This window comes from Neodiprion lecontei, chromosome 3 (assembly GCF_021901455.1).
Source record: "Neodiprion lecontei isolate iyNeoLeco1 chromosome 3, iyNeoLeco1.1, whole genome shotgun sequence".
In the NCBI taxonomy this organism is placed as follows: Eukaryota; Metazoa; Arthropoda; class Insecta; order Hymenoptera; family Diprionidae; genus Neodiprion; species Neodiprion lecontei.
The window spans coordinates 19471486-19612676 of NC_060262.1; the positions used below are offsets into that span (position 1 = coordinate 19471486).

Sequence of the window (141191 nt, forward strand, 5' to 3'; positions counted from 1 at the left end):
TGCGCGAAAAACGAATTGAAATAATTCATTGTAAACATGAACGAGGAACCACGGAGCGCTTATCCTGGAAGTCGAGAAATTTTATTAGCGGACTGACAGCTACCGAATTTGGGGTTGCGCGAAAAATGAATTGAAATAATTTATTGTAAACATGAACCAGGAACCACGGAGCGCTTATCCTGGAAGTCGAGAAGTTTTATTAGCGGACTGACAGCTACCGAATTTGGGGTTGCGCGAAAAACGAATTGAAATAATTTATTGTAAACATGAACGAGGAACCACGGAGCGCTTATCCTGGAAGTCGAGAAATTTTATTAGCGGACTGACAGCTACTGAATATGGGCTTGCGCGAAAAACGAATTGAAATAATTTATTGTAAACATGAACGAGGAGCCACGGAGTGCTTATCCTGGAAGTCGAGTTTCACCGCGTAGCGGACCCGAAGCGCGGGATCCGGGAGGTTGAGAACCCGGTACTCGACATACGTAGCGGACCCGAAGCGCGGGATCCGGGAGGTTGAGAACCCGGTACTCGAAATTTGCGGAGCGCGACTCTCATCCGTCCGCTCTACTGCGCGGTTGTTTCCAGACTGAGGAATTCGGCTAGCTGATTTTGAATTGGTGACGTCACTTTCTGAACATCCGACATCCAAACTTTGGTTTGGACCTTTAATACTATGTATGACGACGTATGATGTATGATGTATGATGTACGATGATACATGATGTATAATGATTGCAGATCTCACATTACATACAAGAAATACGAACTTCATCGTTGCTGTCGATTCCAGACTCAAGCGGCCAGGCCCTTCGATAGTCAGATGTTGACTGAAGATATATTCTTCAGTTAACGGGTCAACTGATAAGGCTGCCGTTCTGCAACAGTTGGATGATAAAAAATTTTGCTCGTACTTCTTAAATGTGTGTTAAAATGTACTAGAAGTTTTAAGAAGCTTCGTTCTTTCTTTCTGTATCACCTCTTCAGGTTTTCAAACCACTACGCTGTTTTCGCTGCGTTTTCTGAGTTCCTGAGGGTCCAATTAGTCAGGTAAGGGTAATTTAGATCGAATCTGAGACCGAAAATTTCCGACTCGAAAAATGAAGAAAAAGTAAGGCTAACCCCTTTGCATTTTCGGCGAAAATTTTCGCGATTTCGAAAAGTGCTGGATTGAATTCGTTCATGCACCATTTCGACGTAATCTTGCGAGAGAAATCGATTGGGCGCAGTTCCAATACGCTGCGATCGACGCATCAAAAGTTACAGCCAAAAAACGAGAACCTGAGTTTTCGACATTTTTCAGCAGGATTTTTGTTGCTCGCCGTTTCTCTCCTCTTGGTCCTACGCTTTTTTTGCTGCGTTTTCTGAGTTCCTGAGCGTCCAATTAGTCAGGTAAGGATCATTTGAATCGAATCTGAGACTGAAATTGAAGAAAAAGTAAGGCTAACCCCTTTGCATTTTTGGCGAAAATTTTTGTGATTTCGAAAAGTACTGTAATGAATTCGTTCATGCACCATTACGACGTAATCTTGCGAGAGAAATCGATTTGGCGCAGTTTCAATACGCTGCGATCGACGCATCAAAAGTTACAGCCAAAAAACGAGAACCTGAGTTTTCGACATTTTTCAGCAGGAGTTTTTTTGCTCGCCGTTTCTCTCCTCTTGGTCCTACGCTTTATTTGCTGCGTTTTCTGAGTTCCTGAGCGTCCAATTAGTCAGGTAGGGGTCATTTGAATCGAATCTGAGACCCAAAATTTTCTGCTCGAAAAATGAAGAAAAAGTAAGATTTTGCATTTTTGGCGAAAATTTTCGCGATTTCGAAAAGTGCTGGAATGAATTCGTTCATGCACTATTCCGACGTAATATTGCGAGAGAAATCGATTGGGCGCAGTCCCAATACGCTGCGATCGACGGATCAAAAGTTACAGCCAACAAACGAGTACCTGAGTTTTCGACATTTTTCAGCAGGATTTTTTTTGCTCGCCGTTTCTCTCCTCTTGGTCCTACGCTTTTTTTGCTGCGTTTTCTGAGTTCCTGAGCGTCCATTTAGTCAGGCAAGGATCATTTGAATCGAATCTGAGACTGAAATTGAAGAAAAAGTAAGGCTAACCCTTTGCATTTTTGGCGAAAATTTTTGCGATTTCGAAAAGTGCTGGAATGAATTCGTTCATGCACCATTACGACGTAATCTTGCGAGAGAAATCGATTGGGCGCAGTTCCAATACGCTGCGATCGACGCATCAAAAGTTACAGCCAAAAAACGAGAACCTGAGTTTTCGACATTTTTCAGCAGGAGTTTTTTTGCTCGCCGTTTCTCTTCTGTTGATCCCACGTTCTTCTCGCTGCGTTTTCTGAGTTCCTGAGGGTCCAATTAGTCGGGAAAGGGTCACACAAATCGAATCTGAGACCATAAATTTACGGGTCGAAAAATGAAAAAAACTGATTACCTAATTTTACCCACGGACTATAAGCACCGCTAGTGACGTCGTTGGGCTGAGTTATTTATTTTTAAGAATTTTTCCTCAAGCAGTTGATAAATACTTTAGTTCTATAAATTTACATATTATACACTGACGTCATGATGTTCCATACACAAAACACCAATTGTTCACAAGTATTGCATTATTCATAATTCTTTATGAGGAAGAAAAAAAATTACATACGATTCTAGTCCTACAATGGTTACGCAGAAATTTCACAAGTGTAATGACCAAAAAAAGTTTTCGAAAACATTCGGTTGAAACCGCACATCATTCATTCATGAATTGCTAAGGCACAAGTCACCAACTGTAATTAGGATTTACGATGATGTCATTCACAACGATTTTACATTTGCATTGTATGTACAATGTACATATCGCGAAATAGCATGTTATTTTCTTCAAGAAATTTCTAAAATTGAGTACGGAGAAAAATAATAGGAAGTAACAACATAAATCATGATACTTAGGATGGATTACAAGTCTGATTATGAACCATATTTATTTTTATTACAAATCTTAGTTAGACTGAGTAATTTTTTGGCTTGGATGACAAATGAAAAATATGAAAAGTTTAGAGGCCAACTTTTTTTTAGTTATAAATACAACTAATTCAACCATTTCATACTGGAGATTCATCTTGATGAGTATACTGAATACTCGTGATTAGAAACAAAAATCCGCCTTTCTCTAGTCTCTTATCACATTCCGCTCCATCAGTCAAAACGCATGCTTGTTGGATAACGTTAATTTAAAACTTGAAAGACTTATAATCACAGATGTGTTTACCATTAAGCGTATTTAATGATCAATTCATCAAACGGCTAAAAACTTCATTGAAATTAGATGACTACATTGCGTAACCAAAGAAATGGAAGTTAGTCAGCTTTTCAAGCTTATTACAATTTTTCCTTCATGATAGCGTCTGTCATGCTCATTGGCTAGGTACACCTGTGTTTTTCAAATAGACGTAGTTCAATTTTCTAAATTAGTAAATACGTTTGATTTATACTTCGTTATAATCATTATAATTACGAGCAACAACGTCGCAGGTATCATAAACAGGTGATGATTGCGATATGCCGCCATTCAACAACTCATTGTCAATATATCCGAACCAAGATTAACTATACAATAGTGTTTTTTATCCTTATTCCTAAGGCTTAGATATGTTCTGAATAAATGCAACGCCAAACAAAAAGTATACGAATAATATAACATCAACGTTAATGTGCATCATTATTTTAGTATAGCTAGGCACATACGCGTTTTGTGATAAATTTACCTCATTGGAATTGATGTATTTCTACTCATAACTGATGAAAAAGAAATCTATTCTGGATTGTCTGAGAGAAAATCATTTTCAACTTGGTGTTATACTGGCTAAATTACTGTAATCAGTGCAGAGATACGTTAAATTTTATATTTTATTTCCAGGGAATACAGTTTTCAAAAGGTCAACCTTGTTCACTTTTCCCATAGCATTTTTCGGTATTGCGTCAACTACTTTCAGAACTGTGGGAACAGCATACTCAGGTAGCAATTTCTTGGTGAACTCCCGAAGTTCAGACAAAATTAATTCCTTCCCTGGATGTAATACGATAATAGCAGCTACCTGTAACGTAAAAAATTGGAATATCAATAATAATTTCAGCACAGAAATGCAGGAAATTTTGAATCTGACATACAACTCAATTGATGTTCAGTCACCTACTTACTTTTTGGCCCCATGTGTCATCCGGCAACCCAATCACAGCACAGTCCTGAATATCTGGGTGACTAAGAATCTCAGTTTCGACATTCAGCGCACTGACCTTGTAACCCCCAGTTTTAATAATATCCACTGAACTTCGTCCAAGGATTTTGTACACTCCGTTTTCATATTGTGCAATATCCCCTGAAATTAGCCCGAAGTTGAGGGAGTTTAGATTATTTGCTAGTTCATAAAGTCAATCGCGTTATTTGTTTCTGTTTTTCTCAAATGTCAACATCAGTAGTGTTTACGCAGAAACTTTTCTCCTTTGAACAAATAATTCTACTGAATCAAATTTTCCTTCGAAACTACCGTGTGATATTTACCAGTTTTGAACCATCCGTCGCTCGTAAACGCCTCTTTTGTAGCTTCAGGCTTTTTCCAATATTGGCGAAAAATACCACTACCTCTGACTTCAAGATGTCCATCTATTTTTTTATGTAAACTATTAATCTTGTCCAATCCTTTCGAAGAACCTTGTAGTAATACTTCTGTTTCTGGCCCAGCTGCGTCTGATTTTGTAATTCGAACTTCGATGCCAGGGAGTGGAGTACCAACAGTCCCTGAGTAGTCATGTGATTATGATTAAAATGATATCAATAAAAATATGGTTCACTGTTGTTAGCAAAATTACAACATGAAATCTCAGACCTGTCACCAAGAAGCAAGGATAAAAATATATTCTTTTTTTTTACACTCAGGGCATTTTCTCATGAGAAGAAATGGTCAGGTATCAGATATTATATTATTTATAATGTTACAAAAAATCTAGTTACCGTAAAGCTATCGACAGGTAAATTTAAAAAAATATCTGAAAACCAATTGTTCTCACGTGAAATGGTCCCTTAGCAATTGCACTTTTTCATTAAGCTAAACGAGTAATGTTGATAATGCTAAATGATGGGGTTGACCATAATAAGTCAACCGTACACCTTAAGAGAATGTCACTTGAATAAAAATGAAGTTACTTGATATTATTTTAATTTAATAGTGTATGTTTAAGTGTATGAATGAAAAAGTGAGTGAACTTATACCAATTATTCAAGTCGATTGAGGTTTATTTTATACAAAAGTATATAAACCGAACTTCACTTAATTTTATTTTTTTGTACAAATTTTTTAATAGTAAACATTGATTATAATAATGTAAAATACAAAATGACAATCATGTTAACTTTTTTACTCAAGGACATGTTTTGCAGTGCCAATGGTTTCTTAAAGGTGGCTCAACTAATTTACTTTAAGTTTGGAAACAGTTTCTTGGGTAGTTTATCCTCTTTACGACAATCCTCAAGTTTTTTCGTTTTTCAACATCATGGCCACCATTTGGAATTCAAATTCGATGTTTTGTTCGAAATTTACGAAGATTTTACTTGTCTAACACCAAATATGAAGATCAAAAAAACAAGTAGAATTGTAGGAAAGAGGATAAACTATCCGAGTATACTGTTTTCAAATTTGAAGTAAATCCGTTGAGTCGTTTTTAGGATATCGTCAGCGCATCAAAACATGTCACCAAATGAAACAATTAACCTTATTGTCACGAACAAAGCTTCTAATTGATTCATTTCAATAAAGAAAATAGGGTAAAGAAGCTCGATCTAAATACTTCAAAATAAAACAAACCTCATTTGCATTAAATATTTGATAGTCCAGATATAAATTTCCAAAATACACGCTGTTTTCCAGATGTATATTCATATATATCGTCTTAACTGAAAGCTTGAATTCATGAAGTTACAAAATCAAGTGTACGTTCGATCCTTGGCTGATTAACCCCTCATGCTAAATCAATCACTCGCTGCAATAAAAAATACAGCCACACATTATTCCAGACAGACTTTCGTTAAAAAATCATGGTCATCAACTGACATTTTGTAATACATTCTGAGATACCACGATCAGTATGTTATTAATTTATGCTCCATTAAAAAATCTTTCACCTGGTATACGTGGGCCGTCCACTGGATTCGAGAGTGCCATACCAATTTCGCTCATTCCATATCTTTCCAATAAGCGGTGACCTGTGATCTCCTCCCATCTTTCAAATATAGGACGAGGAAGTGGTGCTGATCCACTGACCATTAATCTACAAATGTTTAACATTTATCAATAATGTATTTATCCGGCAATTAAGAACTTTGACTTCTGCATGAAGTGTTGATTTGATCTAATTGATGAGTATAAGTGTGGAATATACGTATAGAAATCATTTTTTAAACAAAAGTAAAATTAGGTTGTCTTGCAACTGAAGAATATAAAATTTCCTGAGGATATGAGATTTACTAGAACGGAAACATAATTCTTCCCCTACTAAAAACTGTTGGAAAGTGTGAGATGTGTAGTGTAACTTGAGAGTTTGTACTGGGCAGAAATAAGTATCATATTATTAGTACAACACTAGTGATGGATTACAGGAGAAAGAGAGAACATTCTGAATTCCGAAGAATCAGCCAAATTTCACCACAATTCATTGAATTATCCAAATTCAAATTCCCTGTTTCAAGATTTTCCTTGGGAGTTATAGACGCGCCGTAGATTGCGAATTTGTACAGATTGTTTAGAACAATTACAAATTTTAGTAATGAGTATTTTAAATTTGAAGACATATATTATTCTGGTGTTTATACAGTAATTCAAATTCTCAGTAAAAGATGAACAGTTGCGTTACCATGTGATCCCGTAATAGATCGGGAGATGATGACAGAAAGTCTCGACTCATTTTTGACAAGTATGGCACCATTTCAGGCGTTGAATTACATAATTAATGAAAGGGAAATGATAGTCATAGCACTGGTCCTCAGGGCGTAATTGTATGATGAAGTATCGACCTTGTCGCATAAATTATGAGTTTTTAACGATTTTTTACACAAAGAATCTTGAATTTTCGGGTAGTTCATGGAAAAAAATCGGCCGGATGCAAAATTCCCAACTCATGCAGTGCAGCTTACAGCTCGCCATACTAATCAAAATAGGTAAGTTCTTTTTTCCTCAACTATTTTTTACAAGCTCACATTTGTTTCAACTAATTGTTTTCGTGATAAAAAATCATTTCGCAAATTTCAAAAAATCTACTCCTTTACGGTAGTGAGGCGACTATTTAGACCCGTCAAAACGGTATGGTGTAGCGATTTTCGTGAATGTTTACTTGGAAACAATTAGTTGTAACAAATATGAGTCTGTAAATAATAGTTAAGAAAAAAAAACTTGTTTCGATTAGTATGGCGGGCTGAAAGTCCCACCGCATAAGTATGGCATTTTGCTTCCTCCCGATTTTTTTCCATAAACTACCCAAAAATGCAAGATTCTTTATGTTAAAAATCGCTGAAAACTCATAATTTATGCGACAAGGTTTCACGTTTCATGAACAAGGAATCCTTGTTCCTCAAGGAAGGACTATGAATACGGGTGTTAGTGTCCTCTAGTTTTTCGACATGAATTAAACGAATCATTGTATCTCATGATCTCATAATCTCATGATAAACCGTGTTTGATTGTTACATAATGTATTTCCAAAAATAATATTGTGACAAATACTGAAATATTATGCTATTTTATTTAGGTACTCTATGTCAGCTATCTTGTTGAGAAAAAGTGAACAATTTTTGGTGTTACATGTAATTAGTGAGCTGACCTAATTTTGGTGCTGCATACTGTGTGAATGTATTCCTTCATCTTGTCATTTTTGTTAAACCGTTGCTCGTATTCCTGTATGAGCTTTGCGTAGATTGTAGGCACTGCCATAAAGACGTTGACTCTTTCTGTATTTTGTACGTTGACTGCCAGCAGTTGAGTCCAAACACTAGATGCATCAAACTTAGGTAGCATAACACATCGCGCTCCAACGTGTAGTGGACACAGAAGAACATTTACTATCCCATGTATATGATAAAGAGGCAGTGTGTGTAAAATTATATCCTTTTCTGTCCATTTCCATGCATCGACCAGTGAAGACACTTGTGACTGTATATTCTTATGGCTTAGAACCACACCTTTACCAATTAATGTTACAAGCAATTATTAGTAGTCAATGTTTTGCTATATGTCTAGAGTTAGCTTTTAAGTAGTTCATACATGTAACAAGATCGCTGCTAGCCCTGTATTGATATAGATTCACATCTGGATTCAAGGAGGTTGGCTGGTCAAAAATCGAATCTTTTTCTTAATTTTATTAAGAAACGGTCATAAGTACATTGAGTATTCATCAAAGTTCAGACTATCATATTCGTAAAACATGAAGATCTTTTTAAAAATGAAAAACTGGAAAATACTGACATTTTAAATAAAAACAGATGTGGATGTTTTGTTTCAAACTGCTTCAAACGTGTTGAGAATCTAGTGAATCCGTTAGGTTTCAATCTACAATGGCTCATTTTATTCAATAAACTATTTCCGACCCAAGCATCACTCACCAATCAAGTCAATATTGCAATGTGTGGATCATAACGAATATCGATGCAATGTCGTAAAATTAAATATTTGAAGATACTATCTGACAAAGAAAAAAATATTTCACTGAATTTATGAATAGTACTCTTCTGAATAACATAAGCCATCATACAGTGCAATTGAACAAATCTACTAAAAATTTATAATAATAAAAACACGAATTGAATACAATCTGATTCAATATTTTTGCATATTCAAATTATATTACATCTAATGTAATTGAAAGCACATTTCACATCTAAATTTTTAAACAAGTATCTAGTATTGAATTTAAATCACAATACACTTACTCGTCATTATATTTATAATATATAATGAATAAAACATTAAAATCTGGGTAATAATTTATTGAAAATTAAACATGTATACTTAAAATTTGTCATGAAATGCCTAAATTTTTTGCTAGCGAAAAAAGACTTCTTGACTGCAACCAACTCCAAGTATTTAATTAAATAAATTTTACCTTTCGGTTTGCCAGTAGTGCCAGAGGTGTAGACAAACAAGGCATTGCTATTATTGTAGAAATCGCCATCCATACCAGCTTCAGGTAAATCTCCTATTTCGTATTCGAAATGTCCCCTATTATTGGCCTTTTTACCATCAAATTTCAAAGCCAACATTCGCAAAGTATCATCAAGAACAATTAACTGTCGATTTGAACTTTTCGCTATAGGCTCAACAAGAGGCAAAAACTGTGGAGTTGTGACAAGCACCTTAGCATCCGAGTCGGTGATATAGTATTCAAGAATAGACGCTGGGTGAGCAGAACTAAGTGGAACAGCTAGAAAAAGTTGTTACACATTAACCCGAAACTCACCTAAAACCACAATCGTAAACAATACTTATTAATTCTACCATTAAAATAGAATGTCGGATTGATATTGAAACTCAAACCACAAGATCAATCCCACTCAAGTTACAGTATCAAGTATACAAGGTCTATGAAGGACTTTAACGTTAGTTTTTGTATCTTCTGTGCATTATGGAATCAAAATTCAAATATTTCCAAAGAATATTGAACAATTTACACGAGTTAGAAATTGTTGTGAAAATTGCAAAATTTGAAATTTTCTAAGACATTCAAAAGTACCTAAAATCACGCTACAGTGGACTGCCTTTTTACGGAGACTAGCGTATCATTTAAGGATGGACAGGCATGTAGATCGAAATTGTGCTCGGTCAATGAAAATTAAACAAATTGTTCTCACTTTTATTTCAAACACTTCTGTAAAGTTTGGAAGCAATTGTCTTTCAATCTTTCGGGATTTTACATTAATTCTTATGGCAAACTGTCGGACTCGTTGAGACTTTACAGATAAGAGGAATAAAATTTACAAGGTGAAAGTTAGTAACGTTAACCTAACGCAATATTTTTTTAAAGAATTACTCTCGTTTGTAAAGGAGTAAAGTTTGCAAAAAATTATTGGGTTTTGCGATATATTACAATCCACTAATTTTCAGATGGTCTAAAGTTGGAAAATAACGATTTTTACTAAAACTACATCGTTGCATTAGTGATGCAAACTTCAACCTTAGTGATACTTTATGATTGGAGTATTCTATTCTTCATTATTAACAATATATTCTATTTTGTATGTGCCTGAATTTACGATCGATCAAGTTCGATCACAAACTTAAATCACCCCCAATACTAAGTTCGGATAAGAAATTTTCAAAGTGAAAGTGAAACCTAATTAGCCATTTTATTTCAAACTACAAAGTTATGGAATTAAGGCTAATTGCATTGTCCTATTCTTTCAAAAACGCAACTCTTCGATCGAGGTTGATGAATAGAAACGTCAGGTATATTATCCTGTAACTTGTGAGAACTTACCAATTTGGCCACTCATCCAACATGCCCATTGTGTGATGACATAGTTTGCATCATTTGGCATCAGAAAAGCTACTCTTTCTTGTCGAGATGCAGACACAGCCTGCGTTATCTGATTAGCGAACTGTCTTGAACTAAGGTACAGGCCTCGATAAGTATAATCACCATGTGCATCACGCAGGGCTGTTTTATCTGCGAATCGTGATGCGTGTTTAAACACAGGAACTACATCGCTTCCTATCTGCAACAAAAATTTACCCTGAAGACATGCTTCCCTTCTGCGCATAATTAAATTATCCAATTTTTCACTCAAAAGGGTAGGAAAGTTCATTTTAGAATCGTTAACTTTCAAATTCGATTTGTCTAAAAACTCAACAAGATTAGAAATTCGCCCGTGAAAGATGGTACCGAAGCTAGGTTGGATAATTTAGAATCAGTATGTTCTTTTAATCGGTCTTATATTCGAACATAAATCGAATTCAACTATCAGGTTGATGTATTGTTTGTATGATATTATACATCTATGTACAAAATATCCTGTAATACATTTACGACTATTGGTTGTCACAATGATCTCTTTGTTTTTTTATCAAAAGACTACTCATGCTGGTAAAAAAAAAAAAAAAAAAAAAAAAAAAAAAAAAAAAAAAAAAAAAAAAATCACATGGTCAACCCAGAGCCAAATTCTCTGGGCCAGAAGAGAAAAACATTGCTGGGTGCCAATAATGCACTTATTTATACCGTGGTAAAACGCATATAGTATAACAATCACGTGGCTGGCGTTGGTTTAAGCAGAATCACATGACAATGAAATTCATTGCTGAGATGTTATATGCTTGGAACTAATTGAGCATGAAGAAAGAATGGGAATACAATAGACAAAATACCAACTACCAGTATTTTTATTCATCCGATTTTCAACAGATGTATAAATAACTTGCAAAGAACATACGAGTTTAAAAATATTTATATATTATTAGAATCTTTCAAGGTACTGGATATATTTTTTATTTGCAATATATATAAAATATTTTCCAAATACTGTAGAAATATCTTTACAAAAATTTGCTGATACAGTATTAGCGAAAAAAACTTTCAAACACCTGCGTGAAAATTTTGAACAATATTATACAAATAAGTATATCTTTATTTACGTTAAAACTATTTTATGTTGCATTGTCAATGGCTACTTTAATATTATCAGACATTTATTGAACCTTTCACGAATTTATTCAAATATTATAAACACACTGCATCTTTGTAGAACGATGTTATTCAAACAATTGCAGAATATTAACAAGCTACTTGAATAACGTAGACATGCAAATAACTAAATTTATATTGCTGTGTGTTTTTTTCCAAGATAAGTTAACATGTAGATACCAATACTGTATTTCTAGAGGACTGATATGTATTACATTAATTCTAAAATGCATTGGGTATTTAAATAATGTATGATGATAAATCAACATATTAACTTAACAACAGCATGCTATTTTAAAGTGAAGAGCTGAAATGTAGTTTGATAAACATAAGAACATGCTTAGGTAAAGGTAAGAGGCAGACCATTCATTTTACCTGGGTATTTTCATTCGATGAGTTTACAGCTGCAAATGTTTGCTGCAGGCGTCGGATTACCACAGATGATCTTGTCCCAGGACTGGCAAAAAAAGGAAACCTACTTCCCAAGAGGGAACTCATTTTGTATGTCAGTGCGCAGATGAGATCACTTCAAAAGAGCTGTCAGACATAAATTGAAGGGTTTGCATGTTAGGAACACTAGTTTTGTAGGTATATGAGGAAAAAGTTGAGACCGAAAAAACAAAGAATTGAAGAAGCGGGATAAACGTGATAGCTGTGCAAAAGGCACGTAATTGGAATTCATCGAAGGAAATTTATATTCGATTAACTGAGGCATTCAAAGTTTGACGTTAGCTAAGTATGAAGTGAAATATTTATTGAAAAATAAAAATACATACCAAAAATTTTGCCGCACCGTCCAACTGCCGCCGAATTACGTCATGCTTTAAAAGTTGTAAATATAAGGTATATTAAGGTATTCAGCACGAATATATAAGGTGTAAAATCGTTTAATATTTTTTCACGTCTCAGTGACGCAAAACTACATGAAAATACGATAATTACCAAGCATGTTTCTGTTTTTTATCCTAGATAAATATGTTCCATATATCGTCAATTGAAAGTCAACGATCTTAACTCCAGACGCAGATTGTATTTTTCTTTTATTTATAATTTTTCAGCCTCAAATTATATAGATCAGTATCGTATGTACATACGGATTTTCATGTGAATTAAATAGAGACCGGCTGCACTGGTATCCGAGGAACACTTTTTTTTTAACATCGATTCACGTACAGCATACAAAACATCATTGCTGTTTCGACTTAACCTACGTTCGTCTCGGGAAAAGACTGCGCAACTACTTGTGACTAGATTGACCAAAGTGAACGTAAACCAAGGAAAATAAGACTTGCAGATAACTAGTCCCAACAGCCAATGAAAGGATAGAAAAAGATAGCCAATCGTTGTAAGCGTTCAGGGCTAACAGTTTTTATGCATCCTCAGTCAGAGCCATCACATCGCGCAAAATGTATATGAAGTGACGAGAGAAACAGATATATATTAGGGTTACTCCGTCTCTCTCACTCTGCATTTGATTGGCTGAGAGGAAACGTATCGGCCAACCAGGTTGTAGAGCGAGAAAGACAAGCTGTACATGGGATAAGTGCTCTATCTCACTCTTCTGCCGTGCTATCTGTACACGCAGGCTACCCCAGTAGTATATGCTTTTAGAGAACCACCATTTCGTAAAAATACGACAGAATGAAATTACGGTAACGTGGATTTTAGTGACTTTTCCGACCATTCCGTTCCGTTACTGAGGATTCCGGTGGTTCGACCCTACATGGGACAGAACCAGTAGCATGGGATCCCGATGCTCAATTGAGTCGGCATAGCAGAATACTGTAATTTTCCGCTAACCCTTCGGCTTCAGTACTATGACTCTACCCGCGTATCAACTTCCATAAGGTTTAGCAGTCTTTATTAATCCTCAGCCAGCGCATCTGCATTAATGTACTTTATGTTATATTTTACTGAAGCCCACCTTCATTTATGTAATTATTTATATTGGGAACCCTGAACTGCATAAGTGCAGACGTCTTATGTGTTGCTATGAGAGATCCACTCTACCTCATCTTCTTTGCTCATTGCCTCAACTGGCTCTACCGATTGTTGTTTCCCGCGAGAATTGTGACATTGTGTGAATGGCAGCGATGGTGGAAAGAGATTTTCTTAATAAGTTAACGAAATTGTTTCTTCGAGTGGTATTTCAACTTTCATATCAACTAATTTCGTAACAATGACGCGGTCTAAAAATAATCTAGTTCAGGCTAAGCCGACATGGTTAGGTGTCGTTAAGAAATGTAGAAAAAAAAATCCATTTACGGTTACGTACAAAACTTACGAGTAAGTAGTGTAAAAGTTTTCTTGAACTCAATTATTCCCTGCAAACTTTCTAAACCTGTCAATCATAGAATACTAATTTGATAAACTGAGCAATTATTCATTGAGTGACTGATTTTGCGTTAGTAAACACATATGTATAACTTATCACAGGGGGTTTGAATTTAACGGCACAAGAGCACGGGTCGGCGATTTCGTTTTGGTAAATGCTGACAGTGATGAACCTGATACTGTGGAAGGATGTGATGTAGCAAGAATAGAACATTTATTTGAACATTGTGAGTCTTTGGAATAATCGATAGCTGAAAAATCGGTATTGATCAGAATTAAACATTTTGTATATGTTGATTGTTATCCAGCAACAAGAAAAAATGATAAGCATAGAGCAAATGTGCAGTGGTACTCGAAGCCGATGAAACTACCTGCGAGTGTCGATAAGGATTACATAGATGAGATTTATGAAGTCGTTGAAGACCATAGAAAATTTACCAACAATGTCAGCATTGAAACGATATATCGAAAGTGTCACGTAAGTTAGAAAACGGTTTATAATTTTATTAAACTCACATGTATGGTTTTCTCAGTATCTTTTAAGCACAGAATCAATATTAATAACTGTAACTTGAATGACAAATGTTACAGGTAATCTATGCATATCAAGATGCAATACCTAAAGAAGTACATGATGAGAATAGAAGCTATGGAATAGTATTTGTCTGTCGTTACAGACTATGTACAAGAAATTCTCAATTTCATATTGAACCAGTATTGAATGTTGATGAGATATCGTTGGATCCTACTCAGAGTAAATCCTACCCTAAAAATGATGAAGCAGACAAAAATAGAATGAAATATATGCCAAATACAATTATTACTGATGAGCCAAGTGATTTATCAAGCACGAAAAAAATATCACAGGAAGTTGAAAGCAGAAAAGAAAAACAACTTATTACATCGAAGTCTAAATCTACTGGGTCAAAAAGTAGTTTGCAAAGCAGATCTGCATTACAACAATTTTCTACTAACAATAATTCTAAAGCTTCTAGCACTCTGTCACCTACAAGAGATGCTTCCAGTATGTATCAAAATTCGAATATTAATAATTCTCCAAAATCAACTTCAAGAAAAAATCCTCTCAGAAGTAGTAGGAGAAGTGAAGTACCATTGACTAACACTTGCATCACCACCTTGAGATCTAGGCCAGATAAACATCGAACTCCTTCCAAAAATGATATTAACAACGAAGTAATAGAAAGTACTCCAATTAAAAGCGAGTTAAATTGTACACTGCGAAAACGTCGAGCTTCTAGTGATAGTAACAGCGGAGAAAGCTTAGAACCAAGAAGTCGAAGCAGCTCACCCGAAATTGTGTCAGTCGGTAAGGTTTATTTAAATTGTTTAAACTTTATTATAATCTAGTATTATTTGCTATATACAATTCTCATTTTTTTAATTCTATTCAACAGGCCCTCCAGCAACTTACAAGCTTTGTCAGTTAAGTGGACATAATTTCATAATAAAGACACCAATCGATATTCAGAGAAAGGAGACAAAAAACTTAAACGACTTAGATATATCGAACTTACTGTTGTCCGATGATTCCGATAATGAACCAATAATTGACAAAATTAAAAGAACCGACTCAAAAATTGTAGCAAGATCAAAATCAGGTGACACTGGCTTTGAACTATTGCATACACCGATAAAAAATGTTGAATTATTGGACAAAATGAATGAGAATACTCAATTAGAGACTCCTAAAAGTGCACGACGCAATTTGTCGCAGTGTTTGGAGAATGGAAATGGTTGTGACGCACGCAAAGACTTACTCTTGAAAAAAATGGCTGAAAAACGCGAAGATGCTTCGTTACGAATAAAGCTCTGTAGATCATCTGAACGGAGTAACTATAGAATAGATTCTGATTCAGATGGCAGCGTTAACAATAAAACGAGAATACGAAATATTCCATGTACTCCAAAAAGTATATTAAAAATTAGTTCTAGAAGACCAAACACACCAAGTGTTCACTTTGATAATCATCCTGAGATAAACGAATATTCACCAATCTCTAATCTAACTGAAAAACTGACTAGAGTAGAAATAAAATTAGAGCGTGTCGAGATCAAAAATATTAGAAAATTAAATTCTAAATATTCGGATGGCTGGACTGTTGATTCTCCGCCACGCAAAACAGCTGGAACCATCAGCAAAGGTCATAAAACTGTTCACTGCGATGAAGATGATGATGATAATATTCTTGTCAAAAATTCTCCTAGCAACAAAACAGCATACCCAAGATCTACAGATGACAATAAAGTCATTCGTGTGTCTACAAGATCAAATGAAACTCCCACGAAACGCAGTCATAAAAGTAGTCATTCGAGCGAAAATAACGACGATCCAGATTTTGCTAGAGTGACTCCTAGACGTAGAACGAAGAGTTTAAAATATTTGGATCATTATGTCAAAGATAGTCCGTCAACAAAAAAAACAAAATCTCCCAGCAAACGTATTTGTAAAAATATTAATTATAACGAAGAGACAAATAATGATGATACAAATTTAAATGAAGAGATGAACCGTACAATGGACAAAATGGAATGGAGCGATAGTGAAGTTGTTGAATCTAATGAAGAAAATTATCCCAACGGAACACTAAGAAAGACTACATGCTCAAAATATCTTATCATCGAAGACAACAATAAAAGTAGAAATGTTGCTAATGATCATGGAATTTTAACCGATAAACAGAAAGCATTGAAGCTGGTATCAAAAGAAAACAATGACAAGACTAGTATTGCCACAATCAAAAATGAAGATCTTGCATTGACGCGAACACCCAGGAGATCTAGAAGAACTCTGAGTACTCAAGATGATGTATCGACTCCCAATCGAAGAAACGGGAAATTAGACTATAAAGAAATTGAACCAAACAGGCCAAGGCGAAGCGTCACTGCACCAAAACTTCAAACACCTTCGAAATCTGTAAAAACTGGTTTACTAACGCCATCTATGCAACAACGCAACATATGCATTTCCCAGCCCTCGACGCCTCTGCAGGAAGCCAGAGCCCGTTTACACGTCAGTGCTATTCCCAAGTCTCTGCCATGCAGGGAAGAAGAGTTCAATAACATTTATACATTTCTAGAAGGAAAACTGACGGACAATAGTGGAGGGTATGTCCTTTTATTGCAATTTTTTCTATTATTCATTTAATTGAATAATGTAGAATTACTAAATTAAGTAATCTCGGTAATAGGATATCCTCGTACATATGACAGGTTTTCATAGACACTTTTTAAAACATGCAAGTAAAAATAAGAAAATGTGATAAAAAATGTGCTAAGTAGAACACTTTTAAATACGTTCAACGTTTTTGTACTTTTAATTGTTTAATGCGTTATACATGATATTCACATCATTTTCCATTGCGGTAAAATGCTTGAACAAATTTTTTTGTTTCACTGTATAACTGTAATATTTTTGGAAAACCATAACGTTCTTTTAAAAGAGCAGAACAATCCTGGTAGGAATCTTGCTCTGAATAACTGTGACTTCATGAATATTTTCATAGTTTTTTGAAAAAAATTCAATTCTAATAGCGACGTTTCTGAAACTCTTTTCTCATTACAGTTGCCTCTACATAAGTGGTGTACCTGGCGCAGGCAAAACAGCGACCGTAAATGAAGTAATACGATGTTTGAAAAAATCAGTGTCCAAAAATAAACTTGATCGTTTCGAATTCATTGCAATTAACGGTATGAAGTTAACTGAGCCAAGGCAAGCTTACGTCGAGATTTTGAAGCAATTGACAGGAAAGAAAGCTACATGGGAACAAGCTCATGAGCTTCTTGACAAGAGATTCACAAGGGCTGCGCCAAGGAGGCTCATGACTTTACTACTCATCGATGAGGTATAGAGAACGCTTAAAAATGAATGGTTTTAGTTTCTTGAAAGAGGTAATATTACATAATTAATCAATCAACAGATTAGATTCAAACACTTTACACTGTTTATCCGAATCTAGCTTGATATTTTGTGCAACAAACGGCAAGACGTAGTCTACAACTTGTTAGATTGGCCTGCTAAATCGACTGCTCAGCTTGTAGTAATTACAATTGCCAATACCATGGATTTGCCTGAAAGAGTTTTAATGGGACGTGTCACATCTCGATTGGGTCTTACCCGATTGACATTTCAACCCTATACTCACAAACAGCTACAGGAAATAGTTGTTACTAGATTAAATGATTCAAATGCGTTCAAAAGTGAAGCCATACAATTAGTCGCTCGGTAAGTTATAATTACTGTTGCAGCCCCCTTAAAACCGGCAATCAGTTCTAAACATTCTCTACATACATTGAGAGTAGCTTGAATTGATGAATTTATCATCAGCTAAGTGTAATCTTGTTTCTGCGCAGGAAAGTAGCTGCTGTATCTGGTGATGCAAGAAGGGCGTTGGATATTTGTCGGCGCGCAACTGAATTAGCAGAAGTAAATGGATCGGATATTGTGTCAATTCAAGACGTTAATGAAGCCCTAACGGAAATGATTGCCAGTCCAAAAGTTCAAGCTATAAGGCATTGCTCAGAAATGGAGCAAATGTTCCTACAGTCTGTTTGTGCAGAAGTTGGACGTACGGGTGTCGAAGAAGTCATTTTTAAGAACATTTATAATCAGCTGATATCACTCTGTTCTCTAGAAGGTAGCTTATTTCATTGAATATAAGAGTAATACTTTATTTACATCCATTGTATTGTGGAAATCAATTATTAGTGCATTGTTCTACAAAGTTGATTGTATATTAAATGCTCATTTTTTATAACAGGTCTAAAGGTGCCTACAGTGACTGAAGCTATTACAATTTGCACGAGACTCGGTGCTTCTAGGTTGTTAATATGTGAACATTCGAGAGCAGATATACATCAAAGAGTCCTGTTAAATATCTCGTCGGATGATGTCCATTTTGCGATGCGTATAACTGACGTTTAGTTTTTTAAAAAATGATCACACATTATCGTTGCCCAATAGTATTTTATGTTGATTCGTTTATATTTAAGGTAATTTGTGTGTGCCATGTTTTAGTAAAATTCGAAATTGTGAATATGATTGATTTTTTCTTTTACTCTTGTGACTAGCCAAACTTGTGCATTCATAGTATAAACATTGTCAATATAGTAAAACCATTAATATTTGATGTATAAAAGTAATTGTATTTTCGTATGATAATATACATATTTTTATTTTCGTAGTTTCAGTTGTATTGATTACCAGAATTCGAGATTTAGTGTGTATGCCCATACGTTTAAGAAAACATTGGACGAAGTATGCGTACGTACCTTATTATCAAGGAAAAGTTCCCTTGTACTTCACAAATGTATTTCAAACGATTGATAAAAAGTTTCGGAATTAGAACCACCAAAATAATTGAATATTATTGTTTTCGGTCTGATTCTAATTTTTTCAATGGCATTTCGCTTGCTGACGAGATCCTAACAAATTACCCAAGACAGATTCAAAAAATCTTAAATAATAGTAGAGTTATAATGCGTAAATGTGATTGTTAAAATTTTCTTCATGTGATCATACTCTTTGATGTAATCTTGATGGTGAACAAAATAAGCCCAAAAACACCAAAGTTTAAAAATGTACTGGCTATACATTCTCAACCAAAAGTGAGTCTCGTCGACAATATTTAATACTTTGTGATAAGATAAAAATCGACAAAAAATGGACCACAGTAAAAACGATAAGAAAATTGAATTGAAATAATAATAATAATATCTAAAAGATATCAATAAATTGTTCAAACAAAACATTGTATAACAAATTTGCAGGGGATGTTTTTTTTTTGTCATGTGAAATGAATTCGTTAATTTTTCTGAATACACATGAATTTTTAATGAATTTTCTAATTATATTGAAATTTCCGTTTTCAAAAATTTGTAAAAGCTGTATTTACGTAATCATTTGTTCAATGCTCCGGAACCTTCTTAATTTTATGTACAACGGTTTACGAAAACGTATCCAAAATTCATAATTTTATGTAGAACGTTTTTACGAAAACGTATCCAAAATTCATAATTTTTCATTCATTTTTCAAAATTTTCAAATTTCAATACTATGAGGATTCCTTAGAAATTCATGTGGTCAGAAAAATCAATTATTTCATCTCACATGATAAAAAGAAACATTCCCTGAAAATTTGTTGAACAATGTTTTGTTTAAACAATTTATTGATAACTTTTGGGAATTGTGATTATGCGAATTTAATTTTCTTATCATCTTTATTGTGGTGGATTTATTTTCCGATTTTTATCTTATAAAGTATTCGATATTGTCGACGAGAGTCACTTCTAATTGAAAATGTATAGCCAGCATATCCTTGATCTCTGCACGTTATAATTACACAACCTATTAGCAAATTGTTGATACATTAGTTTGTGTTATTCGAATTTGCTAATACTCATTTAATCAAGTAACAGAAATCTATTATTCGAATTCACTATCATTATCGCAAATCACATTGCTGGAGAAATTTCCCAACTCTTGATTTAGACAGTGAAGCTGATTCATATTTAAGGCTATGGCCAAATGTGTGTTCTGATCACTGACCTCTACTATATACTGTAGATCAGTGATTCTGATACGCATAAAATATGAAAATCAGAGAACTAGGATGACAGCGTTGATAAACCCGGAACAAACCAATATCTTCAGCTTCAGTCCTTCAGTCGACGCCTTGCTTGGAACAATCATACAGTAAGAATTTGATTATGCCGCCAAGAGAAATGGTTTTCCGTGAGTCGTGCCTCATGCGAGGCTTCTAGAATTACAAAATGGCGGTTGATCCGTATATTATTTATTTTGGTTTGCTTATGATTCCGTGAGTTTCGAACTATTAAAACTACCCGACATTCAAAGTAAGTGAAATGCAAGTTTTAAAATTGCTTCCTGAATATCCTAACACCTCTATAAGTAATACATGCATTTGCATTGCATTTGTCAACATGTAGCCTCTTTACGGGCCAAAAAAGGCAATAGTTTTTCACGTTCAAGTACCTTGGACTAATGTACATTCTATTTTTCAGACACTACTACAACTCCGATTGGAAAAATGGATGAAAATGACGTGGAAGTTTTATCGGTACCATCGAAAAAACACTGCGGCCTCAAAATGCCACTCTCGAAAGCAAAATTGGGTCACAAACGGCGTAGGTCATTGACTCCCATGCGCCCTATTGCGATCGCGCCAAAAACGAATTTCCCAAGGGGTGTTCAAAATGTGGAACTAAGTCAAAGCTTGGCCATCAAAAATGAACCCGGATACATTACCATAGTACCGAGAGTTAGTCAAATTGCATTAGAAAATGACAGTAACAAGTCAGTCGCAGTAATTGATCAATATGAGATTTTGGATTCCTTATCAACACCCCAAAATCCAAAGCGCATGAAAGTCAGTGGAACTGAAGACATAGTTACGCAACTCGTTATAGTCCCAAATCAATCTCTAGATGCTTATAATACGATTCTGATCACAGATAATGATGACAAAATTTTATGTAAAAAAAAAACACATCCACGCGAGTACACGATATTGAAAAATGATCTTTCTAACAATGGTATAGTACAACAATGCAACTTTACTACAGATAAATCAAACACAATTAATTGTACATTTTCAGTACCACCAAAATTTGACCTTGTACTTCAGGATCAAATTTCAGTCTCACAAACTGATGAAAAGACTAATTGTAATAATGTATATAAAACTATTCCAACAAAGTCAAAGTCATCTTCTCATAGTTCCAATGCCTCAAACTCTGCTAGTAGTAAAAGTAGAGAATCTAAACTGTTAATTTATGGAAATACAACGTCCAGTAAGGAAATCGACAAATCACAGTCATCGAATGCCGCTTCAATTCAATCTTCAGACTCCATGGACTCATTGAAATCTAGATCTCAAAAGCCTGTTGTAATCATGCAGCAATTACTATTGCCTGCAAAAAGAACAAGTTCAATTAAAGGGAAACAGACATCGACAGCAGACTTAAGTAAAGTAACACCGATAAATGCACAGAGTATAAATATGGAGATGAAGAATTCATCCAAACATACATCGCCGCCAAAATCGAACGAAAGTTTTTATGACTTAAAAACAATGAATCCGAACGCAACTAGGATAAACAATTACGAACATGAAACTGATTTCTTATTGAAAAAAGAATTCCCTATCATCAGCAGCAGTCAAGTTGACTCCGTGTTGAAAGCCATAGACATGCAAGGTATAAACAAGGGAATCATCTCGAACGACACCTCTAATCACACTAAAAAGGAAACGGGAGAGAAAAGTTCAAATGATGGCCATTTGCTGCCTTACATTCAGGTAAAATATTTTAGTAACACTATTTCATTCTTGTCAAATGTTTTGTACTTCGTATTAGTAACAATTTCCGGAAATCGTAACATATGAAATAAATACAAGTACAAAACTTACTTGAAACTTATTACTACAGTCAATACACGCAAGTTTGAAAAATGAAATGACATGCAATGATGTCTTTAAGACATCAATCCAAACTTATTATTCAGGGCTTTGAGTTGTTTTTAAAGATTTTATGCATGATATTGACTGTATTTGATAAAAAAGAAGACCACGACATAATGACAGAGGCATTAGGAATTTGTTGTTTCTTCCGACCTGAGCTCCAAAAAATGGGTCCACTAATGACGATTTAGAATCGTTGTAGAAACCTTTTTTAATTTGTTCATCTTTAGGGTGCAGCAAAACTACTTAAAAATGGGAATACGTACTGTGCAGATACAGTTACGAATGATTCGATCCGATTTCAAACAAACCGACCTACAAAACGACTTCAATTCGAGGAATCGGTGGAAAATAATTCCATGGTAATCCACAGCACTGTTTTGAATAAAATGATGATTCATGATAAATGTATTTCAAACTAAAGATTAATTCGATCAATTTTAAACATTCTTTACGAATAAAAATGATTTCCACACTTCACTAACAGACGATAGAAAAATTGACGGACACTCTACAATGTTACAAATGCAAGGATTGTTGTTACATGAGTTTGAATGAGGTGCTTATTTTTGAACACATCAAAAAGGAGCATATGAACGAATCTAGGAGCAAAGAAAAGAAAATGTTCAAATGTCCAGGCTGTTCAAATACTTTTCACCATGAAGCCTCACTCTTCTCTCACATTGTGCATGATCATGAGGTAAACAGTATAGTTGTATATTATTCATATTTCAGTTGAATCTGTGATTATTTGAGAAAAATTTGATTTCAGGTACATGAAAGAGAGGCTCAATTCATGGTTGAACAATTGTTTTCCCAGCAAACTTTGGCAATTGTCAACAAGAATCAAAAACCATTTTCTGAAATCGGTACGGCAAAAACGAATAACAAACAAATTCTCATCACAGAAATATCTAATGAATTTCTTGAAAACGACAGTCAGGTACAGTCTCTTTTGGTTTCAAATCCAAGAGTGCTCACCTCATTTGAAGACATACAAACTACCTCAAAGTTATCAAAGAACAACTTAATGGTTGAAAATACCGAGTTGCAATGTATGCAAAACATGAATAATATGCCGGTATCAATAAGAGAACCTATAGAGACAGTTGACATACAAGATCTTACTTTTTTGAATGACAATAAAACATTTCCAAACAAATCTAATGGGCAGCAAAATCAAACAGTTGAAGTAGTTGAAATCAAGAATGGTGACAGTCCCGAGAATCTAAATTTTCTTGAGCTCAAAAATAGTCAACGCCATTTTGAGTTTGTTAACTTCAAAAACGATAAGGAGGGTGAAGGGTACTTGCAAGAGGATGATACAGTGGATAGAGGAATTTCAGATTCAGAAATAGAACTCGGTGGTCTTCCAGCATCAAAATTGATTGTAGAAAGCCCCAGGTTAGAGGCCAAAAGCTTAAAACCAGAGGTGAAACCAAAAAGTAAAGGGAGGCCTAAAGGCTCTAAGAGTCTTTCCAATAAGCCGCAAGCTGTCAGTGTAAAACAGGGATACAAGTAAGCCCCTAAACCCCAAAATACTTCCTAAACCTAACATACAAGCATACATCATCATGCATTATTAACCCAATCAAAATTTAAAATTTCAACTGTATTAAACCCAACCAGTTTTATAAAATTAGTTAACTTGTGCTTCAAATAAAACTTGGACAATTTATTGTAAAAAAGTCATACAAAGTTCAACAAATTCATATTCTAGACAATTTCAATATACGTGCTTTATAGTCCTTGTGGATATCAAGGTATTATTTCAAAATTTTTTTATCTCAAAACATTTTGATAGCAGCAGAGGTGATTTATTTAAACAGAAATAATAGTAAATTCTGTGACATATAACGCAATTTTATGCTCACCAAATCACTTTTAAGCAGGTATACACGAGTAAATGAAAAGTGGGTGAACTTTGGGAATTTATATCTTGGTAACAAATTACTCAATTGATTTGAGTTCGTTTTATTCGAAATTATATTGATCAACCTTCATTTACATATTCTTTTTATTAGAATCAATTAATAAAATGTATTGTTATTAGGAACCCGAAATCCAAAAGATATTGCTAGTCCCATAATGTGTTAACAGCTACACCCTTAAGTTTTTTAACATTCAAAATATCTATTAACAGATGTGAAATAGAAGATTGTGGAGTACGTATGCTGGTGCAGGAAAACATTGTGTATCACCAGAAATGTCACGTCACTGGGGCAGTTCCATGCACTATCAGTTATCAGTGTCCTGAATGTGCAGAATTTAAGAGTAATAATTGGAATAATTTGGCTGGTCACTTATGGAGATCGCATATAATAGATATGGAATTGCACTGCTGTGACTTGTGCAGTTATAAGACACCTAGGTATATTTATTTTCAACCAAATTTATGTGAGTTTCTGAGAGAGTTTCATTTATGTGAGACCGTCTAAAAGCCAAATTAATTGATACACGTATAACTGATCTATAACGTTCTGTACCACACTCACAGCTTAAGTCACTTGACGAACCAACACAGAGGCATACATGGTGAAGACCGTCCATTTTTATGTGATCATTGTGGTAAAGGTAATTGCAACAACATTTGGTGTTCTCTGTTAAATTGTACAGTTATAATTTGTACTTTACTATGTATATCTGTGACTAGGATTCAAAACGAAAAAGCAGCGAAGAAATCACCAAGCTCATCACAGAGCCAAAGAAAAGGAACCTTTAAAATGTGATGAATGCCAGCGAAATTTCACCAATGCGAGATTGTTGAGGTTGCATCAAGGCGCTGTGCATAAGGAGTCGAAGCCATTCACATGCAACGCATGCTCGTACTCAGCATCAACGAGAAGTGCCCTTAAACTTCACTTGAGGCGCCACACTGGTAAGAGAAAAAGGCAAATTGACTGCCAATTATTCGTTAAAGAAGTCTCAGTACATACATCAAACAATCTTTACTTGATTTTGTAGGAGAAAAACCATTTTCCTGTGAGCAATGCTCGTATGCTACAGGGGACCATAATTCGTTGCGAAGACATAAATTAAAACACTTAGGCCTTAAACCTTATAGTTGCCCACATTGCAATTATGCCTGCATTCAGACATCGACATATAAAGTGCATTTAAAAAACAAGCATCCAGGTAAGGCTCTGACTAATAATTTTACGCTATGCATAGTGAACTCTGTAATTTACCTTTTGTAACAGCGTGTGTAAAGTAAGCTTTTCTGATCTTGATTTCTGTATATAAAGTGCTACTTTTTGGCAGACCGTGCGCAATGTTAGTATTTCTAAATGCTGTATGAATATGACCTCACTCTACACATGGTATGTCAAAAATAGCACCTTACGTACGGAAATCACGATCAAAAGAAAAGGTTATTTTACGCGCACTGTTATAAAAAATAATTTTCAATACGCGTATGTAAAAACTCACTTTACGCACTTCTAATGAAATCTACTATTACTTTATGAATTGTTCACAGGCTTGAATCACGATCTTATGTTTTCTTGCCCGTACTGCTCATACAAATCGATAAAAAAACAGAATCTACTTACTCATATGGGAAAGCACGATCAGGTATTGTCCGACAAATTCCTTGCTTGCGCTGGAATGCCAATTTTTGTAGAATAAGTGTGATTCCATACGAATAAACGATATTCATCTGCACCTGGATTCATTCCTAAAGAAGGAATCCTTAGATATCATTTATTTGTACTTTCCAATTATATAGATTATATGGAAGGAATTATTCATTTGATCTGGTGAGCAACGGTTTGTTTATATGTCTATTTTCGAATCAGATCGAATTCCAGAATTGAAATTATACCACAATTCTCAACGATCTAGTCGATTCAGCTTACAAAATTAACACGCCACTGCAGTATATTACCCTTGAAACGTTACCCAGATTACTAATTTGGAATTTATGTTTGGATAACTACTGTTCAAGAAAAGTGGAGGACTCAAGATTAGAAAAATATTATCTCCTGAATAACGCGTTAAGTAAGAGAAATAGCATCCTCGAAATGAGTTGAAGGTAAAACGAATGGTATTGATGATGTCCTGGTGAACAATAATTACTTTGCTTACCAATGTCCTTGCAGGTAGAAAAGATATAGATAGTTACTTACACGTATTGAGGGAAATGAATAAACTTTATTAAATCATTATATCATGACGTATACCACAGTCGAAGAGAAGAGATATTAAAGTTTTGATAAATAATTAGATTTTTTTTAACATACAATTTACATATGATGAAAAGTGCATAAAGAACCTCTGTTACCTAACATACACAGCGATATAATCTTTTGTATTTCTAATCTCCCTAGCTGATTCTAATATCCATCCAAGATCCAAAAATTTTTTGTCAAATGGGGCCGGATCTGTACAAGATCCCCGACCTTCACCAGGGCCTATAATGATAACCATCTTCCCCCTGTATTCATTCATGTAATTGAGAAACGCGGGGCCGTTGTTAAAATAGCAAAACAGCAAAGCTTGAGATGGAAGTATTTTAAAACTGTCATTTTCCTCGTCTATGAAGTGAATAGTATTTAAAAATAACGGCGGAGAATAACCGCTGGACCACCATTTTCGATCGACTTCAACGCCAATCATAACGATCCCTAAAAAACATCGATTTTATCAATAATTAGGTAGCGTACAGTACCATAATGTGTTTTTGCCAAGACTATATTATGCCTTTAGATTCTTTTATTTTGTCAGAATTAGATCTTACCCAAGTGTTTCTGAAGTAACCATTCCAACAATCCACTGCCGCATCCTATGCTTACGATTTCACGAACATTTTTTTTGGTAATAACATTTTTCAACCAATTTAAGTCGTCAAAATCTGGCCATACCCACAGAAGTCTAAGCTTTTGAAAACAATCTGCTGTATCTTTCAAATCCACTATGTCTTTCCACTTGTTTTCACGATACAGGTCGACTACGATTTTTTCTAATTCGTAATCTACCATTTCGACGTATCGCGTGATTATTTTCACGTTGTTAAATTTACTTGTGAAAAAATATATGGCCTAACATTGAAACGATAGTTTATTTTTGTCCCGTTTAACATATTTAGTTCTACTTATCTGTGCTATAACTTCTCTCGCACGTGGGTCCGATTATATAACCGTCATAATTACGTTTGAAGAGTTCGAATTCACAATTTTAACAACATTATGTTTCGAAACGCTAAATATTACTTATGTTCAATGACCTTGGAACAGCGTTTTGAATGGGTATTTTTAGCATAAATAGATCGAGGCTGCAGTATGTGTATAATTGGTTACATGGTAATTATTTTCGCAACGAAAGAGATCTAATACGTCAATTAAAGATGTAATAGTATTCATGCACGTATATATAATGGAGAAAATATGAAATGCCGGAGGTAAATGGTGAATGAAACTATTTATTGTTACAAAATGGAACAATTTTGCTTTCGACACGGCGGATTTCGGTTCAAGAGAATTTTTATCTAAAGTCAAAAATATTTCGGTTGCCGTGAAAACATTCGAGTATAAATATTCGAAATATGTTTCGAAACAATTACAATAAATGTAGAATACACAGAAAATATTTTGCTTCAGACATTTCAGGCATACATTGTTTACAATATTTCAAGAATAGTTTCAACATAATATTTCAGAAACGTTCTAATTTTGTTACAATATTTCAAATTAAACATTCCTGAAACATTCGATGCTTTGTGGTATTTATCTATAGGTATGTTTTCTTTACTATTAAGCATCGATAATCGAAATGTTCACTGTTTTTAAATAAACCTAATATTTTCTTATACCTATGATTATTAGTATAAAAGAAAACATGCTGTACACACATTCAAACCAAATGGGTAACGTATAAAACCAAATTTAGGGCTATTGAATTTTCGTTGAGGCTGGATCAAAATGAAATGTACGAGTCAAAAATTAAGGCAAAGATGAAAAAATTAACGTAGTTTGGGCATAAAAAAGTATTATACAGAGCTTACAATATCAAGAGTGAAAGGGTCAACGTAAATAAATCCAGAAATGTAACGTAAATAGGTCTGTTTACAATGAAGTTGATCGCGGTCAAATCATAGCCGTGAAGTGCAAGAAAAAAAAAAACAAACAAGTAGATGTTTATCATCATTTCACCTCTGCGTATAAATACATGAGTATTGCCGTTACTGTCACCCGCAGAGATATAATCCCGTATGTTTGTAAATTGTAATTCCACCAATCCATAGTGTTCACTTGGTGCTTCACCGCGTCGCAAAGAATGGGGACTCCCATTCCAATAGGTCTGTTTTTTTCTTGTTCCTGGCATGCATGTCCATATGATACTAGTGGCCGCGGAGATAAGAGAGACACGTGTGTGAATTTTAGTTGGTTTACAATGATGTATCAATTAATTATACAATTTTAACTTTCGACTCGGTCATTTTTTTGTGTCACCGAAAGCAAACCTGTGGCTGTCAATTGGTTTGTTTTGTGTTAATATTTGTATTTTCTTCTCATACAACCATCGTGATTGGTCAAAGACCTACCCCAGTGTGTCTCAGAATGTTTCAGAGCGGGAAAAAACGAACCAAGCAAAAGAATCCCTCTCACCTGCCGCTCTGCGCTAGCAGCGGCATGCGTTACGTCCGTGAGCTCACCACTCGCTTGTCGTTGCAGTCATGGCCGTAAAGACGTCACTAGACCGCCGAGAATAGTATATAACCGCGCGTAATTCGAATATTTTACGCGATAGATAATGAAAAAAAGCGATGTTAGGGATGCAGTACATTTTCTTTGCCTGTAATAAATGTTACAATTAATTATACTTACTATTAACTGTTCAGATGTATGTAATATGTACATATATATACATGCGAAGCGTACCAATTTTTGTTGATATTGATCAACGGATTGACTAAGATATAGAAATTTGTTCTGTTAACAAATAAATATAAATCTGACACTTCCCGAAGAGAAATTACTATTCATTGTTGCATCGACTTTAAATGTGATGAAAGTATAATGTATCCCATGCGATGTGAAGATGAAGCCGTACTCCTTTTTCACCGAGCGATGGGGTCGCATTATTACGCATAATACATGTTATACATTTTTCGCCTGGTGAAAAAAAAGTGCGGCTTTCATTCTAACACCGCATGGGATTTGCTATCCACCATTATTACCTTTAAAGTCGATGCAATAATCGCCAGTAATTTCTCACCTGAACTGTATACCATAGCTAGATCTATAATAAGTAATCACGTGCTCAAGCCCTTCTCTTTCTATTAACAGAGAGCCCCATTCAATTACTGATAAACCTATAGTGCGTTCAACGAGAGAACGACACACTTACGAAGCCAAACGCGTCCGGTTCGGTCAGATCTCGCCCAACGCACCGCACACTTTACCCACTCCAGGTAACTAAACGGGTCTCGCAGTTGATCAGACCCAGCTATAGCCGACAAGGGTATCCAGGTACACAAACCTAACGGTTGATTTCAAACCTGACGGTACATTTCGAACCGTCGAAAATAAATTTACTCGAGATATAATAAGACCGCGATGTTTTAGTACAGGGCCCAAATATATACGATATTATAAGTACTTTTGAAATGAATGTTACACATGATACCTTGAAAATACAATATGTAGCTCCCGATTTCAAGATTAACATGTGCCACATAAAGCTCCGATAATTTCAAATGGAAAATACACGTATATAAGAACCACCATAATACATACATTTGAGTGTATCAAATATACGAGCATTAGGGTGGTCCTTATTTAGGTCCAAATCGACTCCAAATAATTCAAAAACAATTAACTACTTTTTTTCAGATCTTTATCTCAACTCTATGCTGTCCGACGAGGCTTTCATTTCACCTTAAGAATAACATGGGATTTTATGATCAATTTACATTTTATTTTTTCCTCTGGCAATTTTTATGGGAAAAATCTGAATCACACGGGGATTTTTCAAATATAATTGTTGTTTTAGAGGATATTTTTTCTTTCTGAAGATAATTGAAAAAGAAATCTATCAGAAAGAAACAAAATATCCTCGAAAAGAGGTAATACTATACTTATGTGAAACTCAGACGGAGAAAGAGCCAAGGGGGTGGAGCAAAACAAGAGAGAGAATAGATAGATAGGGAGGGCCTGAGCAACGCTGTTACCAATCTTTAGTATGCGGAGAGACATTGGATCTCCCACTCCCTGCTTTCCATTGGAGAAAAGACAACTCTCGTCTTTAACTCCAAATAAAAAAGTTCGCTTCCAATTTCTCTTCAACTTTAAGATAATTTACGTTTTTTGTAAAGTTTTGTTTTATGTTATTAACGCGAGCAGTTTCTTTCTGAATGAAAACTATCTATTAATGTGTTCAGTCCAACTTCATAGTCTAACGGTTATTTCAATTTTGATTCAAATTCTTTTCCCGGGGCTTAAGGTTTCAATTTCTATTCGTCATGGCAGCACAAGCCAATCAACTCACAAGATCACGACCTAAGGGAAAACTGATCGTGATAGTGGTACAGCGCTGGTTTCGTAGGATGACGGTGTGAATGGAGCATAATAGAGCGTATTAAGATTCGCGGCGCGGGGACGACATCTATTGGAGATAAATCAGTGCAACCTGTATGCATGGTCTTTTCGTGGTGTCGGAAATAATTAAAGATTAATTATACAGTTTTAAAATAAATCGATAAAACAAATTGAACACTAGTTTGTCGAATTAATTAGTTGTAGGTAATAAGTGACCGATTCATTTAATGGATCCTAACATTGGTTGGTTTCAACCCGAGCAGTTCGGCCCCGCTAAGGTCTTGTGGTCACAACTTTGGGAGGCTGAAATTGCTGAAAAGAGACTTGATATCCTGACACTTAAGACCGACAATTCGTCCAACGCGATGGGTAATAAAGTGCAGCAGGATTACATATCATTAGATTCGGTGTCGAGTCGTGTCGGGGAGGATCGTTTAGCACCGCGCGTTCAACTCAGTACCTGTAACATTTATTACAATCCGTCGAGGAGGAAAGGCGACAACCGCGCTAGTACTTACGGTATGAACTACAATTCCGATGCTCTGATCGGAGAATACGGCGGTTGTCCCTGGCGTCAGCCGGACAAGCATTACTTGAAGGGAGTCCTTGGGTGAGACAATTTTATCATGCCGCCGCCTCTTACTTTTCCATTTTTATCATATCCACCCCGCCATTACCCACCTCCTCATTAACCGTATGTCTCCGCCACATCGCGAGGAGTGAGGTTAGGTGTATCACATGCCGAGATTTTATTCAAGGACACCGACACGCTGACACATTACATACCTACCTACCCACCTACTTTCCATTCAGTTATCACCTAGATGGCAATATTTCTACTTATTCTAATCTTCGACAAACACGCTCCTAAATCAAACTATTCGACTACATCTCTGATGTTGAATATTTTCTCTTTTTTTCCCACGATTTTTATGACCATCGAAATTATAACATCGTCTCCTTTTCAAGTCTTGCAACTATTGATTCATATATGAATCAACCGTTATTAACTGATCAGCTGTGCAATGCACATATTCAGCAGCTTTACGTTGAACATGTTTTAGTTCATCAACCTCTATGTTAGAATATCGCACAATCTCTATTAAGTATTTATTTGCATGCGATAAATCTGTTTAGCAAATCTTGTACTAAAACTGCTTGATGCGCAGTGGTGGCGGTTTTCTACTCTGCCATTTATATATATAATCTTATAAATTGCAAGGCGGCTAGCAAACTTTTCATTTTTTCAAGTAAACAGTAAACCTGGTAGGTTTAAAAAAAAGTCGCAGGTCAAGAAATAAAGAAGGAACACAATTGGAATTTGAAAGGTTGATCGAAATTTAAATCATGCAGCTTTCTTTGTTTGTACATGCAAAGACGACCGATACTTTTTGCTTGACTTCTTGTAAACTCAGGGTGTATAATTTCAGCTAAAAATTAAATTGAAGTTCGCAATGCTAGTATCACAAACGTATAGATAAAAAAATAAAGTCTCTTCAGCAATTATGAAGACTTCTACTGTAGACTGGTAGGATATAAACATAAAATTGATTATTTCAGAAATAATTCATCTATATGATTTACGTGTTCTACGATCTTCTCACAGTTGAAGTAACTACATTTTTTCGTCATGTGCTGTCGTATTAACACAATAAATTTTAACCTTACTTTACTCGTGCTTCAACTTTTTTTTCACATTTCTGCTAATTTAGAACGATTACACATACAATACATTTTTTGCTTGAAATAATACAGTGACATGAATTAGAATTGCTTAGATTGTGATTATTTGAAGGGATTTTGAGAAATAGGAGGTGTAAAGTTGTGACTGAAAGTGAAACTGAATGGAGAAAGACAAAAATTCTTATAATAGAGATCATCACTCATTCGTTTATCGAACTTTGAGACGAGCGGTCAACGAATACGGACGCATTGTACTAATTGGATATGTATGTTTTACGCTTTCGTTCAATAACAGCTCTATAAGTTATGTAACATCAACTGCAACTGCTGATAATAATTTTGTCGTCCTTGTTTCTGTGCTCTTTACCAAAGTGCAATATCCCATCTCTTATTCTAGGAAAACTTGAATCCCAGTATTACACTACAAAAATTTTCCTTAATGAGATTGAAGTTCGTAAATATTAGTTAGTGTATCAGATTCATTTACTCCAAATACGAACGTTTCAGGGGTTGGAAAAAAAAAATTAGTCTCATTTAAATGGTACACAGATTTTTTCACTGTGTCAAACTGATATAGATCTGAAAAATTGGAAAAACAAAGAATTTTATTTAAAACTTGAAAATTCTAATGGAGTACAATAATGAAATCACGAATCAATGGTGTAGCAATATTATGAAAAACTAAATTTGTGCATCCGTGATTCAAGTTCATTAGATTGTTTTTTATTCATGTTCTGGTCTGTAGTTAATTTTATGATTCACCTCCAAAATGCAAATTCAGCAACATTAAGATACTAGCATTTTTTTCTTTACATTTTTGACTATAAAATTTAAGTTGTTTAATGAAAAAGTGGAGATTAGAAATTCATTATTGTGACATAAATAATGAATGACAACCTTAAATTTTTATTCAACAATTTGATTTTAAAAACGAAAAGGACTGAATCAGCTAGCTAATTTACTTAGCTGAGTATATTGAATCTGAATGTAGACATATCGAAATGTATGTAGATTGAACGAACATTGAAGAACAGATGTAAAAAATTTCATACCAATTTAGTAAAGAATGGCTTACAAGCTGTGTAAATTAGAGAGTTGTGCAAAAATTCTTCATCATAGATGCGTAAATGATGAGAAGTCTTGAGAGTGCTATGAAAAATTTCCTCCTTCTAATCTATTATTGATATATTCTTAGGTACCACCGCAACAAATGCGACAAAATTTAGAATATGTAATTTTATACTTAACTGCGATGCAATAAAAATTTTAATTTCTATTACGTGGTATGACTAAATATTTCGAAAATCATTTGGAAACAATTCATCTTTTCTTTGGATAATTAGGAAAAATTGCAACCTATTTTACAGTACAAAAATATATTTGAAACATCAATAAATCATGGTAAATCGAAACCTCGCAATGCTGCTAGTATTAAGTTTCTGTAGTAAGTTCTTGATGGGTGAATAAAATTTGGTTAGCTGTCCGAAACACAAAATGACAAAGTTGAAATAAAATATTGCACTGGCCTGCATTCATTTATCTTTGGAACTTGCAATTAATATTAGTGATAATTTGAGTTTGATCTTGATTGGTAGAAACTTAATATGTATAAATGATTCTGTTAAACGATTAAAAAATGTATTTACTATTTCTTTGAATTTTGTATGAATGATATTAATTTCATCACATACAGGTTTAATATTGTGTGTACTTTCTATCAGGTTACACCAGGAGATTGAGGACTTTTTCACTTACATGCGTCCCTCCATGGAAGAGCAGAAATTGAGATTACGTGTCGTAAAAAGAATAGAAGATGTGATACACGACTTGTGGCCCAATTCGAAAGTTGAAGTTTTTGGAAGCTTTCGTACTGGGCTATATCTACCTACAAGGTAACCATCTCCCTTAGGTCCAAACTTGGAAATAAATTGTCCTAGATATTAGTTATGCCTGGAAATACTTGTGAAAGTGAATAGTATTTACGATTTTGATGCATACATATCATAAAGTTGAAATGATTATTGTTATGTTTATTGAAATTGCATATAACGATGAATAATAAATACGTTCCCAACAGTGACATTGACCTGGTTGTAATTGGTATGTGGAAAATGCTTCCATTAAGAACACTAGAACGAGCACTGCTGGACCGCAATATAGCTGAACCAACATCTATCAAAGTACTAGACAAAGCTAGCGTACCAATTGTGAAGCTGACTGACAAAGAAACTGAAATCAAGATGGACATCAGCTTCAACATGGATAATGGCGTTAAATCTGCAGAACTTATCAATTCGTACAAACATGAGTTCCCTGTACTTGACAAACTTGTCATGGTTTTAAAACAATTTTTGTTGCAAAGAGACCTGAACGAAGTATTCACAGGTGGCATTTCGTCCTACAGTCTTGTTCTGATGACTATTAGCTTTTTGCAGGTAATTATTACCAACATTTGCGTTCGTTCTTATTGATACTCGAAAATTATTTCTTTCTTAGACTAGATCAATTCGTTACCATACTAATACCGTGACATGTATTAACGGCAATGAAATTATCTTGCAGCTACACCCTAGACAGAATGCCTATTGTCCAAAAGCTAATTTGGGTGTATTATTGATTGAATTTCTAGAACTCTATGGCAGGAAATTCAATTATGTTAAAACTGGTATTAGAGTCAAAGATGGTGGTACTTACATATCTAAAGAGGAGGTACGTCCAGTTTTATTCTGACATTTCAATTCGTTTTTAAACTTTCTGTATTACCTGTTAATACAACAATTTTTGAATAGGAGAATAATTGTTGCAATTCACTGATTACAGAAATGAAAATCACTAAAAATTTTACTACCTTATTAATCTCACAAACATTGTCAGAAATTTTGTTTGGGGGATATTGGGCTCCCAAATCAAGGCGACAACATTTAGTTCTTTGATTCTTATCACGAATTCAAAATTTTTGAGTGCTGACAGTTTTGAGAGTCTTTCATAGTAGAGTTGGTTTCCTCAATCTACTAAACGCAGCATATTGTACTATAATTTATAATCGAATCAAAATACTGCTGCTTTCATATGTGTAATTAAAATTATGTCCAGTTATATTGCAGTTTTCTTGTTACATATGATAGAGGGTCAGGTATTTATGATACTGTTACTAAAATTTGAATACGATTTTGCAGTAGTTTCAATTTCATGAACAATAATTGGTTCAAGGTTGATTTTATTGTTTTTCTGTGTAGACTGTATGATCGTTATTTAGTTAATTGCTTGCAGTCTGATCTAAACTATAAATTGAGCATGCCCTTAATTGATCATTTCATGGTAACTTACAGGTCCAACGTGATATGATCGATGGACACAGACCTTCTCTTCTGTGCATTGAAGATCCGCTTGCACCAGGCAATGACATTGGTCGTAGTAGCTACGGAGCTCTCTATGTAAAGGAAGCCTTTGATTGGGCTTATTCTGTCCTGTCTCAAGCAGTCAGTCCTCTCAATATACTGGTAAATGATGTAAACAAAGTAAGGTAAGCACAAATCTCAACTGCATTGATGACGCAATGCTAAATCTTAAATTAAATGATACGTAGAAAAAACAGAACACAAAAAATCATGTTAAGGCTGATAGCATGGCTTAACATTACATTTATTAAAACGCGAACAGAGTTCACCTGTGAAACTATTAGAATTCTTAACAAAATGGATGATTCGAGAAAAATATTTTGAAACATATACATTTGTCTTACCTATGCAAAACACCTTGCACTTGTTTTTTTGTTCTTTTTGTACTACTGTGTTCCAATATTATATACATATCATCATACATGGTACATTATTGTTCTTTTTATTGACTTCACATGGTAAAATCTTTGAAGAATGACCATTTTAGATTTCATTCGTAGTTTTATAGTAATTTATACGGTTGATTAAAATGACAATGTTAACATTTTTGAAATAGATTAGTTGCTACTAGTCCTGTAATTTGAGCTTCTGTGGTTTGTGAAGAAAAATAAGATGGAAGTACTTTTTATTTAGTTTCAAATCGCAATTACTTCATGTTTTACAGAAAAAAAGAATTGTTTTAGTTGCTGCAGAGTTATGGTTTAATTCAGAATATGTTTCTATTGGCTATGTATTCGACTATTCAAAGATATTCCTGCAGACTACGCAAAAAGTAATGAAAATGAAATTAAAAAAAAAAAAACCCAGCAATCTTATCTTATAGGTTTGATAACTCCAGAAAAAAAATTAACTGTTTGATTTTGAAACGCGTCAGAGAGACATCTAAAATTTCTGTGAAGCGTGTATTGTCAACTACAAATGACAACTATATAGTATGAAGGTATATCGACGTCAAAAGTTGAATATATGATTTTTCTGTATACATAAGATTTCACTTTTCTTAAATCAATTTGTTATACTTGATGATGCGATTTACAAGAAACATAAAAACATGTATGGTCTCATTTTTCTGATTCAGTTGTACTTATTATGCAACGATCTTATTGTTATATACAATAGTAACAAATATTGATAGAAGTTGTGTATAATATCAGGATTTATGTTATCAACTTACAGTATATTGGGCAGAATAATTCGGGTAACAGACGAAGTGATTGAGTATCGAAAATGGATTAAAGAAACATTCCCACTGCCTCTTGGCGAGACGGACTCTCTTTCCAGTTCTACAGGGTCAGATGCATCAACTCTTTCTGCACCTGCCAGTGACACGGTAAATGTGTAACACATAAAGCTTATTGTTGGCAGAAAAAGTATTCCGAACTTAGCTGTCCTATATATATGCAAACACTGCATACCTTATAACATAGATTTTATCAATTTCAAGACGATGAAAACTATGCTAGGCCAAATATTGTATCTGCTTTATAATAGAAGTATTTTGAAATCGCATAGGGATATACAAAATCAATTTCTCAACATCTTTGACTGCATATACCCCCCTAATTGGCAAAAGACGTTTACCTACGTCATGTTTTACAATAATGAAGAAGTTGCCAGTCGAAGTTACGAACCATACTTTGGTTAACGCCGTTTCTTCATAGGATTCTGAATGCAGTCGTGGCAATTCACCTAATACTGCTGAGGGTAAAGGAGAAGAAAGAAATGAGGATAATCATACTTACGACGACCAGCAACGTCAGCAACGTCAGCCAAAGAAACACTACAAACCAAATGCACATGGTATGATATATTTTCACTACATATTTAACCGGTACAATTGCTAATTGACTTTTCTTGAAGAGCAATTAATATGATATGCAGAATAGCATGAGCTAACTTATGAAGATATATTTTTTTGGTTACCTTTTCATTTCCAATCATGTGTAATATTAATTATTTGCAGTTAATAATCAGCACAACTCGCGTGGAAATTATCAACACGGAGTAAGCCACAATAATTCTGGCAAAAATAAGGTGAAACATCCACAGCAAAATAATATGAGCAGCAGTAACAATAACAATAGCAACAGCAACAATAATAACAGTAACAGTGGAAATCAGAGTCCGAATATGAGAACTGTTACAATGAAGCGAAAAAAGTCTCAGCTAACTCGCCGTGGACCCGGAAATGATTGTGTGCGGTGATGAAGTATCTCCTGTGTTTCAGTGTGTCCAACTTATTTCTCTTAAAAAAAATTACAAAATCACAAAAACATAAAAAAAGAAAAATCAAAAAAAAAGAAAAACAATACAGTAATTCGTCATGACAGTGTGTCGAAGTTGCCGTGCGATTTATCTTAGCAATACAGATTGCAGTCCAAAACTTAGGTAATAGTGACAATGTACTGCAACTGCTACGTTTTATAAGTAAACAAATGTTTCCTCATATTATATGTTTCGCATCAAGCAGGGTTTACATTTATAGCCAAGCATTTGGCAGTTGGTTCAATTTGCAGGTAATATGCTGCAACAGGGTTAAACTGATTGCATGACTTCATTTTTGCTCTTTTAGTCGATAAGTAAAAACGGAATTTTCTTATCCTTAAAATTTAAGAATGAAACTTTTATTTAAAAGCTCTGTAATCTGATCAAAAATATCGTTTGTCAAGAATTTTTTTCTCGGTACTATTGATTATGATTTAGTTCAATTTATATTCTGACTGATAATTAGGGTTTCTAAGTAATAATCGCACAGTTTATTTTAACATTTTTGAATAGTATTATTATGCTCTTACTGCGATTTCATTACTGATCATATTCACCAAATCAATAGACCATTTTCGGTTAAATATATTGATTTATCGCAGCTTTGTGCAGTAGAATTGCTTTTATTATCATCCTTTGTCTTTTGGGGTTTTACAGTGTCATAAGACATTCACCTTTAATACGAAAAAGACTTAGTTTTCTATATGAAACTATATTCTTATAATAATACGAAAAAATGAAGAAAAATGGTGATAACGGGATATGCCCATTGTAAATATTGTAACATACTCACAACACGTGAAATTTGAAAATGAGTGTCATTTATGTAGATATTTTTATTTTGTGTGATAAAACGAACACGGTTTTCCTCGCAAACATTCAGATACCACTTTTCGTATGGATTAAAATCCATATTCATAACAAATTTTCAATAGCCTCTTTTTGTAATATACCTATGTCATGATCATTTCTGTATAGCAACAAAGTAGCATGTACAAATATAGCAGTTAATAGCAATGTAACAAAATGTGTAAATCTATATGTACGAATATATGTAAGAAAGATTGTTTTTGAACGAATGAGCCTAAATAGTAATTAATGCTGCTATATAACTTATTGATTGTAATTTGTACAAACTTATCAGACTGCATATGTAAAAAATAAGCGGTCTCTATGAGATATCACTATTTATATACAATATTGTTGTATCATAATCTCAAGTACAAACACATAGTTCATTACGTTTCTTAATAAAATGGAAAAGCGCGAGCCCAATATTGAATATACTATTCAACACCCCAAACCATCTTACGTAATCAAGTTTTGGTAACGAAGAAAAATTTGTTAAAACGTGGACGGAGTTCGCCAAAAATCGAAATACACTTACAATATTTAAATGCCTAGTACAACCAAAGTCAGATCCTAAGACGAATATACACCCAAGTAAAGTCTATTCTCACTCTCCTTATTTAAACTGATCAGGAATAAGATTGACTACGGTAGCCTCTAACCAATCGCAGAGGCGCATCAATGATTTCTGATCCGCTCAAATTACGGGGAGTGAGAATCCACTTTACTAGGATGTATAGCTTATGAACACGATTCAGGTAGACATTTTTTTTGCATGTCAACCAGCGATTACTCAGATTGTCCAAATCGGTAAATTCAAACGTATGCATCTAACAAGGAACACCAGTTTGGTGTCCCCTTTCGAATTCGTTGTAATTCATGGTTGTGTGTCACCAGCTGATGTTTCTTTAAGTATTGGGGCAATCAGGCTAGGAATTGAACATGCACCTGAGATTTATTTAGTAATTGGAGGTACGTTTTGAAGAATCATTAAAGTTGGCTACTTATGAACTAAATAGCAAATTCGTACATACCAGTGTAGTTTGTTGTTACATACCGATTATGATTTGCAAAAGCCCAGAGGTTTAGAAAATGTTCAGAGCTAACGCAAAGCAATAATCAAACAGGTTTAACATCAAAGACGTAGTTGGTTGTAAATATTTTTAAACTAGAAATTAAAACTAATGAGAGTTGGAAATCGTGATGTATTGAAAGAGTAAATTTTCACATGCGTAAACTTTATTGGTACTAGGTACACTTGACTTTGGTAAACATAGGGTAACAATTCGAATATTGTTTTTACCAGAATGTATAAAGTATCCGACACAAATAATGTGATTTATTAGAAATGATTTTTATTTGTTTTCCGTATGACGGGTGTACGATTTTATGTACAGAACTTGTTTGTTACTGCCATACTTTATACTACTGTAATAATATAACTATAGTACATATTGTTCATCAACTTCTTATTTACGGGCATTGATTCCATCAATAGGGTTCATGTCAAGTTTTATAATACGATCCAGCTGAGCAAGTTGATGTTCCTCGTCAAACGTCACTGGTAGTGGTGGATAGACTGAAAAATTGCAAATATAACATAAGCCGTCTTATATTTATTTTCCAGAGTCGAATGAAGTAAATGATATATTTAGAAATGGAATTTACCGTATTTCTTCATGGCCATAAAAATCCAAAGTGAGAGGCTGGAACCGAATAAAGCCCACCCAATAATACTCTTCCATTCGCCGGTTGGTGCATTAATCTCAGCAAAAGTTTGGCAAAAGCTAGCCCGGTACAATGCTTTTTTTTCATCTATGGAAAGTTTTTTCCAGTCTCCTTTTTCTTTTTCTCTAAGAGCCTGTACTCACAACAATCTGTGTCATTGAATATCCTGAAACTACTTTTCTACATTAACTATGACATTGTCCTACAATAATAGTTCATGTTTCAACTTTACAAAGAAGACTGATTGCCCCAGATTTATTGCTTAGTTCTCATTATGAATTAGTTGACAGAAATTTCTGTAGTATTTTCAGCTAGCATTGTCCTGCTCTGTTCTGTTGTACCGAAACAGTAATTACACATGTAAAATGACTGTTCCGGTGCAGCAGAACAGAGCGGAACAGTACAAACTAAAACCGCTATAAATGATACGAGAAACAGCTTTTCAGCCATTTTTGTGGAGGCATAGTGGCAGCACTTATTGGTAACAAATAGATTGTTTAACGGAGTTTGAATTCTGTATCATGAAAACATTTAATTCAAGTGAAATATAATTAGGGAAATGTATTCTAATAACTTTAAAATAGACGGAATTATCTGGAATATTTATAAACAAAAATGACTGCACCGGGATATCAAGGAAGAGAGTCACTGGCTAAGCAATTTTTATTCAAATCTTGACTGCTCTGACAATTTTGGCACCGTTACTGAGTGCTGGAATTCATATACTGTGCATAAATATTTCACTTCATTTTCATCAAGGACATACGACATTTCCTTCCGCATGTTTTTTAATGTTGAAATCAAGAATACCTGGGAATCTATTTCTCTTGTTTAATTCAGTCAGTTATTTCAAAAACGTGATACGATTAAAAAAATTGTAGTAAATCATATATTTTTACACCTGTTATTTGAATTGATTGAAGATGTTTGTGAAATTTATGAAATTTATTACATGGACACATGTTATCCTTTTTTACTTTCATTTATAATTTTCCAAGTAGCACAGGATCATGTGAAAAATTGACCAATCAATAACTTTGAGTCCTGACAGAACGTTCGTGGACCTTTGGGCGTCATTGTGTCATTCTCGGGCCTAATGTCAATCACAAATGATTTTGTGCAACTTGGTTTGTGATATATATTGAAGAATGTATAGCTAGCTTTAGGCATCGAAGAGTTTGGGAATAGATCGACTGAACACAATATCCTTCATTTCAAAAAACTAAGTGTTGTTATTTACAAATTGCTAGTATGTCGACCAATGATATGGATTGAAAAAAATTAAAGAAAGTTATTGTCCTGAATCATCACCTGAATGTCAGCAGTTGGTTCCTTGTAGCGAATTGCTGGCATGGGGAAGTCTACTCGGTCAATATAGGTCGGGTCGCCATTCATACCATAGCATACTACTTCCCTGTTTCCAATCTTGTTCGCATAAGTGCTCATACCAGCGGTGTTCTGCACTCGGCTGCATTGCAACAGCCTAGTGGCCAAAACCTTCCCAGCCATTGTTAACTGGAAAAATAACCGAACAACGAATTTCAGGATTTATCATCTGGTGCGTATGCATATTCATTGCGAACAGCCATCTCCCAGTCAGCAGACGTGTAGCAGACGTAAGTGCGGCCGTAAGAGTTACCTAATCGATTGGAACCTGAATTATCGAAGTTACGATGTCATATTTAAAACTACCTACGACAATTGTATATCAGCACGAGATCGGTAATATCCAAATGAAAAAATACCGCAATGTCAATATCATGAAAGATTACAATTTTATTACTTTTTCTAAACCTACCTGCTCTCGGCTCTCGGGAGTCCTGATCGAGAACACGAACAAAACGCAAAGATGATGGCTCCGTACAAGTAGAAATATTTGTGGGTAGGGTCTCAAAGAACGTTTAACTTGCGCTCTAGCGGGTTGTTGTGTAACAAAGTTGTGTATACACCGGCCTCCTGTTACCTTGAGTTGGATATATGCATACCATGTGTTGATGGTAGCCGCCAGACTGCGCTAGCTATGAGCTACTACAAAATTTGAACATCGTTCTTTTTATCATTTTTAGTAGGCGGTTTTGAATAAGCTTCGTTTTTTTTTGTTGTTTAACGTTTGTCACGGGAGACTTGCTCGTTAAGTATGCAAATATCGCGTTTTATTGTAACAATTTGATCTGAGTACCGTGTTGATTGCGGATGAACGTGATTCGACCCAAACAGTAGTTAATAATTGTTTGGTCATTGTCTGTGCGTGACGCGTGTCGGCGACAGCGCTGAATGACTTGTGCTCAGGACCTTCAAGTATGAAGTTGATGTAACAAGGCGCGGTTAAATTTAAATTTACGAATTCTTGTAATCCAAAAAATTCAAGAAAAAAATATTGGGAATACTGTGCTGGATAGGCAATGAAATTGAATTAATTTCTCCGAAAAGTAGAGTTTTCAATGAGTGGCGAGTAAAACTTTCGAATTTTACAATTGAACGATTTTACTGTGTCGACTGCGAAAGGTCAAGCGGCGAAGAAAGATGTTGGAATTGCCATACTCTAAATTGCCAAAGGAATGTGCACCTCGTTGACTTCGATTAAGAAACGAAATTTATCGTAAAGAAGAATATATTTCCGTGAAATTCACCCTAACTAAACTAGAGAAATCTCAAGGTGTTACGATTCCATATGCGTTACACGTTATCGAAGTATGAGTTTTATTGACAATGATTTAAATTTACGCAAGAATGAAATTTTCATTTGAAAAATTACAATATGTTAGTATTTGACCAGTGATAATAAGTTCACTTATGCTCATTTCCACACAACCGCAAGCGGTAGAGCACCCGACGCGTGTTTTTTTACGTGGTATCCCCAGTAGGACCGCTCCATGGAGAACAGTTGCAAGATTGATCTTACGTTCTTAGAAAAATTGCAAATGACTTTTTTTCACGTGTCAATTATGGTAAATTGTTTTTCCCAGTCAATTTGTACTCGCGTGTATTCGCAGTTTGTTCGAAATTTTTTCAGTTAATATAACCCGCTGACTATTTAATATCAATGAAAGATGACTGTTTTAATTATAGATAAAAGATAGTTGTTTTCATTACGAGTGAAAAGTGATGGTTTTTATCTTAAATGCGGAAGGCGATTGACTTTGGATGTTCGCGCACGGGTTTTCTTTTCTGATGAGGTATGAGATAATCACTAAAATGGAGAACCTGGTGAATATACAAAACAATCAACAACTAAACCAAGATCGAAAATATGAATCGCTGTAAGACGTTGGAATTTACCTATCGGAAGACGTTAAAGAAATCTTTCAAGAAATGGAAACAAATCGGAGTAGAATAGTAAGCACAGCCACCAAAATACGACAGCTATATAATTCTGCAGTGAAATACAAACCAAACATTATCTATGAACGATTCGAAAAAAAAATTCTGATACTAAAACGATCACAATAAAAGACAATAAAGCGATTAAAAAAAACTGTAGCTGAATAAATTTCACTACACTTTGTGATGATCATGATTCTGAATTACATCGCTAAATCTGTGTTTCAGTGAAAACAAAATGACTGACCATGAAGCAGACCTAAGCCTAAGAAATGAAATGTTAATTTTTCAGTATGGTCAATAAAACTCAGTTACCTGGAATAGATGAAAATACGATTAGTAACATATGTCGATACAGACAAAAATATACTTAGCTTGGATACGTAAAAAATATAGTTAACGAAACAAGAGACAAATTGATTAGTTGGAACCAGTTGGAACAGATACAAGGTTTGATTAGCTGAAACAGGCAGAGGTTTGATTAGCTGAAAGAAACAAAAAGTCTGATTGCTTGAAACAAACGATTCATTTTATTAGCTGAAAGAGACAGAAAGTTTGATTAGCTGAAACAGACAAAAGGTTTGATTAGCTGACACGGACGAAAAGTTTGATTAGCTGAAATAGACAAAGGGTTCGATTAGCTGAAACAGATAACAGGTTTGTTTAGCTGAAATGGATAACAAGTTTGATTACCTGAAAGAAACAAAGGGTTTGATGAGCTGAAATAGATGAAAGGTTTGATTAGCTGAAGCGGGCCAATTTTATTGGCTGAAACAGACAAAGGTTTAATGAGCTGAAACAAATAAAGGCTCAATTAACTGAAACGGATAAAGGTTCGATCAGCTGGATCTGAAAAAGGATTGATTATCTCAAACAAAAAGTTTTATTGAGTAAGAATTTCTTCTCTGCATGCACGATGTAAGGAGACTGTAGTGTGTAGATGTTTATGTTTACCCTTTTCAATCCTTTGCTTCCTAGTGGAGTAAGTCTCCGATAAAGTATCGCTAGATTCCAGGTTCGATTCCTGGCTCCGTCGTTAATTTTTCAAATTCACCAGTTGTTCAAATTTACATAGTCTCAACAAAATTCTCTCGTAGATTAATGATTTGCACACCCGCATCTCATTTATTAGACGGCATTGCCGTCTTACGGGCTTCTCATCGGAAGCAAAGGATTGAAAAGGGTAAACATAAACATCTACACACTACAGTCTCCTTACATCGTGCATGCAGAGAAGAAATTCTTACTCATACAAATCGGGCACATGAAAACAAATTTGAACTCACTGGTTATGAGAGAAATTAATGACAACAGAGTCAGGGCGGCTAGGTGGTCTAGTGGAGTAAGTCTCCGGTAAAGCATCGCTAGATTCCAGGTTCGATTCCTGGCTCCGTCGTTAATTTTTCAAATTCACCAGTTGTTCAAATTTACATATTCTCAAAAAGTTTTATTAGCTGAAACAGATGAAGATATGGTTAGCACAATCACATAACTTCATACGCTGACGAAAAATGGGTCGAGTCCAATATGATATTCGCTTCATTCGTTATTTTTATTATCAATTGTATTGACGAATAAAAAACGCTAAACTTCTTGAATCGACATCTCTTTCTGTTTCAAGTTATTAAAGTGAATTTCTTTTTCGACTGAACTTTCTGTAGTTCTCAGTACGTTTGTTGAAAATTGTTTTTGTCGCTCTGAAATAGAAAATAATATAATCAGTTAAACGAGTATTTCTGTACATTTCATGTATATTTCACAAATACTTACGCCAAGATTTTCCACTATCAGTATACACTACCGAGATTCATGTTGATGCGCATTGGCGCTGGTTTTCAAATGCCGCGCGTTCTCTCATAATTGAAGGGTATCAAGTCCACGCGCAAAAGGCGCCGTGGAACTTGAAAACTTTATTATTAGTCAAAAAATTGACCGAAGAGCTGAAAAATTTGCACATCGAGAGTGCGCAACTTTTTTATATACTGTTTGCAAAATTGACGCGCAAAAAGATGAGTCCAATTTCCATATTCATTTACGCGCATGATGCTGCGTCCAATTATCGTTATTAATTTACGCGCATGAAGCTGCGTTCAATTTCCGTTATTAATTTAGGCGCATGAAGCTGCGTCCAATTCTCGTGATTAATCTACGCGCAACATGACGCGACAGATTGAACTGTCAAAAAATTCTTAGTATGTGGGACTTGTCCCAAAAATTCTGTAGAAACCCAGTCCACATCTGCATCTTTTTGAATCAGATACATTGCTATGCGGATTGTTGTTCTCAGATTACAAATCGAATTAAAATGAGGAGGGGGGGTTGGAGGGCATGCATTATTGTGTGGCGTGACGGTCGGCGGTCCTCTTCGACGCGAAGTCTTCGAGCTCAACATCTCTCCCCATCTAGCGTACCACGGAACGCGATAGATCAGCCAGAGATGCGTTTTGCCCATTCAGACGATCACAGAGATCAATTGAATGGAAGAACGATCGGTAATAACTAAATAATTGAATTGCATAACGATTGAAAAATGGTTGCAGTCACAAGAAATGGAAAATTCGATCTCGTTAATATTCAAATGCTTACAAACGGTCGCGAGACTCGAATACGCAGTCTTTTGGGAAAAAAATTTCTGTGATCGTTTGACGCTGTGGATTACTAAAGTTAGTAACATCACGGCACATCGCGACCTTCCTACCCTTGCCTGTTTCCCAACGGAACCACCCAACGGAAAAGAGAGATTCACACACACACATGCATAAATCCCGCGACGGATCCCAAAACGTCCACCTACCTACCCGGTTACCTATATTCGATCTAAACGATTCTCCATATTTTCCAACACACATCATTCTTCATCATTTGCGCCGTGGTCACTGACTTACATTTTGGTTGGTTACCTGTTGGGAGCAAAATGTTTTTGTATCGTAGTCTGCCTTCTCGGAATACAGTATCGCGGTTGTATCCCGCCAACTCTAATATTGCATTTATTATTTTAGTAAATGTTGGCAGACTATCGGTACATTAACCTTTTGTAAAAGTGATTAAAAACATCCTGAATGCCAATTAGCATTTTTCTAAGCGAGCTAAGCCTGCAGTTGATCAATACTTGTTGGCTGTTAAAAGATTGAAAATGATGTATAATGTAAAATGCAATTTGATTACGTTACGTTATGCCAGACTTTGGAATTTCATCAATTTAACCATAACGTGAATAATTGAATATGTTCAAACCTCAGGTGAACCCACCACTTAAACGGCATCATCAGTAAATTCAATCGTAGATTATTACATCAGTTACGAAACACAATTCGATCTCGCGAGTGCCGAGTAAGCTATGGTTACCTGTCGCGATGCTCATTCCACTTTTAGCAACGTGTAAAATTTCTAACTTGAAGTAAGCTACGCTAAGTTGCATTGCGAAAAATAATGATTCGACTGAAAGTCGAGAACGTTGCGATCGTGAATGAGCCTATCCATGCAGCTAAGAAATCGAAGATTTGTTTAACAATTGTTACCGGCACGCCACGTGACAGAGGAATCCCATGGAAATACCCGTAACCTAACACATGCAAACTCACCAACGTTGCTGAGAAATGGCAAAGTTACTCGGAAGTCTCTGCTGGAATCTGTAAAAAACAGAACAGTTGAATTAATTTAACAAATTGGCTTTTCAGTTTGCAAATTAATTATTACCGTTTAGTTTCGTATCCATTGCATGTTATGCAAGTACAAAACTTCGGTCTTACATGTACCTCCGTGAATTATCAATCAATAATTAAAATAAGTATCGTTACCTTGACTCTGGGCTGCACTACACTTTTGCACGTAGTAGTTCTTGTAGCATCTCAGGTGTATTGGTGAAGCGACGCACTTTTCACATAATTCACATCTTCACCAATCTCTTATAATCCAAATATCCGCATTGCAATAACACTCGATTCTACACTCACTTTTCGTGCTGTAGCTATCTGTTTCAAATGACTGAATAAACTTGCTAACAATGCAACTGTGCATTTGCCGAAAATCAGCCACAAAAATAATGATACTGACACTCGACGCACAGAGACAAAAATAGAAATCACTGAATTCTAAAGTTACACAAAACAATGAAAACTCGGGACACGAAATTCACCTTTAACGTTCGCAGAATATTTTTATCCAGTAACTCGGTTTTTATTCAGTAACTCGGTTTTTCTTCAGGCTACACGCTGCTCCTCGCGCATTATTCGTAGATGTGTGTATGGTGGAAATACACTGATCGAAGAACGTGATTCAACCTGAATAATCAGGTCTGAATGTTGAATTGATACTGAGTGCACGTGATTTCAATCCGACTGCTCGAAAACGACTGATGCCGCACGGCGTTCAGAAGAGATCCAAACAGATGTAAATCAGTTCTCTGAAGGATGGAAGACAACAATCCCCCCCCCCCCCCCCCCCCCCGCCCCGACCTTTTCCCATGGAGGGGGGGTAGCTGCACGCGCCTGCCTAGCTGTTCTTCCCCTCTTGCGGCCCCCACTCCATGGGAGGAGCGACAGAGAGGGCGAGAGAATTATCATCTTCTGTCCTCTAGAGAACCGATTCAAATCCGTTCACAGGACGCTTACGCCGTTGCTTAGGCTCTATTTTATATATCCCTATGGTCCCATGGGCCGGGTGAAAACACTACGTAAGTTACGCGCAACGCGAACTCATGTTTAGGAGGATTGCCTTAACATGCGACGTCAGCCGAAGTTTGAATTCTCCGACCAACGGCGTTGACTGAATATATGTAAAGACTGATAGCGTTATGGGACTTTTGGGAATCGAAAATGGACGAGTTCAATTTATTGTCAACCGGCCTCCTCTGCGTCCTACCTTGCACGTACAACTCAATCCGGCAAGCGGTCGGTACGTGTAGACGACAAGAACTGATGTTATCATCGCTCACCGCGTGTGCTCAAATAATGTAGACCGAATATTATTATGCTTATAGAATGACGAACGGGAACAGACTGCTATTTTCATTTAAGCCCGTAACGAACCAGTATACTTTTCTACTATGTACGTAGTATGTAAGTACCGTCATAGTTATCCAAGTTGCCGAATAATATTACAATGAAAAACGAAAAGAGATGAACAAGTATGATTAAACATTACGTAGGATATCTGATTACTATTTAAGAATAAAGAAGTGTAACATCCATTACTATAAGTAGAATATAACAAATGTTGCATGATATAATTATTGTTGTAGTTCGTCTTGCACATACAGGTGCAATGTATGTACCATTGCAGGATACGATAGTGTATTGTTACTATATCATGTACCCTGCATAGAAGTAATAAATAAATAAATCTATTTGTATTTTTTTTGTTTCCGCTTACCTGTTGGTCCTACAATGCTGCAAATGCCTTTTTTGCAATCCTTGGGGTCGAATTAGTCTAGAAACGTCGTTTGAATCGATGCTAAGAGGAAAGTTTTTCTCTCGAAAAAAAAGAAGGCCCCTTTGGTCAATTTTGGACAAATTTTAAAAAATTCTGGAATCGAATCATCCAGACCCTATATCGACGTAGTTTTGCGAAAGGAATCTATTACGTGCTGTCTCGGATCTCTGCGAACAACGAATCAAAAGTTACGGCCGAAAAACATGGAATATTCTCCTGTTCGCTTCTATTAATCTATTATTTTATCAACTAACTCTCAGATCTTAGCTTGCGCTTCTCAGCGAAATTTTTGTATTAATATATTTAATTTTTTTATTTATTGTTATTCAATTAATTTTTAGATTTAATGTGAATTGTGCTCCACTGTTGTGAAGTTCCTCTATTACCTTAAAAAAAAGAAACGACTTTTTTTGAGCTGTTGATAGCAAAATCAGGATCAGCAGAAAAAGTTGGCCATAATTGAAAAAACTGATCTCAGCAAGTTCAATTGTTCAATAGATTTTCCAATTTCGTGGAATAGGGTTCCCCCCACTCCGTCGCCATACGCGACATCACACTTGTCCATGAATTAACCGCACAAATAAACGGTACGTTCATAATTAATCTCTTTCAATATTTCATTACGGTTATTATGAGGCTTTGTCTATATTGTACCCAAATTTTAGCTCCTTATGTCATAAAGAGCATCTGCAATAATTGTTTTAAAAAAATGATACCCCCCCTGATACACTTTGAACCATTTTTTGTTTGTATTTTCATGTAAGAATAACAGCTATTGAATAATGATATCCCGATTCTGTAATATGAAAATTGGAGTAGTTCCATTTGTATATGGGCAAAAAACGTTCTCCCCTTTTGCAGCCATTTTTCACCCAGTTCGGTGTAAGAAATGATAGTATGTAGGATTCTTCGGGATTAATATTTTTCAAGTTTGGGTGTTCTCCGATAATATTGCATTCTGGAAATTCCGTGCAAGAAAAGTCGGTTTTTTTAAAAGTCGAACAATCTGGCTGGTTGCACATTGAAATTGATTAATTTATTTTCTTGCAAAGCAATAAGAACTTGCTAAAACGGTCATTTCTGCAATAACGAATAATTCATGAAATATTGAATGTATGTCTTTCAGTCTTGGAATATTTGTCTCTTGGTATACCAAAAAAGGTGTGCAAAACCGAAGCTCGATCGGATTAATACTTTTTGAAACGAGCTCCTTGGAATTAATACAAACAAATTCTTACAAAACTTTTTTTCTCTTAAATTAATAGTTTCGTCTCGATAACTTAAAAATATCCTTTCACAAACTTCGACCGCACCGCATATTATTGCGCCGAAAAATCTGTGGCCGGAAACACATAGACCTTTATCATGGGCATTAGCTCTATAAGAATATGCAAACCGTATCCGTCCTGGATCAGTGCCACACAAAAATGCTTCATTTCCTGAATTAGCAGTTTACTCTTTTGGTGTGAGGTATCACCACAAATTTATTTGGGTTTTTTACTTTTTTCCCGAAAAATCATGAGATTACACTTTGAGATGTGATAAAAAATTTACAAATTGTGATATTATAAATAAAATTTGAGTAAAGTCTACGAACGGGTATCAAATGTATATAAAAAAGATACTGTAATGAGCATGTAAAAATAATGTAATATCAATATATGCCTTTGAACTTGAACTTGCGTGGTGCGAGGTATCGAGGCAAGTGTAGTCAGCATACATATTGGAGTGTCCCAAGCCCGAGTGTATCTGTCGCCGTACTGAGGCAAGCGTACTGTGCACATGTATTGAGTTTCGCAAGCATATTAGTGCACGTTGGCTGTGGTCCTGAAGAAGACGTACGTAATATACCCGGCATCCCAGGTATTCCGAACCGAGAATTAGTATCATTGTATTATATTTTTATTCTGCCAAATATGCTGCACCATTAAGCTTATATCTACGGTATCGTTTGAATAATCATTGTATTTTACCAAGTGCAAGGCACCGTTTAGTTTATCCTTCACTAACACAACTCATTCGGCCAGAGTTACAATATCGAACCTTAGTTAACTCCTGAGCATCTTCAGTCAACGCCTGAGCATCAGCAAACTGCACAACTCGGGGTCGAATAATTTCGCGCCAGGTCCGACGGAAATCTGACGGTTGTAACCGTCAATACGCGCAATTGTTTCAAGATTACGTGAAATTATATGAAGACCCATCATGGTTTAGCTATGTCAAACCCCCAACGCAACAAAACCTTGAAACACCTACGAATTTTGATCGCTAACATCTGGTCGCAATTGCCGATTAGTTAGTCAATTTGACAAGCAGATGTGAAACTTGCTGCAATTTAGTTGCATCTACAAGAGAATTAGGATATAGTAACTCAATGGATCATATAATTTTCCGCATGCGGAATTGAGCGTAATTTGCTAAGACAGTCACCGGTGTCATGGTATGCACTTTGTTGTGTTAATTAATTACAATAACCAATTAAACAATCGATGGATCCTTTGAATTATCTGAATTCCCGATAAGGTGAGATTTACCTGTACATTTTTTTGGTTTTTTTTTTATATAAGATTTTGCCATCGAGTTTTCGATGCGCCGCACTATGACGCTTATTTCACTGGTGCGGTACTCCAGTCGTGTTGAAAATACTATTCAAGTTGAACTTTTGCCCGTTTCTCAATAATTCAGTAGATATAGTGCATAATAATTTCTTTCGGAATGGAAGAGAGAAGAATAAATTCAAAGACGGGAAAAATAACCAAGTTCAAAAAATGAAAGAAAATGTAATGTGCTTGTTTGGGTGTAGAGGTCAGTCAAAAGAACTTTATAATATAACAACTTGACCTCGAAAGGGGCTGTCCTCAAACAATGAAACCACATCATTATTCAATTTTAGCAACTTACATCAATTTTGCGAGAGAAAGTATAGTACTGTTGTTGCCGATTTTACTGATCGTCATCAAGACTGCCAAATTTTGCGAAATACAAAGCACCAGTGACGCTCAAATGGCGGGATAGCGGAATTTATTATTCTGCAAAGATGTAGAGTTTTCTGCGGGTGTCATATAATTTTGTGTAAATCGCCGAAATCATGTTCAGAATTCTAACAGTAACCGTAGCATTTCGGAGAACATTTTCACTGAGGCCACTATTTTCTTAAAATATTAGAAATAATTTCAACAAGTTGAGTATTCCACCATCGATATTGGCAACTTTAGTTCAGGACCGAATCGTCAGGCGCGCTCACACGTTTTTAGTAGAGTCCTTACAAAACATTGGAAACCGGATGGTATGCTCAAAACTCCTTAAGGCTGTTAACGTGTAGGCTGTGAGATATGGAAGGTAATTCATTAAAAAATATGTAAATTAAGCGTTTCACAAACAGTTATGGATCTAATCCTCACATGCGATAGTGCACATTTATTGATCAAACTCTTTCTGCCCCTGAATTTTAGGATGATTCGATGGAGCTTTATCTCCCAAATTTAAAGATAAAAATGAAAAAGGAGTGACACACATGTGTCAACAAATATATATGATACAACTTTCAGTTTCCTAGCAATTCGATGTTGAAAAAAAAGTTTCTTTTTTTTAGATTATGAAGGCAGGGTATCCCTAAAGCACAGTCAACTGCGTGACTCGCTGTTTGCATGTTCATTTTGTAAATAATGTCATATTGTTCTAATTTTTATACCAAAAAGATATACATGAGATGAATATCTGTAGTGTTGGTACTAAAACATCTTGTCACACGAAAATCTTCAAAATGCTTTAACATATATCTTTTTATTTTGAATGAGCTCCTTGTATAGAGTAATAATTTACATTATCTGAATTGAATGACAAGCTCCACCTTGATGAGAAAAACCGTTATTCGCTGCAATAATAATTAAAATTTTCTGTTATCATCGAATCACTTCATGCCATTGGATTCTAGATCGATTCTCGCCCATCAGAAGGTATGCTTATCTGGGATCATAGAATTACTCGTCTTTAGCGTATCTTTAATCTAAGTCAATATTATTAGCTACCTAATGTACGTGACAAGGTTTAAAAACATTTACAATGTACTTAGTGCCCGCGGTGAACATTGAAACCACAAAATTGCCAGCGCCTTTCCATGTTTGCTCCAATACCAGAGAGTTCCTGTTTGAAGACTTGTGGAAATCGTTGCATTAGGTTTTCAACTTCGTTTGGTCTAAGTCCTGGTTCCATCTTTTGTAAATATGACCATACATAATCGACACTTGCACCAAAGGGATGAATATGTAGAAAAGTAGCTATCAAACCTGTAAAATTAAAATCGTAACTATAGTAACACAATCTTATTCCTCTGATATAAAAAAAGGTACGATTTTAGTCATCCATTATTGGGTGCCATAAAAATTGATGTTTTTGGGAAAATTCGAGGGAAAGTATTTCTTGCCTGATATGGTTCCTCCGTGTTTATGGAACAAAAGCACACATATCATAAGTATGAAAACCCATGCTAAGATCAACTATGCATAGTAAGTTTCATGATAATAAGTAAAAAATGAAAACCGAATACGCCGCATGCACAAAAATGACAGGGTTTCAAAAAAAAAGTAGATATCAGTGTCGATTTTATAAAAAGTGACACCAATTTCCAGGATTTAATTAGGCCGATACCAGCCATTTTAACGTTTTTCTTGAAAGTAATTCGCGTCAAAGTTATGGGACAACTTTCAATCGAGTTTCACAGTAATCCACTTCATTCTTCAAATACTGAAACATCACCGAATTTTCACACAAATTACCAGTTTTAAAAACTGCAGATGTTTATTGGTTGTGTGAAATAATGCAATTTCCACATCAACTCACACTTTCACATTATATTCGATGAACGTAATTCATTCGAAATCGAAATAATGTACATAGAAACCGTCATTTAATTCATCCCGAATCACACATTCAAATAAATAGATACTGGATTCCGTAAAATTCGAATTTGAAAGTCGCGTTTCCAATTCGTATCGATTTACTGAGAAAAATGTGTGAAAGAAGAGACTCGATTACAAAAGTTCCTGCTGATAATCTTGAATTTTAATGGAGCTTCAACTCTCGGCTTTATAGGCTGATAAAACTTCGTACAAATTTAGTCAAGAAAAACCAGTACCGGGCCCAATTTTAATTCTACATGATGCCAACTTCGTGTCCTTAGTTCTATAACAAACATGGAAAATCGACTGACCTTGAAGGAGCAGTCTTAGAACTTTCCGCTATTACCGTTACTTGCGGGTATAAAAATGTGAGACAAAAAGTTTTTGCAATTGATTTTGTTCAAAATTTAATCGATTTAAGTCACATAAATGGACCAAACAGCACAGGTGCACGAGTGTGTAATAAGTGCTCCCGCTGACCATCAAATGAATTAATTGCTCGTAAAGGCGAAAGATTGCTGCATGCCAAATGTTTGCGTTCAGTCACCATGTTTTAATCGATGTGATAGCAAATAAACCTTATTTTTTATGTAAATTCAATTTCTTAGACACGTGGGCTAAAATTAACAGAGGCTAGTTGTGACAGTGAGTTTAAATCTCTCCTTAAGTAAAAGAGAGAAATGGATGATTCCAGCATAAGAAAGATGCTACTGGATTTTGCAGATGTAGCGGTGCCATTTTTCAATATTTCTGGAAAATTTTCAAATTTCTCTCGGAATGTAGTGTGGTGAATATTTTTTGTGTGTAACGATGAAACTTGTTTTGCAGTTTAAAAATTGTCCAGGAATATTAAAAAATGGTGGCACCGCAGCCGATGCCGCAGTAGTATTTTGCTAACAAGTGTATTGCCATTGTGTATAACTCTGGATTGATGTTACCGAAAAACCAAAGATATTATTATTTGCCAATAGTGTGATTAAGAAATCAAAGTAGAATCGTAATTTAAGGCCAGATAAAATACATAAGAATATATGGATGCACTAACCGATTACAATTAGACATGGGGTGGACGGTTGATAAAGAAACCACGCCGGTACGACTTGTAATAAATGACTTGTTAATTTGTGATTCAAAAGACCTGATGCAAAGACTTAAAGTAAGGACTGCGATCTATCTCATGGATATATACCCTATTCACGAAGAGAACAACACAGCGTTGCATAGGTTTGAGCGAAGTGGGGATCAGATGGAAGAAGCAAAGCGGCCTTATTCACATTCAGTACAGTATTCTAAATTATCGTGCGTTTGGGTCCCTTTGCACAATCGCTGCTTTGTAATCGGAATATATAAAATGATTTGAACATCGCGCTTTCGTTATATAGAAATAGTATATTGTGTTACAAGTGTGGAAAGTGAGTGATTTCCGACAAGTTAAGATTGCAGCGTGCAGGCGAATACAGCAATTGCAGGAGTCTAGTGTAGACGCAGCATGAGCTGAGATGAGCGCTGTAATCACACAAGTCAGATTTCTCTCATCCACCCATGTAATAGACGCTAATGTGTCCTGACACCTGCTTGAAAGGTTCGATGTTTGAAGCCTGTGGGGCGTGCGTAAAGTGCCACATTTTCGAACAGTACCGTAAAGTAACGTTGACGCATGCGCACAATTGAACACAGTTTCTCATGAGCGTAAGTTACCTAATCCCAATTTTTCGCGCTGTCAGTGACACCTTCATCGCTTAAAAAATCACGATCACTGTTTCGTATTTTTCAAACCATATCGTCATTTTTTCGAAAAAACCAAATTACTTGGTGTGTTTTTGTTTAGAATTGCACGTAAAATTTGGCCTCTGTGTCTTTTTTGGGTTTCGGTGCATAACCTCTGATATTAGTCGAAAATAATAGAAGACATTTAACTGTAAGAACTGACTATAGCATTCTCTGGACCCTGGGACCCTACACATGGATACCCCTAATCCCACATAATTCTTGCGACTTGCTAAAATCAGTTTTCTTACTTTGTTCAATCGAATTTTCGACGGTGAAAAATTCATATTAGGTTTTTCTCGTATATACTCTTCTATTCTTCAGTCTTTCAGCTTTCGAATGAAAAAAAACCTTCTACCACTAACGGTCCGTTAGAAGCGTTGATTTGACGTTTTGAGGAGCACGTAACCCTTGTGTAAGTTATTTGTTTCGTATAGATAATGTAGGGTCCTAGGGTTAAAGGGGATAAAACAGACATTTTCTTGTGCGAAGTCCAACCAAACAGAAAGAAATCGAGCCAAGTACTATATCGTTCTCTTCGTAGACAGAGTACAAGATTCAAGTATCGTCGCATTTCAGCGACCCATGGATTACGTAAAATACTGCGAAAAACTATATGTATATGACACTAAGAAAAATGAAGCATATGTGTATAAAGTAAAATGACTTGTGACAGAATAACGAAAAAAAAATCTATGACTGTACTGGATTGGGTCATTACCGATTAGTTTAGCTTCTCTTTGATTAACAGGTACACATCCAGGTAGAAGTAGCGGCGGCTTTGGAGTCCTTGGCTCTTCATTAATGTCATCATCCTTGTCTAAAGTTATTATTTCACTTTCTGCAGGATCCTCCTTTTTCGTTGCATTTAATTTTCCCGTCAAGTCCTTGATCTTCTGATCATCTTGAACTTGTTGTTTCTTCGATTGTACAAGCTGTTCTTGCATTCCCTTTAAGGTTTGCTGCAACATCTTCATTTGTTTCTCCTTTGAGTCAATTTCTGTTTTCGTCTCAGACTTGAGGACATCCACCTAAATATATCACGGATATTTACTATGAATCAGTCAAATATGGTTTATTTTTTAGGAAATTCCCTTTCGGCTATTTCTCTACTAGGATTGCTTGCTTATTTTTATATATATTTTTAAAACATCCGCAAATCGATGCTCCGTCGACACTACTATTCAATAAAACAAGAATATGTCGTAATATTTTGCGACCTGTTAGTCCATTCCAATACATCAAGGATTGCGACACTTCTTTCATCCTGTTAATAGCATTACAGTTCCTTGATTTGTAAGTAAGTAAAATAAAAAATGTATTCTGTATTTAATTAAAGCGAAATCCATCACAAACCACAATTGTGTTTTGGGATTGAAATCAGATTAATTACAAATTTCGCATGCTGTTTGTCATAAATTACGTACTGTATTCGTCTTTGTAATTATTCCATCTTAATTACGAATTACAAATGTATCATGTAACGCATTTGATCCTGGTTATAGATAAAAATTGGAATTTATAATGTGCATATAATAAACGAATTAAAATTTTATGCAGGACCGAACATGTATCTGGATCAATTTGCCTATGACACACAGCAAAATCAAATAGATTAACAATTCAAACAAGATTGAACGTCACTCCATCATCTATCTCTCAAAAAATTTTTTTAGTCCTTCACGCCGGATAAGTGGCGGATCGAGTTGAATCAGACTTCGAATGGTTATGATTTGCGGGGAAACAGATTAGCCAGTGAGTGAAACGGATCTATCGTACTCCAAGTATCGTGTACCCTCATCCAACACAGTGGAAACCTTTCATTGTCAGTGAAAACTATCGGCAAAAATTCAAATGTGCTGTATGCTCTACAGTGACCATGATCAGTCTCAGTGCGTAAATACACACCTGAGTTGTCAAAGTGTGTGTGAATCAGGGTGGTCCGTATTTACGGTGTTGAGCAATTTTTTCCGGACCACCCGCCAAATCAACTTCAAATAATTCAGAAACAATTGCCGAATTTTTTCAGATTGTTATCTTAAATGTAACCTCTCCCACCAAGGAAGTGGATTTCCTTATTTAAAATATACGTGTTTCGGTCACATTTTCAACATATATTTGGTTTTGAGAGCAATAATTTTCAAAAAAAAACCTATAACTGCGAAAGTTTAGTGGGCTGCTACTGATGCTACTATTTGAGAAAAAATTTTCGTCGTCATATCAGGCAATCTAGATGAATCGCACTTCCTCTAAATTAAAAAAAAAGTCTGATTTCGAGGATGTGCAATTAGTCTAGATTGCATAGTATGATGATGTGAATTTTTTCTCAGGTAGCACTAATTCCCACTGAAACAGCGCCGTTACATATTTTTTTAAAATATTATTACTCTTACAATAAAATATATACTGACAATCAGAATGTGTTCGAAGCATGTGTATTTTAAATTGGGAAATCCATCGTGTTGGCGAGAGGAGTTAGAGTTGAGGTAAAAATCTAAAAAAAATCAGGCAATTGTTTTTGAATTATTTGAAGTTGATTGGGGGGGTCTGGAAAAAATTTGTCAACACCATAAACAAGGACCACACTAGTGTATCTGGAGCAAGTGCAGTCACGATTCCACGCATTGAACTCAAACTGTCAGAAATTCCAAGATATGCTTGAGAAGAGCAATCGAATTAAATTCAAAGCAAAAGGTGATCCCCTCGACGCGATCAAAATGCTCTCATTCATATTTTGAGATTCTTACGGAGAGTGCAAATAATAATACATGAATGGGGAGCGAACGGTGCTTGATTTAGTCTAATCGCTAAAATCCGCGCTAATTGCAGCAATTGCTTTAATCAAGTCAGCACCCCCATCACTCGCGGTTGCAGGATCATCAAACCAGTTGCCAGGTATCGAACTGCTCACTTTTTCGAAAAGTTACTCGGATTGGCAGTCTTTCCACGATCTCTTCACCTGAATAATTTTTGAAAATTCGCATCTCTCGGAAGTGAAAAGACTTCACTAGGTACCTTAAATAGAGTCTGACCGATGAGCTGTGCAAATCATCAAAAATATCGCAACTATCTCTGAGTATTTTGCTCGAGCTTGACAAACTCTCGTGTCACGTTGCGAAAACAAAAGATTCCTGAACAATGTTCATGTCACAACACTTTTCTCTTCGCTATTTCTTGCATTGCGAAAAAATCGTCGTTGGAATAAAAGCGTCCCGTGGATTATTACGATCAAATCATCATAGTTCACACGATGATCCGTAAAATCGGTCCAGAATACTGGAAAGAATTCTTTAGCAAGAAACTCGAGCCTATCACATTTGCCGAGCTCAAAGCTTTCCACCTCGGTCGCATTTTAATAAAATTCATAATTTATATCATATATTATTTCATTAATTACGAATTTAAGCTTTACTTATCTGGCTACCAGAAAATCACTGAAAAACATCAAGCTAAATAATCGTAGGTTAAAAAATTTTTTAAAAAAAGTAAGAAATGTCATTCACTCCCATTACCCCACACTTCGGAAAATGGGAGCCATTAATTTTAGCAAGTCTGACAAAAGTCTATCATTCTCAAAACGCTCTAATCTTATTTGCCTAAGTAATTGTTAATGTAATAATAAAGAAAAAGAAATATTTGGTAATAAAATTATATTGCTCCCATTACCCGCATAACATCGAATTGAAAAATAAAACAAATAATAATTTCATCCAGTTTTTTATTGCAATTTCAAGAGTGACACGTTAAATTAGATAGATATATATGGTGATATAGCTGGTGTAAATGCAATATAGTAACTATGCATTTTCATGGTGTCCAATAAAAAATCCGATACAAATTCAAGGACATTTCCAAGATATTTCTAGGATATTCAAGGACATGCAGAAAAAATAAAAATACACAAATGCAGAGGGCACTGTATAATCGGCACGATTTACGAGACATACGTTATTTCTACTACAACCTGTTAATAGGGAAAAACGAAAAACGCGATTCGAGGTGGAAATTCACTTTTTAAGAACTCAGTAAACAGAAATAAGTATATCATTCGCAGCAAACCTTAAAAATAGGATATTTCCAGGACTTTTTAAGGACAAGCAACATTCAAGGTCATTTCCAGATCCTCAAAGACTTCCAGATCCTCAAAGACTTCCAGGACCACTTTTTCCACAATTACTCACTGTACTAACTTCAACACCAAACTACACTAGCCCTATTTTTTGCTAAGGATTGTAGCGGCTTGAACACCATTTTTTTCCTCATACAAGCCGTGGTATAGTCGTATACGACTGTTAAGCTGTTAACGCATCACGTACCTCATTTTTGTATGCTTCCAATTGACATCGCAGGCTGTCATTCTCTTCCTTCAAATTCTGCAACCCTTCAACGTCGTCATTAGCATCGGATTGACTACGTGACTTTTTTCGTTGAGGTTCATCCTCGGAATCTGAGACGTCCATCTCACCTTCACCTTCCATCAATGCCTCTTCTAGTTGCACTGCTTTGATTTCCTGTCATTAAATTTTATACAATTTATATGTGTCCATAGGCGGTTTAAAAACTTAAACTTTACATTCACAATCATCGGCATGCACATCGTATAACTGTGGCGAGGTACCATATTTGTACAGTATTTTTGTTTGTTCTATGTACAGAGCCATTAATTTTTTCCGTTTGACTTACACAGAGCCAGCCAACAGCACCGTGTTCCCGGGCCGAGTGACTATAACAATGTACGACTTGTCGTTAAAATTGATATTCATTATTTCACAAGCATATCATTGGACGATTTTATGATTCGTTGATAAATAATTTTTGAAACTCAGTGTAAAGCGAAGCCTGTAATTATCGCATTATGAAATGTGTCTGCAGAGGTTGAGGAGGGCCCATGCAACTGAAATAGCGATGCGACAAGGTTGCTGATGTTTTTTAGAATGCTATTTCTTTCGAAGATCAACTTTGCCAAAGCTTAATATCGTTTGAATATTTCCTCATCGCTTTAGAAATTGCGATTTTTGAAATAAACGAGATATCAAGAAATTCAAATCTGAGATTGTTCGAAATATTCTCCCAAACACATGAAAGAATCAGTAACCCTTAATATTTAAAATTATGTGAGTTAATGGGTTTTTAACAAACAAAATACTCGAAAAACGGCGTTTTTGATATAATTCATCAGTAGTGTTCACGACAAACGAAGGTCTTTATGCACCTATTGAACACACATTCTTTTGTTTAACTTTACACCATCACGGGCGTTAGTAAAACAATGCTGAATATTTCTTTCTTAATGATCGAAAATGTGAGAAACCAGATTCACGTACTGCGCGAAGTTATTCCTCGAAGAAAATAGTATTTTTTGAAAAATCAGCAACCTTGTTACATCATTATTTCATAGAGCTGATTTCAGCCGATGGTCCCCCCTTAAGGGTTCACCCAACTTTTCAGATAATGACGCCTTAGTATTAGGGGGACGGTCAATTTATTTCTTGAGCAGTTTTTCACGAGGAATTTGATGGTGATGAAATGAAAATAATTTTAAAAAATTCAACCCTTGTTGGATTTTTTTTTCTCGAACAAAGTCGACTATCGTAACATCCATCCATAAAACTTTGAAGAACATCATTTTACATTCGGTAAAAAAAAAGACGACTCAAAAAATCAATTTCTAGTATTTTGGAAGCACATTAAAAAAAAAAAAAAGAAAATTGTTTTCTGCTTGAAAAGTACAGTAAATTTTTTCTAATTTTTATTGCTCGCCTACCTTATATCTTATAGCTTTGGATTGCTTTAGCACTTTTGCTATCCTGTTTGCAATAAGCTTTTTTTTTGGATTTTTTAAAAAATCATTGTTGCGAGCTTTAACCACCTTCGCTGTTCGCAGATCTCGACGATGCGCTATGATTTTCGTCACATAGTAGCATAAGAATCTTAAATGCCAAGGAAAGTCGTGTGCTGACTCAGTTGAGAGATTTGTTCTAACATTCTAACAGAATATGCTTGCCAAATTTCAGCTTGATGCACCTAATTCAAGATGGCGGATGTACAAAAAATACTTTTTTTTGTATATGTAGAGCTTCTCTCTCACTGCCATTTAAGCTCAACTTATCAAGCATACGCAAAATAGCGGCTAGATTAAAAAGTGGAATCCTTCCCCACCGTCACTCGTCAATGAGCAGGGTATTTAAGATTCAAATACCGATTCATCAAAGTGCAGTGGCTCACTAGGTTGAGGTGGTGGGCCAATTGCCACCCTTTCACAACATATATTTCTTTGATCTTATGCATTTCCTCCAAATTTAATTTTGGTATACACATCCGCTCAAAAATATTCCAGGGATTCCGGTACTTTTGGCATACCCCGATATTAGCGTATCCGATATACAATAAAACAACGTTTATTTGAGGTAATATGGAGAGAGCGTACCATGGATTAGCGAAATCTCGGATAATATGGAAAACATACTGTACATAGCTCAAGCCATCACGATATTTTCCCCTTGACTCCGGAAACGGAACCGTCGCGTTTTATAGCTTACAATGTAAATAATTGTCACAGACTTTTACAAGTTTATGCATGATAGCGACACGACACTATTTCATACATGGGTATAACGGATTATTACATTTTATCCAAAGTTCTCCATATCATCCGATCATACACTTCGGTTAATGCGGAGACCAAGGATGAAATTGGCGTCTCGGATAACGCGGAATCTCAGTTAGTCGAAGGGCGGATAAGCGAGATTCCACTGCACTGCGAAATTTAAATTCGGTTGAATCTATGGTGGCGTATGTTCGGGCGTTATCTATTTTTGGGCCAGCCTCATTTCCTATTTAAACGCGTGGGTCAGCCGATATGCGATGATCAAGTGCGTCAAGGTAACTCTATCACGAGGAGTATGATTAAATAAAACTATTTTCTGTGTCGTACATTACTTATAACACATATTCATCATGTACGCAAAATATCAGAGTATTTAAACTTTGAAAATGTTTATTGTATCATAGGCTCCAATGCGACACGTGTATGTCTTTCGATTTGCGATCGACAAATTCATATATTCCACGATTAGACGAACGAAAAATGAAAAATTATTCATACGAATAAATCCCATAAAGACGTAACATTAATTATTATTTCGCGAAAAAAATAGCGAACAGAGTTCACAACAAGTTGGAACCAGATGCTCTTATGACATGTGGGTAGTCTAGGCAAATACCACAGTGACATCCGTTAAGGGAGCATGTCAGTGTAGATCGATTTTTATATTATTGCATTTTCCAACTATCGGAAAGTAACGGGAAGAAAAAGGAAGAGGCCCTTGAATTCGTATGAAACGAAAAATCAAGAAGTCCGAATTGCAGAGGAAGATGCTGATATAGCTGCTGAAGGAATTTTACATGGCCCCGGTATAGATGACTGAAGGTACATGAAAAATCTGACTATATGAAAGATAATCCTTTTATACAAGCTTCATATCGGCTTAAACTTTGAACGAGTTTTTCTTGAAAGACTGTTTTTAAAGTCTGTGTGTACTATATCTTTTACACGGTCAGTCCGATTAAAATGAAATTTTCAAAGGATCTTCTTCAATGCTTCGACCAGTCCTTGACGAACTTACTTTCTTGAATTTTGAAATTCCTTTAATGTAACGCTACATGGAAGGTCAAAAAATGTGGTAGTTTTTTTTATTTTTAATCTAATCGCACTAGTATCTTGAAAAATGATTCTTTTCAAAAAGTGAGCTCGTCAACGACAGTTTTGGTTTTTATTTTGTCAGATATGTTTTGGGTAACCGAGCTACGCGATATCTTGTCCGCTGTAAACGATAACGATAGCCGCCATACTTTGAGTTCTTAAAAATTTGACTTATAAAAAATATAAATTGTATAATAAGTATTGCACTAAACAATGGTGAAAGCAGTTTATGAAAAAAAAAAAAATAAATAAATCTGTACAAGAGAAAACAGTTCATAAATTTTTACATCATATCAGTTTGACTATACTCACATGCCCCCTTAAATGTTTAACGGATATTCATGACTTTGGGGGTAACAGAGCCATATCAAAAACCATATGTTTGCGAATTATTTTCGATAGTCGAAGTCATAAGAACCTTATTTTTCGTTCCATACGTAAATCAATTTTATAGCGCACTATTAGCTATCACTCACAATATTTTTTATGACTCGTCTCGTTTGTCTAGAGTCAACGATAGAGTTACCTTAACGTGTCGATAAAAAATCTGTCATGACTGCAAGTGTATGTATAATCTCAGCCATGTGCGTTTTAGTTGATTTAATATAGATATACACTTGCCTAACAATTGTTTGAAATTACTCCACAGCTCCGCAATTGCTAATGTACCTACGTATTTTGCCTTCGTCAAGATAATTTGAAACAATTTTAATATCAAGAATACGTGATTTTTTATTTCATGTAACGCCCATAGTCAGCCATATGAAGGTGAAGCTAGCAGACAAACGTGTTTGAACTTTTTGCAATTAGGAAAATGCAGATCAGTTTTATCCTCATAATTCTATTGAAGAGTATTGAGGGTTCAGGGTATTTCAAAAAATTTTCATTCTCGAACTTCGTTACCTTATTCGAACAAACATGAGAACATTTGGCTGTTAGCTTCAGCCTCGTGTCAGCTGTAACGATATTGATAGCTTGTGTGTTCCGCTATGTATGTACATTTGACTAATGTATGGTAAATAAGAAATAAATGTTGAAGGTGATTAAATTTTTAAATGAAGTTAGGAACGTAAGCTAGGTATGTGTGATAGATGTTGAATGCCGCATATGGGGCATTCCATGCTGTTTCCTGCGAATTCCAAGGATTACCCTCTTCGATCTTGTTCTTGACTTTTTTCCATGTAGTCTTACGTGGTAGGAAACACCTTCGAATAATTTAATAAGTACTTTTCAGTACCAGTACAATGAAGAAACGGAAATCTTTGTCTTTACGTATTTAAAAAAATAATACAATTCGTTTTCTTACCCTGCAATGAATTTTTTTATGCACACAGACATTGAAACTAGTCGTAAGTCAGTAAAATCATCGGTAGCCTAAATCTAAAAAAAAACCGTTTAAAAAGCATAATGATACGTAATTCGACCTTAAAATATTTCTAGATTACGTAATAATCGTTTTGTCAAAAACACCACCTCAAGATTTTTAACTCGAAGATACAGGAATTGTTACAAAAAATTTTTCGTAAATCAAAACAATATCCATCTGAGAGAAGAAGGCCACCAAAGATATTCTTAATGTGCAATTCCAAGGTTCGATAATTGAAGATGCCAAGTATATACGAGTACTTTGCATCCGGTGACGATCAGGAAAGATATAATTCTTTTCTGCACTTCAGAGGTAACATGATATTTTTTTACAGCATAGCATAAGCAGTGTCTCTTTCCAAATTTTGATTATTTCATAACACAGTGCAACTGGCCCTCGAATCGGTATATAGTTCAATGCCTCCAGAAAAGTTTTAGAATCATGTATAGTCCTTTTGGCTTGCAGGTGATCGTAGAAAGTTTTAGCGATTCCTCCCCTCATGCTTACCTCAATGATGAATACAACCCAATGGCAATTATTTAACTTTGCTTCTGAAGTACAGAAATAAATATACCACGCAATGAAATTTTCGAGTAGCGCTGAATTCATCCTTCTGGAAATCCGTGAAGATGCTTGGCTCGTGATCTGTCTGCGATCCATGTGTTCCCTGACGGTTTCGAGACCTGAGCGCTTTATTACACTATTACCTTCTACACCTGATATCCTGTGATTGACTAACTCTAAGCTAAATATTTTACCTTCTTGTTTGTCATTGAATTGCCAAAGACAAAAATGTCATGTGGAAAACGTGTCTGACTGTCTGGCTGGGGGTAACACAAGGCTGTGTATTTTTCCCATTTCACTTACCTGTACTTTCTCACTTTTCAATGATTTTTCATTACGCAAATGGTTTTAAGGCCATGAACGATGTAGGGAAAGGTGGGACAAATCGAAACCCCCGCCTCCAATGAAAGTTATGATATTTTGCACTGAGAGGAAAGATTGTTTGAGCCAAACAATCATTTTTTCTCGGAAGATGAAAAAAATATTTTGTTATTGAGATTAAATTCTAATTGATCTCATCAAATCTTTGATTGCACTAATGGAAAATGATTCGCAGCAACGAAATATTTAATTGAACCACCAATTCTTTTTCCTCAGTGTGTATAACTCGTTTTGTAAAATATTTTTAGAGTTCATTTGCCTTGCCTTCTCCTATAGGTGTTCCAAGACGTAAAATTCTGCAGTTCGATTGGTGGGTAGTTTTTCAGCTTGCAAAGCTAGTGTCCATTTAATATAAGTAAGTTTGACCAAGGCAGTATAAAAACGAATAACAAATATACGTTGAAAGATGAAAATATTTTTAAACCGGTTGTACAACTTCATTAATTTTACTGTTAGGCGGTATCCTGCAAAGAAAAATGATGCACTATCTAATGCGCTAGTGAAATGTTTCAAAAAACTTCAAAGTGTAAATAAAAAATGGTTGCAAAATCCTGGATACACATTTAATGAAAAGACTTTACTGTTTCACCACAATGCAATTTAATAAAGCTTTCCAGCGATGTTGCCAGTTTGAAATTTACCACAAAAAGAAAAAGCCTAGGTCAAACCTACTATAATTTATTATTACCGAGATCGAGTATTTGGGACACTAGGTATGTGAGTGTAAGTGTATTTACATACCGAAGACTGTTTCTTCCACATCTCAATATTCTTCCTTTGAGCCTTGGTGAAGTGGTCCCAAACCTTCTTGTGACTCGCCGCCGTGAACACACGTTCAATCTGACTGACTGTTGATGATGCGGGTGTTGCGTGTCGCATACAAGAACACAACAAATCCTCTATTGTACACCTTACTTTACTCGAAAACTGACATTTTATACTGCACTGTATCAACTTAGTGGTACTTTGCTAATAAAGTTACATCCAGATCCAAGTTTACCGTAGAAACAGAAAAAATGCCAAGATCCTGTGGTCTTTCACTTTAACGATTTGCACATTGTCACCATAATTTTTCCATCAATCAGTACAATTCATGGACATACATGTGTGAATAGTTGATATCTATGCAATCTGTGCAAACAATACTTAATGTTGCTCATAATTCGAAAGTTGAAGGAACGTATTTATAATGATTCTTCGAACACTTTTATAATGTATGCATGATTTGTACTAACTGAAATTAGGTTTTTTACTTCTAATACTTCTTACTTTAAAGCATAAAAACAGGTTACGATATTGCCTGTACGATGTCCGCTAAGTTCCCATGGAATGGTCAGATATCACCAGTGGCATTGCTTGTGTGATATGATAAAATGATGGCAGTTTCATTAATAGTGATGTGTGGGTTCACACACTTTTGAAGTCCTTTTTAGTATCCAGTATTCCTTGACGAGAGATAGAGATCTGATGATAGTTTCAGACTGAAATCTACGACATTTTTTACTAGCATTCCTGTTCCTCAATGTTCACTTCAGTTTATTTTACTGTGAAATTCAACATCACATCTTGGATGAAAAAGATGCAAAGTTTACTGCTCAGTTATACAAATTCTTGCAGCATTATATCAATCTAAATAATCATTTATGACTGCATAGATTATCGTCTGAAACTGTATTTACAGTATATGTGTTATTCCCAACACCATTTAAATCCTAGCATTGCCAAGCATGCAATTTTCAAATAGTGTCTATAATTATCTAAAAAACTGAATTTATCGGTAAGTCCACATTTGATCTTTGTCGAGCAGAGGAAGTCTAAAATCAAAAATTTTCTTCACCCACCTTGTGATCTCGGCTCTTCAACTGATAAAGTGAGTTACATCTAAGCTAATCAAAATAATGATTTGGGAGCAGAGTCTTAATATTACATAACATGTAATTCCATAAAACTCATTTTAAAGCCACGTCAGTTGTTTTCTGTTGAGAGAACTTTTCGCTGAATAGTTTAATAAAAAATTGCCCATTGTACGCTATTGCACAGTATTATTTATGTGAAATACACTTTCCGTGTATTCCATACTGTGGTACAATGTGTATTCAAAGTATTTTGATTATAAATTAGAAAAAGCGTTAAAGCACTTTATAGAATTTGAAAAGCATTTTTTCAAGCGATTTTTTCGAATAATAGATCTTCACTGACTTGCTTTACTTATTTGGTGGAAGTAGATTTTCGATAATGGCATAAATTGAAAAAAGTTCTGGATCTGTCGTGTATATTTTTTCGAGTCATTGTCAAACTGAATTACTGTTCTATTTATAAGAGACTGACCTGAATTCGAATCCATTCTTACACAAAAATTGCAATAAACCAGTAGGGAAGTAACGTAAGAGTAAGACTAAACAAGATTCTGTGTCACGATATTCTTTGAATCGGTGCTCTAAAATGACTTCCAAAATAAACGGTAGCAGTCAGCTGATTTTTACCGTTTCAAAATCACGTACATAGCACTTTTCACTGACCTGAAGATTTAAAAAAGCTTGCAAGGTGTAATCAAGAATGTATTTCGAAATCACCATATGTATATGGTAATTATCTATTAGCCTTGATTTGATTCTGCGATTGTTGTGAATACATCACATTATATTGCGGAACAGGAACTCACGAATGGTCTCAGGAACATCTAAGATACTATTTTCATGACCACAGACACTTACCAGGTAAATAGAAATGTCAGAATCGCATCACACATATGCTATTACGAATGAATCAATAGCAAACTTACATTGAATCAGAAGACCCTGCATCCTGCCCTTCATCAATTCCTTGGCTTTGTGGAGCTCTTCCTCATAAGATGCCTTTTCGGTTAGCAGTCGACGTACATGCGAATTCGTTGATTGTATCATTGAATAGAATGTATTTGAGTTCCGCTTGACACAGTCACCACGTTCCAGCCAAGTCACCACCACCTACCAGGATATCAATTTATTAGTGACTATAAATTATTGTTAGTATAATCTGATGTATAGTGGTAAAAGAGTTATTCCATGTGAGGTGGGTAGGTCGTGTTGATAGGAAGTTGAACACTCTTTCGCTATTTTCAACTTATTACTCGGAGAACTTGTTTTCTCAACTGAAATCGACTGAAATTTTCAATATTTTCAAAGTTATTCACATTAACGATTTCTTGCAACTCATTTCGAAAGTTTCTAGTGACGTTGGTATAAACGTCAGACGTATCAGTTTTTGTAGTTCTTCGCAGGAACAGTACAAGAAAAAAAATCGCGAAAAGTGAAATTTGCTATGATTTATTGCAACATTAATCGCATATTATAATTCTTGACCTTGTTATAGATGCTTGAACATTCTGAAAAGGTGCACATACTCCTTAAAGCTCAAGGCAGCTAATAAAAAAAGTAAAGGACCAGTTTTTTTGTAGTCAAGAGAAGACAATCCGCGAATTTCGAGATACGGTAGGTTGCACTTTTTCAATCCATGAAAGAAAATAGAGTTGTCATACATCTCAAATTCTGAGGTTTATTTGTCGAAAACGCAAAAGAAAACTTTTTTGCCATCTTTTATGAAATTCGCGTCAAGCTCTGACGAATGAGTGTAATTTTTGCTAATTTTTCGAACGTTTGTTTGACGAAGCCCAATAAAATCCGTTTGTGCTAGCGTAGACCGTACAGGAACGCGGGCCTGCAATTTGCAGTTCGTGGATCTTTATTCTTGTGATAGAAGAAAAGGACCTCAAGTTTTTTTATTCGCTGTGTTGAGCTTTAAAGAGTATGCACATTTAGCATTCAATTTTATTTTTCATACGACGCTTCGCCAGATGCCGCCTACCATCATCAGGTTTCTTTAACGCAAATAATAACCATTTGTTACATTACTTACACTTGCTCACTCATTTTCACGTTGAGAACATCACACAACGAGCCAATTTTTTATCTCTATTACATATAAATAACTAATAAATATGTTACTTTTTTTCCGTTACTGACAGGTCAATTAATTTATTGATTACATACGTAATAATAATAACTTACTTGTACTGCTTTCATGAAGGAGTCATCTTGTTTGATTTTTTCACATATGTTAGATGCCTCATGATCCGTATAGTGAACCACAGGTGGTGGACTTGAGGGTGGTCGTTGTCTTTCTTTTTCTACTCTTTCTCTGTGCCGCTGCTCTCGCTGCAACTGCCTTTGTCTGCATTCCCATTCATACTGGTCATCCCGTGCCTGTCCGCAAGTACGAAATATCATACATTATTATGAGTAAACTGTTATGCTTGAAAGTATTTCTGCAATTAGATAAAAGAGACCTGTCTAATTTAATCGTGAAAAATGTGTGGACAAGCGATTCTTGCAAAGTTTGCACTCAATACTGACTGTATTTCGTTAGCATTGTTATGTACAAGGCAAATCAACCAAATCGATATTATTGTTGGAAACGTATTTAATTTTCAATGGTAAACATGAAAACTAAAAGGAAATATCGGCTCTTATTAGAAAATGTTTTGATTATCTATGTCTCAAAAATATAATCACGATTCGACAACTTATTAAAAATAAACAAGCACAGCGTTCTCACTGAAAATATTGTATTTTTATTATAGTGTAGGACCTACAATTCTTGCTGTTTACTTGTATCTGACTTACGACCGCGATCTCCTGAGTAAGACTTGAAAAACACTGTGGTAAAGTGGAGCCAACTTTATTTGATTGAACGGTTTATTTTTCTCTGTGTACAGTCAAATCCATACCCAAGGTGTATAGAGGGCTGGTTTATTGTTTTGCTGAATCAGATTTGAATACTAATATTCGCTTATTGTCTTTACAGTTCAAATTTAGGTAAACTGCCTTCAAACCGCTAAGCAAGTCTGATAGAAGTATTCATTATGTTCTCATTTCTGAGAATCTCCTTCTGCCACTTCCCTGCAGGTGGCAAAGTATCAAGGTTCTATTGTGCCATGATAATTTGGTTATTGAGTAGTTTAGATAGCAGTAGTTGACGTGATAGACTAACTCCCAACATTGACGCATAGTCAGAGTATGAAATACCCAACCCCAGTAAGGAGAAATAATAAAATTTCGGGGAAATAATTTCAGAATAGTATATTGTGATGCAAGTGGGGGAAATTGGCGATTCCTGATAAGCGTAAAGTTTGTGGCACAACTTATATGAGTCAGGAATTGCCAACCCAGACTCGTGACACATTTTTGTAACATCTGTAATGGAAAGTTTGACTTGAGAAAATGGTAAACGTGGTAGTCTAACCCGAGCGTAGACGCGTTACTGCAACACAGCGGACACGATCGTAATCACGAGTCATTACATTAGATGGCGCTAGTTGCACCGGTTTAGCTCAGAAAACTGTTAAGAAAATACCATTTCCTAACAGTTGTGGGATATTTTCGAATAATTTCTGTACTGTGGGGAATCGGTTACTTCACGCGTCTGCCACAGCAAGCGAAGTCGAACTTCCTGTGCAGGTGTTACAAAAAATAATTAGAAATGATATTGTCGTTGGTCAAATCACATTATAAAATATATATGAAGTTTTACCTGGGCAAAATCTACATGGAGCCGTCCAGTGTTTGCAGCATCTCCACTTGAACCAAGCCTAACTCTGTATCCAGAAAGGTAAATAGCTGCATCAACACTAGCTTCTAAAACGAAACGAATGTGACAAAAGTTCTTCTTTGAAAGCCGTAACGTTGTGATCTCGCCACATCGCTCAAATATCTCTTGGATAACAGCCTCCGTTATATTCTCTGGTAGACCTGTCAATAAACATTACTAAAATAAATTACTATAAGAAATAAAATTTAATAAATCGATTGAATTCCACGGAACCAACATCATAACAGTCGACTATTTATAGCAGAAATGAGCAGAACCATCAATACACAATTCTCAATATGCTGAATACGTCAACAGTCTTTGCAAACAATACTTATAATCAGATTCTGAAAATGGCCGGTCCATAATACACTCGACATGTCATTGTTTTATCCACTGTAATACTCAAGAATTATGTCTCTAAACCTAGGCTGACCACATCATTTGTTCAAAATGAGACGAAAATTATAATTTGGTGCTATTTTCGTTCTCCAACCCCAATGTTGGTGCTTCAACCCCTTCCGAAATACCCGTGGTCAACCTCGGCTTATGGAAAGCTGAACCGACCACAAAATTTGTCTCAAATTGCTTTGAAACATCGGAACAGGGATGCGACAGAAATTTGGTGGTTTTTTTGTGCTTTAAGAATACATAAGTGCGAATTTGAACCCACCATAACGCTGGTGAAAAAAGCACCTTCAAGCCTCAACGACAAAATAATCTTACTTTGTACCACTAAAAACGTTAGAATGAAGAAAACATTCTTTGTCGATACAACTTTGATACAATAGATCCGAGTAACGTAATCCAACCAACTGTTAATGAAAAAATCCAACCCTTAGATACGAATACGAATATGAGCAAATGATGTTTAGTGTAATATATATTAGTCAACAAAAGATTAGAGCGCTAGAAAAAAGACGACAATGAAAATATTCGAATCGTCCTATCACAAATTTTGGAAATTGATGTTACGAGTGCTAGTTTTCTTGCGATGAAAGTCTCCCAATTTTGCGAGGTATAAATACGGAACAAATTGGTACGAATTCAGCCACATCTGTCCTTTCAGGATACTTGCATATCAATTATTTATTAGCACTCCATCGGTGCGAAAATCCGACGGGGATGCTTTCGCTGATGAGTGCAGTACATCTAGTTTGCGAACAATCAAATTCAAATAGTTTAATGTTGCGTTGGTAGTTTTAGTGCACTTAAAATATCATGTGACTGATTTTTATTTATTTTCCATAAGTCTAGGTTGACCACGTATATCTCGGAAGAGGTTGGAGTACAAAAACAGTACCAAGTTAGGGTCAAGTTAGCGCCAAATTTTGATTTTTGTTTGATTGCGATACCTGAATTCCTTCACTGTAAAATTTATGTGGTCGACAAATGCGACGGATAGAGTTGGAGCACCACAATTGGGGTTTGGGCACAAAACTAGCCCCAAAATAGGATCAAATTACAGTTTTGCACTGTGATTTAAAATCGCAGTATATTTTTAGAAGTGATATTGTTAATCGTTTTGAATGGCTTTTATTGCAATGGCTAACATTATCAATTTTCAAAATACAGTTATTTTATTTAAAGTGAATATCTAATGTGTGAGTCACCATATTTTTAAGTGGCACCTGATATAACAAGATGTTCCAAATGTGCAATCCTCGAATGGTCTAGAAAATGCTCATATCCAAAAAAACCTTCTAAAATAGTTTTCGTACATTGGATGGTAAGAAGGCTTTAGAAAAACTGAACACAATGGATGAACTTTCATGTGACTTGTTATAATCATATGAATCTTTATACCATAGTGCCAGTGTTGCATTTTATCTAACAAACAAGAACATGTAAAGTTTAATGGATATTCAACGATAAACCACGTATAAGCAAATTGACTGTTCTCTAGCTGAATCTGGTATTCTTGAACTGCAGCTACACAGATAAGCGTTCATTAATTTCTGAAAAGTTCGTCTAAAAGAATCAAGATTTAATTCTATTCAAGGAAAAAAAAAAAAAAAATGATATATTTCATCCTGGTCCATGGTCATGGAATTACATAAAAATTTATCTATGTTACTTCTTGATTACATTTAAAAAATATGATTATACCTCCAACGAAAATAGTTCTGCATCCTGGAGGTCTTTCTCTGGTTGTTGGTGGTGGTGCATTTGGGTTAGGTGGAAAAAGAGTACAACTTTTGCAATGAATTATCTCTTTCGTTCCCTGAGAATTTGCAGGCGGAGGTGGTAGCGCTCCAGTCATAATCTGAGCCGTAGCTTCTGGCATTATTTGATCAGGGCCTATCATCTGAGCACCTAGCATCCCTCCGTCGTGTGGCATCATTCCCATTCCCATTGGCCCATAACCGTGTCCCATATGATGTCCTATAGCCATCTCACCCATCATGGGACCCATTGGACCCATAGGCCCCATTCCCATCATCGAATAGCCTACGCCCATACCCCATACTCCTGTTGGTGGCTCCATCTGAGATCCCATATTTGGCGTATGCGACGTACTACTGGTACTGGTATTAGATGATGGCATTTCACTGCCACTTGTATTGCAGTTATTATTGTTAGAGTTTGAACTGTTCCGTTCTTCATTTCGCCTGTCATCTCTTCTGTCTCTCTCAATCCGATCATCGCGTCTATCTCTTTCGCGTTCACGTCTATTGTCACTACGCTCATTTCTCAACCTAACAAAAAATATTTGGACAACGTTATAATTAACCCATCTGAAACTTCCTAATATTCGAGTCAACCTGAGTTGTGCTAATATTTGAGTCGATCTGAATTGTGCTAGTATTCGAGTCAACCCGAAACGTGCTACTATTCGAATCGACCTGAAATGTGCTCTTTTTCATCTGGAATCCGACACGTGCTCTTTTTCACCCGGAATCTGAAACGTGCTCTTCTTCACCCAGAATTTGAAATGTGTTCTTTTTCACCCGGAATTCGAAACGTGCTCTTTTCCATCCGGAATCTAAAATGCGCTCTTATTCGTATCGGGCGTCAAAACAATGCCCGTATTGGAGTAGACTTCATTCCTACACGTTAAAAATCCTACACAGAGCTTTCTCAATTTTTCTACACACAATTCGACCTACACAGAGTCATCTTATACGTCAATAAAGCTACACCGTTCGTTTGTTCCTACACTGCTCAGTCCTACACAATTCATCCTACAATTTGCATTCCTACGCGTGGCCTTTTCAGCAATAAATTACTTACTCCGCCGAACCACTGAATCAACGATGGCGCACCACGCAGTACCATCGATAGGTCAAGAAAACAATATGTGAAAAGAGCAATATAATCGAATACTAATTAAAATGAGGAGTTGAAAATTCAAAACATACTGGGCCCTCGTCCATGACAGATTTGAATTCATCTATAACTTTGGCGCCGTTTCCCGATTATTTATCATCAGAATGATTGAAGGGAGTGAATCCGCGTATTTCCAAATTCCTTGGTACAAAGGCCACATATAGTACTGCATGATGTAGGGCTGCACTGTGTAGAATTGGTTGGTGAAGATATTAATTCAAATATTTCTTAGTACTCTCAATTTCGAACTATTTTTCTTCCATACAAGAGATAGAGCTAAAAAGTTGTTTATGCACCCCCAAAATAGTCTGTAAAGAACCCGTTATTTTGAGAGATACGAAATTGAATTTCAGACTGGTAGGAATTCTAGTATTATAGGCATGTTTGTTTGGCACACTCGAAGCACCTTAAAAATTTCTGAAAAGCCTTTGAAGTATTGGAGAAATGTGCTGTAATATGTTTGCTCGGAACATTTTATTTATTCTAATTAAAAGATAAGTAAGATAAGGGACTAATCGTAACAAGTACATCATGAAAGAAATTTGTTTTCCCCATCACTCATCTCTTCTTTCATAATCTCGTGCTACGTATTGAAATGAAATGCGCTATCACCGGACTACTTCTAATATGAATACGAATTATACCTTTATGTATATACATACCTTCTTCCACCCTCGCGATTGTCTCGTTCTCGTTCTCCGCGCTCTCTGTCTCTGTCCCTATCTCTCCTGACGTCACCTTTATCACTTCTTCTGTCGTTGTTGTCTTCGGTGCTTTCCCTGGCAATAGGAGGTTGGTTTTTATTCGTACTAAACTCCAAGGGGGAATCATTCATCCCTGGTATTGCAATGGCAGGTGGAAGGGGTGGAAATCCAGGCCCCATTGCTGATCGTGCTGTTAACTCCATGAATCCCTGTGGTCCAGGTATCGGGCCCAGAGGTCCCATTGGCCCCATTCCTATTATCCAGACAAGATGCATGTATTGTGTACTGCTGCTTACACAGAATTTAGAAATAGTAATTCGCTGTAAATAAGTTGTTTTAAAAAGTGCAAAACGATGTATGGACATTGGAATGGTCTTGAATATGTTCGCTCTCAAATTTTATAATTTTAATGGGCTAAAATATCTCAACACAAATTTTAGAAAATGTGGCCAAAATCATAGGGTTGAAGTTAGTAACGTTACTGTAATAATGCATGTTTATAATAATATAACGCACCTTTAGGATTGTCTGATATTCAGTAAATCCTAATAAACAACAAATACTCATATTTTGAAAAGTCAACTCCTTGAAAGTCATTCTCAAATTGCTCAATATTGATTTTTTCCTTCATATTTCGTTACAGTAACGTTGCTAACTTCAGCCTGCTCCAGAATCTTAGACTCATATCTGAATCTTATGTTCTGCTTCACAGCATTTGAATTTTTCCATTAAAATAACAAGAATTTTGATGCTTTGCGGTCAATATTTATTTTCTTATCTATGAGCTGCGTCCAAATGGTTGAGACTTTCGTAATTTTTTACTTATAGTTGGTAGATATTCAACGAAAATTTTGGAGATTTCAGGAAGAACATGTTATATTTTCATAGTACGGAGGATGGTTTTGACAAAAAGGAGCCGAGCAACGAAATCGTACAATACCGTTTTTTAAAGTTTTCAACACGCGCAACAGAAACTAATCAGATGTATCTCGTAGAAGATGTAAATTTATACTGTTTACTATCATATTTCAAATTTTTCTTACGTTGAAGCCAGATTCCGTGACATCGATCTAAGAATTTTCAGCGGGCAGTGTGATCCACCCACATTCGAAACTTTTCACTAATTATACTGATATATTTGTGCACCAATTGCATATTGCAAGGAAATATACTCAGATATCTGGCGAATCATGTCAGGCGTGAACGTAAAATGTAAAATGAAGGTTGCCATCACTCGAATCGCAAAGCCTTTTGATTTGGAACACAATAGAACGACGAAGAATAAAGTGATTAATTGTATTGCAAAACGCTGTTTGCCCATAGGAACCATGATAACAGTCAAACAGTTGTAGATCAGATACGAACGTGAAACTTTATAGGCAAGCACATAAACCTCATGCTACAATTTTTTTTTTTAAATTACACATACACGTGTATGAAGTTTATCCGTTCAAAATATTTTGTTATAAGTAGGATGATTTTGTATAAATATTGTGTAGGATTTGTCTGTGTAGCATCGGTGCACACTATCATATCACATTAAATTGAAAGAGTAACCGCAAAAACCCCTCTTTTTTCGCCCCTTTTTGCGTAAGTGTGTAGCAAGAACAGGGAAGGTCGTACAGAGGTCTCCGTGGGCTTAAATTAATCGTCATCGAAAATGTAGGTGAGCATATTTCGAATTTTTTCGATTTTGCGCGACTTACCCCTATTTTGGGGGTGAAGTATGTTTCACCCCCACGCTAGGGGTGTTTTTCCCTTTGCAGATATTTGAAAGAATATTCTTGATATTACTCCTGCCTTGTGGAATTCCGCAAATTTTTCCCCAGATTATGTCGGCCATTTTTGATTTTTCTTGTACTGGGGGTGGTTTTCACCCCCTGCGAAGGGTAGTTCTGAAATAAAAATGGTTCAAATCATCTCCATATAAATACAGAAAGTCAAATGATCCATTTTTTGAAGTCAGGTGTATAATCCTTAGGGTAATAATAGTGATTTGAGTTTGCTTCGTGGTAGCTCAAAAATGCAAAGTTCTGACATACTTCACCCCCAAAATAGGGGTAAGTCGCGCAAAATCGAAACAATTCGAAATATGCTCACCTACATTTTCGATGACGATTAATTTAAGCCCACGTAGACCTCTGTACGACCTTCCCCGTGCTTGCTACACACTACGCAAAAAGGGGCAAATTTTGCGGTCACTCTTTCCAGTAGAAACCAACCTCATTCCTCTCAACAATACAAATATTTGCATAGTATAACAAGAAAAAAAAAATGTTCAAACTGTACAAAGAAGAAAATATTGATCTTGTACTCTTACAGGGTTTGCTTATAGAATATGTTGATTCCATAACGCATCATATGTTTTTCATATGTGGCAGGGTTTATAGTGAGAGTCGTACTGTCGAATAGCAATTCCGAAATATGTGTCATTTTACTGCAGGACAGTGAACTTCTGGAATCATCAGTCATTACAAACAAGAGTTGCAGCTTTCTGCACTACCAAATGTACACTGAAATACAAAAAAAAAACTGCAGGTACAACTAGAAAAATTATAAACTGGTATCCCATTGAGAATGCAGTAAGTCAGAGATAATATATAATCTAGAATATTCTTGAATATAATGTGAGTTAATGTGAGATTGCAAAGGCTATTTCTGATCTAAATGGAACTTCATGCGTTGGCTCCGATGGGGTTCACCCACTATTGGCCAAACGGTGCTCATCTTTCTTTATCTCTATTTTAGCGTGAGTATTTAACTTATCCTTAGTACTTCGGTGTTTTCAGGCTGTTGGAAGCAGTACTATGTCACACTGCTGTTTAAGAGGGGTCATTGCTGTTATATAAACAACTATCGGCCTATAAGTTTCTAACTTACACCATTTTTCCAAAAGTTTATTATGCCTGAGCAGCATGGGTTTTTGTCTGGGCAATCCACAGCAACAAACATTGTTGATACTTTACGTAATGGATACACAGTCGACTGTATTTACACTGACGTCACCACTACTTTTGACGTTATCAACATAGATCTGCTTGTAAGGAAGCGCACTGCCTATGGCGGGATCTTAACTCCACTGGATCAAATCATTTCTTAGTGATAGGGTTCAGTATGTGAAAGTTTTTAATGGTCTTTCCTTAACTATTAAGGTTACTTCTGGTGTAGTCAAGGTACACACCTTGGTCCTTTGTTTTTCCTAATTTGTATTAACGATATCAGACAGGTTCAAAAATCTGTTAAGTTCTTATACCTCGCTGATGACGGCAAAATATTTAAGGCTATTACAAATCCCTACGACAGGATGCTCATCCAAGATGACCTAGACCTCATGTTTACTTGGTTCAGCCTTAACAGGTTAGTTTGCAATATCAAAAAGTGCTTCTGTCTTACTGTTGGTAAGCTCCTGTTGACTACTGATTTAAGCTATTACGTACTTAATAACTCGCAGTAAGATCTATTTTTTTAAGCGATTCTCTTCATAATTTAAGAATGTTGCTACTCTACGTTGACTTTATTATTCGTTCATTTTTCACTATTTGTCTTATTATTCTGTTATCTGGAGGCCCTAGACTTTTACTGCTGCCTATAATCTTGAAAAACTCAATCATTTTTTTTGTGGTTTGTGGGCAATGGAATTGGGAATCCATGCATTTTTGTGATCATGACTACATTATTACATCCACCCTGGATATTCCTATACTGTCTTCTGCTACGTGCAGATTTGATGTGGTATTTGCTTTTAAAATCTTAAGTAATAATATCGATTGTACTGAACTGATTTGTAAATTCTGTTTCTTTGTTCGGATTTGGCCTTTGCAGCGTAGCAATTTTTGATTCTACCCTAATTATAATCATGACTCTAGCTAGCCTATTATTAGGCTTTCATCGCTTTGTAACGAAAATGCTGAGTGACTTGACATACATAACTCAACCTTGCATATCGTCTCTCGTCAATCACGCAAACTGTTTTCATATAATTAGCGACTCTATTATACTATTTCTTTAAGTGTTAAGGATTTTTTTTTCTTCCTATGTACCACCATGTAAAATGCTTTTTTATTTTATTGTTTTATCCTTATACTATGTAAAAGGAAATTAACTCATTAAGACAAATAAATAAATCAATTTTAACCTGATTTTGGCTTTTACAACCATTGATGAACACATCAAACTATTTGTCAAAGAATCACAAGTTATTTGATGAAATTGATGATTATTACATCAAAACCAAACTAAGTTATTACAGTAAAGAATCGATTTGCAGACAACGAAGAAATTATTTAAGGCATTGCTTCAATAAAAACATTATTTTAAATGAAGTTTAACTTCAGGATGTTATTGTAATGATGTATAGTTAAATTAACTTTAGGTTCATCTGAAATTGAGCAGGTCATAATGAAACAAAATATACTCTCGGTTAATGGACAGTGATATGTTGACTGCTGAATTGTCAAGGGTAACACAGACTCGAAAGATAGGCACATTGTTAATATACTGTCAGATTGCAGGTTTAATGTTCTTGTCTCTTTAATAGCCTCAAAACATAAGGCTGAAATTCGCCATGCTAACAATACATTTTTGGGAAAAATCGTTACTTGGTAATCGTTTAAAATTTACAATTAGTTAAAAAAAAAAGCAAAGCTATCTCAACTTCTACAAAGTTATTCCACAGATTTATTTTCAATGTTCCGTTATGTTAACATTGCTTTCTTCAACTTTACATAAAAATCTGTTTGGACATGAAATTAAATACAGTGTTTGAAATGAATATTATAAAACTGTCGAAGTGCATAAGGTATTTCTTCAATTATTAGTTTTGTGAATGTTAGAGGTTAAGTCGTACCCATCGGAGGCATCGGTGTTGCTGGCATTCCTGGGAAATTGTACGCCATTGTGACTGAGCTTCTTAGCTCCTTACTTTGTTGTAAACAATAACAATTTTTTTACCGGTATGATAGAATCTCTCATGAGTAAGTTTTAGCACGCATTGAACTGGACAGCGCGTGGTCGATATGCAGCGTAACTTAGCGTCCACACAATATGACAGCAACGATGACAACTCATATGAAACGAAACAGAATCACGGAAGAGTAAAGACCGTGATCACGGTCAACGAGTCGTTTATCAAAACACACTGAACTACACTTAGTAAACATAAAACTGATTACCGAACATCACTTAAGCACTCTCATTTTCAGCACACATATACTACCGAAGAACATAGAGGTATCAAGGCATGTGTATGTCTGTGATGCTTAGATAGATTCTGACATGTGATATCCCTAGGAATTCTTCGGTATTGAATGAGCACTGTTTGCATTGCCGGCCGCCCGCCGTAGACTCTTTTTTGTTTTCTTCTCGACATCAAATGCGCCACTGGTAGTGCAAACGGTGCTCACCCCAGCTCATCCAACATCGTGGATTGTAAAATTCCTAGGGATATCGAAGTGCCAAAATCTATCTAATAGATTCCGACGATCGGCCCTGCATGGGACGGCACCTTTTAGAGCATATACCATCAGAATCAATTTAAAGTGATGAATATCACTATACAAATAAAATTCATTATTACCTTCCCCTTCAGGCCACCCTGGAATTGCGTGTTTAACGGCTGCTGCAGTCATATAACGTGAAAAATTCTCCAATACTTTTTTTCGGTACAAATGTTGGTTTTATATTTAATTACTCTTTTCTCATACGGGTGAGCCTTTCCGTTTTGTATTTTGGCTACTCTCATATAATTCCGCAAGTTGCGCAGTAGTCAAAATTTTCAAAGGGTGCATAATTTTTACATCATTCATGAAAAAGACGCATGTAATGGGTGGGTACTGCAGTTGTAGCACCTCACTTGAAGCCTAGACTGATTGGGGCATGTGGGAACAACAGTTAGAGAAAAAGTATACTTGTAAATTTTACGCAAACGAACATTTGCGATGATAAGTTTCCTTCGTTGGGAAAATTCACTTTGCCTGGCATGGCTACATTATCTTGACCTGTGGCGATCTGTACTTCACAGATATTTATCCTGATAAATATTACAAAATTAGAATAACTTTCAATTGTTCTAAAGTAATCACAGCAGGTCAGAGTATAAGAAACGATAACATTTTACATAGTTGACAATGTAATGAAATTTTCTATCGAAAAGTGTTCAAGCAAGTAGATTACTACTGTTCTTGACCGATAAATGTATATGAAATATTACCGATGTACATAAAAACTCGAATAAAGAATGTGGTTGTTGTTATTATTATCATTTTATAGGAAATCATTGAATCCTGCAATAGTAATCCTCTTGTTGATTTTCTTTTAGCATTAGACGTCAACTGGCAACTCTACTGGTTTATCACTTTTTGACTCCTCTGTTTCTGTGGATTCTTCTTCTGGCTTAGAATGCATTGGTTCTGGTGATGCAACGTTAGCAGACTCCTATAAAAATGTTGATTGTGTTACATGTCTATAAGATTCAAGAATTAGCTTTCATGAAAGAAAAATCCAAATGGCATATCTTGACAAATCACCATTAGTTGAATATAGTTGGAAACATTCCCTGACTTTCCTTCACATAAGAAAATTTTTCCCTGACTAAATTTCAAACGGATATTGCTAATTCAAGTATCTAATCAACAAATCTCCGACTCAATCTTTAATCAAAAATACATCAAAAATCTAATTAGTGGTGGCAGGAACAAGTATTTGAAAGAGGAAAATATTCTTTTGCCACTGCCTAGCCATTTCGAGTAAGGCTCGGCTGCCTTGTGGACGAAAATATTTGCAGGATAGGATGATACCAATAGTATTCATTTTCCACATGCGCAGTCGGTTACTTAACCTGCCAAGTTTCAATGTTTCTTCGCAGTATGAGTAAGGCAAAATGATAACTAGATTCGTCAGATTCTTGGTTAGTGTTTGCCGTTCCGAATATTGATAATTTGGGAGAATAAATTGGGAAGAGAGCTTGCAGTCTCAACTACTGCTTTATACGGGAGTAATAACACAACTCAATACCACGAATTTTTGTACAAATGATTGTTAACCAATGAGTTCAATAATCTCCCAAGTACTCTGTATAAATATACAGTCTATTAGAGTTGGAATAAAATTTGTAAACTATTATTAATGCAATTTTAATGATTGGCGAATTTCAAGAATGTAATAAATAAGTTTTCAACTTATCTTAGTTGAATAGTAAAATGCAAACCTTTTTATCTGATTCCCTGACTCCACATATTTCCAGTAAATTGTACTTCTTGTATTTATAATAACTGGGAGCTATTGACAGCAGACATACTCCACGTATCACTTCTACAACAACGGCAAGTTCAGGATTTTTTAGGTCTGCTTTATTGCCGGGATTTTTTTTTGCGATGATGTCAGCCAAATCTTCTATTAATTCACCCCGTTTGATGCTGTTATTGCTGTGCCGACTAAAATGAAAATATGATGATTACAAACAGATTTTATTAGAACCAGAATACTATTTGCAATCTGTGCCGTAATTTCTCACATTACAGTACTGTTTGTAGACCTAGAAATAAGTGCGAATGTTTTTAATTTTGATTATATGATACACTCCTTACATGTGTAATTGTAATCATAAGATTAAACTTTCGTTCGTAAATGCTTATTGTTGTAAATGATATGAATAATTATTATAAATAATGATTTGATGAAGTAGCGTGAATTCACGTATCTGTATCGAGGTAGTCCAAATAATAGTAAATTTAGTTCTGTCATCACCCCACCCTTTTCCTTTCTCCTTTTTCGTGAATATGTCCTCACAAATTCACCACTCTGAATTTTTTTAGATTTTTGTTTGCGAAGCAATTCAAAACACAAATAATTAATTGACCTATGGAGTGTTAAAGTTAAGATAGTACATATTTTACATAGTAACAGATATGACGTTCTCAAGGAGGGTTCTCAGTGTCAGGGGTAGGTAGCAAAACTGACTGAAGCCAATCAGTTGGTCTTCAAAGACCGTTTGCAAAAAACTTGTATTATAATAGGTATGTTATAACTTAAATATGTAAACAGTGGATTCAATTGTGTTTATAGATATACTTGTTATACTGAAAAACTACGATATGGTGTATCCGTAGGCATAGAAATGAATGGTAGAAGTGCAATGTATTTTTTAAAAAAGACAAGTTATTTATATGGGGTTCTTAAGTTAGAAGAGCAAAAAGAAAGTACTGGTGAACTTACTATACTGAAACTGGGTGAGGTGCCAAAATCTGGCCAGATCAAATCTCATTCCAAATATATGAACACAAGGAGTTTAATTTAATTAAATTAAAATCAGCTATAAGCGTTTGAGCTCTTATTTTTATCCTTTACTCTATGTTTTGAAAAGTACAAAGATATCAAAAGACAATCAAAATAATACAAATTCGTGTTATGTCCACTCTACTTTCCATGCGTCACTTATCCCAATGACCATTCACACTACATGATAAATTGTAAGCCTGTGCTACCTACCCGGTTACACTGTCAGCTCTGAAGATAATTCCTTGAAAAAAGAAAAGGAGAATACGTTCTTGAGATTAAATTACAAGTTTCGATATATTTTGCAATGTATCCCACTTTTCAAATTTCAAGAAACTGGAATATTGTCTAAATAATTAAAATATTATCTTCTTTCAACTTGCATTGTTCGCTATCAGCGAATATGAATCAGTCTAAATTCATGGTAACAGTGAATAGTTACTGATTTCTGAATGTAAGTATACCACTGGGAAAATTAGTACTTAAAATACTACTGTGAAACCATCTATTTTATCTATTCACTGATAGCAGCAAATCGTCACTGATTCCGAATTGGAGAGGGCAATGGTATTTCTTTGCAAATGACTTGGTAAAATTCACGAATGTACGAAATTTATCTCCCTGACATATCTACGGTAATGCGAAGTGAAAAAATACCTGCAAATTGATAGAGTTATTGCAGTCAAGAAAGCCATTATTTATTCAATCCAATCATCCACCTATCTCATCAGCCATCCGTCCGTCCATCCATTCATAAATCATTCATTTCATAATATACGAGTGAGTTCTGTAGTAAAATCTATTCGATTTCCCATAACGTTGACAATTTAGGTGTTCCATTATGTCGCAACTGTTGTAAATTTTACAGAGAAATGAAATGTACCATTATATTTTTCACTGTGATTATTTATTTATTCATTAACTGACTAATTTTGGTGCAATGAGAAAACTACTGTAAGTAAAAAATACGTACTTGAATATGATGGCAAATGTTTTTGGCTCTTGGGCAAAATATTTTTCAAACAATGTGTTGGCCTTCAATTTTATGTCATCCATGTACGCCTTACAAACAATTTCAACGGGCAGCAACCGCATCAGATATCGGGTTCTCTGTTTTTTTGTTTCATACAATTCTTTGATGATAGTAGAAACTAATTCCAGCGGATTAGGTATGGTTGTTCTAATAAAAACGACACTTTTTACACCTGTGTCTACAACCTGTAAATGCATAAAATGCAGTTTACTTTTTACGTTACATTATTTTATTATAGTAATTTTTTTTCAATCTATCTGCTTTTACATTAGTTATGACAAACCACTTACTTGGAAACGACGTAAATTCACAGGCTTTTGAGATTCTGCCTTCAGTTCAGCAACTTCTTTCTTCAATGCTTCTGAAATATCCACTGAATCTTCCTCTTCCTGTGATATTTTCTCATTACCATTTTCTGTCTCATTTTGTTCAGTAGAGGCTGTTTCATCTGATGCTCGCGTACAAAGCTCAGTCTGTAAATTTGTTTGAAGAGCTGATGAGTTTAACCATACCATGACATAATAAAGGATTAAATTACAGAATAATCTCATCGGTCTAGGAACTTCTATACTGTTAACATTGCTGTACGTAGGCCACTTGTTAGGCTTGTTTTTAGTTCAACATGTGTGCTAAACGCAGAACCACTTTTAAGAAGATGTGTGTATGACAAAGAATTAGAGATAAGGTTCAAGTTCATAACGTTAACATAATGATGCATTCATAGAAATACTCGTTATTTCACAATTCTAGGATTGTGTAAAATCCACTAAAACATAATATTGCATTAAGACACTTGTGATATTGTGATATATCAATTTCTTTAAAGTCAGTTTAGAACTGGAAAATGGTGATTTTTCTTACATTTCGTTACATTAACGTTACTAACTTTAACTTCGCTACCCTTTCTATTCTCAAAAGTTCAACAAAGACAGTTTATTCTGAACATTTCTGAACAGCTGATTTTCTAACAACAATACAATCTTATATGACCAATGACTTCATCTCACTAGATCTGCCAACTGATACGTTGACATGTGTGAATGAGATGCTGATGATGTACTGAGATCATTTTAATAACTTGAAGGTCATTTGTGTAACTATTGAATCAACAAAGTATCTACTCGCATTACAAAGTGAACCTTCACAGAAAATTTTGGATACTCCAGATATGTTAAATGTTCAAGACTCCTTGATTTTTACAATAAATTGGAATGTCCGAATTTAAGGCATCTTGAAATTGAGTGACAAGTGTTAGATTAAGTTCGACCTCTGTTAAACGTTCATTATAATTTCGATAAATGGTCGTATTGTAACGAAGTTCACACCTCTTATACACGCATGGCTGATGCCGATCTAATATTCATAAAATGTTTAATCACTTGTTTAATGTGTGGTTACTTGGCCAATTAATATGGCTGTAATAAAAGTCAGTCTTCAGACTTTAACGGGAGTACTTTGATTTCAAATCATATCTGCTTTTTCGCATATTATTCTTTGCTGTAAGACTTTTTTCACTCGACGTTTGCTCGATATGCATGAAGAATCATTCATTTTCTTAGAGACAATTCGCAAATTGCTCTTTATTACAGTATGTTATAGCTATTCGAAACCACAATACACACAAGAGGGACAAACTATGCTGCCGGTGTCTGTAATGTTGAAGGAGTGAATTTTTTAAAAATTCTACTTGCATGAAAAATTGGTGTTCTCAAAAGCTTGTTCGAACACTTTATTTTTTCTGAAAAGTTTGGGACACACAAACGTTTGACATATTTAGAGTCTCTACTTCATACAAAGATAAACTTGAATTAAGTGAACGATTACACATACTATTTGGTCTATTTTTTCGGTCAGAATTCTTGCGTGTGTGCAGAAATGAGTTACAGCGAAGACTGATTTTTTTCATTCACAGCTTAAATGCCCAATGTAACTGCATAGTAATTCTAGCTGTCATCTATCAAAATTACTTCATCGTACCTGTTCAATACCATAAAGATTATCTGCATATTCTGACAGTACACTGTACACTTCGCGAACGCAGTCTTTTTCTCGGAAATTACACGTGCAAAAAAAGCCTTTGATTCCTGGCTCCAAATTATACTGTTTCCGTTTCTTCTGATAATTGTGATGTCCTGAATAGTAATTTTTCTTGCGTTTTTGTGAATCCATTTCGACGTTAATTCACTTTATTACTCGATCACTCATTTCTTCACCATCAAACAATACTTCAGATGCTAGAACTGTTTACAGTTCACCGACATACATTCTAGGTTAGGTGAGGTTATGTGTATGTAAGATGATTAGGGCCGTAGACTTTTTTTGCCGCCGACGGCGCGGCGCTGCCGCATCAATTTGTCGTCGCGTCAATTCGAGGGCCGTGAAAATCCAGCTTAAGGACAGATTGTATACTTACTACTTTCAAGATCTCTAGATTATACAGGTCAAGACACGCGTGTTCCAGTTTTTCTCATTATACGTGGGCAAAAATGTTCTATGCGCGTTCGCCCAAAAAATATCAAACTTACATTACCGCATTAACCAGTTTTGACCAATCTTGCGCAATTTTTTGAGGTTAAGCATTAACGAGTTGAGTCCTTAGTGGCCTGACATTCACGAAATAAATAGAAGCACGTATATATTTTGAGGTTAATCATTGTGACAGGTCAGGAATCAGAACCACACCGGGTGCTTTCCATTTAGAGCACAGTGTGACACAGTGTACACATTTCTATTGTAAGCGCTCAATCCGGGCAAAGGAATAGACCAGAAATGTTTACACCGTGTCATGCTGTGCTCTAAATGGAAAGTATCTATTGTCATACGACTTTTGGGGCATTTTCACTAATTTTTTTGCCCACGCGTGTCTTGACCTGTATAATCTAGGGACCTTGACTACTTTGTGCCGACTGTGGCGCTGTAGGTTTCTCTGTGTTGTCAACATAACTGTCTAGTGTAAGAATTAGCCGTGTCAAATTTATTGTCCCCAAGTGTACACATACATACGTGCGCACAAAAAATATAAATATTATTTTTTTCGGAAAGTAAACATTACATGCGGATATATTTTTTAATGAAAATAAATATCTAAGATATTGTTTTAAAATATATAATGTAATAATACAATATCGTATCATATGAACAGTATAATGAGTCAGAGAAGACCTTTCCATAACTTGTCAAAAATACAGCAGAAGAGTCGGGAGAATCTTACAAGTTGTCAATCGATAAGTTTGCCCAACGAATTTCTTCATCAAGATAAGAAATATTCACATGAGGCTGTAAACAAGACTAAAACTCATATTCAGCTTTAAAGCATGACAAATATGCTTGTATAACAATAAGTGATAAGTATTGATGTAGCTTACATCAAATCTTTTACAGGCGACAGTGGCATCTCTAAGACGATCAATTTAGTTTTTCACAGTTTTGTACGAAGTCAAGGTTGAGCTGCGAATACCGGGCGAACAGCATCAAGTGATCAAACTGATAGAGGTTATAGACCCGGTGACCAGCTGAGTAAATTAACCCAAAGAACATTTGGTCTCCAAAGTCCCGTTCGCGAGACACGACCGGTTAAAAAAATCCAGCCAAGTGCGGGCATGAACGCAATCGAGTAAACTAAACGCCAGCATGGGAGCAAACGAGTACTCAGCAGGCAGCGGTTATTGATCTTGTTGATGTGCACTCGGATGCTGATGCAGAACATAACGCTTTCAAATTCACGAATTTTGAAGGAAAACAGTCTTGACTTTAAATTTAGATCGCTAGTCACTGCCTACTGTGTACCCGGTTGCTGACATGCTGGCGCTTGGTGTACTCGGTTGCCTAAATGCCGGCGCTTCGCGGGATTTTATTAATCAGTCGTATCTCGTGAATGCGACTTTGGAGACCACATGTTCTTCAGGTTAATTTACTTAGCTCGACCATCTCTATAGCCCCCATCAGTTTGGTCACTTAATGCTGAGTCACCCTGTATTTTGGAAAAATTTTGAACTACTTCATTTTTAGTTCTCCTCGCTTCAAGAATGTTCCTACGAAGATTTTTTTTTCCTTCTATTGAGCATTTTTAAAATTGTGAATTAAAAAAATTTAATCTCTTAAATTTTCAAAATAGCCGACAAATTCTGAAACACTTTTCTCTTTGCTAGAAGTACATGGAAGATGTCTCAAAGGCTGAACCTATTTTATGAATTTTTCCTAAAATTTGGAAATGGTAATTGGGTTTTAATTGAGAAAAATTATGCAAGTTCTTGAATAACTATAAAAATGAATAATGGAAATGAATCTAACATAAGGTTCGTTGCAAATTAATTGGAATGAAGAATAAACGTCTTGTGAATTTAGTTTAAATTTTGATAATCTGTTAACATCGTTTTTCAGTAATATAACTTTTTGGAAATGTGACAAAAAATAGCTAAAAAAATTATTTTACCTTTTGCATAATATTGACGTACTTATCAAACCATATTTTTCTTCTCAATTGTTGAAAAGCTAAACGATGAATTCATTTACACGACGGCTGTTATTCTGGTTTCACTATGGCCGATGTAGTAATATCGGATGTAAAAATGCATACTAAAACTGAAATAACAGCGCCGTGTAAACATACTCGTTGTTATTTTCAGTTCATGGTTCTCCAGAGTATTAAAAAAAAACGGTCAAGAATCTTTTTCTCACAGGGCAAATTTTGAAATGTTCAGAATGACACAAAACACACTATTGAAAAATCAACAGCTGTTTTTTAATAACTGATTTTCAAGGGGAATAATCCGATGGCTTTCAAATCATTAAATCCTGTTTCCAACGCAAAGTTATCCGTAAAGTCAATTTTTGTCCTGTCGGTTGTACCTACTACTGTCATCAAAAGATACTCATACTTATAATCTGCTATTCCACATCAAAGGAAATTGAAGCTAGAATAGTTACACCTTGCGCTATTGCACATTTATTTAATTTCATGAATGATTTTCATTGTCGTTTATTCATAACAATTTATAAATTTCACCTCCTCAACACTACAACACTCAGAAAACTTTCAACTTTCGTCCTGAACGACGGAATTGCAAGTGACATCATTATTACCGTACGGAGGAACTTGTAACAAAAAGTCCCGTATTGACGGTAATGTATGGACATTTCGTACATTTCGACAAAATTTCTTGGTGAAAATAGGAAAAAATAATGGTTTTGCCATGAATAACATCTTAAAAATATGAGCGTTTTCTATAATTCCGACTAAATAATATCATCAAGGTTTACGAGGTGTCCGCTAATTACTAGTCAGTATGGGAATTCTTGTTACAAAAAGTTCCTCGATGATAATATAGTTCACTTTCTTCAAGAAATAAAATTTAAAAATTACCCACTATCCTACAGGCAAAATTCAGTAATTCAAATTATTACACAATTGTATCCTCTGGGTAATATTATTATTAGGGGTTACCGGAAAAGTTCTGAAATTCCGGGTAAAATATTATCGCCTTTGTCGGAAATACATATTCTCAAATCCGAAATATCTAATAATCAACGCGGGCACTGCTACAAATGTATAATAAAGTGGTCAGATATGGACAATTTTAATCTGAGCCACTTGATAATAAATTTCTGAACAATCTTATGTTTGGGGATCAGTGGACGAAGTCACAATCTAACCAGGTAATGTAAATAGAAGTTGAAAAAAAGAACCCTGATCATTTTCGAATTTTTTTTAATTACTTTTGTGTCAATGGTTGCCTGAGGTTCATCAGGGTTTGTTACAGCGCGGACTCGAACATTATTAACAATCGAACGTTACCTTATTTCCAAAATGTATTTACAAGTAGTATTTTTATGTAGAATGGTTCGGGTTTTCCGATGCAAATAAACTGTATTTTGTAAAAACCACGGAAATCTAACGTATGTTGAGAAATTATTTTTATACGTCAGCTGCATCTTCGATTTATCTCGTCCATTTTCGATGTCGAAAAGTCCCATAAGGCCATCAGTCTTTATACATCTTCAGTGAACGCTCTGGGACGCCCTGGGTTCACATATTATTCAATAGAATATATATATATATATATATATATATATTTGTTAATCTTTAACATAAAATTGATGCTGTGCATTTTTGCTGTCTTGGTGCAACTGTTTTCGCTGAAAATATCCGCAGTGTGCCGTTCTTATTTTTAATGTCAACAACTTGATAGTTTCCAATGAAGACAACTGAGACCTTGTTACGTAAGTCGTGCTGAACATTACCCATGTATTTTTAATCGAATTCAGAATTATTGGAAATGAAAACGCTTATTTGACTGGCTTTTACGTAACGAAGACTGGTTTACAAGGTGACTTGTTTGCACAGCTGTTGGAACAAGACGGTATAACAGGTGACGTGAACGACAATTTCAAATTTTGTGGAGAGTTCGAAAATAATGGGTATTGTCACATCCACATTACTTCAGTCGGTAGTATTGCTAATAGCAATTGACAGTTGTCCATGCAGCTATCACAATTCACAATATACTAAAAATGCAGGTTTAAGGGGAGGAAAGCAGCAGAATACGTTATTTACATACGAATGAAACGTAAATAACGAGAACAAACAAAGAAATGATAACTTGCGTAACGGCTATGTGTACTATTAAGAGTTGACAACCGTATGTGCGAAAAGTCAAAATATTTTAAAAGAGTGATTGTTGCGTGCTGGTGAAGAACAAAAAGTTCTTAGAGATTTCATGATTTTGAATGAACATCTCATGGTGCAGGTCGAGCTTTTTGGAGGATGATTGCTTGCACGATTCGCATACCTTACGAAGAATGCTACAAGAAATGCATCGAACTAAGATCATGTGGCCGAGTCTTATACATGATCTGTCGAAATATTTTATGCTAGAACGACGAATTGTTCTTGTTTTTTTTTTTTTTGTACCGCAGATCCTCTTCACGTTCACAGACAAAATCAAAAATGGTCGGGGTCACGGGTTGGTCGGTTTAATATGGACTACCCCAACTACCCCATATGCAACACGGGAATAAAACCGATTAATCTTTTGTTACATTACGTGCTATAATTTTATTTCTCATCACCTACGGTGATATAGGAAAAATATTGGTTGCGGCCAAGTATGAATTTTTCTAATTCCAATGAATCTTCAGATTTTTAGATCTCCAGCAGCCAGGAAAACCGTTCTTGAAAAATGTCCCTCCGTCTGTTTGTCGGATGGTCCGCCGATCTGCCGATCTGTTCGTCTGTTCCAACATACTCCCGCGATGATTTTGGATACGGTGGAAATGTGAAATTTGCACGACTACACATTTAAATGATGGCCATGAAAAATTGCTGTGTCCTATTTTTTAACGTGTGCTTCTATCGAAAACAAAACGGCACTGATTGCGATACTGTTCATCACTTCACAAATCAATTCAATTACTGAAAGCACCGACCATCAAGTATGAAAAAAATTTTTACCGTAAATATTCTCTTTTTTCAGATAATGGTATCTCTCTTTTTAATGGAAATGTCTCCTATTGCATTATTTTATTTATTTTATAGAAATTTGTGTAAAATTTTCTATGAACATCGTACAAACTGTGTCGCAGTTCGTCGAGTTTTATGAATTTTTTTTTTGATAGAAGCAAACAGTCGAGGAAGAGGGGACACGGCAATTTTTGATGCCTATCATTTGTTGCTAAAGTCGCGTGCACGTCACCTTTTTTATCCCGCCGTTTCCAACACCATGCAAGTATCACTAAAAATACTATTTTCACGACTTGTTTTAGATGGAATTATGTGTAGGAATCTGAAAAAACCGAAGACTGGGGTTTGCTGTAATCAAAGATTAATTTTCTCGTTCTAAAGAAAAATCGATATTTCGATGTCAGGAAAAATGAAAAGTTTGTACTATTGAAAAACCACCCACAACTCAAGAGATATTTTATGAGACGTCTTGATAACAAATTAGAATTCCTTGAAAAAAAAGACTGTAGAGACTGGAGATTTTGGAAAGCTTATGATTTCCAAACAAAGTATCGAAGAAATCTGGAAAGATTCTGCACTACTGCCAAGATTGAGGATAAATTTTTACAATCAATTACTAAAAAACCTAAAGGGATGAGAGGTCTGGGACAGGTAGCGATTTTTTTGAATACTTCGCATAAGCTCTCGATTTTCGTGAAAAGACACATGAGACTACGTATGCAATATCCAAAGAAATGAGTTATACGAGTATTTAGCATACTCCGATATTGTGAATACAGTTAGTCTCTTTTTGGATGTGCAGTTGGGGACACGCGTGCGCCAAGTCGACTGGCAACACAACCCAGCCGTTTTCACTTGAAAATAAAAATCATCATTTATTACGCAACACAGCGATAAAAAAAAATTATATAACATTAATTGAAAACAAACGACTATGCCCAACGGATAGAATCTATTTTTTTATGCATTCCACACATACTATCTTTCTGTGGGATTCTGTAAGTACCTATGCGTATTTTTATGTAAATTACGATTTTAAACCATTCGTTTCTCACAATAAATACAGACAGTGTTGAAAAGTTAAATTTAGGTTTACGCGTGTTTTCTTATTTTTCATGAATTCGCAAATCACATTCGAAATCGCAGAAACTCAAGTGGTTTTTTTCTTCTGTGAAACAGATTGGTAATTGAAATTAAGAGGCTCGAAAAAATTTCGTTTAAGAATTTTGTCGTCATTGCTAGAAGAATATACGTAAGTATTCTCACTCTCGTCAACAGTTCAGAAGAATAATACAAAAATGCTTAAATTCTCCCCGTGGCGAATGTAACGTTGAATTGTTCATAATGCAAAGGCACATGCATGTACATCCTGTTAAATGGAATTATGTTCGTAGCAAATTGGATTCTGTGTCTACACAGTAAACCGCTAAAATAACCAACGAATCTTCAATTATTTACGGATGAAAGATCTGCCATTTCTGTTTGAATCTATAAAATCATCATGGTTATTGCGCCGGAAAAACTAGTGAAGGGTAAGTTTTCAATTTTGTTTTGACTTAAGCATTTTGAAGTTGAAGAAATACCATAAATGGCAGGATATCAGAAATAACTCACGGTCCACCGAGGTGAATTTCAATTCCGAAAAATGTTCATTCCATGAAGTTGGTTCATTCGTTGATCGCCTTACCATAAAAATAATCCGTTTTAAACTTATTACTTTCTCGGACATTATCGTTGAATCATTGTTTACTATTTGCTACCAGTTTTACTGGTTTTCAGAGTGCGCACAGATATGGTAGAATATTGGATGATGTATACCAAGCCATTTTTCAGAAAAGGAATGTTTTTCCTGCCGAGATGTACTGTGGTACCTCGTTTTCAGTGGGTTTGCTGTCAGCTATATGATAAAATTGCACCTCAGTCTTACCATTATCGCCATGGTAGTAGCACCCCAACTCAAGGCAACAACTCTTGCACAATGCGCGTGGAATGAATACATACAGAAGTCCAATTCATCCAGTCTCTGGACCAACGCCACGTCACTCACAAACTCTCTGGATAACAACACGACAAACACCTCTCTCACATCGTGGGACTCGACACAAACACTTGAACACGTAGGTGGCTCTTAATTCACCTCTTACAGAGTCACTCCGCGTTAGGCAGGTGCCCTGGTCGATTTTGACGCTGACGTATATATCTCCTTATATCGAAGTCTACGTATGCAAATTTGAAATACTCTGCTTCTGTGCATGGGTACCACTTTTCAAGTCAATAAAGTGACGACATTACGCTCAAGTTGCGAATAAATTCAGATGTGCAGCTCTGGAATAAAAGCCGATTATTCCCTTGTTACGTAATGGAGAAAGATGATCTTGCAGTTGAACAAATCTGCGTTATATGGGATTGTAGAGTAATCATACCAAGAAAGGTGAGAAAGTCTACTTTGAAAGAATTCCATTTACCACATTTAAGTATAACACTAAAAATGAAATCGATAGCAACATAATTTTTCTGGTAGTCTAATGTTGACAATATTATTGAGAATGAATCCCGATTCTGTAAAAGACTGTTTACAAGAGATGAATTCGACGGTTGCGTAGAATAACCGGTATGTCGAGCCAGGCTTGAAAAATCGGCTATTTCGAGGTTCGCTTGGAAAATCGGCCATCTCGAGTTATCGTTGAAAAACCGGCTATTTCGAGCAAAGTTCAAAAACCGGCTATTTCGCGTTTGAAATTTTTTCGGCCGCAAATTAAGTTGGTAGCACTGTCCGACTGATTACGAATTTCGTAAGCGCCTCACAAAATTTATACAAGCTGCGTTTTGTGAATATAGGTATTATATGCTTATCTACATGATTATAATGCAGAAATGAAAGTATAAAGCATCAGGCGTGTGTTGAGATGAAATTAAAGATTATCATTTTGGCATAATGACTTGAAATTGGTAATTGAACCAAATTCACAAAACGCAGCTTGTATGAATTTTGTGAAAAATTCTAAAAATGGCAGTTCACAGTCTCTTTTGGTGTTCCTCTCCATTTGTTCGCCGATACGTTCTTCCGCTGAACGACCGTCTCATGGGACGCAAAGTCTGCATGCAGCCAAACATGAAATGAACTGGGCTCAGCAAACGTGAAAATCGCCATCATCGTGCAATTAATTTTGAAAAGTAACGCCCTTCCATATTTCACCCGAGTTGTGCAGCGTACGGCATTAAACTAATATGTCGCGTTAAATCATCGCGCATTATTAGTTATTGTAAAGAATAAACATTTTCAGAGCCCATCCAAGAATGAAACACAATCAAATCATCGTTTCTCGTGGAATGAGTACGACCAAGGTGTGGCTCTGGGAGCATATTCTTGGTTGCACCCGATCATGGAGTTACCTGCCGGCTTCTTGGCTCATCGTTATGGAACCAAGCTCATCTTTGGATTGACCATTTTTATCCCTGCTACGCTAGGTTTTATGACACCGGTTTTGGCACGCTACCATTTTTACGCCTTCGTGCTTTTACGAGCTCTTCAGGGCGGAATAGCAGTACGTATCTAACATGTTGTCGTAGGGGAACAAGCATCCAAATTTTACATTCGTCAACGTTTCAATTTTTTTTTATGTTTTAGGACGTCTGTTGGTCCGCCGTACATTCTATGACTGCTAAATGGATTCCTATTGACGATAGGAGTAAATTTCTCAGTGCTTATTTCGGTAAGTAGAAAGCCCAAGTACCAAAGAATTTTCATATCTGCCGACATAGATTATGATATGAGTACAAAAATTAAATCTAAAACTTTTTCTGAATTCTCCTTCCACAACGGTATTGAATCGTGGCTATTCAATTCAAATCTTTTGTTGATTGCAGGCGGGGCAGTGGGAACAGCAATTGTCTACCCAATGTGTGCAATACTCATAAACTCGTTTGGATGGGATTCAGTTTTTTACGTAACGTCAGCTCTTGGAATTATATGGTACATGAAAATTTTCTTCTTTCCATGAAATATTTCTTCGTCCTCTTACTTAACGATCGACGGAAACATTCTTTGAAGTGTTTGAAAAGGTAATTGTATGTATATATATAAGTTCTATGGTTTAAAAACGGCAATTTTTTCTAAGGTGCGTCGCATGGTATTACCTGGCTTTCGATACACCACAAGAACATCCTCGTATTTCAGTAGGTGAAAAAACATACATCCTGGAACGTCTAGGAAATTCTGTAAACATCACCACTTCTCAAAAAGTCCCATGGAAAGCTATATTGACGTCACGTCCACTCTGGATAGTAACTATTGCACACGTAGGCTATATGTGGGGCATTACCATTCTTTATCTTGGAATCCCCTCTTACTTCAATTATATTCAAGGATGGAACATTCAGGCGGTAAGCTGACTTGGAAATCTTGAGATTGATAATATTTATTTGCAGCTGAATGATTGGGGATGGCTTGTAATTGGCAAAACTATTACAAAACGCACAGAATCAAAACTTTCCGATAAACATGCAACCATACATATATCATTAGTTTATTTTTTGGTAGGTGCGGAATTCAAGGGTTACAGTACAAGTTTTCATTTCGGGTGGATAGCACGTTTGAAGAAAAAATAAAATGTGTATTGAAACGATTTCACATTTATTGCGCACCTATTCGTTCCAATTTAGAATTTGTCACTTTTCCTCGATACTCCATTTTTACTGAAGCTCCTTATTTCATACTCCTACAAGTGTATGGCAATATATGAAATATTCAAGGACCCTGAAAAGTTAATGTTTCATAGTTATTTTTGATAGCCGAGCAAGTTCTGCGGCTTTGTTTCAATGCACCAGCTTTTCTTGCGCTTATCGTCAGACCTCATCTACTGCTCACATTCCGAAGATGCAATATGAATTCTACTGTAATCTTTCCACAGGTTGGCATGCTTTCAGCGATTCCTCAAGTATTGCGAATGCTTTTTTCCTATACAATTTCAAGTTTTTCCGACTGGCTGTTGAAAACGGAAAGGATGCCAATAATGTGGCTGAGGAAAGCAGCAGTCTTTCTGGGTTGTGGTATTCCAAGCATAATGCTGTTGGGTCTGGCTTTCAGTGGTTGTCACCCAACCTTAGCCATCGCGTTCATGATGGCAAGTTTAATTGCTACTGGTGCCACTTCCGCTGGAACGCTTGCCGTCACTGTTGATCTGAGTCCGAATTACGCAAGTATTCTCTTTGGCATTATGAATACAATTTCATCAATCGTTAAATTCCTAGCCCCTATGATGATCGGAATCCTAACCAACAATAACGTGAGTTCGAAGAAATAACCGACAGATGTAATAATTCGATTATAATCTTTCCTGCTTCATCGAAAAACTCTACGCGTGTTACAGCAAACGATCGTGCAATGGCGCCTGGTATTTCTCATCACGGTTGCAATAATGTTTTCAACTAGCGCAGTGTACATATTTTTCGGGACATCAGAAGTGCAGCATTGGAATTACCAAGATGATGAAGAAGATCCCGTAGAACTTGAGAAGCTTCGGTCAAAAGTCAATAAAGCCGACTGTGAGGAAACGACTGCTTATATTCCGAAAAAGAGGGATAACTGTTCATACTCAGAGAGCGCGGAATGTTGTGTTACAGAAATGAATGATTAAAAAAAATAACTATCTCTATTTATGAAAATCAACAACCATCCCGTTTACAAATCAAGTCATCACGATGTATCTATTACATTATTCTTAATCTGCTAATTGTTCACTGAATAAAAAATTTACTATTTACCAGCAATTCCGAAAAATTTCATTAATTTTTTTTATACATGTCGGAATTACGTTGTATATAGATCAAAGCATAGTCATTGTTGTATATAGCAAATGCCTATTGTCTCACTGTCGACTAAATTACAGATAGTTTTAAGGAGGTGCCGTATAGTCGATTTAGGCGTTGACATCCACATCTCCAAATATCGTACTAAAACAGTCCAATATATTCTCATTTGATGCAGGAATAAAGATATCGCATGAATTCTACGAATTTACTAAATATTTGTTCCTGCGCGTTGAGCGCCGGTATTCAAATGCCGCGCTTTCTCTCATAACTGAAAGGTATCAAGTCCACGCGCAAAAGGCACCGTGGAACTTGAAAACTTTATGATTCGTCAAAAAATTGACCGAAGAGCTGAAAAGTGAGCTCATCGAGAGTGTGTAACTCTTTGATATATTGTTTGCAAAATTGTCGCGTAAAAAACGTGTCCGATTCCCGTTATTAATTTACGCGCATAAAGCTGCGTCCAATTCTCATGATTAATCTACGCGCAATAAGGCGCGACAGATTAAATCGTCAAAAAATTTGTATTATCTGGGACTTGTCCCAAGAATTCTGTAGAAATACAATCCACATCTGCATCTTCCTGAATTAGATACATTGCTATGCGGATTGTTGTTCTCAGATTACAAATCGAATTAAAATGAGGAGGAGGGTTGGAGGGCATGCATTATTGTGTGGCGTGACGGTCGGCGGTCCTCTTCGACGCGAAGTTTTCGAGCTCAACATCTCTCCCCATCTAGCGTACCACGGAACGCGATAGATCGGCCAGAGATGCGTTTTGCCCATTCAGACGATCACAGAGATCAATTGAATGGAAGAACGATCGGTAATGACTAAATAATTGAATTGCATAACGATTGAAAAATGGTTGCAGTCACAAGAAATGGAAAATTCGATCTCGTTAATATTCAAATGCTTACAAACGGTCGCGAGACTCGAATACGCAGTCTTTTGGGAAAAAAATTTCTGTGATCGTTTGACGCTGTGGATTACTAAAGTTAGTAACATCACGGCACATCGCGACCTTCCTACCCTTGCCTGTTTCCCAACGGAACCACCCAACGGAAAAGAGAGATTCACACACACACACATGCATAAATCCCGCGACGGATCCCAAAACGTCCACCTACCTACCCGGTTACCTATATTCGATCTAAACGATTTTCCATATTTTGCAACACACATCATTCTTCATCATTTGCGCCGTGGTCACTGACTTACATTTTCGTTGGTTACCTGTTGGGAGCAAAATGTTTTTGTATCGTAGTCTGCCTTCTCGGAATACAGTATCGCGGTTGTATCCCGCCAACTCTAATATTGCATTTATTATTTTAGTAAATGTTGGCAGACTATCGGTACATTTACCTTTTGTAAAAGTGATTAAAAACATCCTGAATGCCAATTAGCATTTTTCTAAGCGAGCTAAGCCTGCAGTTGATCAATACTTGTTGGCTGTTAAAAGATTGAAAATGATATATAATGTAAAATGCAATTTGATTACGTTACGTTATGCCAGACTTTGGAATTTCATCAATTTAACCATAACGTGAATAATTGAATATGTTCAAACCTCAGGTGAACCCACCACTTAAACGGCATCATCAGTAAATTCAATCGTAGATTATTACATCAGTTACGAAACACAATTCGATCTCGCGAGTGCCGAGTAAGCGATGGTTGCCTGTCGCGATGCTCATTCCACTTTTAGCAACGTGTAAAATTTCTAACTTGAAGTAAGCTACGCTAAGTTGCATTGCGAAAAATAATGATTCGACTGAAAGTCAAGCACGTTGCGATCGTGAATGAGCCTATCCATGCAGCTAAGAAATCGAAGATTTGTTTAACAATTGTTACCGGCACGCCACGTGACAGAGGAATCCCAGGGAAATATCCGTAACCTAACACATGCAAACTCACCAACGTTGCCGAGAAATGGAAAAGTTACTCGGAAGTCTCTACTGGAATCTGTAAAAAACAGAACAGTTGAATTAATTTAACAAATTGGCTTTTCAGTTTGCAAATTAATTATTACCGTTTAGTTTCGTATCCATTGCATGTTATGCAAGTACAAAACTTCGGTCTTACATGTACCTCCGTGAATTATCAATCAATAATTAAAATAAGTATCGTTACCTTGACTCTGGGCTGCACCACACTTTTGCACGTAGTAGTTCTTGTAGCATCTCAGGTGTATTGGTGAAGCGACGCATTTTTCACATAATTCACATCTTCACCAATCTCTTATAATCCAAAAATCCGCATTGCAATAACACTCGATTCTACACTCACTTTTCGTGCTGTAGCTGTCTGTTTCAAACGACTGAATAAACTTGCTAACAATGCAACTGTGCATTTGCCGAAAATCAGCCACAAAAATAATGATATTGACACTCGACGCACAGAGACAAAAATAGACATCACTGAATTCTGAAGTTACACAAAACAATGAAAACTCGAGACACGAAATTCACCTTCAACGTTCGCAGCATGTTTTTATTTCAGTCACTCGGTTCTTCTACAGGCTACACGCTGCTTCTCGTGAATTATACACAGACGAGTATCGTGGAAATACACTGATCGACCGACGCGACGTGACATAACCTAATCAACGCGATCTGATTGTGAATTGCTGCTGAATGCACGTGATTTCGCTCCGATTGCTCGGAAACGACTGATGTCGCACGGCGCTCAGAAGAGATTTACATCAGTTTTCTGAAGGACGGAAGATAATAATTCTCCCGTCTTCTCTGTCGCTCTACCCATGGAGCGGCGGGTCACGAGAGGGGAAAAACAGCTAGGCGGAAATCTATAGATATATTTCGATTGACAGAGGTATCGTAGATAATTGATGAGAATTTGATTATAAAAAATCTAGAAAATCCATGTTTATGTGATATCAGTCGTTAGCTTCTGATATCTTATGTATAGTATTATTACACAATTGTATCCTCTGGCTTATGTTATTATTAGGGATTACCGGAAAAGTGCTGAAATTGTAGGTAAAATAGTGATGACTTTATCGGGAATACATAATGTCAAACTCGAAATTCCTAACAATCATCACGGACACTGCCACAGATCTATAATAAAGCGGACAGATAAGGGCAATTATAATTTGGGCTACTTGCTAATAAATTTCTGAACAATCATGTGTTTGCGGGTCTGCGGACAGAGTCACAATACATCCAGTTAATATAAGTAGAAGTAAAAAAAAACGAACCGTGATCATCTTTAAGATTATTTTTTATTATATACTTCTGCGATAATGGTTCCGAGGTTCTTCGGGGTTTGTTACAGCATGGGCTCGCACATTAGTAACAATCGAGTGTTACCATATTTCCAAAAAAATATTTACAATTAGTGTTTTTGTGTAGACTTTTATCCCGTAAAATATAGAAATTCGTAAATCAATAAATAAACAAATAAATTCACAATTCAGTTTGTGTTTTACGAGTAGTGAACTAGTTCCGACGAGTGGCTGTTGAACTCTAGGGTTGAACTGAACCTGAAACTGGACAGTTTCGTCGTCTAGGCGTAATTACACGTCGCTACCTATAATACTGTCTAATTCTCTACGCAGCGAATGGACGGTCGGAAAAAGAATTAGTATCAAACGGCAAAACTAGTTTAAATTGATATCAATTACTGTTGAGTGTGAAATTGTCATTCGTAGAAAGTTGATTCTGAGACTTGATGAATGTTGAAATCGTTACTTTCAGAATCATTGGAACTTGGAGAATAAAAGGGATCGAACTTGATGAAGAATGAGTTATAAATTGACTTGTTGGAATATAGAATAAAAGCATATTTGTGAGAGGTGGAATACATCAATATGTGTACTTGTAGAGAACGTTGAAGAAAATATAGGCATATCCTCAGTCAGCGATTAATGTCGTATCTAATAAACGTACCTACATTCCTGCTGCGCGCGATATTTTCTTTGTCGTCTATTAAGTTTGTGTAGTTAAATTTCTCTGTATTCTTACTCATTTGTGAAATTTGTAAAATATTTGCGTCAGAAATAACAGACCGAAAATTTTTTTATTTTTTTTCAGATATTTTTTTTGTTTTCATATTTGTTAAACTTGTTTCAGACAGATGTTTCCAAGTTGTCCAACCTTGTCATGGACATAATTATTAAATGTTGATATTGATATTGATAACGGACTCTTCCGACCTGTACAAATTCGTAAAGAACAGCATATATAAGCTTGTTTGTTTGGGATTGAAATTGAAAGTAAAACTGCAAATTTACAGAAAAAAAGAAAGAAACTTCGCTCGTTGTGATTTTTATTATATTTTGATATAACTGCGATGAATAATGTTCACGGAAAATATGCACTTTCAGCAAATGGAGAACTTTGGAGAAAAAGTGTTCAAAGACGAGATAAATTACCCAGAACTTTTCCTGATTTTACAGTTAAGAATTGTCAGCACACATTAAATATGTACTAACCAGCAATAAGTACAATAAATAATTTTAACTCGGTTAAATTTACACCAAGTACGTGACAGCTTTCCTGACTCGAACGCAAGATCAAATATTATCCGGTCAGATAAAAAATAAAAAAAAAAAAGTAACATTCAAACATTCTGATTTTATTGAAAAATAAATTCCTCCGGGCCTCTAAATTTTGATTGTATAATCAAATCGATCGATTCGCTTTCCTCGACCGAAATAAACGACCATGTCGTTCGTAAGCGACGGTGAAATCCGGTCCCTCGTGATTATTGCAGTGCTACCGGCAGATCAGTAGACAGTTGCGCAGTTGTTTCAGTTGTTTGAGGACGAGATGGGATATATTATTTTAGTATCGGGTTTAAACAAAAGGTTCTTCACGCTGTTTATTTAACTTGTACGTCTATCCGACTCGCGTTCATCCTCCGCAAGATTACATCCTTCTCTTGTCCCTCGCCGCCGACCTCACTTTCATTTTCCTCCCTTCTTTTCCCTTCCCTTCTCCCTCAAATTTCCCCTTACACACTTCCGGATACATGCCGTAGTAATGACTTTGACTCCTTCTTTTTCATCGCTTTCCAAATAGCGTAGATACAGAACGATTATTTCAAACGCAACGAATCAATCAGGTTACGCTTGCGTTATGCTCACCACGGATTTACAGTTTATTATTTATAAATTGTTTATTTTATTCGACTAGCTGCGGCATTCTTTGGTTTTACATTCGTAAATATAATATTAAAATTACAGCTTTAATAATAACGATAGTTATTCATTAATAAATAAGGCACGCTGGAATAAATATAATCTAAGTGTAAAAATCTTCATCACGTCAATTAGTCGTACTAATAATAATAATAATAATAATAATAGTCATAGTAATAATAATCTTTATACGCATATACGAAATTTACTTCGTTGAATTACGAATCTATATATTTTCATCTCTGAAAGCCTCTAATTTTACTGTATATGATGTACCTACGATATCACTATTGCTTAGAATTATTTTTTCAAAATTTCCATTAAATCATTTGAAATTGGAAATTGAATTTTACCACCAATTTCAAAAAATTTCCAAAGACTTTTGTCACGGTACTATGTTTAAATTTATCTAAACTCCTATTTCCTTGTTTTCGTGAAAATTTAGAATATACGCACCGCAATAATACGAAACTTAGGTAATTCTTCTGTCATGATGAGAGTGTGTTGAAAAATAAGTGCTTAACAAATTGATAAATACGAGAAGTGCTCGAGATTCTCGTGACACTAAAAAAGTATCTAATAAGTGCAACGTTATATGTATGCTCACCAATGATACGATTAACCCAGGAAAACATCGATGGAGTAAAAATCATCTGCTGTCATAGTTTTTCATTAATTGAACGACATAATTTTTTTTTTTTTCTCGGCTGGGTCTTCTCATTGTATTCTGTTTTACTTTTTTTCACACAATAATAATTTAGAGAAATTCCATCATCAGAACTGTGTGACAAATCGAATAAAACGAAATGCTGTTTTTGCTTTGATTTTAACAAAATAAAGTGATCTTATCATCTAGTTCAATAGTAAGGAAGCTGTGATTCGTGATTATGACGAACGTGAATGGGCTGGTGATTATGATGATGGTGATGATTATGCACGTTTGGCTGAACGTCCAGCGGCGATTGCTGGTTTCGGTATTGCCCTCCTGGCGATGAAGAAGTCGATGATGATCCTGACGTGCAGTTATTGTTCATCAACATCGGAGCCCCCGTTCCTTGGATTGCGAAAGGCCACGACTGCGAAATGAATTAAAGTTTTAAATCATTTAAATATTGACAGTTCTTGCGAATTCTGGTGAAAATTGTTATCCAGAAATCGTTTGTTAATCAAACAAAAACACTCTCAGAGATTATGCTGAGGATAGAATTAATCTTTGAGAAATTTCTTTAACAACGTCACTGTTACTGTTTTATGATAAAAATAAATTCACTTTTTTAATTCTGCAAGTTCATTTACCCTAATACCGTTATTGAGATTTCAACGTATCGAGTTTGTTTACAAGTAAAACACTTTCAGGCAAATTCACAGATTTTGCGTCAAGTTTATTAATTTTCAAAAAAAAGATCTTCGGTTACGATAGTAATTGAAATTACTTGAATAAGAATAGTTTTAGAACATTTTATAGAAGTTCCGGAATTCTTTCAGAATATCGCCAAGCATTGGAGAAAACCTAAAAATAGATTTTCAGGAAATGGTAGTCCACGAGTTTAAGTAATATTCGAATCTCACAAAATTGAGAAGGCATTCTAAAGAACGGTCCAAATTAGTTGCGGAAAAGTCGGGTAATTTATCAGGACATTGCAGTAGAAGTTTTTTTAAAAAATACGTTCATTAATACTTGTTAAGCAAACGATTTTAGATAATTGCATAGTTGCAGATGAAGTTTCACGAAGTCAGGAATTATCAGGCAATGATGAATTGAATTGCTGAACAGCGCTTGTAAAACATTTTTGCGAAAAACTAGTTCATTAAAAATATTAATTATCAGTGGTTTTTGTACGTCAATTCAATCTCAGTAGACTGTTTCGAAAAGAAGCCGCTCACGGTAATTCCGAAGAATTTTTCCACCTCTCAAATAACGAAGGATAAAGAATGGATGAGGAAAAGCGGTAACCTCGGTAATAAGTTAAAAACGGATTTTGGAGGAAAATGGATTAAAAAATGGGGGGAAAAACGAAGCGCGTTAAATAAGATGCGCGTAAAATGTGCTGCATCGCGTCTTGCGGGGCAGTAAAGAACCGAAAGTCGAACAACGGAACTATCTTGAAATTAATGGGCCGAGGGAGTGACGCTGTGATCTGGTCCACCTGGACAGACGTAAACAGGGAATGCCTCGGTGATGGCTGCCGCACATTGCGCCTACGTCGCGACGCCGATTGGAGCCACCTGGTTGCTCTCCTCGCAGTAGCTCCTGGTGCTCGGAACCAATCTCTGAGCTACAGACGAGCTCGCACTCACTGAATTCCCGAACAACTCACTTGGAATTCTTTTTTTTTTCTCTCTCTCTCGCAGTTTTCCTCATCATGCCAAAGAATGCGTGTTTCGCGGATATGCAAAAATAAAGTGGGGGAGTAGGAGGAGATTAGAAAAACACGCGGCGGCCATATAAAAGTTTGAGGAAAGTAAACGGAGGAGTATTTTTCGTCGAATAACTTTTTTTCTCTCTTAATACACTCGTATTTTTTTTAGGACGCTTTGAACCGAATCGCATTGGCAATTTGTACGTGCAGATGTGATCCACGTCTTGTGTACGAAGCGATTAGTTTTTGTTACAAGGAATTGTATCAAATTGAATTAGTTGAATATGATATATTAATTTTGACAGTTAAATCTTACGATATTTATGCAGCTACGTTCTTTCAGGGTATTGAGGTAAATTTCATAACGTTGTACAGACAGCTGGAAATACGTCACCTTTTGCGAGATAAAAGTAACATTATCTATAAATATTGAATTCGTTACACTTCAAAGACAGGCAGAATATATTCCAATTTCTATTTGTCAATTTTTTATTATGAAGAATTAGTGAAATTATTGCAAATGTTAAAGCTGATGAAAGATTAACACGAATCAGTAGGGAAATTTTGCATTCAATAGAATAATTTCAAGTTTCATAATTTATGTCGAAATTCTAAGTTGAAGATGTTTACATCTAATTTTAATCAGAAGCTCTCATCAAAGATAATAATTCTTTGCACGATCTCAATTATCCATGTTTCTACGAATATAATTCTGCCAATTTTCGACTATCCAATTTAGTAGAATTAAGTATCTTCTATATAAAAATTCAAATTTATGCATCTTGGACCGTGATGTGGAAATTTTACTTTTTAGTCTAGAAAATTTTCCTTTTAAATGTTTATGCAATCGATTGTCATGAGGTTTCGTCTGAATAATATCTGTATTCTTATTCAAATGATTGAATACAAATTAAACTCGAAGCAATAAAATTTTAGTCTATTTTTCTCTATTTATCAACTGCCTTTTGGCGGAAATATTGTTCAGTTTGAAAAAATTTTCTCGTTGCTAACTCATTACGGTTCCAATTCCTCTCTGCCGCTAGCTAAATTTAATTGTCAACTCAATTTTCTTTTTTAAGAGCTGCAAATTCGTAAAGTTAAAGAAAGAAATTATTTATCACGCGAGTAAGCCGTATAATAATATACTTTGGAAAACAAAAAGATCGATGACTTGTGGTAGAACCAAGATAAAATATTACAACTTGATTGATTATTTTACGAACGGCGAACATTTAAAATCTCATATGGTATTTATTTTTTGTACACAGTATATGGAACGAGATATCGTTGATTGAATATTCGGAGATATTCCATGCACCGTAGACGCCGCGATAAATGCTCAGGTGGCAAAGGTTCGAATGAGAAAATCAAATGAAAACTGGTAAAAATATGTGTTGAAAAATGATTCGTAATATCGTGAATTAATAAAATCGAAGTAATCGCTGAAAATCAATTTCTGTAATTCTTCATTTGTGAATTATATCTTTAACGGATAGAAGTGATTCATTCGGAAATGAACATTCACTGTACGACGCTTGAGAAATGAACTGGTAGATATTAATCGAATACTCAGAATCTTCCAGCTTTTTCTCAAATATGTTTGGAAAAAGGCATGAATCCTAAAAAAAAATACTCTTCAATGTGATCTTGAATAAAAAATCAACCTGCATGAAAATTCTGGAGAAATATCTAATGAGTTGATATATAAACAACGCATTCATCCGAAGAGAACCCGTTTTCTCAACTCTATTCGTTTACGAATGATGCAAGATGAACAATTTCATGAAAGAAACTTCAGGAATATGCGAAGTAAGCATGTTCGAATTTTTTTTCTATATTATTTTATCAGGTAAATCATCTTCGGCGCCGATATTACACAAATATGTATGTTCGTTAAGTAATATTTCAATGACAAAGAGAAATCAATTTTGGAATAATTAGTCTGAGATCCGTTCTGAAATGGCACTGTTTAGATTAAAACAAAATACGGGTGAAGAAATTATTCGTAATCTATTACCAGTACTCGAGATATCTATTAGAAAATTTATAATCAATTTTTCAATCCAACAGATAACTTAATTGCGATAAAATAGACAGTTCTCACTTCATCGGAATAAAATTTAGTCCATCTTCGTTCCGTATCGGTATTTATATTTAAATGTGATCATACATAATAAGTTCAGAATCCAACAAGCATTTTCTCACTGCGGTAGAAATTTTTTTTTAAACATCGGGATATAATTCAATTCGAATAGTACGGTCTATAACAATAAATAGGTTTGCTTTATAAAAGTGTGAAAAATATTTCTTGGAATGCTCATCATCCAAAACAAATAATATTGAAAATCATGAACTTGCAGATTGAAATTTGGATTTTATTGGCTGTATAAAAAAAAAAAGTTATCGAGTTGAAAAAAATCGAAATTAAAATTGTGTTCATTCTGGTAAAAATAAAACTGTACAAGCCCGACTTAACATTCCAGATAAATTATCGTCTATCATAAATTCATGTAAAACAAAAAACAGGAACTGATTTATTTAAAACGAGGATCGGCGGGCGTGATTTTTGAACTTATCGACAATCTTTTCAGGGAAAATTTCCACCTAAGATAATCGTATCAAATTCTCTAGCTCACCAATGCGAGTGACAGCGATCTGGTGGTTTCCGGATGTGATTCGCCCTCGTCCCGAAGAACAGCGCGAAGGTGGGCGATGTAAGTAGCGGCGAGCCTAAGGGTGTCCAGTTTGCTGAGTTTCGTGTCGGCCGGAACCCAAGGAAGGGTTGTTTTCAGCCTGCAAAAAGCCTTGCTGAGAACTCGCATCCTTGCCCGTTCCCTTGCGTTGGCCGCGTTCCTCGGCGCTCTCACGCCTTCCATAGCATCCTGAATGTGATCCCTGCTGCTTCCTCCGCCGTACTTTTCTTCCGAACAAAAATCTTCGTCCTCGATGTCCTGCAGCGAAGCCGTCGAGGCGCGTCGTTTTCGAGGCATCCCGATCAGTGTCCAGAATTTTTCCCCTCTTTTTTCTTCTTATTTCCCATAAAATGTATACACGGTTTTTGTTACACAAAAAATTTATCGGTATGAAATTGGTACGAAACTGTGTTATTTTTTTCTTTCACCTTGAATACGTCACGTTGCGTGCGAAATCTTTGAAAGATTTTTAAAATCTTCTTTATCACCTTCTGAATTGTACTCCTACACTTTTACGAGTAAATACTCATCCCTGGGATCGAAATGTAAAATATATTCAGTTACTCGGTTGCTGTTCGTTTGCTGATTGTCTTTTGGAATCGACGTACGATTGGGACATAATTTTACGGAATATTTGTTTTCGATAAGATCGAAAGTTTAACGACAAATTTGCAAATATCGCATCGTATCATAGCTGAGTTAACTTGGTTTGTGCATGATTATACGTATGGTATTCAAATGATTACCTCAGAAACACCATGACTATAATATAAACGTGAAAAGCTTTTTACAAAGATGCAAGAAAATACGCAACTGTAAAAGTAATTGCTACGGATCGCTGTCACTGTAATCGTAGAACTAATTGTCGATCAATTTCAGTCTCTCATATTTCCACTTTTCATTATATTATTAATTTACCACTGTTTACCCGACTTACGTTACTTACAGAGATACTTCGGATGTGAATTTTAGCAATTGTGATTGACGTAAATGCATCGAAATTTTCGACAAATGTTCATGCGCTAGAAAATTCTCGGTCGAAAGGCTTACAGAGGTCTCCATTATAGAATTCAAATAAAAAGTCTATTAATCCGTGTAACAATATTATTAGACAACAGAGCAACTTTATTTAAAAAACCGTAACTAGTCTACTTCTGCATTATAATCCGCCGCACGTGAATCGCTGAATATTAGTAAATTAAAAGGGAATCTTCGTCCATTCCACCGATTTTATTCGATGATTCGCAACACGCAGTTTTTCCTTGAACCATTTTAATCTAAAATATGAATCCGTCCTGTCAATTGTGTAAAAAATATCGATTAAACTGACGAATTCCGAAACTGCGATTTTCTATCCCTACTGCACACTGAGAAAAATTTCATTCGTTACAGTAACTAGAAAAATTCAGTAAAACAGATATCGTTAAAAAAACTGTTTGAATATTTGTGGAATTACAAAAAACGAGGCACGCGTAACCATTTTGCGCTATTGTCGATCCTTTCTTGGTAATTGCAACGTAAAATCAGTTAACATCAATTTATTGTTACACAAGCATTAAATTATCACATCAGTTACAAGAAAATAAATCAACAGTGATCGTAATGAGAAAGAATATTAACGGATACTAGAATTTCTGCTAACAGCTAGAAAACTGATTTTCATTTTCTACCTGCAACTATATTTTGTCGATTGTGGTAAAAAATGAAAATATTTAAGGACCGAGCGATAAACTGAACTAAAAATTTCCCTCAGTGGCATCGTCCTTTTTTCCTGTGCTCAGTCTCTTCTCCCCTTCAGAAGAGCGAAACGAATCTAGGATACGATATCAACGGTTTCTCTACTTACGACCGATTATATGGGATATGGTATCCTTGCACCCGCGCAAACTGCACCGATCGCCCGTCAGGCGGAACTAATTGTTGGCGCTAAGAGATTTCCCTCGGCGAAGAGGGAGCGACGGGGGTGAGGAGGGGGCGAAAGAGGAACGGTAGGCGGGCGGGGGCGGGGGCGAAGAATCCACGCAACAGCGAGGAGGAAAAGGAGAGAAGGATGGAAGAAACGGGGAAGGGAAAAACGAACCGAAACGGCCTCGGACGGGTTTTGGGAGGTCCCGGAAAACGGGCGGGGCTCTTTGGACGACGTGCCGCCGCCTCTTATTCGGTCGCGATGGGCCGACGGCTGCGTCCACCTGGTCCTCGCGCAATTTCCGCCTCGGGCTTCACGCCGTCGCCATCGTGAGGAGAACTTCCCGGACAACGCTGAAGTCAGGAGTTGAAAATGTCTTTGCGTTAAGGCCGAAGGGCGTTCTTCGAGTTAGTTGAATAATTTGCGTTGAGCAGATTGGTTGGCCAATTGTCGATACTTTTCTTATTTATTCTTAGAAAAAAAAAAAAAAAAAAAACCACCAAAATGGGTATCGTAGCACTGAGAGAAATTTTTAGTTATAATACGGTTACCGCTCCGTCCTTAACTATTTTCATTTTATACCGAAATCGAAGGATATAGTTGCAGGTACCGAATGAAAATTAGTTTTGTAGCTGTTACCGGAAAGTCTAGTATCCGTTGCTATTCTTTCTCATTATGATCACTGTTGCTATATTTTCTTGTAACTGTTGCGATAATTTAACGCTTGTGCAACGACAAATTGACGTTGAAGCCTTGTTCAACTAAGAAAGTAGAGTAAACCGAACGAACTGATTTTGCGTTGCAATTACCAAAGAAGGATCGACGATAGCGCAAAATGGTTACGTGTACCTTGCTTTTCGTAATTCCAACAATATTCAAAGAGTTTTTTAACGATACATGTTTTACTGAATTTTTCTAGTTACTATAAAAAATGAAATTTTTCTCAGTGTGCTACAAGTAACTGTTTGGCGTGATTATAGATGACGATACTATATTTTCTAATATCGAATGATTTCTCGATCTTATCTTGAGTAATATGTGTGGGGAGATTCTCATTCTCACAATCAGTGCCTAAGGTCAAATGAATGGAAGGTAGAAATTTGATGTCTCGGTCCTAAGGGAAGTCCTCCTCAGAAAACTACGAATGTTTCTATCATTAAAAAGAGGTAACATGACTATCGTTACAGCCAGATATTCCCTTACAATAGATTGTTAAAAGCGACACTTACATTTAATTACTTGTAAAATCTCATATCCGAGGTGAAACTTGTAAATAAATGTAAGTGTTACTTTAACATTATTATGTAAATGACTATGTCACTGTAACGATAGTCATGTTAACTTTATTTAATAATAAAAATATTTCTAGTCTTCTGAGGAGGGTTTCTCTCAGGGACGAAACATCAAATTTAAACGTTTCATTCATTTGGATTTGACCGTTGACACCGAGAATCTCCACACTTTCTATTTTCTGGTTATTGCAACGTTACGCCTGTTTGTTTAGTTTTTGACATTTGTTTTAGTTAAATAAAGCTTTAACGTCAATTTATTTTTGTGTATCACGTAGAACTATATTTTTTGATTGTGGTAAAAAATAAAAAAGTTAGAGACTGCAGGGTAACCACAGCTGCTGGAAATATTCTTAATACACGAAATACTTGTACGTTGATTATTTATCAAATTATTATATTCGTAAGCTACGGACGTTTCTTCAAAATTCAGAAACATCAAAAAATACCAGAACCGTAAACCATGACTTACATGTATATCGATGCTTCATTTCCAATCGCTTCAGAGTTGTTAAAGATTCATCAGATTCGTTCAATTTCACATTTACGAATACGACTCATTTCATTCAGAAGACTATTTTCAATAAATTGATTGAACACTTTTTCTTATCGCGGTAGCATCGTTAAGCATTTACTTGTACAACGTTGCACCAATATTGATTACTATCAACAAATGGTCGTATTGAATTGACTACATAAGATTAAAAAAAAACCCAAGGTCAGTGATTTTGTAGGAAATAGCCTTGTAAATAAACTGAGCCACAATAAAGTGAAATAGAACAAATCTGCTAGATTTCTAACAATTTTGAAGCGATTTGAAATGAAGCATCGATATCTAAGCTTTTGCTTGTAAGGAAAGTAATTTCTATTGTTGTATTTTTTAAGAGACATTCGTAGCTTACGAATATTAAAATTTGATATATAGTTAGCGCACGATTATCTCGTGATGGAATAATTGATTCTTAGCCAACCAGCCTCCATAATGGGACACGTCAATGAAACCTCAAACTGTTTCGATTGATATGAAATCTCAATTTCCAGTAAATCTTTATCAAACAAGCGTTTTCCCGCCTGTTTCAGTTAATTGTATTCAGTATAAGTTCCTAGTTATCAATTGGTACAAATAATATAAAAAATTACGGTGATCCTGAAAAGGCTCCTTGCCTCGCATTTTTCCCCTTCAAAAATTGAAATAATTTCACACATATTAAATTTTTCATATTTATACGATATACTTTTTGGTATCATGTCAAAGAACAAAAAAATACAGATAATTCGTGTAAATCTGTATGAAAATTTCATCATTTTGATGTCTGATATATTCACGTATCGCATTATAATTGAAATCACAGCTGTTCACCAGTGATTTGGAATTGGGACATTCACCTTACTTACAAATATTTTTTGTTCCATGTATATGATCGGGTAAACTATACATCTCACTTGGCCGGCGGAACGCCAGCTTCTGCGCTTTGAAAGTTTTTATCCTTCGAAGCTAGAAACGGAATCGTTAAATCTCTAGCTTTTTTTCCTGTTAGTACTGAATGCCGGTTTTAAGTTACTCGCTTTCTTCACTCGCCGTCCGCTCTTTAACGCCGATTTTATCAACACCGCCTGTGATCTTTGGCGATCTCCCTTCCCTGGTTCAAAACCCCGCCATATGCGGTTAGAAGACGGCAAGAATTGAGTAGACTTAAATCGAAATAGAGTGATTTTAAAAACGAAAATCAATAGATATCTCACCTTCTGTCATCTTGACAGAACAAGAATGGACCGACTCGCATCGTTCAATCAGAAATATCTTACAATTAAACGAGAATTATTTACTTGAAATCAACCGTGAGTTTTCAATCCATTTTGATTCTGAGATATCTTGACAAAAATAGAAATCAATGCAAAGACCAATTTTGGTACAACCTGATTCATGCTATCTGGATTCATACATAAAGATTCGAGATTTAGGCATCAGCTGAATGTTTTGAAGATCATTTGGCCTATCGAATGCGCTTTATTCATTTGATTTGACTTGGATCTATTTTCTGATGTCGTAACGTGTGAATCAACGTCATATCATGTGATAAAATCCATTTGGGAGATACGACGTAGGAAATGTTGAATGAACGTGTTTTTGCATATAAAAAGAATTTAAATAATATGTAACGTGCATCAAATCAAAATACATTATTTATTTAAAATTTAACGTAAATTGTCAGTGTTGCAATGCATAAGTTTTGATAACCATTCTCCAGGTTTTACAGAAAACAAAAAAAAAACTGATCTGGAAACAGACAAACGATCCGAGAAAATTTCTTTTCCCTGAAAACTTGGGAAAAACATTTTTTCCTGTCCTAATGGATGGGCTTCCTTTTTTTTCAGACTTTCTCCTTTCCACGGGTGAAATGGGAGTGTCCCGTGTCGAGCGTATTAATCCGGCTAAATACCTCATTGACGTAGTGTCATTCATTTCTTCGAAACAAGGACCGAGGGAACCGGGTGCGAATCCTGTAACACGAGGTGGAGCATGTACTTCTTCGGAGATCTTAAGACAGGGCTAGACGTCGAAGGCAGAGCAGTAAGTCAGTCTGACACGAGCTGGGGTTCTAGTCTAAGCTCAACCCAAAGTTAGCGGTTGACAAATTTCGGAAGGACCCCCAGCAATCCGACACTTTCTTCACCCTCTACTTTGGCCTTTCACCACAAAATAATAAAACATCGGCTTCATCTCGTGTTTCGAAAACGGGCGAGAATCCAAATTTTACCTTCGATGTACGATTTTTGAGAATACAGTCCTTTTTCATTCTTTCATGTCATGTAATAATCTATATTACATCATTATGGTTATTGCGAGATTTGCTATCATCCTATCCTCAATGTAATCTTGAAAATTTTCAGCAAAATTTGTTGGATGTCGGATGTATTATTATGCATAGCAACCTGACTTACCGACGGAGAATCGATGAAGGGTTGCGCCTAGGTGGACGCACTTCATCTTTCAAAGCACCTGTTGCTTATCCCTTTAATTCAATATGGCGGGAGCAAACCTACAGAGTTCAACGACCCCAGACAGCATCATAAACAACAGGTGATTGTGGCGAAACAACTGATGACGAGTTACACCTAATTGAATTTTTCGAAAAATTGGTAATTTTGTTGCTGTTGAAATTATAACGAAAGTACTAAAATTCTAATCGCTCTATATATCTTTATTAATCATTGTTCAATAATATTTCAAAACTTTAAGGTGAAAAATAATCGAAATATTGATCACTGAAAATTGTATTTTGTACAGAAATAGAATAATACAATAATATTTGATCGAGGTTTGTAACAAAGAATAATTCCGTAGTATTTTCATCATCGTGCGTTAAAAATTCGATGAAAATTTAACATACGCATGATGTAAAAAAAAATAATATAAAGTTTTAATGGGATTCTAATCAATAATCAACAAAATGTTAATTATAAATTTATATCATATATATTCAAAAATATTGAATAAAACTGAAAGTTAGTCTTATAAATTGCACATTAATAGTGTCCTTGGGAATTTGTTAGCCAAGATAAAACTATTTGCGATTGTTCTTAACATGTAACGGTACTTTGTGAGAATTATAACTATAATTTTTATCCTAAGTAAATAGTAAAATAAAGAGAAAAAAAGAAATTTATAAAATGTAACCACTAACTTTATAGTACACGTAAAATAAATTACAAGGTTGTAGTTAGTAATGTTATCGTGACGCAACATTGGAAAAAGATTCACTATTTTCCAATTTCAGAATGAAAGAATGACATCACAGCAAGCTAAATTTTCAAAATATGAGCAAATCTTGCTTCATTATGAGTTTACTGAATTTGTGAAAATTATAAATTTGCGAAATAACGGAGTTCCTTAACATGCATCGTTATACAGTAATATTATTAACTTCAACACAATAATAATTTATTCACCCGAGCTGCCTTGAAACTATCTTCAGTAATAAGATTCGTACATCTCCTACAGTTGAAAAATGTTAATACTGTTTAATGTTAAAAATAAAGTAACTAAAACGACACATTAACTATGCAATAATACTAGCTAATACCATCTCTAAAAAATCGATAAAAAATAAAAAAAAATACAACGTTGTGAATTACTCATGAAGAATATATGTTATAAATAATAAGAAAATTTGATTAAGCAGTTGGAGAAAAAAAATAATTATATTGAGATCGCCGTAGCCCTAACAGCTGCGCTGAGAAGTGGATTAGGATCCGGTTCCTCGGTTAGAACGCAGACCTTAATCCATTCCCTCCTTCTATTGCTTTGCCTAAGAGCATCGATAACAGCTTGAACATATAGACCGTCATCAAAAGTAGCTGCAGAGGAAACAGGTTCCTTTATCCAGCCCTTTTTGTCTTCGACAGGCTGAAATGCCTCCCGCAGAGCTCCTATCAACTTTCTCAACCCTTTGACATAGGGCAGGGGAATGGAGTCGGTGACAGGAGGACTCTGCTCTTTAATATCGTCGACATCAAGATAGAGGATCTCTTCTTTGCCCCCATTGTTCACTCCCTCCTCTCTAAATCCATACAAATCCCCACCGCGTACAACTAGGTGGTCGCCACCCCCGCAGACCAATACTTCCTGATTTAACTGTCCAGGCAAGTGATTGCTGAGGGTGGCTGTGACCAGTGCCCCGCCGCTGAGCTCGAGCTGGAAGCTGCAGAAGTCGGGTGAAGAAATATGCCTGATTCCATTGATGAATTTCGTTGTCCTTGTGAACGTTCTGACCACAGCGTGAACCCTGATAGCGCGCTGCCCGACAAGGTGGAAAATCAGGTCGATAACGTGGCTCCCAACGAGGGCCAAAATCCCGCCACCCATCGTGTCGTTGCAAAGCCAGTCGTACCCGTCATGCAGCAGGCTGCCCATTTGGACTCGAACATCGATTACGGTGACCGGTCCTCTGAGGTATCCTTCGTCCAAGAATTTCTTCATCCTAACAAAGGCAGGGAGGAAGCGGAGACTGTGGTTGACGATGCTTATCAACGAGGGGTAGTACTGGGCCGCACGTACCATCTTGAGCGCCTCGTACTGACTTAGTCCTGCGGGCTTGTCACAGACGACATGCTTCCCGATGCCCAGAGCCTTGACAGCAATTTGGGCGTGCAGGTTCGGCGAACACATTATGAATATCAGGTCGACGTCCTTCCGCAGCAGCACATCGTCGATTCGACTTGTGTGGAACGGAATGTCCAGAGCGTCTGCCACTTCCGCCGCTTCCGACAAAGTTCTTCCCCATACTGCCTCGATTTTAAAACCCTTCTCCCGCAGGAATGGGACGATGACACGAACCACATGACCCGTACCGAATAACCCGATTCCTGGCAGCATTTGAGACTAAAGGACTTAGCGGTGTCGACGTTCACCGTGAACTGTGGTTATTAGCTGCGATATGTCCTGTGACTGGAGTCATTGATTCAACGTTATACGGGATCGTGACGAATTTTCACCACAACATAACCTCAAAGTCTGTTTATCCTTCGCAACCTGTATTCCTCACTGACGATGAACTGTAATAATACAGGTTCAGCGATATTCCAAGCCACAATTTCCGCGGTGATCCATTCGGGATGATCGCGTCATGGACGGTTGCCAACTTTATTATCGAATGAATAATGTTCGTAGAAATTTGGGAAATTATTGGAAAATTGACGTCAATGCATTCGCGTTTCGTTATTCCGGCGGAACTTGCTTATGACTGTGATTGGTTGGTTCAGACCAACCCAGGGATTTTATTGGTATTCTGTCAGCAATTCATGTTTTCAAACAGCTTTCAGCTGGTGAATACGTGTTATATTTACGGTACGCTGTTGTTTTGTTGAGTTGTAAGACAGTTTCTCATTATGGCTGTGTAAAACATTGCAACACTATACCTATAAAAAGAATATTTCAATGAAATCGATATTCGGAGAATGACTTATCGAAAGAATACAGACTGCAGTCAAGATCCTCAGTCAACGCAGCTGTATCGAAAATTTCATACAGCGCGCGTTTTTGTGCACCTTGAGGTAAACAAAGGAACAAAGGAATGTAAACAGGAATGCTGGAAATTGATCGTTAGGGACGCGTGCACGTGGACAGGATCGTGGATCAGTCCAGTTATCGCAGTACCGCCACTAAACGAGTCCATTGACAAAAACCGAGGTAACTATGACTAAATACATCCGTTAAATTTAATTATGGTTTGAACGCGGGGGGTTATCCTTTCATTTCCAGTCATGAAACGCAAGATTTAGCTCGCCTCGACAATGCCTAATATCTGAGAGCCTTATGTGAAAAGATGAGAATGAAACTGTATGAGAAAAAAATAACAAGCAACTGTTACTATCTCTAAAATATTATTGTTGTTTTACACATAATCATAAAATGAATTGAGCCTAAATTGTGTTTGTTAAAATCAGGAGACACACTGCTCTAGAATGCCAAAGTATTGTTTACTAATTTCGTAAAGGTATTGATCCATTTTACATTTTGTTTACATCAGAAGTTATTGCATTGCATTAGTTTCCTCTAGGTTGTCGTTGAGATTACCTTATAACGTAGCTTCAAATATCTGGTTGTTAAAAAATTCGAGTCTTTAAACTGAATATTTGAGCTTGACTTGCATGAACCTCTGATCAAATTTACCATTGATAGAGAACAGAGAGAGTTTCCGAATGAAGTTTGTAATTAATTTACATCGATGTCAAGATTCGGAATGTTGACTGTAGTAGATATTTGGTATTTTTGGGCAGTGTTGGTTCCGGTTAATGGCTGTGGTTGGATATTTGGTCGCTGCTCTTGCTACTTGTAACCGAAGAGGCTTGTCACGTCATATTTGCAATACCGTTATGGCTTCGTTGCTCGTTCCACCAACGTCGGTGAGAGGAATGACAAAGCTGGATCGTAGCAAGTTCACAACAATAGTAGAATTGCCTGTGATACGGCTGGGTAAAGCGAACCTTGCCAGAGTAATGCCTGCGTTGAAAAAGTACATGTTGAAGATGCAAAAATTCAAGCCAATCCAAAAGTATGACGACGCCGATGACGATGGAGGCAAAATAGCTTATCTGGATCCAGTCAAAGTCCAGAATTTTGAAGACATTGATGAATCAGACCAAAAGCTGCTCAGTGATAACGATGTAACCGATTTTTTCAAGAAGCGTGTCTCTCTCAATTATGATAACTGGCCTTACGACCAAGTCTTAAAAGCAGTTTTTCCAGAGGGAGCAGAGGTCCCTAATTCTTACAGCAAAATTGGCCACCTTGTGCACCTTAACTTGCGAGATAGTCAACTACCGCAAAAGCATCTAATCGGCCAAGTATTACTGGATAAAATATCCAACACTAAAACAGTGGTCAACAAATTAAATACGATTGATACGACGTATCGACATTTTGCCATGGAAGTATTAGCTGGGGACAAGGACACAATGGTCACCGTATCCGAACACGGGTTTCAGTACAAGTTTGATTTTGCCACGGTTTATTGGAATCCTCGTTTGGCGACCGAGCACCAGGCTCTAGTGTCATTCATCAAACCTCACGACGTGCTTTACGACGTTTTCGCGGGTGTTGGTCCATTTGCTATTCCAGCTGGGTGTAAGGGAAACCGAGTTATGGCCAATGATTTAAATCCTGAATCTTATAGGTGGCTGATAGAGAATGCCAAGTTGAACAAGACTCGTGGTAACGTAACAGCATTCAACAAAGATGGGAGGGAGTTTCTAAAGGTCGAAGTTAAGAACGATATATTAAAGAGACGGGACATTGGAACCGAAGGCTCTGAGCACATTGCGATGAATCTTCCAGGTATGGCTGTCGAATTCCTGGATGTATTCGCGGATTGGTTCAACAGAGAAGAAGCAGAAAAAGTCTGCAGAAAACCCCCCATTGTTCACCTTTACTGCTTTGTGAAGCTGGGGAAAGATGCAGACCCTCATGCTCTTGCCAAACTGCTTGTCGAGGAAAAACTTGGCCATACCTTGACCCCAGAGTCCTTACTAACTATACACCATGTTCGAAATGTTTCCCCCAACAAGGAAATGATGAGAGTGTCCTTTATGTTGATTAGCGATATTTTGATTGGATACAAACCAGTGGCTAAAAAGTTAAAAATTGATAATACAGATTTATTTCTTGATGAAAATGTTATAGGAAAAGATGGGAAAGAACAAGGCACACCACAAGACCAAAAATGTGTTCAAGGTAGCCGGAGCTCGTAGCCTCAAGCATAAAGCTAAAGCGCAGAAGGTCTCCACAGAACTAAAGAAAGTAAGTCGAATGCATCTTGGGAAAGACAGAGCAAAAATTTAAGGGATTTGTTTTTGCAAAAATTTTGGATCAATAATGTCAGAGTGCGAATAATATTGAACTTCTATTTTTAATAATTGACACCAAAAGCTGGGGATTCAAAATTTAAGACAAACTTTTCGATAACAATGCAAAAGTCGTTTTGGATAATCAAACTTGAAATGAACCGAATCTCTCTGCACAGTTGAACGTAAATTCCAAGAAGAAATCTGGTAAGGGAGGAAAAACAACGGAGGTGGACAAACAGTTGGTGGAGCTACGCAAAGAAGTCCTGCAGGGAAAACCGGGAAAGGTTGTCAAAGAAACGGCAAAAAAAACTAAAGCTAAACAGAATGCAAATGCCAATACTCGAATGGCGACAAGAGCTCAAACAGAAGCAGCGGCCAACTTAGTCGAGGGGATGCAAATATAAAAAAACATGTGAAAGAACACTTGTATTCTAATTCAATTTAAAAATATGTAAAGAACATTTATACATACGTTACTGTTAATTGTTATTACATACAAAAATATAAATTTATATGAAATGGCAGTGGATCTCCGACATGATTATAATAATTATCACTTACCGATTATCAAGTATGTGAAACATACATTGTTTCCTCGGAAAATGGCAATTGGCAATTAATTGAAGGCTAATTGAAGTGTTTTGCATTTCGATACATATATTTATGAATGATTGTATAAATAAATTAGTTTTACCATCAAATGAACAACAATTTTTTCCACTTCTACACTTGTTGCATTCCAATTTTCAAATATCTATAAGTCTGTATTTTAGATTATAAACAGTTTCTTCAGCGGATAAAAAATACCAGTATTTAATTTCAAAATATAAGAAACCGTTAGTTCGTTACCAAAACTGAAAGATCCAATGACAGTTATATAGAATTCCTATAATCTTATTTTGATTTTTTTTGTTATCTCGTCTCATGCAAAAAATGGTAACTCATCAACAGCTTGTACAATATTTTCTACACTATAGTATACTATTCTTGTAATTGCTCCAAAACTATTAATTGATACTCTTTTTGGTGCCATATTGCTGAGCGGCTCCATTATTTTGAATCAAAAAAAAAAAAAAAATCACATATTATTACCTCTAATTTTATTACTCCACAGTATTTTTGTCATGGGAATATTTTAAAAATCGGTGTTCAGCCAAACCTTATCTTGTAACCTAAAAAGAATCATTGCCATCTCAAGTTCCCGAATTAGATATTTCATTCTTGTTTGTAGAACTTAACATATTAAGTCGCTTACTGTTTCGTGTATGTAGATCATAATTATAAGATCTGACATCTTACGTGATTTAATCTTAGCAGCTTGCATCATCTTGATTTATAAATTGAATAAAATAATGGAGGAGTACACAGCTGGTATCGTTATTGTGGGAGATGAAATCTTGCGTGGCCAAGTAACAGACAGAAACACATCTTACTTGGCAAAAAAACTAGCAGCTATTGGCATCAAATTGCGCAAAGTGGTCACCATTCCAGACGTAGTATGCATTACTTTTTAATTATTTGTTAAAATTTGATTAGCAGTTTCGGTACTAGGGTATAAAACTGATTCAGATCTTCGGAAAGAACAACACAGGCGAAAGAATTTATAATTTAATTGAACATTCTTCATATCTTTCACAAAGTGTTCAACTTTGGTTTTGGATTGCACAACCAAACTTCCATTACACGTATCACTCATGTTTATCGGGGAGATATTTTTTACTGCAAGTACGTAATTAAATCAGTTGTTTTATGCTTTAGCATACGTGACAGTCGTGACATTAGGTACATAAAGACAAAGCAATATTACTATTCAGCATAGTCATTTTTATTTTAATGGTCTTTCCAAGATTGCCATTAGATTCGTTTAAAACTCAGAATACCGAAAGATCGTGAATCAAAATCATCAGTCACAAAAAACTGGTGACCTAAATGTATATTTGCAGTGAAACTACCCAATACATTTTTATGCCCACATTTGTAAAGAACTAAATTACATCACTAACTGATATAGTAAGAATATACTCTCTTCTTGAAAAATTTGTCTAGAGAGAAATTTTTACTGCAATCATTATGCTTGTTTAAATTCAATCTAACGAGTACGTTTCTCACAGGTAAATGAGATTGCTGACGAAGTACACCTTGCGTCAAAAAAGTTCTCGGTAGTCTTTACAGCTGGTGGGGTTGGACCTACTCATGATGATGTTACCTATTCGGCTGTTGCCAAAAGTCTGGGTCTCAAATTGGAAGAAAACAAAGAACTAGTAACCATTTATGCCGAACTATTTCTTGGGAAAAGCGAAGCGAGGCGACTTGCCAAAGTTCCCAGTCCATGCGAAATAATTTACGTTCCCTCATCAGGTATACTATATTTCATATTCGTTGGTCTTGACTTGTATTCTTGTCTTATGACTTGAAATAAAACTGAATAATAGTTGTTGCTTTTGATACCAATGTTTTTACAACAGTCTCGACAAATTTATCAGGAAAAACGTATCCCGTGATAAAAGTTGCCAACGTCTATGTTTTGCCTGGTTCTCCGTTGTACTTTTCTCAAGCGGTTGATGTTATCGTTCCTCAACTACCGAGGGGAACACCTGTGCATACAGATTTTATTGACGTGAACCTTGAAGAGTTGGCATTTGTGGATATTTTGGATGACTTTGCTAAGCGATGGGAGGGCCAGCTTAGCATTGGAAGTTATCCACAGCCAGAATCTACCACAATAACTAGGATAACAATTGAAGGAGGTCAATCTGCAGTTCAAGAAGCAAAAATGGATCTCCAGTCTGCTCTGATATCCAGAGAGATTTCTTCCAGCAAACAATTCACTCTCAGTCATGCCCGTGCCGTTGAAGCGAGTAGCAAACAACAACCACATATTAAAACTGCAATGGATATTCTACAGCGTTGTTATGACGAGTAAATATATCTGCAAGTGTAATACTGAAATCAAAGTGCATGTGTTATTGGAGAATTAATTACTTGGAAAAAATTACACGCGTGCATCAAATCCGTGTAGATTTAATCTATTTTGGATAAGTTTCTCACATTTCCACCAAGATTTTCGTAAAATCTACAGGAATTCATCAAAGCCCATAACTTTGTGAAATTATGAATCATGAAACTCTGTAGAACTTGATAAGATTACAGAGTACGTTATTTACTCGTTTTGTGGTATTTAACACGGTAGCTTTAACAGGTTTAGCGTGTTATAATGTCAATGTCAAATATCAACTTTTTTGTTTTTTTAGGAGCCCTGATGCGATATTCGTCAACTTCAATGGTGGTAAAGATTGTACCGCGGTGCTTTATCTCCTAGCTACTGTTGTCAAGCTCAGAGGAGCCCCACCGCCTGTATGCCTTTATGTATCAGACGATCCGTTTCCTGAGGTATGACATAAAACTACGAAATCATCTGCCGTTTCTTACCAGTATTAGTACCTACTTTTGAGTACATATTTTTAGGTAGACGAGTTTGTCGACAATGCAGTGAATTTTTATGGGTTAGAAATACTCAAGATGAAAGGTTCGATAAGGGAAGCCCTACAGCTGTTTCTCGATAGTCATAAAAATCTTAAAACCGGAATAATGGGAATGCGGAGAGGTGATCCCGGGGCAGATAAGTTAGATTTTTTTTCACCGACAGACAATGGATGGCCATCCATGGTACGTGTCAATCCTATCTTAGATTGGACATACAAACAAGTGTGGGACTTTTTGATTAAGCACAACGTGTCCTATTGCTCCTTGTACGATCAAGGATATACCAGTATCGGTGCTAGAGCAACAACAAAGCCAAATCCGTTGTTAAGGGACCCCAATAATCCCACGCAATACTTGCCGGCATATACATTGACCAATGATTCTCTAGAACGGCATGGCAGAGGATAAAATTACAGTATTTTTAACGTCTGATCCTTAGGACACTTTAAGTTCTGTGTGGGATTATGCGATGTAAAGAACTTTCATTTTGCATAGTTATTTAATTATTGCACAAGCTTGCGCTGGTTGTGAAGCACGTTGCATTTTTTTGTTAGATAGAATTTTACACTGCAGAAACTTTTGTATTGCAATAGACTAATAGAAATCAACAATTAATAGCTAAAACTACTGTGTATTACATTTAATATCAGATTTTTTGTTTAGACTATAAGAGATACTTGAATAAATATTGTAGTTTCTGGGTGCAAGTATAATTTTGAATTTTTTTTCTCATTATTAGAGTTACCTATTCCTAATTAGTACGTTGACGCAATACATATGATGTTAATCAATTGACCTTCCAATTGGACAATTCTTTGTTGAATGTTCGAAAGAAATTGATAATACATCTTACAGTATGTTAGATGTCACAATCTGATGTCTTGATTATTTGCCTGTTTATAATATAGACAATCCTTGCGAAAACTGACATATGTTTTCAGCATCATTTGTCAGTGGTTAGAAAAGAGAAGTGATTGCAATTTCTGCTGTACTGTCATTTTTTAATGACCATAACGATTAAAACATCTCAAAATCTTTGACATATGTGGAGACTGTGTATGAATAGTTTTATATTGAGAGTAGCTGGTGGATATACTAAATGAAACAGTATAATAGTTGAAATATTGGATTTTGATTTACTCTCCATCCGCGAAAAAAAAATTAGATGACAAATAGACAACAGATAGAAAGAATTGTTCCCTTAGCATAGTTTAGTGACAGTGAATTTGACTTTGAGAATTTTTTGCTGACCAGGGATAAAGAGCAGATAATCCTAAGCTCAGCTGGGCGAAGCCTTACCACCAGGGTTAACTGGATTAGGGTTTCAGGTATGGATAAAGACTCGGATGGGGGTGAGCACTCAATACATGATATAAAAGGTGCCAGCATGAGCTATCGCAGATAAGGTGAGGGGCTGGCTGCCAGTAGGCTAACATGTCGAACATCAGCATTCACTGGGAAGCACGGATCCTTCCAGCAGGACCACCACGCCTGCTTGGATGGAACGTACCTCCTGAAGAGCTGATACACATACCTGAGCACTGGCTGGTCTACCCAGAGCCAAACCCCTCCCTTCACTACCTGCTGGCTCTCCTCTATATCTTGTTCACCTTCGTCGCTCTCCTCGGCAATGGCCTGGTGATATGGATCTTCTGTTCGTAAGTAATTGTACCATTTTGCCCCCTCAACTAATGTCAAGAGATAAAATGTTTTTGCTCATTTTTTTATAGGGCCAAGTCACTGAGGACCCCATCGAACATGTTTGTAGTGAACCTGGCGTTGTGCGACTTTTTCATGATGCTGAAGACTCCTATTTTCATTTACAATTCGTTCAACACCGGATTTGCTTTGGGCAATCTAGGCTGCCAAATATTTGGCTTCATTGGTTCCTTATCAGGCATTGGAGCATCCATGACTAATGCTGCAATTGCTTACGACAGATATAGGTAACGCAATAAATTGAATTGAATAGTTTTACTGCCTGAATCTTGTGTAGATGCCTGTTGTATGTTTCTAATCTGTACGATATTTTTTCTTACAAAAATAGCACCATAGCTCATCCATTGGATGGAAAACTGTCACGTGGACAAGTGATGCTCTTCATAGCAGTGATATGGCTCTACGTTTTACCCTGGGCATTAATGCCTCTAATGGGCGTATGGGGAAGATTTGTTCCCGAAGGTTTCCTGACCAGCTGTAGTTTCGATTACCTCACCGACACCAACGAAATACGTTACTTTGTCGCAACGATTTTCACGTTCTCATATGCAATTCCAATGTCTCTCATAATCTACTACTACAGTCAAATCGTTAGCCATGTGGTAAATCACGAAAAAGCGTTACGCGAACAGGCCAAGAAGATGAATGTTGACAGTCTAAGGAGCAACACAAATACCAATGCTCAAAGCGCTGAAGTTCGCATCGCAAAGGTGCCCTGAACAATATAATATTATCAATGTATTTTGTTCATTTACAATTTCATTATTTGATTTCGAATCGGAGGTATGTCCAACTGTGATTAGTTTCTAGATACTCATTAATGTGAACAAAATTCTTTGTCGCATAGGCTGCAATAACAATCTGCTTCCTTTTCGTCGCTGCCTGGACACCTTATGGTGTAACTGCGTTAATTGGAGCATTCGGCAACAGAACATTGTTAACACCTGGAGTAACAATGCTTCCTGCATGTGCCTGCAAATTTGTTGCTTGTCTTGACCCCTATGTTTACGCCATAAGCCATCCTAGATACAGGTGAGTCAAAATTGTTAAACCAGGCGAGATTTGCTTGAAAATGCGCCAAATTGACAATGAGTATAAAATTATCTGGCATCCATTTAAAAGGTGTAACTATAAAAACTCATCAAATCACAAATAATACCACTATTTTATTAAGACATGAAAGAAAAAAAAAAAAAATAATAGCAACAAAGCACGCCAAGTTTTGAATCCAATTCACTGAATATCAAAGCAACTTCTAAGAGATCATATCGCAATTTTTTTTTTGGGACACCAAACGTATATGGCTTGGCCTATAAGAGTAACTAATTAGGCTTCACTTTGTACGTAGATAAATGTTCTACCAACAGATATTTGATAGTATTCAGAGAGGCATTTTCTCATCAAGTAGAAACTATAAATTGATAGTTTATCTCTGTTGATTAGTAAGTTATTCATCTGCATGAAAATTGGAGTTACTTTAACCTTCGAAATTGAAAAAAATCTGTACAGGAATGTTGTCTTATTCGTTTGCTAACAGTTGCATGTCAAGGTATCTGCTCAAGATTTTTTTCATTCTAAAACTTCTGTTCATAAGTTTCACATTTAATGCATTCCTTAATTTCATTTGTTACTTACGAATAACTGGTAAAAGAAGTTAACAAACCACGATGTATGCCCTAGACTGGAGCTCCAGAAACGATTGCCATGGCTAGAACTACAGGAACAGCCAGTTAACGACAGCGTCAGTACGACAACGGAAGCTGTGAACGCACCTCCGGCAACTAGTTAAGCCAGGTTTCCTTGACTCATATTTATTTCAACCTTAATCCTCAGTCGGCATCGGGGGCCAGTTTTGACCCTAATATATCGTACTTTAATTGAGGATTAGTGTATCCATTTAACGCTAAAAATCGACCAATTGGCGCATCAAAGGACGATGAAATCGGATTCGTTATTTATATATATATCGTGTATTTTATTATATCTACTGTAACGAAATACTGGCGTACTTAATGTTTACAGTATTAGTGTCACGTACACGCGATTATTGATAACTGTCATTGATTTTTCAAGAAAAGGACTGACGATGATTCTTTCTAAAACTGTGTTTGCGGCTGTACGTTGTAAATGAAGGGTGTTGATAATGCCGCTCAGTAGGCAGTATCAATATATCGGTGTTCCTTTCACCATTTCACGAAATTCGATAATTTGTCCAGTATATTGTAATTATATAAGTCTAATAAATAAGAGCATTATGTACATTTGAATTGAACTAGTTATGAAATACGTACCTTAAGGTACGAGATATAGTAATAATTTGTATGTGTGTATTAATTTCGTGATTTCTAATAGTTTAATCATATTTTATCAGTATTGTCATATCATACAAAATGTATAATAAAAAATCCCGAGCATTTTAAATCTGATGTTGTATTTCTGTTAATTTTAAGCATTCGTTTTGTATGATTTCGAATTTTCATTACAAGAACTCTTAGTGCAAAGCCTTCAAATTATGAGGGTTGAATTCCAAAACACTAATTTCGTACGAATCTTCTCGCAAATCTAATATTTCAACCCCGTAGATATAGAGTTAAAAGTGTCCCCAGAATTAACTTTATAGATATGCAATTTTAACGAGGTTTTCTCTCAATTAGTTATTTTGAAATATCTCATTCATCTTTGATTAGAAAACGTTTCCAAATTTTGAATCTTTTGCAAATTGTCGGATAACTATGAACCGGTCTTAAAATGCCGAATAATAAATTCATTACAACAAAACTCTAGCACCTGTGATTGTTATATTTTAGGCTATAATCGGACAGACATCTGGGCAACAGATCAATAGTAATTTTTGGTTAATTTCTAAATGGTCTTGGAATTTTAGTTTCCATTCAAATATCTATCACATCAGTATAATAAGTGCTTTAAAAGTAATAAGTTCTTCGATCACATCGATAGATCGGAAGTTTAATATCGATGCAGTTTTCCACTAGATTCGGTAGGTGTCCTTGACGAATGTGCATTTGTATCACTGATCTCTGTGTGATATAGAGATCAGTGATCTGTATGGAGTTGATCAGGGAGTAAGAGGGAAGAAGACTGATCTCAAATCAACCATGTTAATTAATGCCTGACGTTTGTAATACGTGGTGTGTGCAGTTAATTTATAGAAAAAATAATATTGGCAAAATCATTTGCCATGTGCAAATGCGCACAAACTTTTGCGGTCGAACATTTGAATGGATGTTAAACAAACCCCCCTTCCCTACGCCGCTCTGTTAGTCGTTGACATGTTGTGCATCAGCACTGCGAGTGGCAGAATACCGTACTACTATAGAGACCTAAAAATCAACGCAGGTTTTGCAGCATTGAGATTGGTCTCCTTCCCTCTTACTCCGTGACTAATGACTGCAGCATCTACGGCCAGTCTGGGCAAATAACAGGCTGCGTAACGTGGGGTAGTGGTGGGGTGAATACAAGTCCATACTAGTCATACTAGTTGAAGCAGGTTGAAAAAGTACTATATTTATACAAATAGTTGTGAGAAGAAATAAAACGGTTGATCGACAGAGGAAGATCCGGACAGTTAATCATCAGCCTGAAGATATTACGTTGATACCTGGAGTAGCACTTGAAAAAAACGTAGAACGATTACGATACGAGATGCCGCGCAACTCCAACACCCAACAACAACCTCTCCGCTGGCAGTTCCCGTTTCATTAGGATTATTTAATCGTATGAATTATTTCGTTTTAGTAATTTTAACTTCTGGTTTAACGTTGTCTAAAACTTGGCTCTCTCGCCAATCCTGAATATCAATTGTCCGCGAATCGTCCACTTGATTTTTCACTGTTAGGTTAGAAACTAGGTTAGAGATGGACGAAAAGACGGCTAGGGAAACCCGCAGCGGAGAGGTTGTCAACGGGTTTCGGAGCTGCAGGGACCTGAGCGACGTCGTTCCGTTATATGCGCCGCGAGGCCTGTATTTGAAACCAATTGCCAAAATTAATGTATCTGTTAATCTACCTCAACTGAAGATACCAGGTAAAATATCAACCGAGCTGCCGCGTAACGCTGATGTCGATAATAGTCGGGGATCTTTTACAGTTATCAAATACAACAACGTTGAATATTATTCGATCCATTTTTTTTTGTCTCAATTCTGTTGAATCGCATGATATTTCATACATGTATTGGCGGTATTGGTATTTCTTTACCTAGAGAGTGAAATGATGGTGTTACATTGCAAAGTGAGAAGAAAAACGATACTTGGATACATATACAACATCCTATAACTGAATTCTACATTGCAATATTGCTCCAACTTTCTTGTACAGATGTTTCTATGCTGGATACAAAATTCCCGCATTGGTTATGATTCAATTCCATGACTATTATTAGGGCTTTTCATCAAATTTAATCGGTTGACATTTCAGGTGTAATATTTTTTGTCTCATCCGAATTCAATCTTTTCAAAAAATGTAACATGATTCAAAGTATCTGTTAACGGAAGAGAAGTACTCAGCATTGAAATACCTAAATCTGACAGTTGACCTGGTTGTGTGATGCTGAAAAACGATCAATTAATGTTGGACAGTGTTGCTGTTTATTCTGTAGTGATAACTTGATGCGCTAAAATGGTTAAAGCTTTTCAGCTCATCTAATTTTGTCCGTAGAAGAGATAAATTTCTAGCCTCATACAAATAATCTCTCTAGAATCGGCAGGTCTTACAGCGCATTGGTATGAAATATAAACAGGCAAAACAATATCAACATGGGAGGTAATGGAGAAGATACGTGTCCTGGTTCGTCCCGACCAATTCTCATCACTGAAAGTAACGAAAAGTACATTGGAATTCGTGAGACTGGAGGGCGATCTGGAAGACAAATGCAGACTTCAGCAGGTTCTCGCCAGGCTAGATTCCCAGCGTTTAAACCTAGCCGGATTCCCAAATATCCTCAAAGTCCGGGCTGCAGAGGCCAAGGACGAGTTTCCGACCCGGCATTCGTGGGACTCTTACTTCAGGGATGCCAAACACATGAACGAATTAAAACCGGGCGAAAGACCTGACACCATTCATATTACTGGCTTGCCAGTCAAGTGGTTCTGTGAGGAGGGGGCTGAAATCCCCAGCGAGTCACTGGTCTCCAAAATATTCCGCAAATGGGGACCCCTTCGGAGGGTCGATGTTCCAGCTGCAGATCCATATAGATCAAGAATGAGGCTTGGCACAAATATACAAAAATTTAGTTTCGGCGATGGGCTTTTCTTTGATGCTTATATTCAGTACGTTGAGTATATGGACTTTGTCAATGCTATGGACGCCCTCCGAGGGATGAAACTGTTGAAGAAGGAGCCACTCAAGTACCTTACGGCAACAATTAAGGTACATGCCAAGCTTATTGGTTTGTTTATTCCTTCATTCGTTTCAAAGGCGGTATTTTAGTTAGCAGGGAATTTCAGATCGTTAGTAAGTAAGAATATAGTTTTGGGAATAATTCTAAATTGAAACTGATGATAGATCTTGCATTCGAATATTCATCAAGAACTGCATTACTTGGGACAGAGCTAACATAATTAGGGTTGTTGAAACATCGTTGCAAAGGTGAGATAGGATACAGCAACATCACGTTCTTGGCTTGTTTATTCAATAAAATTTTGTCCAGGCTGATTTTGACAAAACAAAACACATGAACGACTCAAGCGTAGCACATCGGGAGTTTGAAAGAAAGCGACTGACTGCACAGGACAGCATGGCTGCGGAAAAACTGCGTAAGAAGCAAGAAGCGATTGAATCACGCAAAGCAGAACAGAGGTGAGTAGCAACCATGGCTAGATTATCAATTCTGAAATGAACATATACTAAGAATCCACGTTATTTTTCATGCGCGATATAGAAAGCAAGAAGAAGCGAACAGTAACGCGAAGCAGCTTAGACGTCAGAAAAGAGAAGAAAAGCGTAAGCGAAAAGCTTTGACCATTATTCGAAAACAAGAAGAGGACAAGGTATCCATGAAAATTGCCAGAGAGGAACGGAAACTGATAAAGGCTCAGAGGCAGTTGGAGAGCATACGATTGCTTGACGAATTGTTTGATAGACTTAAGGTAATGGTACTGTTGTTTTTATTGTATGACAATTTTGAGGCATGTTCCAAATTGCACTCAGCAATGTCAATTTAAATGTAATTATAGTATTTGATATTATTAGGTGAGAGTTGAGCAGAAGGAAATTGAGATCAAGAAAACTGATACAGAGTCTAAAAAGGATGTCAAAAAATCAGAAAAGTTGGGCCAGCAAAAAACGTCAGAAAACTCGGAATGTGATGAGGATAAAAAAAAAGATCAAAAGAATAAGAAATCTAAAAAGAAAAAGATTAAGAAGGACAAAAAGAAAAAGGTTTGCATTAGAAACAATTTTCTCATTATTCATGCGAAATAGGTAAACAAAAATTTCTCGACATTTCTGAACCTAGTATTAACCTTAACATTTGCAGAAAAAACAAAAGAAGGACAAAAAATCTGCGACGGACGAAGATTCGGATTACTCGGATGACGGAGCAACGAAGGTGAAGAGCGTGCTTACTAGCGGCATCGCCCTTCCATCATCCTCCTCAGGTATTGGTCAAACTTACGTGAAATATTTTATTACAATTTTTTTGTTAAGACAGGGTAGCCACTTTTCAGAAAAACCTGAAAAATATAAAAATGTTAGGGAAGTTTAAGTACATACTTGCAGTTGTTATTGGAAATATTGGACAATACGGAGCACAATACGATCTCTAAATTTCTCAACTATTATCGGTACTCATCAATAGTAATCATTAGATCAACAAAAATATACATGCTTAATACCTAAACTTGTTATTTACTAATCCTTGCGATCTTCTAAGTTTTATTGATAAACTGTTCAATTCCAATATTTTTAAAAATATTGAAAAATTGTAGTTAAATTCGATATGTCGAAGAAAGAAGTTCAGGAAATTTTCAAAACCTAATTCTGTCATGATTCGGAAATATAACATATATTTCCAAATGTGATCAAACCGTGCTCTTTTAATGTATGCAGGCCCGCTTTCAGTTGATACTGCAGGTACGTATCCAGTGATGTACCCAAGCTTCGATCCAGCCTGGTACTGGAACGGGGCCACATCACCGTTATTTTTCTCGCCAATGATGCGGGGAATACCGAGAGGACCACCTAGAGGACGTTTTCTGCGTGGAAGAGGCAGGGGTTTCACCCCGTGGCGCGGCCATTTCCGTCAGCCGCGTCCGTTCAACCCTCACGTCTACAACGATCAGTACTACAAATACTTTGCGAAGCTGACAGGGCAGGACTACCACGATTTGGATTTAGAGAGCGATTGGGAACGCGACTCCAGGTCGAGATCACAGAGTCGTAGGAGATCCAGGACTAGATCCTACTCCAGATCGCGGTCAAGGAGCAGGAGGCGGAGTCGTAGTCGAAGTAGAAACAGGAGCAGGAGCAGGAGCAGAAGTCGGACGAGAAGTAGAAGCAGAAGTAAAAGTAGAACTAGGAGCAGGAGCAGGGGACGAGCCAGGAGCAGAACCAGGAGTAAAAGTAGATCTCGTTCGAGGCGAAGAGGCGGGGCGAGGGCAAGGTCAGGCTCGCGACGCTCAAGGTCAAATTCACGGACTAGGTCGAGGTCAAGGTCAAGGTCGAGATCACGGTCGCGGAAATTGAACAGGTCGAGAAGTAACTCTAGAACAAATTCCAGCAGACGAAAACGCAGAAGGAGATCTGGATCGCGAGTTATGATTACTCGGGCAAAGTCTCGTAGTGTTTCGCCCAAACATAAATCTCGCAGCAGTTCGTGGTCGCTTCCAAGAACACCGAACCGCAGGAGCTGTTCTTGGTCTAAGGACATTGATAGTCAGCCGAAGGATGGCGGGGGAAAGAAGAAGAAAGAAGGAGAGAGAGATAGAAGAAAGAAGAGCAGCACGGAGACGAGAAAGAAGGATGATTATCGCAATGAGACTGATAGAGATAAGAAAGTAAATGCGAAAAATGGGACTATTGAGAATGTTGATAACGTTAGTACAACTATTGCTGCTGCTCTTCAAACTGAGGCAATCACACCCGATTGATCAGGCGTTGTTGATACTTTACTGTGATGTGTTGGCATACCGAAAGGCGAAGAGAGTAAGAAATACTTGTATAATTAAGAAGTTGAGAGATGTTTCGATGAATAAAAAAAGGTCTGAAATTGCGAGTGTCGCGATGGGTTTATTAAGGAGTACTGACGAGGAATATTCCGAAAGCGCTCCGCACAGAGTGTAATGAGGAATTTTCCATAACTGAAGAAGTTTTTACTCAACATAATTTAAGAATAGACATAATTCTATACATGATTGTATAAAATTATACCTGAGCGTGTAAGTTGCCACACTGCTGTTACATGACTTTTTCCCATCCATGGTACCTAAATATATCAATTTTGTGTCAACAATCTTGCATGAGAGTTGAATTGAATTATGACCTTTAGTATTATGAATGTCGTTATTTGGTCGTTTGACAAATGTTTGTATTACTTCAGAGATCTGATTGAAACGATCGGAACCAATTCTGCTACTTTGCAGGAACGTAGTTTTCCTTCCAAAAACAATATTTATCACACCTATGACACATTCTATTGTAGTATATGGACGCAAACGCAAAATAAAATAGAAACTACATTTTTCAAAAGGTATGTGGTATGTTCTCGTGACATGGTCCTAACAAAAACAAGTGTTAATCGAAATCGCATTCGACTCATTCGGAATCTCGCTATCGCCACAGTAAAGAAATGACGTTTTGGCGACATGCATAACTCTGTGATTTCAAAATTCTCGTTATTGCATGAGGGAATGTCACAGCATGAAATAATGTAAAAGAAAGTCGTTTCGATGTTATAATATTCGTTTAAATTAACAAGTTTCTGAAACACACTTAAAATCCAATGTAATAATACATTTACAATACTAATAAAATACATCAGTGAAATGTCCACTGAAAATACATTCATAAAGGAGGATGGCTTCGGTTTTGTGCGGAGTTCTGATAACGGCGCGGTAAATCGTGACTGTTACGAAATTGTCCGACGGTAGGTCGATCGAAATCTGAGAACATTCGATCACATTCGTTCGGTTATCAATCCAACCTATATATAATATATACCGGTGTAATGCGATTTTTAGGTATACCATGACAAACAAGGGGAATTCTTCGGTTCGATTGATTACCTGGGGTGCGGCCCTACAGTCCGTAAAAGTGCCAAATGATAAAGGAATATTTGGGGACGTCGTCCTTGGGTACGATACCATAGAAGGTACATTCCCCGTCGTCACTGTATTTGTGAACGTATCTAGATTTTTCTGAAAACCCTGCGGAGTTCTCATTTTCTGTGAAATGCTCCAAGTTATGCTAAATTTTCCTATAATATTCACCCTAAAATTAAATAAATTTTTGAATTTGAAATTCTGAAGTCATTATTTTAGGAGGTCGTTTTAAAAAAATTTTTCATTTTGAAAAATGCTAGACTCAATTTATTTGGATTGTAAATTGACGTATTTTTGTAGGAGAAATCGATTGCGCGCTATCCAAGGCCGCTATCATCAGCGAGTCAAATAATGTAACCAATCAACGGAAAAATTCCGTCGTATTTTTGATCCGTTTGCGGCAGAAAAAAGAAGGCTAACTACTTCGTTTTCCGTAGAATTTCGCAGATTTTGTAATATGTTAGAATCAATGCATTCAGACGCTACATCGATGTTTTTTTTATTTTTGAGAAAAAATAATTGCGCTCAGTCCAAATCAGTTGCTATGAGTCGCTGAAAAGTTACGGCCGGAGTCAGGAGAAATCTCGTATTCGCTTAGCCATCGATTCTTTGATACTCATGATCGTTCTTCCCAGTTTCACCGATTCTAATCAATGTTTCAGCACATCGGTTTATTGGGGGGGGGCAGCCTGGACGGTCGAAAATCATACCTATTTTTAAGAGGTTCTTTTAAGAAAAATGAAAACACTTAGAGCAATTTGCGTTTGAGGGCTCCATGATTTATAGTTTCAAGAACATTGGAAATTTTTTTAATTGAAATTTTTAAAAAACTGGTGGCCTGGCACATTACAGTAGCGAACGACCACGTTTTTAATCCGGTGGCGCAAACTCCTCGGTCAATTTTTTTCCAATCGTTTTGAAAGGTTGACACAATCTTTAAAACTTGTTTATCGATTCGAGCTCGTGGCTACATTTTTGAATAGCAATCACGAAATTTTTTTATAGACATTTTTTAAACAATCTTCGGTCAAAAAATGAATTTTTTTTATTCCTATTCCTCACGGAAAAAATCCTCGACTTGGGTGTAAACTCGTACCCTCAACTTTTTTCTTACGGGGATTTAGCATTATCTATGAGTTGAGGGTACGAATTTACACCAAAATTGAGGGTATTTTTCCGTGAGGGATGTTACGTTCATTACGGCTGGGACGTAATTAACACATAATCGTTACATTTGAGCTACGAGCTCGAATCCGAAAAGGTGTTTTCAACTCAAAAAGTTTTTCTATCTGTTATACAAGCTTGGGCAGTGATGTCACGATATGCGCCATCGCAAAAGCCCTCGAGTTCGAAGTCTTTCGCTACTTTGTGCGCCATGCTGCCATTTTGTTATTAATTCCAATGAAAGAATTCTAATACACTCTTGAAACTGTAAATAATAAAGACATCAAACTCAAATTGCTTCAAGTGTTTACATTTTCTTTAAAAAAAAAAATTTTAAGTTGCAGCAGTCAAACGACGAGGCATCGATCTGAATTTCAGCGCTTCTTCCTACGTTGTTCTCGCGTATTTTCTCAGGTCCCAACACTATATGTATTATAAAAGAGCGGTTATACTAGTTTATCGCGAAAAATCATCGATACGGACTAAAATGTCACAAATAACTAATTAATTACAATAGATCACAATTTGCTAGGGTGACTGAATTGAAATACTATACTTTTGTCGATACGATTATGGCGAGTGATTGCTGATTAACGATAACAACAGGATACTTGAAGAACAGGTACTTTGGCAATATCATCGGGTGTCTGACCAATCATGTATCATCGGATATTAATGTCGTCAATACCAACGCTTGTGGATATCGGTCGATCGACAATTACACCAAGGGAGACGTTCGTGCTTTCGACGATGTCAATTGGGAGTCTTGCATAGTTGGCAAACAGGTGGTTAGTGATATTGATATTATTGAATAAGGTTTGAATATACCTAAAATTATTGCATTCGAATTATTGCATGCTCCTTCGGTTCTTAATCACTCTTCCAAAACTTGACAAAGTTGCTTTAACATTCTCTGAAAAATCCAAAAAAAAATCAGACATCATGATACCTGAGAGTATGTCGGAGATATTGGTTACAGAAAAAAAGTATTCGATCAGTGATTAGGAATTTTCGTGAAGTTAACTACGAATCTTAAAAGTCGCCTACAGACAGGCAACCCAACCTGCAATTCTTATGAAAGCCGGGTTGCCAGTCCACAGGCGACATGTTACTTTCAAAATCCTCTCCCCGCATTGGCATCCAATAATTCAATGTAGGTCCGAGAAACTGGTACCTTAGTAAACCACATTTTATTCGATTGAACGTACGAAGATCAAGTCGTAGAAAATTCCGCATAAGCGCTTACTTTTATTTTGTCACACGCAAATCATCCGCATTTTAAGCCGTGTAAGTTTTTACTTTCATTTTATGATACGTCAATCGATACATCATAATAAAAGACAATAAAGCGAGACTTTATAGTGAAATGCGACTGTCTTTTAATGGTGCAGCTTCTGTTGCCAAGTGGCGTACCCCAGTATATTGAATTCACAACAGCGCATACAACGTGGTGTAACGTTTGACCAGATGAAATGTGACTGAAAGAATTAAACCGATATTTCGGAACTCTTTAGGTAATGAGCAATCTGAGCTACGCGAACGTCGAAGGCTGGCGAGGCAAAATGCTTACGCAGGTAAAGTTCGCCTGGACGGATGAGAATCAGCTCCACGTAAATATCCGGGCGAGTTCGACGGAGCCGACACCAGTGAACATCACCACCCGCTGCCTCTTCAATCTTGCTGGTCACGTGAGTTTACAAAGTGCCCGTACAGAACCGTGAGGCGTGTACCAGTAATACGCGTGACAACCTCACCGCATTCGAACCCCATGCAGGGCACCGGAGCGAGTGAGCTGAGGAACCATGTCGTGACCGTGAACGCCGGGAGATGGACGTTCATGGATGTCAGGGACAAAATACCAACCGGTGCCATTCGATCGGTGGATTCGACGATCTACGATCTACGGTTTCCAACCCAGCTCACCAAGCAAAGACTCCGCCAGGTACCCGGGGGTGGTTACGATCACAACCTCTGCGTCAACGCTCCGAGCTGTTGGTGCTACCGATTTCACGCTAGGTATACGAAGCCACTTCTCTTTCCGCCATTAAAATGGATGGTACACGACACTTCGATTTACTTAGGGAGTTTTCGTAAAAGTCTGGGAATCGAGACTCTGTAAGAAAAAAAACTTAACAGATATGATCAGAAAACGCGCCTTCATGGATACTTACTCAGTTTTCCTTATATTTATTGATCGGAAGTTTTCGAACATACTTTCATTTCGAATATTATTTTGTTCGCACCTTTAAGCTTTCTTGCAAAATTGAACTGGTTTTGCAGTTTCTTCAGAGATGAACTATTTAGACATAAAACAGTAAAATTGTAATGCATAATAGCACAAACAAATTTACAGTGTACCCAAAGAGTATCGATGATCATTAGCCAAAAACTTGGCAAATAAAAAGGGTTTTAGAAATGATATTGATCAACGTCCACACGAATATCATATCTGATATTATCACTAGATTATTGCATCCTGGCTCGGGGAGATTCATGGAAGTCTATTCGAATCAACCCGGATTACACATTTATACTGGCAACGATTTTCCGGAACCCGGACAATCCCATTTGTCGGATATTAAAGACTGTTGTTGGGGTGAATGCGGAGACCGAACGAATAGCAACGAAAGTTTGCCTGAGGTGAGATTTTAACAAATTTTAATATCACGCACGATCCGTGATCTAACGAGTATAACGTGACTTACGTGAAATGGTACAATCAGAAGGTAGTGAAGCGGGAGAAAGAAACACCGGGTAAAGATGGGATCCTGTATCGCAGGCACGGAGGCCTTATGCTTTCACCTCAGAATTATCCGAACGCTGTTAACACTCCGGCGTTTCCATCGTGCATCCTATATCCAGGAAAAGTCTACGCCCACGACATGACCTACAAATTTGGGGTACTTCGTAAAATTTGAAACGTGACATAGTAGCAATGCATTACCTGCTTAGAATGTCATACAGTATGCGATGTGTAATATACGTGTACCGTAATTATGTATGTGCGTGAACTGTGCTGATTAACCGTAAATTAATTGCACAGTCGTTGCCGTCTACGTTTGATTTGTCCTGTGAGCTTATTCTACATTTATCGATAGATCAAACCTTCAAGGTTAATGTCGAAAAATTTTATAATTGAAAATGTCAAAGAGTTCGAAAAAAGTGCGGAGTGATACCGTAACTAGGAATGATCAAACTGAGAGAGAACCTACAATTCCTTGGTCTGAATGGAGCGATGCGGAATTGAACGCGGAAAAGTGGGATGTTCCGAAAAGTAAGCGTGAATTATCATCGCATTGTCAAAAACATAACCGTTCGACGTAATCAAAATTCGCTATGCGAAACAACGAACGAAGCCAAGGAAAGTTACTGCCTATATGACAGTAAAGAAACTTTTTTTCCGTTATGGTCTTTCACTGAATTCCTACCATCTCAGATGGTACCGATGGGCATTTCTCGGACCCTGAACCAAACTTGATGCCGTTGTCTTTACAGGAGATTTCAGAATGGAGGAGAGGATCTGCGATTGACAATTTATCGGTAAGAATTCTACCTATTCCAGATCTGATCGAATTGTCAGAAGATTTATGTGATTTCCGTAGAATGAATATATTTTATTTGGATGAAATCTGAAACTGTAAAGTCCAACATTATAGTTTTTCTGAATCAAAGTTCCCAAACGCAGTTATTCAGAATTATATTATCTGTTTTTGAGGAATGAACTCTAATTGTATGTACTTTTTTTTAAGAATAATCCGGTGGTCTACGTACCGACCAACGTGTATCCGGACTTCGTTAAAAACAACAAGCACATTCTACATAGCGAGGCAGGTATAACGTGGTTATGTGTTGTTCTTGCAAATAACTCATGTAATTAATGCTATACCCTAGCGTATCACACGTGCCGCTCATTGTGTGCCCATAGCTATTTCTCTTTCATTGTGAATAGTTTGTCAGATGGTTTGTATCGACGATGATAAGTCTTCAGTACATTGGTCGCGACGGTCTTACAGTCGAAGGAGAGTCTGCAAATTTCACTTGGCTCGGTGCATCTCTTCCTTGGCAAGGCTGGATGCACGTCTATTCCATGAACAAGGCTGGCAAAGGCACGCCGCAACATCAACCAGTGGTCAATCCAAACGGTACAATTTATTGAAGCCTTACAAATGATCTGACGATCTCGATAAACGTGCCCATAGAATTTTGATTCCATGAAATTATCATAATATCTCATGTCCTACAGCATACTGCATACTAAAATTACCTTCACGATATAACATACATATGTTAAGGATAATGCAATTTATAAGTCAGGCAAATACGTGGTACGTTTGTTCTTCATGGGTTTCTGGCGTCGATTCATTGTCGACGACATGATTCCGGTGGATAAATATGGTCGACCGCTCTTACCACGTACTGGGAATGACTATGAGCTGTGGCCAATGCTCGTGGCGAAAGCTCTGATGAAGCTAGCCTCGCTCTCCTGGACCAACCAGAGAGAGATTAATGACTTCTATCCAATTTCGTGTTTCACGGGTCAGTATCATCTGCATCATTATATTACACGTCGGTACGCTCATGCAATTAACTTACCCACCATGAAAGAGTGAAAAATTCTGGTAAATTCAACAGGATGGATCTGCCTCTCATTGGTCTCCAAGTCTTTTTCCCCGAATGACAAATGGGACCTTCTGATCAGATACGTGATTGGCATCGATCAGCCTGAGAAGGAAGAAAGCGATTCGGATGTTCCGCCAAGCAAAAGGTCGGAGAATTCTTCCATTCCCCGCGTCACGGTCTTCGCAAAACTTGCTTACACCGAGGAATTCGGGACCGAAGATGTGACCAATATTACACCGTGCCGGAGTCACCTAGTATATTTTGACAAGTTTCGGGGAACTAGTGTAAATGTGAGCTGAGTTAGTTAAATCGTCGCACAGTGGGCCAAGGGTCTCGTAAACGGGACTGACAATAAATATATATGTTCAGTGTTTTTTATGGAAATATTGAAACTCATAAAGTGGAGTTTATAGTAAAAAAGTTAGATATAATCGGAAAATATTCGTTTTTTGAAGTTTCTATTAAGGTTTCCACGTTGTTTCATCAATTTTTTTTTTTTACGGG

General features: G+C 36.2%; 16 protein-coding genes across 39 annotated transcripts; 9 read left to right on the plus strand and 7 right to left on the minus strand.

Annotated features, from left to right (window-relative positions):
• Positions 1–3888: 3888 nt before the first annotated feature.
• On the minus strand, positions 3889–12965 carry LOC107227582 (malonate--CoA ligase ACSF3, mitochondrial). Of its 3 annotated transcripts, none has more exons than XM_015668777.2 (10): positions 12658–12965; positions 12492–12536; positions 12091–12252; positions 10516–10753; positions 9145–9462; positions 7867–8224; positions 6176–6321; positions 4559–4795; positions 4198–4376; positions 3889–4094 (listed from the first exon to the last, which is right to left on the minus strand). In XM_015668777.2, exons 3-10 carry the CDS (start codon positions 12211–12213, stop codon positions 3900–3902), a joined length of 1794 nt encoding a protein of 597 aa, XP_015524263.1. In that variant the 5' UTR covers positions 12214–12252; positions 12492–12536; positions 12658–12965; the 3' UTR covers positions 3889–3899. The 3 variants fall into 3 exon arrangements, with proteins under 3 accessions (XP_015524263.1, XP_015524264.1, XP_046589930.1); XM_015668778.2 differs by having other exon boundaries at positions 12810–12963; XM_046733974.1 differs by lacking the exon at positions 12492–12536 and having other exon boundaries at positions 12810–12963.
• A 929-nt stretch (positions 12966–13894) lies between these two features.
• Positions 13895–15507, plus strand: LOC124293453 (origin recognition complex subunit 1-like). The gene is made up of 5 exons (XM_046734317.1): positions 13895–14001; positions 14152–14276; positions 14358–14527; positions 14641–15368; positions 15465–15507. Exons 1-5 carry the CDS (start codon positions 13895–13897, stop codon positions 15505–15507), a joined length of 1173 nt encoding a protein of 390 aa, XP_046590273.1.
• Positions 15192–19250, plus strand: LOC107227569 (origin recognition complex subunit 1). The gene is made up of 6 exons (XM_046734405.1): positions 15192–15376; positions 15465–17175; positions 17633–17912; positions 18027–18292; positions 18421–18704; positions 18828–19250. The coding sequence occupies exons 2-6, from the start codon at positions 15728–15730 to the stop codon at positions 18989–18991; spliced, it is 2442 nt and encodes an 813-aa protein (XP_046590361.1). The 5' UTR covers positions 15192–15376; positions 15465–15727; the 3' UTR covers positions 18992–19250.
• A 1548-nt stretch (positions 19251–20798) lies between these two features.
• LOC107227580 lies at positions 20799–26210 on the plus strand. Of its 2 annotated transcripts, XM_015668775.2 has the most exons (10): positions 20799–20922; positions 21091–22385; positions 22778–22909; positions 23035–23247; positions 23320–24065; positions 24691–24918; positions 25045–25121; positions 25201–25425; positions 25512–25682; positions 26026–26210. In XM_015668775.2, exons 2-10 carry the CDS (start codon positions 21117–21119, stop codon positions 26172–26174), a joined length of 3210 nt encoding a protein of 1069 aa, XP_015524261.1. In that variant the 5' UTR covers positions 20799–20922; positions 21091–21116; the 3' UTR covers positions 26175–26210. The 2 variants fall into 2 exon arrangements, 1 of the variants encoding a protein (XP_015524261.1); XR_006903285.1 differs by lacking the exons at positions 25512–25682; positions 26026–26210 and having other exon boundaries at positions 24691–24944; positions 25201–25263.
• A 578-nt stretch (positions 26211–26788) lies between these two features.
• LOC107227581 lies at positions 26789–27526 on the minus strand. Its single transcript, XM_015668776.2, has 2 exons — positions 27286–27526; positions 26789–27172 (listed from the first exon to the last, which is right to left on the minus strand). The coding sequence occupies exons 1-2, from the start codon at positions 27524–27526 to the stop codon at positions 26826–26828; spliced, it is 588 nt and encodes a 195-aa protein (XP_015524262.1). The 3' UTR covers positions 26789–26825.
• Positions 27527–31103: 3577 nt separating this feature from the next.
• On the plus strand, positions 31104–38526 carry LOC107227585 (non-canonical poly(A) RNA polymerase protein Trf4-1). 3 transcript variants are annotated; one of them, XM_046733878.1, is made up of 8 exons: positions 31123–31694; positions 34489–34659; positions 34845–35202; positions 35330–35476; positions 36097–36290; positions 37342–37495; positions 37827–37965; positions 38129–38526. In XM_046733878.1, exons 1-8 carry the CDS (start codon positions 31312–31314, stop codon positions 38368–38370), a joined length of 1788 nt encoding a protein of 595 aa, XP_046589834.1. In that variant the 5' UTR covers positions 31123–31311; the 3' UTR covers positions 38371–38526. The 3 variants fall into 3 exon arrangements, with proteins under 3 accessions (XP_046589836.1, XP_046589835.1, XP_046589834.1); XM_046733880.1 differs by lacking the exons at positions 37827–37965; positions 38129–38526 and adding an exon at positions 37678–37820 and having other exon boundaries at positions 31104–31694; XM_046733879.1 differs by lacking the exon at positions 35330–35476 and having other exon boundaries at positions 31120–31694.
• Positions 38527–40614: 2088 nt separating this feature from the next.
• Positions 40615–42952, minus strand: LOC107227588. The gene is made up of 4 exons (XM_015668784.2): positions 42806–42952; positions 42319–42522; positions 40948–41140; positions 40615–40858 (listed from the first exon to the last, which is right to left on the minus strand). Exons 2-4 carry the CDS (start codon positions 42514–42516, stop codon positions 40749–40751), a joined length of 501 nt encoding a protein of 166 aa, XP_015524270.1. The 5' UTR covers positions 42517–42522; positions 42806–42952; the 3' UTR covers positions 40615–40748.
• A 9120-nt stretch (positions 42953–52072) lies between these two features.
• On the minus strand, positions 52073–81853 carry LOC107227583 (ecto-NOX disulfide-thiol exchanger 2). 3 transcript variants are annotated; one of them, XM_046733763.1, is made up of 10 exons: positions 81671–81853; positions 76054–76348; positions 74171–74760; positions 72005–72222; positions 70483–70677; positions 69219–69402; positions 67178–67284; positions 60740–60934; positions 57145–57454; positions 52073–54044 (listed from the first exon to the last, which is right to left on the minus strand). In XM_046733763.1, exons 1-10 carry the CDS (start codon positions 81720–81722, stop codon positions 53827–53829), a joined length of 2364 nt encoding a protein of 787 aa, XP_046589719.1. In that variant the 5' UTR covers positions 81723–81853; the 3' UTR covers positions 52073–53826. The 3 variants fall into 3 exon arrangements, with proteins under 3 accessions (XP_046589719.1, XP_046589720.1, XP_015524265.1); XM_015668779.2 differs by having other exon boundaries at positions 52074–54044; positions 80942–81853; XM_046733764.1 differs by lacking the exons at positions 76054–76348; positions 81671–81853 and adding an exon at positions 75424–75470.
• A 145-nt stretch (positions 81854–81998) lies between these two features.
• Positions 81999–87755, minus strand: LOC107227570 (THUMP domain-containing protein 1 homolog). The gene is made up of 5 exons (XM_015668761.2): positions 87377–87755; positions 85690–85872; positions 85340–85584; positions 83300–83525; positions 81999–82527 (listed from the first exon to the last, which is right to left on the minus strand). Exons 1-5 carry the CDS (start codon positions 87566–87568, stop codon positions 82414–82416), a joined length of 960 nt encoding a protein of 319 aa, XP_015524247.2. The 5' UTR covers positions 87569–87755; the 3' UTR covers positions 81999–82413.
• Positions 87756–93661: 5906 nt separating this feature from the next.
• On the plus strand, positions 93662–98724 carry LOC107227567 (sialin). Of its 5 annotated transcripts, none has more exons than XM_046733496.1 (10): positions 93662–93856; positions 94005–94110; positions 94253–94390; positions 94692–94975; positions 96143–96403; positions 96487–96571; positions 96726–96831; positions 96977–97241; positions 97769–98053; positions 98228–98724. In XM_046733496.1, exons 3-10 carry the CDS (start codon positions 94360–94362, stop codon positions 98492–98494), a joined length of 1584 nt encoding a protein of 527 aa, XP_046589452.1. In that variant the 5' UTR covers positions 93662–93856; positions 94005–94110; positions 94253–94359; the 3' UTR covers positions 98495–98724. The 5 variants fall into 5 exon arrangements, with proteins under 5 accessions (XP_046589452.1, XP_046589450.1, XP_015524245.2 ...); XM_046733494.1 differs by having other exon boundaries at positions 97769–98143; positions 98228–98711; XM_015668759.2 differs by having other exon boundaries at positions 94038–94110; positions 97769–98143; positions 98228–98711.
• Positions 98725–104451: 5727 nt separating this feature from the next.
• Positions 104452–110782, minus strand: LOC107227573 (transcription factor 23). 3 transcript variants are annotated; one of them, XM_046734636.1, is made up of 4 exons: positions 110730–110745; positions 109312–109645; positions 108827–109218; positions 104452–104906 (listed from the first exon to the last, which is right to left on the minus strand). In XM_046734636.1, the coding sequence occupies exons 3-4, from the start codon at positions 109178–109180 to the stop codon at positions 104688–104690; spliced, it is 573 nt and encodes a 190-aa protein (XP_046590592.1). In that variant the 5' UTR covers positions 109181–109218; positions 109312–109645; positions 110730–110745; the 3' UTR covers positions 104452–104687. The 3 variants fall into 3 exon arrangements, with proteins under 3 accessions (XP_046590592.1, XP_046590593.1, XP_015524251.2); XM_046734637.1 differs by lacking the exon at positions 109312–109645 and having other exon boundaries at positions 110730–110782; XM_015668765.2 differs by lacking the exon at positions 109312–109645 and having other exon boundaries at positions 108827–109215; positions 110730–110778.
• A 4499-nt stretch (positions 110783–115281) lies between these two features.
• On the minus strand, positions 115282–117823 carry LOC107227572 (glucose-fructose oxidoreductase domain-containing protein 2). Its single transcript, XM_015668764.2, has one exon. The coding sequence runs from the start codon at positions 117453–117455 to the stop codon at positions 116280–116282; it is 1176 nt and encodes a 391-aa protein (XP_015524250.1). The 5' UTR covers positions 117456–117823; the 3' UTR covers positions 115282–116279.
• A 113-nt stretch (positions 117824–117936) lies between these two features.
• LOC107227575 (FAD synthase) lies at positions 117937–124617 on the plus strand. 2 transcript variants are annotated; one of them, XM_015668769.2, is made up of 6 exons: positions 117937–118268; positions 121739–121920; positions 122536–122782; positions 122908–123343; positions 123676–123814; positions 123890–124617. In XM_015668769.2, exons 1-6 carry the CDS (start codon positions 118037–118039, stop codon positions 124313–124315), a joined length of 1662 nt encoding a protein of 553 aa, XP_015524255.2. In that variant the 5' UTR covers positions 117937–118036; the 3' UTR covers positions 124316–124617. The 2 variants fall into 2 exon arrangements, with proteins under 2 accessions (XP_015524255.2, XP_015524254.2); XM_015668768.2 differs by having other exon boundaries at positions 117938–118268; positions 122890–123343.
• LOC107227574 (tRNA (guanine(37)-N1)-methyltransferase) lies at positions 118275–120328 on the plus strand. The gene is made up of 2 exons (XM_015668767.2): positions 118275–118575; positions 118859–120328. The coding sequence occupies exon 2, from the start codon at positions 118874–118876 to the stop codon at positions 120326–120328; it is 1455 nt and encodes a 484-aa protein (XP_015524253.1). The 5' UTR covers positions 118275–118575; positions 118859–118873.
• Positions 124618–125276: 659 nt separating the features above from the next.
• Positions 125277–128047, plus strand: LOC107227576 (opsin, ultraviolet-sensitive). Its single transcript, XM_015668770.2, has 5 exons — positions 125277–125565; positions 125638–125853; positions 125955–126336; positions 126474–126658; positions 127307–128047. Exons 1-5 carry the CDS (start codon positions 125342–125344, stop codon positions 127413–127415), a joined length of 1116 nt encoding a protein of 371 aa, XP_015524256.1. The 5' UTR covers positions 125277–125341; the 3' UTR covers positions 127416–128047.
• Positions 128048–128743: 696 nt separating this feature from the next.
• LOC107227566 (A-kinase anchor protein 17A) lies at positions 128744–133858 on the plus strand. Of its 10 annotated transcripts, none has more exons than XM_046735279.1 (8): positions 128744–129361; positions 129483–129670; positions 130385–131013; positions 131294–131442; positions 131525–131738; positions 131836–132024; positions 132122–132242; positions 132694–133858. In XM_046735279.1, the coding sequence occupies exons 2-8, from the start codon at positions 129502–129504 to the stop codon at positions 133731–133733; spliced, it is 2511 nt and encodes an 836-aa protein (XP_046591235.1). In that variant the 5' UTR covers positions 128744–129361; positions 129483–129501; the 3' UTR covers positions 133734–133858. The 10 variants fall into 10 exon arrangements, with proteins under 10 accessions (XP_046591235.1, XP_046591233.1, XP_046591237.1 ...); XM_046735283.1 differs by having other exon boundaries at positions 128750–129361; positions 129567–129876; positions 130343–131013; XM_046735282.1 differs by having other exon boundaries at positions 128750–129361; positions 129567–129670; positions 130343–131013.
• The last annotated feature ends 7333 nt before the right edge of the window (positions 133859–141191 follow it).

Excerpts from the sequence above, each read along its gene's own strand:
- LOC107227582 (XM_015668777.2), bottom strand. The coding sequence starts at position 12,213 with ATGAGTTCCCTCTTGGGAAGTAGGTTTCCTTTTTTTGCCAGTCCTGGG. Across the intron at positions 8,225-9,144 it reads CACTACTGGCAAACCGAAAG|GTGTGGTTCTAAGCCATAAG; the intron begins GTAAAATTTATT and ends TAATTGGTAAAG. Across the intron at positions 4,095-4,197 it reads ATGACACATGGGGCCAAAAA|GTAGCTGCTATTATCGTATT; the intron begins GTAAGTAGGTGA and ends TTTACGTTACAG.
- LOC124293453 (XM_046734317.1), top strand. The coding sequence starts at position 13,895 with ATGACGCGGTCTAAAAATAATCTAGTTCAGGCTAAGCCGACATGGTTA. Across the intron at positions 14,002-14,151 it reads GTTACGTACAAAACTTACGA|GGGGTTTGAATTTAACGGCA; the intron begins GTAAGTAGTGTA and ends AACTTATCACAG. Across the intron at positions 15,369-15,464 it reads AGCAGCTCACCCGAAATTGT|GCCCTCCAGCAACTTACAAG; the intron begins GTCAGTCGGTAA and ends TCTATTCAACAG.
- LOC107227569 (XM_046734405.1), top strand. The coding sequence starts at position 15,728 with ATGAATGAGAATACTCAATTAGAGACTCCTAAAAGTGCACGACGCAAT. Across the intron at positions 17,176-17,632 it reads CTGACGGACAATAGTGGAGG|TTGCCTCTACATAAGTGGTG; the intron begins GTATGTCCTTTT and ends TTCTCATTACAG. Across the intron at positions 17,913-18,026 it reads CTTTACTACTCATCGATGAG|CTTGATATTTTGTGCAACAA; the intron begins GTATAGAGAACG and ends ATCCGAATCTAG.
- LOC107227580 (XM_015668775.2), top strand. The coding sequence starts at position 21,117 with ATGGATGAAAATGACGTGGAAGTTTTATCGGTACCATCGAAAAAACAC. Across the intron at positions 23,248-23,319 it reads ACATTGTGCATGATCATGAG|GTACATGAAAGAGAGGCTCA; the intron begins GTAAACAGTATA and ends ATTTGATTTCAG. Across the intron at positions 25,426-25,511 it reads TCACTTGAGGCGCCACACTG|GAGAAAAACCATTTTCCTGT; the intron begins GTAAGAGAAAAA and ends TTGATTTTGTAG.
- LOC107227581 (XM_015668776.2), bottom strand. The coding sequence starts at position 27,526 with ATGGTAGATTACGAATTAGAAAAAATCGTAGTCGACCTGTATCGTGAA. Across the intron at positions 27,173-27,285 it reads GTTACTTCAGAAACACTTGG|GGATCGTTATGATTGGCGTT; the intron begins GTAAGATCTAAT and ends GATGTTTTTTAG.
- LOC107227585 (XM_046733878.1), top strand. The coding sequence starts at position 31,312 with ATGGATCCTAACATTGGTTGGTTTCAACCCGAGCAGTTCGGCCCCGCT. Across the intron at positions 34,660-34,844 it reads GGGCTATATCTACCTACAAG|TGACATTGACCTGGTTGTAA; the intron begins GTAACCATCTCC and ends CGTTCCCAACAG. Across the intron at positions 35,477-36,096 it reads CTTACATATCTAAAGAGGAG|GTCCAACGTGATATGATCGA; the intron begins GTACGTCCAGTT and ends GGTAACTTACAG.
- LOC107227588 (XM_015668784.2), bottom strand. The coding sequence starts at position 42,516 with ATGGCTGGGAAGGTTTTGGCCACTAGGCTGTTGCAATGCAGCCGAGTG. Across the intron at positions 41,141-42,318 it reads AACCAACTGCTGACATTCAG|GCTCTTAGAGAAAAAGAAAA; the intron begins GTGATGATTCAG and ends TTGTGAGTACAG. Across the intron at positions 40,859-40,947 it reads TATGGCCATGAAGAAATACG|TCTATCCACCACTACCAGTG; the intron begins GTAAATTCCATT and ends GCAATTTTTCAG.
- LOC107227583 (XM_046733763.1), bottom strand. The coding sequence starts at position 81,722 with ATGACTGCAGCAGCCGTTAAACACGCAATTCCAGGGTGGCCTGAAGGG. Across the intron at positions 70,678-72,004 it reads TCCATGTAGATTTTGCCCAG|GCACGGGATGACCAGTATGA; the intron begins GTAAAACTTCAT and ends ACTTGCGGACAG. Across the intron at positions 69,403-70,482 it reads CCTTCATGAAAGCAGTACAA|GTGGTGGTGACTTGGCTGGA; the intron begins GTAAGTTATTAT and ends ATATCCTGGTAG.
- LOC107227570 (XM_015668761.2), bottom strand. The coding sequence starts at position 87,568 with ATGGATTCACAAAAACGCAAGAAAAATTACTATTCAGGACATCACAAT. Across the intron at positions 83,526-85,339 it reads ACATTTGCCATCATATTCAA|TCGGCACAGCAATAACAGCA; the intron begins GTACGTATTTTT and ends TTTTCATTTTAG. Across the intron at positions 82,528-83,299 it reads TCAGGGAATCAGATAAAAAG|GAGTCTGCTAACGTTGCATC; the intron begins GTTTGCATTTTA and ends ACATTTTTATAG.
- LOC107227567 (XM_046733495.1), top strand. The coding sequence starts at position 94,360 with ATGGTTATTGCGCCGGAAAAACTAGTGAAGG. Across the intron at positions 96,572-96,725 it reads ATTTCTCAGTGCTTATTTCG|GCGGGGCAGTGGGAACAGCA; the intron begins GTAAGTAGAAAG and ends TGTTGATTGCAG. Across the intron at positions 98,144-98,227 it reads GAATCCTAACCAACAATAAC|CAAACGATCGTGCAATGGCG; the intron begins GTGAGTTCGAAG and ends CGCGTGTTACAG.
- LOC107227573 (XM_046734637.1), bottom strand. The coding sequence starts at position 109,180 with ATGCCTCGAAAACGACGCGCCTCGACGGCTTCGCTGCAGGACATCGAG. Across the intron at positions 104,907-108,826 it reads GATCGCTGTCACTCGCATTG|TCGTGGCCTTTCGCAATCCA; the intron begins GTGAGCTAGAGA and ends TTCATTTCGCAG.
- LOC107227572 (XM_015668764.2), bottom strand. The coding sequence starts at position 117,455 with ATGCTGCCAGGAATCGGGTTATTCGGTACGGGTCATGTGGTTCGTGTC.
- LOC107227575 (XM_015668768.2), top strand. The coding sequence starts at position 118,037 with ATGACTTATCGAAAGAATACAGACTGCAGTCAAGATCCTCAGTCAACG. Across the intron at positions 121,921-122,535 it reads TGGTCACCATTCCAGACGTA|GTAAATGAGATTGCTGACGA; the intron begins GTATGCATTACT and ends CGTTTCTCACAG. Across the intron at positions 122,783-122,889 it reads AATTTACGTTCCCTCATCAG|TCTCGACAAATTTATCAGGA; the intron begins GTATACTATATT and ends TTTTTACAACAG.
- LOC107227574 (XM_015668767.2), top strand. The coding sequence starts at position 118,874 with ATGGCTGTGGTTGGATATTTGGTCGCTGCTCTTGCTACTTGTAACCGA.
- LOC107227576 (XM_015668770.2), top strand. The coding sequence starts at position 125,342 with ATGTCGAACATCAGCATTCACTGGGAAGCACGGATCCTTCCAGCAGGA. Across the intron at positions 125,566-125,637 it reads GTGATATGGATCTTCTGTTC|GGCCAAGTCACTGAGGACCC; the intron begins GTAAGTAATTGT and ends ATTTTTTTATAG. Across the intron at positions 126,659-127,306 it reads ATAAGCCATCCTAGATACAG|ACTGGAGCTCCAGAAACGAT; the intron begins GTGAGTCAAAAT and ends TGTATGCCCTAG.
- LOC107227566 (XM_046735279.1), top strand. The coding sequence starts at position 129,502 with ATGGACGAAAAGACGGCTAGGGAAACCCGCAGCGGAGAGGTTGTCAAC. Across the intron at positions 129,671-130,384 it reads ACCTCAACTGAAGATACCAG|GCAAAACAATATCAACATGG; the intron begins GTAAAATATCAA and ends AAATATAAACAG. Across the intron at positions 132,025-132,121 it reads AGAAGGACAAAAAGAAAAAG|AAAAAACAAAAGAAGGACAA; the intron begins GTTTGCATTAGA and ends TAACATTTGCAG.